We start from the raw sequence: 144,179 nt of genomic DNA, 5'->3' as shown, positions 1-144,179 counted from the left end.
CCAAAGAAATTTGTGATCTGCATGAAATTATTATACCAAATAAAGACAAGTGCAGACTTTATTAACTTCAACTTAAAGATGCCATTAAACAGCGGTGAGCATGCAACAATTTGGAGGAAACGCCAGAAAGCAGATCGGGAAAACATCAAAAGTATCTTAAAAGGAAAGAGAGCGTTTCAAAATGAGGAAATAGAAAGGCCAATTAAGTTCAATAAATAATATGACAAGAGAAAAACGAAAAACAAGACACAGTTGGTGGAAAACCAGAAGAATAAAAGAGCTCGAGATGAAATGATACTTAAACAATAAGTCCCCCTACGAGCCCAAGTTATGATCAAGAAAATGTACACGAAACTGCTATATATATATATATATATATATATATATATATATATATATATATATATATATATATATATATATATATATATATATATATATATATATATATATATATATATATATATATAAGAGACAGAGCTAAGTGTTAAAGAGAATTTTTTAAATTGAGAGTTGAACTGAATAATAGAAGAAGACTTAAAGAAAGATATCGTAAAACGAAGTATATATGTAAGAAGTCTAAAGTTCAGGGAGAGATTCAGCAGGAAGTTGAAGAGAAAATTAAAAACAAGGAACTTAGAAAGGCTCTAACATTAATGTTATCATGTTAAGATATTTTGATAAACAATATACAGAAACAAACTCACAAAGAGATAAAAGCAATATGAGCAACTAATATGGAAAAACTCAATCCTTAAGAAACATAGACGTGGTAAGCACGCTATGAAAGTCACGGGAATAACAACAAAGTCCCGTCATAAAGATCAACAAATTAAAGAACACCATTGATCAAATCAATTGTGGGAAATTTCTTTGAAAGGGATAATAATTCCAGAATGAAAGCTGGTAAACTGTCAACTATAACTAAATTTGGTATAAAATACGCCTTTTTAATAACACAATAAAGAATATAAATACTAGATTCCTGTCGGAAAATACAGCAAAGATATCATACAGTGTGTTCTGTAAGTTGAAACCATTTTGGGTTGTCAAACCAAATGAAAAAGACATACATAACATACATATGATTGCTATCTTTTGTTTTAGAGTTTGTCCGTCAATCTTTTATATTTTAAACATCAGTATATTAAACTAAGTGTTAACTTTATATGTATTGTCATTACCGTCAAATGACATGCCATTACCATATCTTCATGTCATTACCGTAATATAACAAAATCATTTACAGGAGATGAGGAAAAAATGTAACTTCAAAAGCTTAACTTGTAAATTATATCGATAAGAACACATTTTGTCCTAACAGAGAAAATTCTGTAAAAAAGCATCTCTATTGTCGTCAATCAAGTAAAGTAATAAACTTAGAATTTGTAACATTATGAAAAGCAAGTCATTTTCCCTTGTGCATTTTTGATTTTAGTTATTATATGCATAGGCATTTAAGCATTTATAATGATTTAAATGCTTTTGTCTCCACTCCATCAAGTTATAGATAAAAATAAGTGTCACAAGCTATTTTATTTCAAAAAATAAAAATTTGTTTCGGTAATGACAAAACAGAGAGCATTTGCTGTCAAAAATGGTTTTATAACTTATACAACGGATAATAAAGCACTGCTGCGTAGCAAATTGCTTAACTGAAGTTTCGTCGTTTTTATTGATCATATGGTAGAACGTCTAAATCTTATTCAAACCGAAAATGAATTACGCTTGCCTTGTGTGAGATACTAATTCAGCGCCTCTTGTTAAAAATCTGGTAGTTTTGAGTAAAATTCCAAAATTCTTTGCTAATACGCTCATATTGACCCGTCTATTGTGACCTTTATCCTTGCCATACTTAATTACCTAATTATAATGCAAATTTGCAAACATAAAGCCCCGGCTAACAAATTTTCGCCAGATTTTCCAAATGTCCTGGTGTTTTTGTGATAACTTTTGTTACTAACAGTGTGTTTTTGCGCTAAATCACGGCACGTTTTAGCGTTTTTTATTGTTCATGTACATATAGGAATACGGTAAAATCCCTCTGTTTCCCAATTATTAGTGTGCATTAAGCTCATTGTTTGAAGCGTAATTTAAGATGGAGATGATGAAACATGATGTTTCGTAAGCAATTCAAAACTATACAATAAGATTTAATTTATACCTTCGTTTTGGTTTGAGTTAAAATATTCCATTTAAAGAAAAAACATTGTTTACTTCTTATTCAAGAGAAGTAGTGCTACATGTATATTATTTGTGCATTCTCTTTTTCGCACATAAACAGAGGCACAAGAAGGTAATAAAGCCATTCGATAATTTCAAAGTAGACTTCCCATAATGGACACTATAAAAAACCGTAAAATTGACAACATAGGACAATTATATGCCTTTCGGGTCACTGTATGCAAAAATAATACAAAATTTATCGTGCAGTTTCTGACATTTTTCTGAACTTAAACTTCGCTAAGAAGGGCTCATTTTCAGAAATGAGGAAACTCTTAATTATCTTTATTATCATCATTATGAAAAATATTTTCCAATTGCCCATTGTTAAAATACATTAAAAGACATTCATCTAACAAATTACACTAGCAAAAAAGTTGTTTCTAAACAATATGAGTATAAATGTTACCCTAATTCTCCCACTGTGGGCAACTATTTGACCATTTCCCTATGCAAAAAGCCTCATTTAAAATATCCCTAGAATTTACTGCAACGAGGAGCTTTTTTCAAAATGTGTCTACTTTTTTAAGTATATTGGTTGATCTTGCAAAATATAAAATACTTTAACGTATTGAAAGTTTTTATTTTACTAAACATTGAACATATCATATTTGCTTTTTAATTTGGCATTATTCAGCAAATAAATGCTTAGAATAGTTATATGATTAAAATATAATACTTTTTTACTCTCAATAAAGGGATCTGATAGTGATTCTAGCCTATTTGACTACTCTTCAAAGTAGGGGTAATGCATTAGGGGTGGTCTACCTTAAACGATATTACAATGTTCGTTAGTGTAAAATCACTGACGTGACGACATTTGCGCTATATATAATCATAGCGTTAAAAAGTGCGCTGTAAGCTTTACAGAAGGGGCTCTACGATAATTTAACAGTTTGAAACCGTTATTAATTTATATTTGTGATAAATATAACATTATATTTCTGTAAAGTGAATACTAAATTCATTGAACTCGTTGTTGAATAAAACAATATTTTGCTCGTCAGAGGCGGCATAATATAATTTTATTCAACCCCTTCAGTAAATTTAGTATTAAAATCCTTATGTACTACCCCCACCACTGTTTTTTTTTTAAATGAATACCCATTTAGGCATTGACTAGTACCATGATCGTATTTCCTTTTTATAGATAAATACAGTATATGTATTCAACCATTACGCCATTGACATTCCAGTTTATGATTGAATAGGTTTAACCACTTAAATCAATTGAAAAACAGGAAACTTGTGTAAGTAATGTGCATTTTATTCTCGCACTTTCTGGAATTATAATAATGAAAAGATATAAGAAATACGTTTTTCTAAAAACGAGTTTTTATTTACATTCAATATTATTACAAAGCTGACAGCTACAGTTTGGCAATGTAACTTTAAGATAAGCAGAAAAAGAATTAAAACTTGTTTAACACTTTTTAATATTCTTTTTGTGTCATTTATGGCTCATTTTCTTTCAAAACCAGTATTTAAAATATCCATTCACAAAAATTAGTTACGGAAACTCACTGTAGAGACCCAACACATTTGTCGATTAAACACAACGGGGAAATGTAAACTGGATACGAAAGAACAAAGGTAAACTATTTTTATTAGAATTAATATCAAGACAAAAAAATCATATCAATTAAAAATAATTTTGCCCCTCCCCCCCCAAGTTTCTACTTTTGTTTCTATTTTAGTACCTTTATACCATGTGACAAAATAGTAGCCGAAACCACTAAGGCCCACGTTTTAGTTGTTTATATTTATATTCATGAGTATTGTAATTGAAAATTTAAAAATGCCTGCAACTGGTCTGCAATTATGTATAAATTATGTATAATGCCAAAATGCCATTATAATTCTATTAGAATGATATTTTATCTTAAATTGTTATGATTTGAGTTATATACCGTTTAATGACGTCCACTCTGATTTCACAACTAAAAGATAAAAATGCAATTAACAGTAGAAGTTGTTTTTCATAAATAAAACCATAGGTGTTCGGCGCGTTAATTGGTCACTACCCCCGGATCCCCTCACCCCCTCTACAACCCTCCTTACTCTCAAACAATATAAACTGCAGTACTTTTTATTTGAAAGATGTTCTAATATTTGGTTTATGCTTTTTATTCAATTACCTTCATTCCCACCCCCACCCCAAAAAAATTATAAAAAAAATATACATATATATTTAGTAAAGGTATGCAATCGCCGCTCATTTTCAGCACTCATCTTAATATGAACTCCATAACTCCAACTTTTTTCACCAATTTTCAATATTTTTCGCATTTTCACATTGTTGTCATCGCGTTATCGATGTGTGGTCATTCACTGTTGTATTGTCGCTGTCGCGTAATCGCCTTCCGATGCACATGCTCACATTTTTTTTGTGACTGATTGGACGGTTCTAAACTGCTGACGAATAAGATGACGGTATAGAATATGGAAAAATAATTTATCTTTTGTCAAAAGTTTGATGTTTTTTTGGGAGGTGGGGAGGAGATTCATTTTTTCTTTTTCTTTTATTTTATTTTCTTTCTGTATACGGAAAACGTCTTAATAATTTTTAAGATTAATAATAAGTAACGTTATATATCCAAAGATAGAAGAAATACTTAAAGAGTTATACATACACGGAAAATGTAAGTGTAACTGGTCAATGCTTTCTACTTTGTGTTTAACTGGTGATCACCTTCTACTATATATGTGTACGTATAACTGGTCAGTAGTCTCTCGCATTATCTCATTATGTTAAATCTGTTGGCCATTTAGTATAAGAAGAAAATATGACATAAACCACAAAACATTTTCACCTAATACATTAGCAGTTTCTCAGTGTTGAGCTCAAACCACTTTGGCTATATATAAAACAAGTGGACATGGAATCTAGTATATCTTAGCTGGCCAGCAATGTTTTTTTATCTAATCATATTTATTTACTATCTTAAGAAATATAAAAGTGCTAGGTTCACAAAACCCATCTTAGATATTAATAAGGACCTAAAGGTGTATAGCGAAAAGAGCGTCGATTTGGCAGGTAGTTGGTAGTTGGATATTCGAATAACTAACCACTTACCAGCTGGTAGTTGGTTATTCGTAATCCTCAATTACCTACCAGAATGCAGTTGGTGCTTCGAACTTTGAATGTTTTCCCCTAAACAAGAAACAGTAACTACTTTTCCGAAATAAATGTAACGGATATATAGCAAAATTGATGCGTTCTTTCACATCTCACTATGTCCAATAGCGAAATCAGTTGGCTATAGTAGAATATGCTGACAAGTTAAACTTATAGTAGAATCTGCTGTTAAGCTTAAGTTATAGTAACAATTGCTGATCCCTTATGCAAGATATAAAGGGAAACATATGTTTTGACATATATACTAAATTTCTTAATTTTTTATTATGTTAGTAATATAACACATTCAAGAAAACCACTGATGACCAATTCAATTTAATAGATATTACTTAAGTTATTATAGCAGTATTTTTATAGTGACCAATGGTGACCAGTCAGATACATTAATGAACTATCTTTGTATTTGTCGAGAAAACTTATGAACTACTGACCAATTACATATAAGGAACCTTTTCATTTTTTGTATTTTCTGATCGCAAGATCAGTAAATACATAGCTAACATCCACGGTCTAACACGAAATTTCCTAACAGACCTAACAACGCAAAGTAGTTCTCACTCAAAACTGCTTAAAACCCAGCAATTTAAAAGACAGAGTATTTTTTAATGTAGGCATTTAACGAATTACAGTGCATTGAAAGTTCAGATTAGTCAATAGAAATATGAGGTTACAATCACAAATTTCGCGGATGAATATCATTTTAATCAATGAAAATGCTATTTTTAGCTATGTCGATTACTGAATACTCGAGAGCGTAGTACACAAATAAATCTGACTGCCGAGAAGTGGAATATATACATGTTGATCGGACTGTTTTGGCGAGAAGATTTTCGCTAAATTATTTTTATCAGTGTTAAACAGGTTTATCGTGAACAGAATACCTCGAAATTGATAAGGATTACAATCACGAAATGGAAATTCTCAATTTAGAATTACAATGTATTTGTTTTTATTCAGGCTACATATTACGTATTACTTCACCGTGGTGCCGGGGTATCGCGCTCGTATCGCGCTCGTTTAGGGTGTGAGAGGCCTAAGGTTCAAATCCTAGTCCAGGCAACCTTTTTTTTGAAGTGTCTTTTTTAAGGAAGTAGCCACGATATGCAAGGATAAAGTGTGGCTGTCATAAAAAATGATTTTTGATGCAACTCTAGTCATGAAAATTTCCATATGTATCAATCTCAAACTGTTAAAGAAAAAAATCTGAACGCTGTCGCTGCGTAAGATGAATTATAGTATATAAAAATAAACCTTAATAGGAAAATACATACAGATAGTCAGTATGATTTAGATTGCAAAGATCAGAAAATACCACAGAGCTTGCAGCCCTTTGATTATTTTAACAGATTGTTCAAATCTACGTTATAACACTTTCTATTAAAATAAATTATTTTGGTTCATATTTTTATAATATGATCTATGAATATAATTTGTTTGTCTTTTTATATAAGTAAAACTATTTTTAACATATTTTTGCATCTTTTAAATGAAAACACCATTTTTCATCTGAAATCTTACTACTATATTAAAGTTTTACACAATTTATTTCATTTTCCGTTGATGAATAACTCTTTAAGTATTTTCAATTTCTTTGTAACTCATAATGAATTGAAGTGGTCAGTTTACAGAAAAGAAATAGGAAGAGACAAAAAGAAGAAGAAAAACCTTAAAAAGTATTGACAGAATTAAAGTTATATTCCATATTCTTTACCATCAGCTTTTTCGTCAGCAGTCTAGAACCACCAAAACACTTATAAAAATGATGTGAGCATGTGCACCGGAAGGCGATAGTCGACAATGCGATAACACGATGGCGAAAGTGCGATAACACGATACCGCGATAGTGACAACGCGATAGTTATATCGCACTATCGTGTGGTCACCATCGCAGTATCATACTTTTCGTCGTCTCGTTATCGCACTGTCGCCATCGCACTATCGTATTGTCGCATTATCGTTCTGTCGTCATCGCCTGATCGCATTGCACTGTCGTACTGTCGCCCTCTATATTAAAGTATAACCACGTTGGCCCTTAATGTATTCCGTAAATCATAGCTATGTTAAAAACAACAACAAAAATGATTATATAGCAACATACACATGTGTCAATTTGAAGAAGAAGTAATTAATTTTCCAAACAGATTTGGAACTGAAACGCACGTTATTTCCTTTTTAAAAATCTACGAATTTCAAATGCAAAATATGTTATAAATATTGTTTCGAACTTTTATTTACAATGACAGGTTTTCGTTTTATATATCCCGATATTTCATATGTCCAATTCAACCCTATAGTATGGTGGTCGGTTGCGCCCATTTCTAAAGCCGCTTGAAATCGTACCGTCAGTTTATAAAATGTCGCAAGCTACTTTTAAATCCGCAAAATTTTATGTCAAAATTGAATTGTATTAAATGATGCGGCTTATAAAAACTCTAGAGTTTTTCTGTCACACGACTGTCTTAAAAAGTCGAGTTTGACGAAGGAAACCAGTACATTTTCTGTTTACATAGTAGACTAAGCCACGCAAACATATGCTTATTTAGGGTAGCCATTATAACCATAACTATAATCTGTGATATTTTGTTTTGATGCATACCTTGTGAAAAAGTCTGAGTATTAGGCCTCTTTTTTCAACGATTACAAGTACGACATATTACAAAACAATCATATATTAAAAACTGTATACTGTAAACATTGTATTAACTTCTCTGTGTAAAAACAATATCGTAAGATCTTAGGGGAAAGTCATATTTCAATTGTCGATAAAGTAATATGACACTAATATAAGGCCTAAACAAAGGTGTTCACCAATCCGATTAAAATCACCTTTACGCTTTACGCGACATGTAAAAAAAAGTTTATTTTTACTTGGTTAGACAGAGGAATGTACCATTTTGCGAAATAGATTTTACATTAAATCTTATATTTTAATGTAAACCGTACTCCTACAATATTTTATCTCTTTATGAATAGGTTAGTGTTTATATGTATAATTCTAACACGGCCCGCATTTTTTCTAATGAACATAGAAGAACCAAACATTTGTGTTATAATGCAATCAAATCACTGTTGAAGTTCTATATTTAGACGAAATCATTATACATGTGACGTAAACACTAAAACTGCGACGCCATGAAAAACATGTACGGAAAAACATCAGGGGCAGCATTTATTTGTGAATTCAAATCGGTCACTTTATCGCTTGGTAAAATCACTGTTTATTGCTCTGATGTTCATCAATATATCACCCGAGCTACGTTCCCGAGACGTTATTACTCGCATGTCATTTCTTAAAGCATCGTTTATATAGGACCATGATAACTGCCAAAAATCTTTAATAATACAAATAAACGTCAAATCTATCCAATGTAAAACGACGTTACAAACGTGCAGTATTATAAAGTTTTATATACACGTAAGGTTATATTTATGCAAAACAGCCGTTTATATAGGGCCATGTTGCTTATCAGAAATCTGTATATGCCAGTAAGTAAGTAAGAATTGAAACAAGTTGATAAATAGGAGAGCGAATAGAAAAATACTTTGTCGACTTTGCTTATCGAACGTGATTCATGATAAAGACTCTTTGTGATTCAGTGGGATTATAATTATCAGATACTCATCAATATTCTAGGGGAAATAACTCTATAAAAGATAAATATATTTCTTTACCTACATCTGACAGATAACCATATCTCTTTGGGGTGCCGTGGCTGAGTGACAAAGTTCGTTGACTTCAAACCACTTACCCCATCACCGCTATGGGTTCGAATCCCGACAGGGACTTTGGATTCTTTCATGTGAGGAAGCTATCCGGCTGGCTTACGGAACGTTTGTGCCCGTTTGTACCTGGAATAATGCATGGAAGGGCACCTGGGGTCTTCCTCCACTAGTAAAGATGGAACGTCGCCATATGACCTATAATGTGTCGGTGTGAGGTAAACCCCTATTAAACAAACAAACAAACAAAAAATAGAGAAAAACAAAATCTCTAAAGAAAGCTCTACACGGCAAAATTGAAAATGTTGCAGGCTCGGTTTGATTGAAAAACTCGGTACTGGAAAGTGCATGTTAGGGTCCACCGGCTTAAGCGCAATTCAACATTTAACACGAAAATGGTGAAATTTTGAATTTATAAACATCCGCAGATGTGTTCATACGGCGGTAATCATGGAGCATTCAATGTGACACAGAACAATATCTCTTATTCAATCTTCCGCGAAAATCAACGAAATATATTGTTAATTCATATTTTCATATTATGACATATTGTATATGTCATATGTCACTATAATAAAATATTTACTAACTTACTTGCCTGCCTGCCTACCTGCCCATCCATCCACCTACCAACTTACCTGCTTACCTCATGTACTTACTGAATTACTTACTACTTAAGTATATAGAAACAAATATTTAGAAAAAGAACTCCTACTTAGGAAATAAAAATCTTTATTGTTGGACGCTACGCTTACCTCTTTTGATTACATCTGACGGGAAACTCTATGATAAACAGTTCTTAAAGCCCTTTGGGATTAAATTGTCTTAATGTACGCCTTTTGTCTTGCTTCATCGGGCCCTTGTAGGTGATTTTCTTGTTGCACTGCCTTCCTTTAAGGCATCGGGTACTTTGGTAATGGTCATAAGGCTGTACCTTTTTCTACATATTTACACAATTTTTTACGTGTTTTATTTATTTCGTCGAATGTAACCATGACCATTGTAAGAATTTCACTTGGCGGGGGGTAATTTTATATACATTTTCGTGTCATTCAGGAACATATTGTGGCTAAGAGTGAGGTTTGGCGCGCCTTAAACCGGTTTAAACTCCACAGCGGTTAAACTACCACAGACCGTTCCAAGTCGGTACCCCTCTGTGTTCATTCACGTGTTTTTCATGTCTGTATTGTTACTTGTTAATGATGTTTACATGTTTGTGATGTATGTCTTGTTGGATTGTCGTTGACGGTAGGTATTTTCTCAATCCCCCCCCCCTCTCCCATTTTTACCCCCCCCTCCCCTACCTTTTCACCCTTACAGCCCTTATCCCTTTTATTCCCTTATGGGCCCGTTTTAGTTTATATTTTTTCACATTACATGTCCCACTCCTTTCACCCTTATGTCCTCTACTGGTTTTTGTTTGGTGCCTTCTGGGTGCCCTACTTGAGTGTGCCGGAGGGCCGCGTCCTGTGAACGTTGCCTTTGCCTTGTTGCTCTTTATTCTTGTTTTGATACCTTCAACGTAGGAATTCATAACTGCAACGTACAAAAAAAACCTGATTAAGAGTTTACTAAAGTACTCCTACTTTGAACTGTAAAATACTGCAAGTTTGTAACGTCGCTTTTTATTTGATAATCATGACTAGATAATCCATATACACAGCTGCAGTCGAATTATAAATTAATTTCATTTGTTTCGCTAAGAAAGTATGTTTGCAGTATTATTAATTCTAGCGACTCGGGTTTTATTTCCAAACAACCGTTAATAAAAGGCCATATAACACGTCAAAAATATTTATAACTTAAATCATAACTCCCGAGTAGGACTTTATAAACCCTAACATTCGTTACAAATGTTATTAGTATCCAATGATACCTTTATTGAACATTTTTTTGCATTTTTTCGAATATGATTTGATATGATATGCGTTTTTCATACCACACATTTTTATACGCCCGTTTGAAAAACGTATTATGGGAACGCCCCCTGGCGGGCGGGCGGTCGGGCGGCGTTCAATTTTGTCCGGAGCATATCTCCTACATGTATGGAGGGATTTTAATGAAACTTCATAGAAATGTTCACCACTATGAGGAGCAGTGTCGCGCACATGAACCAGGTCTCTAGGTCAAAGGTCAAGGTCACACTTAGAGGTCATTGAAAAATGCTTGTCCGGAGCAAAACTTCCACATGTATAGAGGGATTTCAATATTACTTGGCACAAATGTTCACCATTTGTGAGGCGGAGTGTCGCGTGCAAGATTCAGGTCCTTGCGGCCAAAGTCAAGGTCACACATAGAGGTTAAAAATATGAAGATGTGTATATGGACCATTTAGTCATCATTTATTGAGGGATTGTAACACAAATGGTCATTATCAAGACTATGGCTGTGATACATATAATTTAGGTCAATATATACAAGGTCAAGGTCACTAAAGATGATGAAATATCCAGATTTTGTAAATAGAATTTAATCAAAGGGCAACAACAAAGTTATTACTTTGTTCATAAATGACTTACACAATTACTCCCCTTTTGATCTACTTTCACTTTCAATTCTAAAAATAGAATTTAATCAAAGGGCATAAAATAATCCTCTTTCTTGGACTTGAGTATGTTCTAAAGAATGTAACATTTATTTACACATGTTTCATTCATTGGTCAAGATTCTTATCTGTGATAACTATGGTGTTCTGTAGACTTGGTATTTGTTCATAAAGATCATACAGTAATCACCTTATCAAATGTAAATAATTTCTCATAGAAATTTAATTATATTTTAATTTTCAAGTAAATATCAGTTCAGCTCATTCAAAGATTAAGAATTGAAATGAAATGTATTTCCCTAGAATAAAATCTTAAATCAGAATTTTTTAGTTATTAAATTACAATTACATGTACTTTTTATATCCCTACTGATTTGTTTTAAGGTTCATTTAACAACACAGTGCGGCTGTGCCAAGGATAGAAACTTGCTTGCTAGATAACACTTATCCATAATGCCCCCATCTCCATCTAAAGCTTTCGTAAACGGGCGTATTTTGTGACTATGGCACCCTTGTTACCATATAAATATATGCATTTTAAATAAGAAATATCTCTATTTTTGAATGCATTTAAGCCATAGTTAAAGTGTTAATAGTGAAAGAAGAAGATAAATGAGTTTAAAACACTGAGGGCACGACCGATACTGCAATGCTACTACAGCCCGTTTGAACTAACTTAAGTTGAACAGAGTGATAATGTTTTTAGTATATTCCATAGAATAATGCTATGAAAGAAAGTGTACTTTTGGTAGCCGGAGGACACCTTTCGTTGGCGTAGGGATAAGGGGTGCATTTGTCTGATGAATCTATGTTGGACGGGAGATTAATAGCAAATAGATTGTGGTATATCTTATAAAATATTATAAGTCTGCTACAGTCCAATCTGCGATGTTCAAGGGATCGCCAACCAAGTTCTTCTTGCATGGTTGTGACACTAGAGAAAGGAGAGTTATCCTTTTTTTCCCATCGTATTTGACGTTTCTGGACTAGATCATCTCAACTTTGTCAATATTTGGTGATGCTTATTCAACCTGTGGCCGGACATGTATGCTATTCCTCTCACTTTCTCGTTTTCGTTAATTATATTCCTTTTGATAAAGCCAAGGGATCTCTTTGCATTGCAAAAAATTCGAGATAAAAATGTGTTGATTAAAGATCAGCAGACAGATCAAGTTCGAGATATTTAGCATCAGAGCTCGATTCTAGAACTTGGCCATGTAGCATATATTTGTGTTTAATTATGATTTTGTTTTTGTCGATAAGAATGATTTGGCACTTTGAAGTGTTTAAATCCATGTCCCACTGATTCTCCGACAGAACCACATTGTCTAGATCATGTTGGAGTGCTGGGGGTCTGAGGAGGAATTGTTAGTTACGTAGACAGCGGTGTCATCAGAAAATAATTTAACTTGAGATTTAGGGACAGAAAATTTAGCATTTTGATATATAGAATAAAACAAAGCTAAGACTGAACCTCGGGACACTTCAGAGGGAACTGGAATTTCAGATAAGTAGTATCTATCCACAACTACTGTCTGTCTACGGTCACTAAGGGAGAACTGTATCCATTTTAAAATTTAAGGACAAACACCGTGTTCTTGAAGGGTATTTAAGAGTTTAAAATGGTTTCCGTTATTGAAAGTTTTTGTGAAGTCAAGTAATATGAGATATGTTTGTTTGCCATTTAAAGGTTGTATATACGGTTATCAGTGAATTCAATGAGCTGGGTTTCAGATGATTTCCTTTCATCCAATCAATACTAAAGATCATACTGTAAGTTATAGGTGGTAAAGTGGTAGGATAATTGAGAAGCAATTATGTGTTCAAGTGTTTTACAAGGATGCAAGTAAGGGAAATTGGGCGATAGTTTGCTGGATAACATTTATCACATTTTTGTAAACTGGGCTTACACTTGCACTGGTTCAGTCATAGGGAATATTACCAGTGTACAGGAATTTTGGGAACAGAACTTAGATAATGTCAGCAATGTCCCATCTTAGCTATTTCAGGACATTTAATGTTATGTTGTCAGGGCCGGCAGCTTTGTTGGTATTTTGGTTGTCAAGTTTAAAAATCTGGAATTAAAGTGATCCCTCGGAAGCATTTATCACAACAAAATTACATAAGAATTGCAGTCTCGGTTTGATTGAGTCAGTACATGAGGGATAATGAATCAGTACAACATCTCTCACGCCCATTAGCACCGGCTTGAGCGGTACTCAATTCTCATCACTTAATAGTGCTGGCATCAATGATCCCGAAGGACCAGTAAAATATAAAAACACTGAAATGAAGTACGGGGTAACATTTTACAGCTGCCACACGGCACTTGACACCTGCTGCTGTGAAGTATAAAAATCTGGAAACAAAGTGATCCCTCGGAAGCATTAATCACAACAAAATTACATAAGAATTAAAGACTCGGTTTGATTGACACCTGCTGTTGTGAAGTATAGTTCACCTGCCTTACTGACGATGATGCCACTCAGTTGTGGAAACTGACAATCTTTTCTGGGGTCCAGGAGTCTCAGTTTTTGTATGCATGTCTCTTTAAATGAAAGTGGTATGATAAGTGAAAAACCGACTGAAATTGCTTGTAAAGAATGTTTGCTTTTTAAGTTTTATTACTTTTGAGACAAACTGAGTTCTGATAATTAAATGGAGACTAGATTTGTGAATCTTGTTCAGAACTGATAGTGTAGAATGTTTTGGTACAGACTTTACTTTATGATCATCTGTAAGATTCAGGATGTTTCTAAGAAAGAGACATGTGATTGTTTAATTCTATAATCTCTTTAAGCTATTGATCAAGATCAGATTCTTTTTTTTGTTTTTGGATTTTTAATATTTTTATAGAGCTGACTATGACAAATGGCCGATGAATTAGTTTTTGATACAATATGCAAGACGTAATTAAGGCAAGTTTAATCATTTAAGTTAAATTAAGAACCTAAACCTCACTTTTTAAAGTTAAAGATTACTATTTTCGACGAGTGTTTTTGAAGTATATACAAAGTTTTCCGACGAACTCCGTGACAGCAATCACAAAACTCCTGACAAGTTATAATAGAAATCCACCCCTCGTGTAACAGTTGCTTTCTTGTGAGATAGTGATTTAGCTTTTTGAAGTATTGTAACGTGTACCGAGGGAATGTATACCGTCTATCTAATAAATTTTTCTTTGAGCTACTTCACGTTTGAATAGATACAAATGATTATGAAATTATCATATAATTATCATACATAATCAGCTTGAATTAATACTCCGAATTACACTATTAAACTAAAATATATTGTCGCAGTATAAACAAATAATAGTTAAGTAGCACTAAAATTGTTTCAGTAAACGATAGTTTTAATTAAAAATCAGTATATTATGAAAATATATAAACGGTACATTATTTCGGATGTTGAGGTTTTAACTTGCCTCTTTTTATACAAAGTGTAAATGATAGGCTTTTGTTTGAGGAGGGCAGACCTAGAAGATAATTCTGTGGATATAATGTCATGATCTGAAATAAAAGTATGAGATTTATGTTGTTACCAAAAGTGTTGTTTGGCATGAGAAATTAATCAAGAATATTGTCGTTTCGCGTACTTTCATTGACCATTTATGCAAAGTTATGATAATTAATGATGCTTAGAAAGTTATCATTATGTACACAGGACATGTGTTTAAGGTATTAGGACCCTAATGGGCACTATCAGAAACTAAAAAATTGACATCATAGGTCAGATGTATACCTTAAAGTACACCTGTATGCAAAATTTAAACAAAGTTTACCGTACGGAAATCAAGTTATGGCCACTTTTCTGAACTCATGCTAGGATGTTATGAGGGCCCTTTTTTAGAAATGCGGAACCTTTAAATAATCTGCAATAACATTCTAATGAAAAATGTTTTCCCATTAATTTTTGGTAAGAAACAAATAGTACCATTCAGCTAACAATCCACATAAGCAAAATTATGGTTTCTACTTAAAATTTATGAAATCTGTATAAAAATGTTACCCTACCCCACCCATTTTTACCACATGTCTGACCATTTTTCTACTTAGGAAGCCTAATTTAAAAAAATCTTAAAATTTACCCAAATGAGTGCCTGTTTTCAAAGTTTCCCTAAATTTTTAAAAAGGTATATTGGTTGATCTTGTAAAATATGAAATACTTTTACCGTATAGTTTTGATTTTATTACACTTTGGAAATATCAGGTACATTATTTATTACTAGATTTAGCATAATGTAGCCAATAAATACCTATATAAATTAAAAAATCTAAATTAAACAATTTTTTCTTTCCAAATGGGACATGAGAGATACATAAAAAATGTTAAAAGAAAAAAAGAAAGAAAAAAAAAAGTTGACCTTTTGGGGATTGAACCCACGGCCCCTCATTTTCACTGTAGTTAACAGTAGTTCTAGCCTATTTGAATACTCTTCAAAGTGGAGGTAATGCATTAGGGTGCTAATACCTTAAGCCTACATTAAGATATGGTGCATGCTAAGAAGTATGTTTAGAGTCCGAAAAATCGCCAAAATTAACTATTAAGCATATTAAATAACGTGCAAGTTCAAGGGGTTTTTCAAATTCTTAAATATTATTCTTTATATTTAACATCTTCTCGACACTTTTCGACACCAGTATGAATATACAGAACGGATACTGTATTCTTGTCTATTCTTTAAATGATTCTTATCTTTGTCAAACATATATTTAGTCAAAATTATACCAAACATACTTTGTTTTGCGATGGATGTTTAAGACAGACTATACGCATCCATGAGTAAAATATTTTAATCACAGAAATTTATTGAAATATATAAAATTCTTACTAAATATGTCTTATTTGAATTAAAGAATGAATAAACTATATGCGGGAAGCGTCGTTTTACGAATTCTTCATTCTAATACATGTGCATTCCTCACAAATAAATCAGAATTGAAATTTTCACATACAAAAAGTATAAAAATATGTGTGAAAATCATGTTCGTACGAAAAATTTAATGTCTAACATTTCTTGCCACTCTTTACAAGGAAAGGGCGAATAGCATATTTTAAAAAATGACAGGACATAAAAAAGATTATCCGTGCTAAACGTTTAGTATTTTTACTAAATAATCTGGCACTGATATGCGCTTATTCCTTTTACATTAATGTTCCCATCTATTAAAAAGATACATTTTATATACAGCAATAAGATTGCAATTACTTAATAATGTTGAGAGCATTATCGTTCTGCATAATATTTTTAACAATAATATCTTTAAACAAAAAAGTGTCTTTGAAAAAGAAACTTGACCGAACTAGAACTTTTTTTCCATATCGTATCTTAGCAAATATTAAAATAGAATCATAATGATTATGATATTTAGCCTATTACTGAATTGTACCTTTAAATTTTGGCTCACACAAAATTTTTCAAGTAGAAACAAAATGTTAAGTCTGAAGTAAATTTTTTTACAAGTAAAGAAGAAGTTAATACGAACTACAAACAAAACAATTTGTTTCGTAATCATGTTGTTTATCTCAGTTGAATTTTATGTCATGTTATTCTTTTATTTCTATGACATTGTATAATTGTGAATGTCATTTTAGCTCAAAGAAAACCGCCTCTGTGGTCGAGAGGTTAGAATCGATGACTTTTAATCCATTTATCTCTCTGGCGTGGGTTCGAAGCTTAAGTAGTTTAGCACGGAGAAAGGTAATGTAGTACTTGTGGAACTCTCCAGGAAACTACCCGCCTATATGACTGATATACTGTTTGGAAAAGGCGTAAAATGAAACAAAAGGCTCAAAGAAAATTATTTAAAAAATAGAAGTTTATTCAACTCGAAATTTGAATAGAAAGTTTATGGCAACGTTTTCTTGATATGAAATACTCGACAGATTTGCAACACCTTCGGAAAAAACGAAATCAAAACCTAACATCCTATAAAAACCGAAAGAAAGCTTTCCATTCTAAAATACTTTGACAAACATTTATTATAAACAAACCATTCAGGCGTTAGCGGTTATACCGGCTCGACACGGCGAGCCGGTATTACGTTAGGATTTTATTGAGAAACAACCTAAAACTCCGAATCCATCCAAAAATTTAATCGAAGCTTGGCTTCCAGCTTTCAACAAAATTTATCTGTCAGAGCTGGAATCCAAAATTACTTAGGTAATCAAATTTAATCTCACATAGCGTCAAAAAAAACTTCAATTTTCACGCCATTTTTAAAAAGCAGCAAGTATTGCTTAAAGCGCAAAGATATAATGATGATTTAAATTTTTTTTATGAATTCTTTCCAATAAATCATATTACATTGACTTTTGATTTAGCGATTTCACCTGTTTGCTCTGTAGTAAGTCTTCGTTTGGTAAATTAACATAAGTGTACATTTGGTTCTGTGCATTTTTTCTTTTTTTCCGGTCATTTTAACCTTTCCGGTATTTAGGGTGGGGGAAAAATCCCGGGATCCGGGACGGCCGGGATCCGGGATAGTATTAGATATATAGGGAAGAGGAATAAACTATATTTGTGTTGATTATTTTCGTTGAATCTTTGTACAGGAGATGATCATTATACCAAGCCCTCTTACAATATAATTCCCTTTTATGCTCACTATGAACAAAGTTGTGCTCTGGTGAGCATAAACAGGAATTGGGATCCCTATTTATCTGTTGTTCCTATTGTGTAGTTTAGTTTCTCTATGAAACCAAAGACTGCACATGAACCACACTTCAGGAGTCCTCTTTCATAGTTGTTCATATTGTTATACACATAGGTCAAGGACACGTCTTATATAGAAACAAATACGCACACCTTTATACCTTATTAATGCCTAAACCTTAAATATTTGGCGTGTGGTATTGCCTTGTTGACCACTTTAAAATTGTGTTCATGTATCTACATCATATCCATTTTTATTCAAATGCTCAGGGAAAAAATGTTTAAGTCTTATTGATATAAACGTCAATGCCTCCAGCTTTAATATTGAATATGTACCAATGCCTTGACAACTTGTACAAATCAAATGTTAATCATGCCCCATGAATCTAAATTCGCACACACCCAAGAGAGTTCTTCAGTAAGATATTCCTGCATAGGGCGTGTGTCTGTCACTCATTCCTGTACTAAATAACATATTACAACTTAACTTCGTATAAAGAGACATCTTTATGAATTCTACCTATCTAACATTTTTTGGTCAAGATCAACAGGCCATATAGTAAATGTACATAGACATAGGGCCTACATTCTATCTTTTTACATGCATCTCCATATATACTCATATTCCTCTTTGTTAAACTGAGAGAACTGGCTTCCATAACTTTATATGTCACTTTTATTTTGATGTTCGCTGAACTGTCTTTTTTTTCATTTATAACACCCCTGGAAAAAAAATTACGAAGCGAGTCGCTACTAGCTTTTTTAAAAGCTAACCTTGTATAAATACTATTGTAGAGAGTTCGTTTTCGAGCTCCTTTAGATCAATAATAAATTAGACGCGCACATGTCAGAAAACTCCTTTACATTATTTTACTAAATTTACAATGGCAAATCAGATTCCGAGATTTCAGATTCTAATTTTAAATTGACCAATGAATCTTCTACATATATTCAGCTCTTCCCTGTAAATTTTACAGATGAGATTCCATATCATTTTGTAATTTAGACTGACCAATAGAAGCTCTCCTTATATTCAGTTCTGTTTATTTTACAGGGAATCATATGAATTTAGACAGACCTTCGACCGGAAATAAGCACAATTTTCGTTGATATATACAATACCTTACACAAAGAGAATATTGGTAGATACAAATAACACATATGAAATCTCGAATCTCATTGGCCATTTTATAATAAAATGTAAAGGATACTTCTTTTAAAATGACGTTTTAAGGATAAATCTAAACTGATTTTAAATGGCCTTCGGCTCTGTCTGAAACATGACGTCTGTTTGTTATTTCAATTTTGTAAAACGATATCTTTAACTAAATGCTTACCTAAATTAAAAACTACATTTTTGTCTTCAAATTTTAAAAATAAAACAAAAAAACTGCATCGTAAAACCCAAAATTGCTAAGAACCTTTCTAACAAAAGATCAACAATTTTTGTGATTTGGATTATTTTAGATTTATTCATATTTAGATTTACAATTTCTAATCAGAACTTACGTTATAATGTAATATTTTGAAAGGAAAACCTACCAAGTTAACCATAAGTAAAATCTTTCTGTGTAGTTTTTCTAAACCGATAAATTTGTGAAAATCTTCCGGTTAATTTTACAAGAACACGTTATTTGGAAAAGTGAAAAAGTTAGATAACCTGGATATAAAGAATGCATAAGTAAAGGGTGGTTGTTGATTCATGTTATACAGGGCAACATCTCTTTTCTGTAACGTTGTTGGAGTCAATGCTTGTCAAAAGTACTACATGTTATACACCTGCCTAATATAACTAGTATGTAATTTTTAAAAAATGTACTTTAAATCTTCAGGAGAAGATATTAAGCCAGAAGTTGTTGTAAAGCTTATTACGTGAAAGCGTTTAAAAGCAAAATACCTTAGCCATTTTCTAATTCTCTACTCGACCTCGTAGAATACGTCATAATTGAACAGATGTTGCTATAAATATGAAGGTAAACAAATATGAACAAGAAAGGTTGCCCTATCCCCACCGACCGTCAACACAAACCAACACAGCTTCACCGGCAAAACACACACAAATAATCGCAATTGAACTTAATTGATATGTGAAAACATCCAACCACAAATATAAGTTATAAGATGACAAACAAGATGCATATAACAGTATATCAAGGAAAGAATGGATAATAATATGCAGGAAATTTGCAGAATTGCTTAAGGTGTAGAAACTCATTTTGACAGTGAAAAGGCAAAAAATTGTTGACGCGGCATCTATGCCAGTAAGGATGTTGATTTCGGCGTTGCTTCAAAAGTGGAAAAAAATTGGCTGTATTTGCTGATAAATAAAAGTCACTAAGAAACAAATTAACAATAATTGAATATTTAAAGATTATGCTTATTTTGGTGATGGTAGTACATATTATTATGATAGTAAAATCGAAACTGCAATAAAGTGAGAAAATGATAGTATAATTACCAGAAGTTTCATCATGAAAATGTTCTACTAAATTGTACAATATAAATTCCTGCATATTTGTCACATATTTGTAAAGCGTATGTCCGAACCAATTTGCATTGAAGTATACGAAGGAAATTGTGATAAGAAATAGTACTTTTCAAACCTCAAATTAAAACTATGATTATCATAGCAAACGAATCTCAAATCATCAACAAATGAAGGTTATATCCGTCTGATAAAACTAAATGTCAATTGGAATGATTGACCAGGCATGTTAACATGAAAGTGCATTGTTCATTGATAGTGTGGTGGTGGTGGTGCTGTTAGTTTTCACTTCGGATAACGACAGTAAGTCACATTGAATTCACCAGAGAACAGTTCGATCACCACATCGTACCTAAGTAGGCTGTCAACCAATTTACCAGTACTAGTTGCTTTCACTTTTGCAAGGAACTGAACTTTCTTTGTATGCTAGAGCAGAGGTACAGTGCGAATGACCGTTGAAAGGATTTCATGATCAATCACAATGAAAGTGGCCTGCGCCGTCCGGGAATCGAACCCGGGTCGCCAATTCACAGTCCAACGCCCTACCTATTGAGCTAACCGGACGGCTCTCCCCGATAATGTTTAATTATATGGCTTGTTCTTTGCAAATGCAAACAGTGTTGTATATAGTTCGTTATAGAAATTATATGACAACCGTCTTGCTATTACATGTTGCAAATATTATATTTTACCAAAGTTTCATAGCATTGTGATTTTGCAGAAAGGTCTAGTGTTTGCACATCAATGGATGACAAACAATAGGTGGGAAATTAAATTTAGATATCACATTTAATACCTGATTTACAGATACTGCTCATTGTAAGCCAAATTGTTCCTTACTTATTTTTTATTCTTTTCAGAGTTAATACGGAGATATGGCTAAATAGCCGTACGAAAAAAAAAAGTTCTAAGCAGACCGATAACTAATTTGCCAACGGTAGCTAAACAAATAAACTTAGAGAATTAAGCAGCATTGATATATTTGTAGTGTAGGATTGTAATCTTGTAAGCTTGAATTATCCTTGTCATTATAAAATCTGCCACAATTCAACATATTAAAAGAACCTAAAAAAAATAATTGTCAGAAAAATTAAAGAAAGAGAAAACGCAATGATAAACATTTGCATTACACTATGTACAGGCATGTACTTATTCTTAATGGTTTAATAGAATTTAATGATTCCTCCATAGAAGTAAGGTGAAGATTGATTATTAAGCATAATCATTAAATTTCATCCAACACATAAACACTCTTAAAGGGTCCCATAAATTGTTCAGAGGGAATTCTGATAAATATTGTAAAAGAAAAAAACCAGAAAGCCAATAATGTAACTATGGCTTACTACATTTTATTGTTTACTAATCATGCAATGAGATATACATTTAAAGATAACTGGGCGATAACTATATTGAAGGTGTTAACATCATTATGCAAAACTATTTCCCGTACCTTATATTCCGGATAAACATGAATTGGATATATACATATTCATTCCAGCACAGAATTTTGAGTTTCAGTGTAAAAATCGGTCTTTGATAATATTTAGCAAATTTATTTGCTGTACCCCATTCCGCAGTTTAAATTATGTCAGATAAAGGGGTTCCTTTATAAAAAGCATTTGAAGTTGATGCTGATCTTGTACTATGAGGTTTGAATATGTCAACAGTGCCTGCTTCCATCATTGTTTATTTAATGCATCGTGCTTTTGTCTCTTTAGAAACCTGTTTTACTGTGGAAATAATAAGTGTCCCATCTATTTTGAAATGTTCACTTCTAGCGATATATTCATAAAAGTTATCATAATACATAAATTCTTTTTTAATTTATAGGGCCGTAAAATAACCGGTTCTAAACTGGAAACTGGTCTGGACTGTTTCAAAAGAGTTGATATTTGAATGGAAATGTTCTCATCCACTCTTGAAATGTAATTTTTAATTGTCGCTACTATAATCCCGAACCCTTTGGAATCTTTGAGTCGTAACAAGTAAAAACATCATGCACAATTTACATGATAATGACATAAAGAACGTAGTATCAATCTTTTTTAAGTAATTTAGAATTCTTATGTTTGTTTTTTTGTATCGTGGCTGTGGTGGTTTCTCATTCAAAATATATTTCCTAACACGTAATGTTATTTCGTTTTCAACGAGTAATTCTCACAAAATTACTCACACAGAAACGCGCTGTGTTTATTTCAGATTAACTCAGATTTTGCCTTGCTAGTGTCAATAAACAAAAAAATGATAATATCATTTCTATATATAGTATCAAAGGGCTTAGCTTCCCGTCAACAGAAACTTGACCTTATTTAACATGAGTTGCACTGTTTCTTGTGCTTTTTCTTCAGGACTGTATGATAATGTTATGAGCGTCTCTTGGCATACCTTGCATTCGCATTTGGGAGAATCAAACATGTACCTTTTATCAATCTCATGAAAATTTCCCACCACGTCTGGGTAGGCCAAATTGGTGCTATCAAAATTGCTTTTCCGTGGTCTCATACTATCTTTTGATGGATGCGTGCTATCAGGCTGAAAGGTGGAAATATGTGATAATGAATTATCACATATCTTAAATGTGAATGCATCTACAGCATTTAAAGATGGATCGGGATATCGAGATACTTACGTTTTAAGTTTTGCAATTAATCCTGATACAAATAAATCAAATGTTATGCTCTGGTTATATTTACGGATTTTATACAATAATCCTTATTCTAAAGACTACTTTGTATCATCATTTCATGTTCTTTTTGAAAGTTTGTCAGCGTGTTTGTTCGATACGCCGGCAATATATACTTCCGTTAACATAACATTTCTTTCAATGCACCAGAACCATATTCTTCGTTTAATATTGTCAACATGTTGTATTGTCCGTATAAAATTTGACATGAATATTTTCAAATGATTAACAAAAGTGCATAAGCCAATTTCACATGCTTTCATTTCTAAAATGTTTTTATGAATTTTCCATGTGACCAGAAACAGTTAGATTTTTAACCGTTTGTTTCTTTGAATGCCCCAATTATTATTTCAATGAAGCGTCCGTGTGTATGACAGTATTCGGATCTGGCGACAAAATATTTTTAAAACCGTTCTGTTTATTTTCTATTCAACAGAGTAAGGTTGTATGTATTGTCTGCGGTACACTTATGAAACTGGCGAAATTCCCCTTTTGAATTTTTAATTCATTCTTTTTAATTTTTTCAAGGGTTCGGATATATAGTGGTGCATGTTGAACTACCGGCTCAGCTTGCGTAAGTTTCACAATAAGTTAAGCAAAGACGCGAATAGTGGTTCGTTTGGAGTTTAGTAGTTTCGAACAAAGGGAGATTATATCTTCCACCTTTTCAAATGTAAACTTAACTTTCATGGATTCAGAACACAGTATGAAGCTTTGAACACGGTTCTAGCACCGACTTTTTCTGATTTACTGTTAATCCGAGTTTTCCGTTAACTGACCAGTTTCATTCGCATTACACATACATGACTGATAACAACCTCATTCTAGCCAAGACTCAGCTAACATGACCTAATGATAAGCTAACACAGGTTTCAGAATCTTTGTTGCAATTTCAATGACTGAATGAATACCCCATAACTTATGCTGTAAGTTGATATTTTATATAATTGAAGTAGAATCGGAAATAACGGCGGTCCTGTTCTTTCATTCTTATGGAGTAAAAGCATCTGACAGGTCAACAGAGGCCATAAAATAATCTTTTCTCATAGCGTTAATTGCAGATCTTAGAGATTCCATTTCAAAATGACGTTTTTCTATATATAACTCACTGAACTGTTTAAGGTCCAAAATCATTCTTGCACAATCATCATTTTTTTAGGTCTTATAAAATTGTATTGTATGGATTCATTATCTAAATCAATTCTCGCTTTCTCCATAACTCCAATTTAAAAAAAAAAACCTTATTAAGTTTCTTTTTCTCTCGGTAGTAGATCTACAGTTATTAGGTTTAGGAATAATTGTTTGTTTTGGAGTTTCATTAAGTTCAACTGAGACACCTCGGATGTTATTAAAAATTTTCTGTCGTGTTTTGGACACTGATAAATATTTGTGCTAATATTTATTTTTTCCACCCCATTTTCCACTTCTTTGATTTTGCTGGCGATGCTGTGTTGTATTCTAAGCTCAGCTAAGTTTCGTGCAGGGTATGCCGGAATTCTTTGGGATACTTTTGTGTTTTTTGAAGTTTTCAAATCCCCTCCGATTTTACGATTAACAGGTTGCCTTGTAGATGTGATGTTAGTATTTGTCTCCTTAAGATGTTGTATTTCTCCAAAAATGTTTGGTTGCTGATAAAGGTTGCCTACACGATGGTCTGTATGATGACAAAATATCCTTTTTTATTTTTTATTCAATTTGCACATCGTTCGATAGATTAATTCCGTACGCTAAAATCTAAACGCTTTATGATCTCGTGCCTCTGATGCAGGACCTTTCCCTTTAAGATTTCGCGTTAATTTTAGGGTGGAACAAATGTACATGTATAACTCACTTTGTTATCCGATGCATGAACAAAATGCATTAATGCCACTTGCCAATATTTATTTCAGAAGACAGATTGTTTTATATCGTGTTTTTTTTTGTTGTTTCTTTGAGAAATGATTTGTGCAAACAAAAGGCCAAAGGTTATCTTGTACATCATGATGTTAACATTAAATAGTAAGCACAAGTTAAAACGGTGACATTTTATATAAATGCCATTTGTATTGTTACTAATGTACTGATAAATCATACATTCGACAACAAATAGCTTCGAAATTTATTTCCTTTTGCAGAATTAAAGGGAAATTTGAAAGGAAGGACGCGCAAAGAAATGGCAGAAATGCTTGGATTGCCTCAATTTTACAGCAGTAAGAATTAAGAAGCATTCATGTGATATAGATAGTGTTGTAGGAGCGATTATGTTTACTAAGCATTTTAGTTTTAATCTCTATGACAGCTACAATCAACTAATGATAACCTTAAAACTTGATAATATCTATTTCCGAACTTTTTATTTATTTATTTTTAGAAAAATTACAAGGCAAAAGTGTATATTGCATTATTATCATAATGTGAACGTTAGATAGTAAAAACAATGCTAAACACTGATATTTGATATAGATGACATGAATGGTGCTACGTACTTATGTACTGTTAATTCCGGATTTGCTGATATTTTTACAGGATTTAAAGGATATATGGACAATAATGCCCACAAAGAATTGACAGAAACGTTTGAATCGCCCGAAGAAGACCGCGGTAAGACTTAAAAAAGCATTTCATTTCGTTTTAATATGGTGTTGTAGAAGCGATTACACCGCCTCCGTGGTCGAAGGGTTAGAGTCGATGATTTCTAATCCAGTTACCTCTCTGGCTTGGGTTCGATCCCCAGGAGATGCTTTGGTAGTTTAGCGCGGAGGAAGGTAGTCTTGTACTGGTGTTACTCTCCAGGAACGATGATAAGGAAACTTCCCGCCTATATGACTGAAATACTGTTTGGAAAAGGCGTAAAATGAAACAAACAAACAAAGTAGAAGCGATTACATAAGCTTTTTGGTTCTAATCTTTATGACAGCTGTATACTATCAATTAAAGTGAACCTTACAACATATCATTTAAAGAGATAGTAACTCTACTTGTATCTATTTATGTTATTTTGATTTAATAAATAGAAACGCATCTTATAATTTTTTGAGATACTAGTTATTGTATTAGGTAACGAGAATAAATCGAACCATATAGCATCTATGAAATTGTTATAATTTGCATTTAGAACGTGTCAGATTTAAATTCGTTTAAAAGTGTATTTAAGCTTAAGGAATAAAGCTTTATACTGAAGATAGATAAGTCCAAAATAACTTAAAATGAAAATTTTTTGACTAAGGTATATCAACAAATAATTGAAACATTAAAACACTATTCCCCTAGCGCAGTTACTCGAGATAAGTAAATCATTGTACGGTCAAGTATGAAAGAATATGTTAACTATACAGTTTTGACTGGTATTATTATCATCAATATGTTCTGTTCTATTTCGCTGACGTTAAACCATTATTAGTGTCCAACTTTATATGCCATCCAATGAAAACGCTGTATTTCTTAAAAATGCTGTGCGTTAATTGTAATAAAAGAACAAAAAAATCTGGAAACAAAGTGATCCCTCGGAAGCATTAATCACAACAAAATAACAAGGCAACTGCAGACTCGGTTTGATTGAGTCTGTACATGAGGGATAATGAATACCTGCAACATCTATCACGCCCCCTAGCACCGGCTTGAGCGGTACTCAATTCTCAACACTCAATAGTGCTGGCATCAATGATCCCGAAGGACCAGAAAAATATAACAACACTGAAGTGAAGTACGGGGCAACTTTTTACATCTGCCACACAGCACTTGACACCTGCTGTTGTGAAGTATAAAAATCTGGAAACAAAGTGATTCCTCGGAAGCATTAATCACAACAAAATAAAAAGAGAACTGCAGACTCGGTTTGATTCAGTCTGTTGATGAGGGATAATGAATACGTGCAACATCCCTCAAGCCCTCTAGCACCGGCTTGAGCTGTACTCAATTCTCATGCCTCAATAGTGCTGGCATCAATGATCCCGAAGGACTAGAAAAATATAACAACACTAAAGTGAAGTACGGGACAATTTTTTTAAGCTGCCACACAGCACTAGACACCTGCTGTTGTGAAGATACTATATCAAATACCGTTCATAGTCGACTTTTTTCATACTGGTTCATAGACCCGCGTTTGTAAAAATCGTCATTTGCATAAATTTGCACATATGCTTTTGTGGGCCGCTTTTGAATATTAATTAATAAAAAATGATGTCAAAAGGTCAACTTACATTAATTTTGCATTTAGTGATAAAGGATACACATGTTTAGATTTAAATCCACGTCTTGGCGATAAGATACTGCACGTGTAAAAGTAAAAACCAATACAAAAAGTAAATTCATATTTTTGTTCTGAATGTAGGAAGTGTTTAAATTAATTTGTAATTAAGAGGAAAGTCATTGTGTCTATTCACTTTTTTTTCGGTAGACAGAATGTGAAAGTACATACTGCCTTTGGAAAATACGTTTCGTGACCTCGTGTTAACACATGACATTAAGTGTATTCATGTATAAAAGATATTAGCTACTAAGTGTCATTTGTCTTCATCACACTGGCCATAGCTTTCGCAGAAGCGGTGGGTCTACCGGTGCGGCGATTGAGATTTCGTCGCAGAAGCGGTGGAAAAATATGGCTGTCGGATAGTTTTTTGTTGGTGTCGGTAAGTTTATGACTTATTTGTACGTTATGTTTTTATGTTCTACTGATAACACCTAGTGAGACTGGAGCCCACATATGTACTCTTCCAACTTATTACACGCATAGGGTGCAAATCATGACCAGTTATGCAAACACTTCTGTACAGTTTGACGAGGAGACGCCACTTTTGCCTAATTTTGTTTATAACACTTCATATGTACTCAAAACTACCCCTAGATACACTGGCATCGCATCGTATGTATGATAATTACACAAAACAACCATATTTTGGAACTTTTGGAAATTGATATTACTATTTTAATAAAAGAATTGACAAACATTGATTACAACGCAGACGGCGGTGGATTCGATTGCAACGCAGTGCGGTGGGCCCGATATCATTTATGTCTTTTTTTGAACGTTAAAGTCACCGACACTTAGGAGTTGAGCTCCAAACACCTAAAAATACAAATGAAATATATATTTGTTAATCCTAACACATATAGTTGTTATATATTTATATATATCAATGAAAGTAAATATACGCTTTTTTGCATCATGTACCTTATAAATATGTTTTTATAAAACAATCCCTGTTTTAGATACTAGTTTAACATATTGGGGTGTATGTTAACTATGAAGTGCTTAAATGGTAATTTTAACTTATAAATTGAATTAAAAAATACTTAAAGTTTGTATTTTCTTTACAAACTATGCATTCATTTAACTTATAAAATGTCTTGATAAATTAAATTCCAGTTTGGACACTAGTTCAACATATTGAAGTATATGTTAACTATATATAGCTTTAACTCGTATATTGAATTTAATCTTTCAATTTAACAAATCAAAATGTTTTTGTAGTTTAACACACAAGAGTCATCATTAACTATGTATTACTAACACATTGGTCATAAATATATTTTGAACTTTATTTTTACTTATGAACAGTTTGTGATAAAATTTTAATACATTGATAAGATGAGATGAGATGAGATCTGTTGATAGTGACACTAACTTAAGCTTTATTGCTTTATCTATTTTCTTATTTTATTTATTTCATTTTTTTAATATAACTTTACATGTTAACATTAAATTATATCAAATTTTTATTTAACGTGTACAAAGCTATAAATAGGCTGCATGTAATATAAAAAATTATAGAATGCATTTTGAAATAAAATATTACAATATACCTGACAAAAAAAGGTAGACGAAAATGTTGTTTATTGGCCTATGAGCGAATTGCACATGCACGCGTTCAAATTATCGTATATTTTTGTTTGTAAATTGTAATTGTAATCTTAAAGTCAGAATTTAAATTGTCGCTCTTTCGTTTTCGTTGCTTTTCACGGTCTGTCGTTCCTCCTTTGGTTGGACAGTTTGGTGGTTTTTTGCTGTCCAACTTTGTGTCATCTATTATTATAACGTTTGCTACAATTGTTTTCTATATGAAAGCGTATTTGAAGTTTCTGATTAATCTTTTGATTATATCATAATCTATTCTTAGACAATAAAGACGTCTGGCTCTGCCAGACATTATCAATCAAATTTCTATGTTTGTATTTTAACTCTACTGAGGATGACACAAATTAACAAGGAGGAACATGTACCGTGGTAAAAGTAAAACATAAATACATTTCCAAACTTTTCATGAAAATATACATGAATATTGAGGCCTTAAAACCTAATAATTGTATATTTATTAATTCCAGCCCATATTCTTATCATATATTTCAATAAAACTTACATTTATGCTGTTTTGAAGAAAAAGTAAATATTTATACGTCAAAAATATACACAAAATAAAAAAATGTGTTAGAAAAAAATCGCACATCCCTCAAATCACCTTCCAATTGATTCTATTTCCAATATTTTCGCATTATACTTTTGTCAACAGGTGACACGAGTCATCTATTAAACATATATAACTGGTACTTATTATAACTTTTCATCATATTTTTCTATTTCAGAAATATCAAACTTCATCTTCAATATACAAACACACTATGAGAAAAAATTTAAACTATCGCCGATTTATTTATTTACAAAATATTTCAACAAATTCAAGCGTGGCACTCAGCTCTATCGTATTTAAATGCGGTGCGCTATGAATGTGAGCCGAATGACTCCGATTATAGCAAGGTAGTTTAAAGCTCATTTATATACAGCATATCTGAGAGTCATTTTGTTTTCAAAAAAGCGTATATTTACTTTCATTGATATATATAACAACTATATGTGTTAGGATTAACAAATATATATTTCATTTGTATTTAAGGCGTTTGGAGCTCAACTCCTAAGTATCTGTGACTTTAACGTTAAAAAAAGACATAAATGATATCGGGCCCACCGCACTGCGTTGCAATCGAATCCACTGCCGTCTGCGTTGTAATCAATTTTTGTCAATTCTTTAATTTAAATGGTAATATCAATTTCCAAAAGTTCCAAAATATGTTTTTTTTTGTGTAATTATCATACATACGATGCGATGCCAGTGTATCTAGGGGTAGTTTTGAGTACATATGTAGTGTTATAAACAAAATTAGGCAAAAGTGGCGTCCCCTCGTCAAACTGTACAGAAGTGTTTGCATAACTGGTCATGATTTGCACCCCATACGTGTAATAAGTTGGAAGAGTACATATGTGGGCTCCAGTCTCACTAGGTGTTATCAGTAGAACATAAAAACATAACGTACAAATAAGTCATAAACTTACCGACACCAACAAAAAACTATCCGACAGCCATATTTTTCCACCGCTTCTGCGACGAAATCTCCATCGCCGCACCGGTAGACCCACCGCTTCTGCGAAAGCTATGGCCAGTGTTTACATGTAACTCATTAAAAATGTTTATTGAAAATAAATGTTTTCATATCCAGCAAATAAAAACTCAGCCATATTATGCCGTCTTCCATAATCATTATACCCAACTGAAATATATACATAGTTTGAGTGATACAGCTTTTCTAAAATATATGTTGGTATGTGTATTAGTTTGTTTGTTAGTAAATAAACATTGAATGTTATCTTTACGTTCTCTTTTTTAAGCACATAAATTACTTCGATTATCCTTATAATTACGTACAGATATTTATAAGTTTCACTGCAATGATGCTATTAAATAATATTGTATCATTATTTGGGGACCTTTTCTGCTGAAAATCTGTCAGAGTTAAATCGTATACATACATATACATGCACAGTGCTTAACCGGAGAGCGGGTATTACTTACCCGCATCCCCACATGCCCATTTTTTGGCTCATTATTGTCTGGGGTTTACATATTGTGTCGACAGAGAAAGCTACGCCCCTCGTACAAACTCGTGATTCGATGCTTTGTAACTTGATGACAAAGTGCTGAATAACATAACATAAATAATCATTTAATGATTCCGATTTAACCAGAAAGTCTGCAATCACCTAGATTTTATTTCATGCTTTCCAGTGTTTAATTGTAATATATCAGAATATTATATTCCGATAAACCACTAGTGAAATTTATAAAATATAATTTTCACTGTAGCCGAACTATATCTGAATGCGGATGAAAAAAAACAACATAACTAAATGGAATAACAGAAAGAAATAAATGCCGTCATACGTAAATTTTGTTTCTTTAGGAAAAGAAAGTCGATGTCATCATACATCATGTTAAAAAAACAGAACTATATTTCAAAATTGATGACGCGACGTCATGATGTGATGACGTCACAAAAGAGAATGCGTCACGTTACGCGGCAAAATCAGTAATAAGATACTTAAAATCACTTAAAAAGCATGAAATAAAAGAAAATTTATTTGTTTTACATATAAGATTGAAATATATTTCATTCGTGAACACCAGCTATTATATTTAATACGCCACTCGTGAAAATATTGCATCTGGTGTTCACTCAGTGAAATTATATTTCAATCTTACATGCAAAACAAACAAATATCCTCTATGTAATATTGCGCGTTGCATAACAAGTGAGCATTTAACATTGCACAAACTGAATAACAACATGATAAGGTTAAAGCAACAACAGCAACGTTAAATACTTATATGTCTTTTTAAGATCTTTTTCTGATGTTTTTATATTGTTCTAGATATTGTAATAGAAATGATTTTAAGGTAAAATGAACTGAATAATTCCCTCGAGTTGAAAACTTATAACACGATATATAACGACTATCTATTGAAACCAGTATTGCAAAAGCATGTAAACAATCATGTATCTTATCAATAATTTATCATTTGGAAGAGTACCTTGTAAACGCCCCCTAGCAACGTCTTGATCAGAATTCAACATCTAGCATGAAATTTAACATTTAAACATCCGCAAATGAATGTGTTATTACGACATTTATGAAATCTTCAATGTAATACACAATCGCCATTCTATGACACGGAGCTTTTGGTTCCCGAGTAATAAAAGTGTTTGCCCCAAAGAGAAAGCAATCGGTCAAACTACTTAAAATGGATTTTTATATAGCATTGGGATTATAAAGCATCAATTTAACAGATAAGCTGTCAAAAGACAAAATTTATAAAGCAGACAACATATTCTAACACTACTTCAGTCAATGCTTTTAAAGGTTTAGATTAAGCATTCTTAAAATGTAGACAATACTTTTAGAAATGAAATTTATGTACTTAAGATGTTTTTGAAATCTAAAGAAATTCTCATTTAAAACAGGCACAATAGCCTATTCTGATTGGCTGTGACTACAAAAAGGATTGGAGCACCACACTAAATACCGTATTCCGGTATATACCGGACAAGGCGCTTGAATGATAAAATGCTAAAATCTTGTCTTTTTACCCAACGGAATGAACTTTAACAGGTCTTAGTCATCTTTTCACACCGAATCAAGTACGATAATCAAGGAAAAATGTAAAATTCGGCGAAAAAAACGATATTTGTCTATTTTGTGATCATGATTTCTGCAAGCGTCTAGAGGTACTGCTCCAATCCTGTATTGAGCTAAATCCATTCTGATGTGTTTACTTTAGTATGTCTAACTCTTTTTCTACTTACAGTTGTAATGAACACCATTTCGAAGATTGTTGATTCTGAAACATTTTACTTTGACAGCGCCGTTTAAAGTCTTTAGCTTTCCGATATTGCAGAAATATTTATCCATATCGCCACATAATAACAAATATAAGTACCCGAGTTAATTTGATGACAAATGATTTAACATATTTATTTTCAAATATTGCAAAAATACTTGAAATCGTGTCAGGTACATGGATTTCAGGAAACAATAAGGCCTTGCTAACCTTGGTAATTGATTATCTGACCTTGAAAAAAAGTAAAATTGTCATTTTAAAGGAGAGGGCAGATAACTGTTAAACAAGACCGGCGATCTTTATTTATTTATTTGCTTAATTTTTTCTATCTTAAGTTTGTAATGCAAATTGTACATCAACTCTATTCAGTAGTTTTCACTCTTCTATCTATATGTAAACTTGGCAAACATTTTTAAGCACAAAATCTTGAAATTATGGATATATTTCTGCTTACTTACTTCGACTTAAAAGGTATTAACAGAGCAATGGATAATAGTTTCAACATTTAATCTTCATCTAAAAGTTCCGAACTATGTCTTTCGCACAACCGGTATCATGGCGGTTCAAGTGTCAAAGATGTTGTCATAAAACGTTTGAAAACGGTTTTCGCGTTACCGAAGTGGTTTGCATTTACCTGTAATTACCCATGCATTTTGATACCATTAAAATTCTATTAACTTTTAAACAATCAAGAAATGTTTTTTCACATTTTCTCTCATGAACTGACTCAATCAATTCAAATCTTTACACACTTATTGATTTCCTTGCTTCTTTTGGGATCCACACTTTTTTATATTCTTATACTTTAACATCTGGTGTATTGTGGCGCTTGACAGATGTAAATAGTTTCCCGCATTCATTTCAGTGTTATTATATTGATTCCAGCACATTTGGTGTTGGAAATTGAATACCGATTTAATTGGTGCTACAGATGATGCACATTAACATTATCTCTTATGAACAGACTCAATCGAACGAAGTCTCCAGTTCATTGCTTCCGAGGGATCTCCCTTTTTCAAGGTTTATCCTTTGAATTGTTGAATTACCAAATATGAAAAGTGTATGCATTACTTTTTTCCAAAGTGTTTTTCCCCCAGTCTTTAAACAAGTAAAGCAAAGAATTGTAAAGAACCAACACCATAAATTTTGCTGAATTGAATCAAACTATTATTACAATAGCTTTACAACACTCTGCAAGACGGACTTGAGATACCATTTTAGAACATAAGTATCTGATACATAACAAGGCTTAAAATTGCTTTACAGTAAAGAAAAAATGAAACCCCAATATGTTATCTAATCAAGTAACAAAATGCATTATTTCATACATAATTTTGTTCGTTCACGCATATATCTAAATTAGAATATCAATATTCACGAAAACGAAATAGTTAAATGTTGAATAAGAATAGTCATCATAATTTTTTACTAATCCACCGATATAATTTTAGCCAAAATAGCCGAATGTACTTTCTGACTACAAGTAAATACTTCTTGCAGATGATATAAAGTTGAATAAGCTCACAAAAATCAATTGAATACAAAATGAAAAGAAGTTTGTTATTTCCAAAAGATTCAACGGAAATAAATAATAGATATTGATATGTTTTTCAATATGATTGTAAAACACAAAAACAATATGGGTGTTGATTGAATTAGTGAATACGCAGCAATAGATTGACAACTGATTTATAGAATGTTAAGCAATACACTTTTATGCATTTGTGAGTTTGTTCTTAAACGCATTTTTTTGTTGGAATATCGTATCTTTACTTACAAAACAAAAAAATAGTTAAACATTTCACTGCTCTGATTATTCCCTGCGGTCTGGAGACCACAGGGTATTGGTACGCGTTTAACTTTTGAGGCATGGAGGAGCACGTGACCTGTTTTCGGTACATGGAGGAGCATGTGATCTGTAAACTGTACATGATTGGTTAATTGACCTTTTCGAAAACCTTGCTAAATACCGTTTGCCGATACGTTACGGATTTACCTTGAACTACACCTAATTAAGAACAAAAAACTATTACATGATATTTCTAATTTTCTATAAATATTTTACCGTTTAGGTTGCAAAAACTTGAATGATGTGTTTGAAAATTATCACTGTTTCTTTAAAATCTATCTCAAATTTTACAAATACTGAAAATCTACAAATTTTAAATTAAAATATTCGTAGTGGCATCTGCCATAATGAATAGAGATATTTTCTGCGGAAACTTGTGTGTTTACTTACTTTTTTTTGCTCGGAATTATTTATAAAATGGTAGGCCTATTTAATCATTTTCCTAAAAAGAAATAATTGTTTTATCTTCGGCCTTCTCCGGTCTTCAACGGTCACCACTTTTCAAAGACCTTCTTCTATATTGATCGATTATTGTTAACTATATTCCTGATACAAACGTTTATTAATAGTTAAATGAAATATCTTTATATCATTTAAAATGTTCCCCGCAGGAAACTATTTTACTTGTTATGGTATTGCAAAACTTTCATTTGCGGTTAACAGCAACTGTTCACTTAAATAATCCAGCTAAAATGATGGAATATCGGTATGCTTCATCCGTAATATAAAATCGATGTCAGTCACAAAATAACACTTGCTGTTAGAGTGATTAACATTTTCATGTTTTGTTTGTTTGTTGGTGTTTTTTGCGTTTTCTTCTTAAACGCATATTTTTTCAGAGGGAATATCGTATCATAACTAAAATATTAAAAAAATTACACTGCTTTCATTATTATGACTTTGCAAAACTTTCATTCGAGCTGAACGGTGGAGTGTTCGACGACATTATCTTAACTAAACATTTTGAAAAAAGATACAAGTTAAAAAATATTTCCATGAAGTTAATACTTTAAAAATAAGAAAGAACAATCATAAAACATTACAGTTACTGTATTTCAATTTCATGTTCATCTGCTCACAAATATATACAATTAATTTCATTTTAATTTATTTCAGAAATTGAGGAGCTCAAAAGAGGTAAGAAACAAACTTTATATTTGTAGTTGCATCAAGTTTCTTCTTAGTGATTTATAGATGTGGCCAGGTAGAACTTATGTTTAAGTATGAATTACTGCTTGAGAAAGGGAGTGTAAAGTTGAGGATAAAATCACAATAGCAAAATATTATTTTATCTTGTAATACAATTAAAAAACACTGCATAAACTACCATTGCAATAATGAGCTGAAAAAATTATTTTGTTTCATTTTACATAATTCACTGGCACATGTTATTAACATTTATATCTGATTCCATTTAAAAACTATACCTTCTTGATTCATTTAGCTATGTTTAAAATGTTGGCTAGAATAACTTTAAAGATTGAGCGTGAACTTCGTGCGATTTGTTTACAACTTGATCGTTTTATCACAGTACACAGTTACTACAGCCATTAATAGCTTCAAAATATGGCGACCCCAATATGCAATCAAGTATTTAGAACAAATATTTGATGATACCTGATTTTTTTTACGAACATATATTCTTCACCTTTTTAAATAAACATTATAATACTTGTTTGTTTCTCTGTGTAACTGTTCGTGTTTATATAGAAAAAAATCCATTTAAATAAAAAGTAAATGAAGCAACATTTATAAAACATTGCGTTGCTCCGGGTAGTACTTAGCGTCTTTGATATAGCCACATAACATCTGAAATTATAGTTTACGTATAATGCAAATGTGTTCATGATGCTAACTTGTTAAATACAGCCCGCATAGTTTGTTAGTCCTCTCACATCAAATACAGAAAAATACAGTTCCAGCGAAAACCTCCATATTTTCTGATCACCACTCAAACACATGCTTTCCAAAATCTAGGTAAATAATGTTTAAAATGTCAAATACGTATTTTATTGCGTCTGTAGATAAGATACAAAGCTGAAGATGCAGTCAATTAGTATTAATGCAGCTGACCTCCGGAATATAGCAGACTAACTGCCGTCTTGCTAATATTTCAAAATCCCCCACAAAATCATTATATATAGTTGAAAGAAATCGAAATGACACTTCAAAATGTTTAAATTTTAACATTATTGCTTTGAGAACAAACAGTTTGCTTTTCCAACAACGGGAAATACCTTCTTTTGTTATACCCCGGAATCCTGTCATCTGGTTTTTTTCTTGTATCACGTGATCGTCAAATCATTATCGAGACCTGTACTCCGGAACGCACGGAATCCGGGATTTTATCAAACATAAAGGATTACGAATAACTGCTTTTGTTTTTATATTTGTAGTAATTCATGGCACTAAAATTGTAATTGATAAATTATATCATATATATGACGACCAATTCATCGATTTAACATTTAGCTTGAATATGGTATGTGCCTACTCAATGACGAAAACTGATAAACGATCCCGGCCATGACCACTGTTGTGACACGTGACCGCGGTAAATGAATTATCTTCTCCTATTTATATTGCCTACTGCGTTCAACATTCTTTCTTGAATTAAGGTGACATAAATGATGGATTTATACAATAAACCTAACTAGATCAGTATTTACTGCTTACTGGAAATTTTTTAAATTTTGTTTTCATTTTATAACATGGAGGTCGGTGGCTTATAAATGCTTACTTTTAAATAATGATATCAGAATTAAGCATGAAAGTTTGTTTTATTAACTTGATGACGCTGTCGTTGTCTGTTGCATAAACTAATTTAATTCGGATCAATGGTAAAACGAGTCCGTTCGGCTTACTTTTGAAATATTTATTATATGGTTCCTTGCCTTGATTTATACACTGGTGTTAAATTAGGGAACATGGTTGTCTTCAAAGAAGAATAAAGTTATTTGCTTGTTTAGATTTACTTGATACAATTTCTTGTTTTGACGGTGTCTTGAATGGCAATTTTTTCATATCTATATAAAATCAACCCAAACAACAACAAAACGAAGATAATGGACAACACCTTAGAATTTGCATTGGTCACTAAGCAGCTGCTGTTCATCTGTGATAATAAAAAAAATCCTCTTAAAATTTTTGCACAGTTTTTTTTGCATCAAGTAATTTTTTTTTTATTACTAAGTGCAAACTTTCTGGACGTGTCCTTCAAACTGAGAATAAATGGAAATCAGCGATGTGTAACGGAAGGTTGCTTCACGGGCGTGACCACGCGATTATTTACAAACCTATTATATTTATTGAAATGCGTTTTAAATGCCTGAAATATTATCAAATATGACAATGCTCATACGCAAAAGTTTAGAAAAGGAAGCAGGATATATCGTTTTAATATAACCTATATCTTTTGATCAAGATAAGGATTTTTTGACTGCAGAAATAAGAAAGAAAATGATGTTCTAATGATTGAACTAAGGAAATTATTTTGCGAAAGGATCATAAAATATAAAGCACAAACACATTTTTAAACGAGTAATGCAGAATATTCCAAGGCTTTTTCATAAAACTGACTTATTCAGACAATAACAACACTTAACACAGTAAACCAACAGGCAAATACACGCATTTTATGCCGACGTTAACTTAACCGATCGCTAGCAAATTGTAATCTCTTTAACCCCAGTCACACTAGAGCTTACGATTACTTGCGACCACCGGCGACTTGTAAAACTGACGATCATCAGCGATTGTCTGCGACCGAAACCATTTTTTGCACACATAAATTTACTTTTGCGAGTATCGTAAGACAAGTCATCATTGACAATCGCACGACAGGTCATAAGTAAACGTACGATGGTCTCAAGATTGCCTGGGATTACTTACGACTACCCGTGACATAACATGCGATCGCCTACAACTTGTCGTACGACCATCACACGATTACTAAAGACTACTTAAGATTATCAATGACTAGTGGCAATTTGTAAAGACTGTCGTAAGATTGTCACACTTCCGATCGACCATCGTGCGACAGCCTTAAGACCTTATAAGATCACTAGCGACCTGTTTGATCGCAAGGAGGTTTTTGTGCAAGCTCAAAATCCTCTCTACGACTGAAATTGGTCGTGGGACCTAAATAAGATAACCTGCGACTGTCAAAGATCATCGATGACCGTCGTAAGACGTTTTAAAGATTGTCCGCGACCAGAGGTCACTGGTGATCGTGAACTGGTCTTCACTGGTCGTAAGCTCTAATGTGACTGGGGCTTTAAACCCCAGTCACACTAGAGCTTACGATTACTTGCGACCACCGGCGACTTGTAAAACTGACGATCATCAGCGATTGTCTGCGACCAAAACCATTTTTGCAAAGATAAATTTACTTTTGCGAGTATCGTAAGACAAGTCATCATTGACAATCGCACGACAGGCCATAACGTACCATGGTTTTTTTATGGGTTTTTCCCCATAATGACTAAGCCGATAAACTTTTATTCACACTGGCATCTGTATAAGTGAAAATATATTTAAAAGAAAGAATTGTTTTGAATTCATAAGTCCAAAATTTACATCAAAGAACAAAAGCTTTAAATGAATGTCAAATCTACATAAACAAAGAAATATTTTTTGCATATATATAGTTTGGAATGAATGCATGTAATGAACTTTGCATGAAGAAGTATACACTGAACAAAAGTTCTAACCGATCACCCTGAGTTTTCGCTTTTATATGAAAAAGAATAATACCAATAGATCCGACTTTTATTTTATTTCGAAGAGAATGAACATATTGAGAATAATAAAATTATAAAGTTTTCTATTTAAATAATACTTTATCGATATTTAAAAAAAATTATTTTTATGAACAGCCACTCACCTGTCTGATAGAGGCTCCAGCATTCAACATTCCAACTGCTACGGCAAGATCCTGCATCGACATTCGTGCCATATTTTATGTTTTTCACTTAAAAAGTTAACAAGGATTTATGCAATGTAAAATTTAATACTCACCACGCTCTGCACGAACATTTCGTGCCAAAATGTGTAAACCGCGCCCTGTCTCCCGCGTGAGTGCATTGAACCGTATTAAATAATTTTTCTTTTCACAAATCGGTAGAAAATGACACAAAAATCACATCTGCAAAATTTTATAAGGATCTATTGGCTCGTTATAAAATAATCCAAATTTAAAAAGTGATCGGTTAGAACTTTTGTTAAGTGTAGATTTTAGTTATGTGATTTTAGTTTATATGCCAAATCAAAATACTCATGACATGAAAAGATGTATTAATAGTTCCACGAATTTCATTTTTAAATGTGCAAATGATACTTTCACATGTTTATTTATGTAACTTTTTATAAGCAATAATTGGCATAAAGCACGAAAAGCGATAATGATATTTTCTTCTTGATTCATTTTGGATTTGGAAGTAAAGAAGACTGACTTTAATATATTAATCAAAATTTTATATTCAAGGGCATATATCTCAGAACATATGCCGGCGATCATTATATATATATATATATTTTTTTTTAATTGCTAAAAATTGTTTCTACTATTTTAATGCAAAGTTTACACGAATTTATTGTGTAGTTCTTCATTTTGCTATACAAAGCAATGTATAACAGTTTCAAATATGAGCTTCGGATCCATGTCTCATGCACAAACGGTAGAAACATTTATGTTCACAAAGATGTTCACATTAAACTTTCGGTCACATTAAACTTTCGGAAACTTTTTTCGTTGTCATGAAATCGACTACATTTACATTAAATTACATTGTATTGAGACACATTTGAAAAATTGAGAACATTGATTTTATAAGTTGTCATAATTAAATAAATTTAAGCAAGTAAGGTATGTTGCTTTTTTACATTTCTTCTCATAAACATTCTCAGTCATTTCGAGTCTGTATTAATTAACAATTTTTTGCTTTCATTCCAGTCTTTTCTGCTACTATATATTTATCAGAAACCGTTACGTGCTCGTATGAAATAGTGCGTATGTTATGAAAAAGCAAAATAACAACCTTAGATTTTAAATGTTAATCTGCTTTTTCATCTTAAGGTCTTATTATATATATCTTAAGCATTTGCCATGGAACGGAACTTCATTTATAACTGCCCTTATATATTAAGGACAGGCAAACTCTATAACAATGCGGCTGATAACCTGAAGATTATTGCCGCACTTCGAAGTCTCATACGTATCTATATAAAAATTAAGTTAAATTTCGTTACAAAATTACTCAAGGGGTTGGTGAAATAAAATCACGTGTACAAAAAAATATTGAGTCTGTGATCCCCTATTTTTTTAGCCTGAGTATACATTTTAAAGGGCAATCTTTTTATTTCAGGATTTTTTTTTAAATTCGTCGATTAAAAGCCGAAAAATGTGGCTAATCAGAACGCCCAATTTAAAACGGAATTGATAATTTTCTTTTCATTTTTCAAAATGTTTTCGGTGTAAAACGATAAATTTTATTTCAGCTTAAAACAAGATATAATTATCGTCGAAAGCTTTAGAATTTAAGATAATTTTGTCTGCATATGGCGTTGTTATACCCGTAACAGTTGCCAATGATACGCAACGACGTCATTATCAAAATCGGGCTTTGATGTTGAATCGATCGAGGAATGTCCCATTTGGTATATTTTACTGAAAACTATGGAAGAATATTAACGCCAAAATAACATCCTGCTTTCTTACGTTACCTTGTACATCTTGCATTCTGACTTGTACATCTTGCAATCTGACGTTTACATCATGCATTTTGACTTGTACATCTTGCATTCTGACTTTACATGTCGCTTTCTTACATGCACAGTATGCTTTCTGCTGTGTGCGTATTTCCTAATTGTATTTGATATCCTTTTTTAACGATCAATTATTATTCATTTGTTGATCTGGTGTATTAATTCAATAACTGAACTATTTGGGTCTACGAGCTTGAATGATGAATGTCATAAGATAGAATAACGCATAGCCGAAAGCCGAATGCAGCAAGCATAATACGATGCGACATCTGGTGTTATAATATGTGACACCAAAATTATGCTAACAGGTGGCACTACAGTTATATTCTCGGTCAAGTCCGTATTGCGGTTCGGATTCAGTTTACCAAATTACGTCCCTTTGTTTTAGAATTTCCATTTCAACTCTGGAGGAGATAAGGTAAACATATATACAAAACGATTTGACCAATTTTTGTATTTATTTCTGAAACTCTGTGGGTCTGCAATAACATTCTAATGAAAAATGTTTTCCCATTAATTTTTGGTAAGAAACAAATAGTACCATTCAGCTAACAATCCAAATAAGCAAAATTATGGTTTCTACTTAAAATTTATGAAATCTGTATAAAGATGTTACCCTACCCCACCCATTTTTACCACGTGTCTGACCATTTTTCTACTTAGGGAGCCTTATTTAAAAAATTCTTAAAATTTACCCAAATGAGTGCCTGTTTTCAAAGTTTACCTAAATTTTTAAAAAAGTATATTGGTTGATCTTGTCAAATATGAAATACTTTTACTGTCTAGTTTTGATTATATTACACTTTGAAAATATCAGGTACCATATTTATTACTAGATTTAGCAGAATTTAGCCAATAAATACCTATATAAATTAAAAAAATCAAAATTAAACACTTTTTTTCCAAATGGGACATGAGAGATACATAAATGATGTTAAAAGAAAAAAAGAAAGAAAAAAAAAGTTGACCCTTCTGGGGATTGAACCAATGGCCCACATTTCCAATATAGTTAACAGTAGTTCTAGCCAATTTGAATACTCTTCAAAGCGGAGGTAATGCATTAGGGTGCTAATACCTTAATCGTGTTATACAATTAAAAGAGCACTACATAAGCTACCATAGTAATACTGAACTAAAAAAATCTATTTTTATCAAATTTATTAGCGATTTTACATAATTCATCGGCACTTGTTATTTACATCTTTATTTGATTCCATTTCAAAACACTGAAAACACTAACTGATCTGTTTACTTAAATAAAAGTCATGAACGATTTCTAGTTCAATGTCAATTATTTTGACAATGCGCATGCTTGAACTTTATGGCATTCGATATTTAATGCAGATCCTCTTTTCTTCAATGAAGATACTTAGTTTATGTCGGTCGTGGGTTCATGCCCTATTGGGGCATGTTTTCCCTGTTTGTAGATTTTTCCTTTTTTGTTTTTTATGTTTTACATTCAGAAAATAGAATAGCTTTACAACTTAAAATATTTATATGACCAAATCGGGATGGAAGATGGTAGATTATTGTACTATAATTTTAAGTATTATGTAAAGATATTTGTTATATGAAAATATAACAATGACCCATTAAAAAATAAAAATATGACATATATTCTGAATCCACACGTTTTTCTGTTTTATCAATTTAGACAGATACCAGTTAAAATGATCGTACTTCTATTTTCAAATATGCTTTTCTATGGTTTTGTTACTTTTTAATTCAAAACTATGGTTGTTTTTGTCCTCTTCTAAAGCTAAACTAAGATGGGATTAGTAAAACTTATTTGTTATTGTTCGTTGGAACTGATGCAAACATTTTACTTTGATCATCTATTCATGTGTTTTTTTCAAACAAGACGGTAAACTTTGTTTATTGATTTTATGGGAATGGTAAGTAGAATCTCATTTTAGCCTTATGTAAGATGGACAAAAATATTTCTTGTTCAGTTAACCATTTTACACCATTACACAAACCTGTCAAAACAAGTCAGTTGTCAACATAGAAAATTAATATTAAATTAAACATATTTTTAATTAATTTCAGATGTAGTAAAAAAATATAAATAGGTAAAATTAATTGTGCTTTATACTAGGCAAAACTTCTTCCGCGCTTTTGTAAATATTTATTTATTTATAATCTGTAAACTACTTTATAAAAATGATTAACATGATACATTCATGTCTCTTAATTATTCTTTAATTAAGTTTTTACACTGAAATTGAAAAGCACATAAGTCATAAACGGTATTCACTTTATCTCAGTTACTTGGTATTTTTGCTGTTGCCTGTCATATAAAAATAAAATTTTGTATCAAGTCGTCGCCTTAATTGCAGAGTGTCGTAACTCCAATTTTGGAAAAAATGAGTGTTTGTTATCAAAATGTTCGTAAATTTTAGCTCTATCTAGTGGTAAGAACAACCTCACTCTTGATCTTGCCTGTAACGATATATTGATTGGGTCAGAATGCTATAAGTCCAAATATTGTGATAAAAATAACGTCCATAATATCGCAACTTCTGAACCAATAGTTTGTTAAGATTCTAGTCACGTGATCCTGTTTTGACAAAATGGCAGATTTTTCAAGGTATCAGGAATGACTTTTACGATTTATATTTTTTGATAACATGTAAGTGTTTTGCTTTATATGTTATCTAATTATTTACATGTTTATTTAATATTTTATTGAACTGTTTCCAACCTTTAAAAGAAAAAATAACTACTCTTAACCCTTAAGCTAAATTCAAAGCACCATGCTGTGTTATGAAATTTGGATAGCATGGAAATCGAATTAATTGATACAAACTTTTAATATATACAAGTATCAGCTTTTTATAACTTGATATGTGATTGATAATATGATTGATTGATCAATGTTACCTTGTACATATTCAGATTAAATACGTTCACTCAGGTTTTGCGTAAGATTGTGGAGATATTGTATTTACAAACAAAACTCATCAAATGGTAGACATACTACTGTCATTGTTGTATTTTGTACAATGTTTTTCTTTAACTATATCAGCCAAATTACTGGTGCTAAGTGATACGAATAAAATTTACACATAACTTTACAACTCAAAACTGATGTTAAATAAGGTGGTGTTTATTTCATGTTTATTTTATCATTCATAAATTCATAATTTTCATAATTTCAAAATTCTGCACTTTCATATACTAGTAACGATCACAAAAGTATCAAAAGTTTTGCTGTAGAATGCATTATGCAATCCAGAGAGGTTAACCATACCCACAGTCATATTGAAAAAAAAACACAAGAAAAACACTTTTAAAATAACAGACATGTTCAGTCCTATATCACTCGTTTGTGTTCTTAAAACAGTACGTCCAAACGTCAAAGACTATGGTTGGTAAAAGTTGACAATATCCCTATAACAAAAGTTTAAAAGCTGAGAGTTGTCTCAGATGCACTATTTAGCGTTGAATAACGCTATTAGCAAAACACAATTCTTATTATTAATAAACAGAATGCCACCCTGTTGACCTACACAGCTTTTTTGCCTTGATCAACAGGGTGTCAGTCTATACTTTTTTGTCAACATAATCATTTTCATTCTTATGCTAAAATGTATTATGTAATTTGAGCATGCAAAGCAAAATTAATCAGTTAAATTAAATTAGTTCCTTAATTAGAAAAAAATAATTCAAGTACATCTACTGCCAACTCGTAAGGTAATACTACCTTTAATTATCAAGTGATTTGAACCTTTTAACTAAAAATTATCCATTACCAAAACTATTTTTAAAGGGAAAGAAATATGCATGATTATAATTTTTCATTCGATTGAAACGTAGAAACAACGACTTTGTACATTGTAAAGAAATGTTACAAACTCTTAAGAAATCAGGATCAAAACAGTAAATCTAGAATCAAGGAATCTTTAAATTGTCATATTTGTTTCATCAAACGTTTGTTGAAGTAAAATAGAATTAATATTTGATGAAGTTCTTAGATATTGAGCATTGCTTTTATACGAATGAGTAATTAATGTAAACAGGTCAGTTAAAACATTAAAGGCAAACTTATACGTAATTGTTATTGTATGTTAGAAATTGTTTGAAAAAAGTTGTTTGCCACTTTATATATAAAAACATGTAGTAATTGAAGTACAGTTGTTCATTGAAACACCATATCCAGATCTGTAGCATCTTTGAAAATTTGTGAGCTTTGAGTGGCGTTTCATATATTTCATTTAAAAAAAACATAGGTAATGATGTTCTTAGAAAAGTAAAATAGATAATTGTTACAGAGAAAAGAACTCATTGTTGATGTTGTTTTTCAAAGTTTAAGCTGTTATGTCTTTCAAACACTTCTGTGTGTTTTGTCAAATTGTGTACAAAATGCTGTTTGTCTGCAAGCTACAGGAATTCAAAATTGAATTTGGAATACAAATAGAAACAAATACAAACGAAACAAATAGTAAATCTGCAAACATTTTTACAAAAATTCTTACGACAATTTTTTGTCGTAAGATAAATCTTACAATAAATCTCATTTTCACAAACAATCTTAAGAAAATCTTAAGTGCAAAATCTGTCGTAACTTTACGATAGGTCTTCCCTGTTCGTAAGTGTAATTTTTTCTCTCTTAAGGGTAAAATATCATGTATCTCTTACCTAAACTGAATAAAAACAAACAAAAAGTTGGAGGACAACTAAATATTAAGCAAACAGTATGATATAAATAACACAAATTGAGCTATAATTATTTTTCAACATATACATTTGTGACGTCAGGACTTGATGACGTCACGATGGAGAGGGGTTATGAATAGTTTGAAATAATGTGAACTATACTGTAGACTAGTTACAATTGGTGACTTCGATTTCATTGTCAGCATGTACTAGTGGTACCTTTTTATTTATTTATAACATAGTAGACCTTCTTTCTGAATCTTTTAGATATATATAATTATCTTCAATCAAGATATAAATTAGTTTGAATCATTTTTTTGTTCATATTGAAATTTGATAGTGTTCAATAGTTATTTCAAGCTCTTGATTACTTGATTTTAAAACCGGAATCAAATATAGAGCATGCACATCACTATCAAATGAACGTTGCTAGGGATGATTTTGTCATAAGATTTATCGTAAGTGAATTTTTTATCTTAAGATAAAATTTTAACTTACGAGTGGCTTTGTGAAAATGACTTAAGATTTAACTTACGATTATCGTAAGTGAAAAACTTAAGATAAATCGTAAGATTTTTTGTGAAAATGTCTGCTGTTTGTTAAACAACAAGAAACTAGGTAAAATGTTATCAAAAGTAGATCAGATTTAATCAAAACTTTATTTGATTATTTGACTTCAGAAATAGCACCCTTGGTCCAAATTCCATGTTTGTAAAAATGCAAGCTAGTAGGTCAACTGATATCAATAAAATCAAAAGGAGGTTTGGTGATATCAAAAATATATATGGCATTAGAAATTACACCCATGGTCAAAATTTCAAGTCTGTACATCTAAAAATTAAGAAAGTAGGTCAAGCGATATAAATATCAAAAGTAGGTCAGTTGATTACAAAATTCAATTATGCATCAGAAATTACACCCCTGATCCAAATTAAAAATATGATTGTAAAAAAACACACAAACAAAAAACAAACATAAAAACCAGGAAAATATGTCAAATGGTGTCATTAATATCAAAAGTGGGTAACCCGATATTAAAATTCAATTCAACCTAAAAATTGACAAACTTTACACCCCTTGTCCAAGTTTCAAGTATGTACATTAAAGACAAAAGAAGTAGATCAAGCAATATCAAAAATATCAAAAGTATGCCATTTCATATCAAAATTCAATTCAGGATCAGAAAGTTAACCCTTCTTGTCCTAATTTCAAGTAAGTACATCAAAAAATGAGAAATTAGGTCAAAAAATATCAATAAATAATATCAAAATTTGGAAACAAAGTGATCCCGCGGAAGCATCAATCACAACAAAATTACAAGAGAATTACAGAATCGGTTTGATTGAGTCTGTACATGAGGGATAATGAGTATGTGTAACGTCCCTAACGTCCCCTAGCACCGGCTTGAGCGGTACTCAATTCTCAACACTCAATAGTGCTGGCATCAATGATCCCGAAGGACCAGAAAAATATAACAACACTGAAGTGAAGTACGGGGCAACTTTTTACATCTGCCACACAGCACTTGACACCTGCTGTTGTGAAGTATAAAAATCTGGAAACAAATCAATTCTCAACACTTTATAGTCTTTTGACGTCTTGTCTGTGATATGCAGGCTTCATCACCTAAGATCCCCTTTCAAAATTCCATTTTATTCAGTTCCGCCCATTGTTTTCTCGTTTAGGGCACAAGCATTCTTTTATTTTGGGACCATACGCCGCTTTTCATTCTTTATCGTTGATTTTAGTTACTATAATACTGTTAATGATAGAAATGTTTAGATCTAAACTAGAACTGTTACTGTCATGGCGTGAATACCCCCACATACCACTTTGTCAGAATCAACATTGGTCATTTAGAGCTCAAGAACAATCTCCCTGCAAAATCTGAAGGCAACGTTCACAGGACGCGACAGTAAGCCAAAGCATTGTTAAATTATGTATTCTACATGTTTTTCCGGCAAAGATCAAAGGGACCTTACCTTTGACCTCAAACCTGGAAATGCCACTGCATGACTTGAATACCCCCATTTATGTAGCTTTGCCTTGGGTTTATTATTTCACATTACATGTCCCTCTCCTTTCACCCTTTTGTCCACTTCAGGTTTTTGTTTGGTGCCTTCTGGGTGTCCTACTTGGGTGTGTCGGGTGGCTGCGTTCTGTGAACGTTACCTTTGCTTTGTTGATCTTTATTCTTGTTTTTTTATGATGAATATATGAGAACATAATTATATGCTTCAAATGTGAAAATGTCAAAATCAATAACACTTAAGAGAGGCATTCTTAAGCATTTGAGCGGATGAACATATTGTAGTAAAAGCCCCTGGGATCTTGACCTTTAACACAGTCACATAAATCAATAGGGGTCATCTACTAGTCATAACACAAAAATACCAAATATGAAGACTGATGACCAAAGCATTCTTAAGCAATTGAGCGGACAAGCTTTTTGAACTAAAGACCCATGTGACCTAAACTTTTAACCCAGCAACCTCAAAACCAATAGGGGTCACCACATGATCATGATCAACCTTCATGCCAAATATACTGTGAAATGATTGTTAACATATTGGGCAGACAAACTTTTTTGTTTAAGGCCCCTGTGACCTTGACCTTTTACCCAGTGACCTCAAAGTCAATATGGGAATATAAAGACTGTCGGTCAAAGGATTCTTAAGTTATTGGGCGAACAAGCTTTTTATAGTCAAGGCCATTCTGTCATTGACCTTTGACCTAGTCACTTCAAAATCAATTAGGGTCATCTACTCAGCATGAGTAACTTCCATGCAATATATGAAGATTGGTGGTCAAAGGAATCTAAAGTTAATGTGCAGATAAGCTTTATATAGTCAAGGCCCCTGTGACCTTAACCTTGGACTCAGTAACCTCAAAATCAATAGGGGTCATCAAATTATCATGACTAACTACCATACCAAATGTGAAGATTGTGGGTCAAAGAATTCTTAAGTTATTTGACGTACAAGCTTTTCTTAGTTAAGGCCCCTTTGACATTGACCTTTGACCCAGTGTCCTCAAAATCTATAGGGTCATATACTAATAATGACTAACCGACATGAAAAATATGAAGACCGTGGGTCAAAGGAATCTAAAGTTATTGGGCGGACAAGCTTCTTCAGTCAAGACCGCTTGACCTTTGGCCCAGTGACTACACAATCGGTAGGGGTCATCTACTTATCATGACTAAACACCATGCCAAATATGAAGATTGTGGGTCAAAGGAATCTAAAATTATTGGGCGGACAAGCTTTTTCAGTCAAGACCCGTGACCTTGACCTTGAACTTAGTGACCTCAAAATCAATAGGGGTCATCTTCTAACAATGACTATCCTCCATGTCCAATATTAAGACTATGGGTCACATGAATCTTAAGTTATTGGGCGGACATGCTTTTTCAGTCAAGGTTCCTGTGACCTTGACCTTTGATCCAGTGACCTCAAAATCAATAAAGGTCATTAACTATCATGCCTAACCTCCATGCCAAACATGAAGACTGTCGGTCAAAGGAATCTTAAGTTATTGGGCGGACAAGCTTTTTCAGTCAAGGCTCTTGTGACCTTGATCTTTGACCCAGTGACTTTAAAATCGATAGGGGTCATCAACTCATCATGACTAACCTCGATGCCAAATATGAAGACTGTTGGTCAAAGGAATCTTAAGTTAATTGTCGGACAAGGAAAAACAGATGGACGGCCAGACGGCCAGACACCCGGACAACAAGACAGACAAGCTGATTCCAGTATCCCCCCCTTAAAATGTCGTTGTGCGGGGTATAAAAAGATGTAATAACGTCAGAGGAGTCAGTTTTATTCAATTTAAGTTCGCTGGGATATACTTTAGTAACCAATTTAATCGAATAAGTATTATTCATGTTAAGGATATCATCTAGGTAGCGGGAAGTGTTGTTAAATGCATGAATAATTTCATGATGTGAAGTAGGGGAAAGACTTAGCATAAAATCCTTCTCGTAGCAGTAAAGAAATAAATTAGCTATCAAGAGTGCACAATTAGTTCCCATTGGAATGAGTATTATCTGTTTGAGAACTGTATTAGAAATAGACATAGTGTTATGTAATAGAAACGAAAGTGCTCTACAAATTTCGGCACATGTCCACTTTGTATATTGTTTAATTATTCCAAGAATGCCTTCTTTGAATTGCAAGTAAGAAAAGTGATCTTTTCTCTTGAAAAATATTTTTGGAATTAAAGAAAATAATTTATCATTTATATAATAAATTATGTGGGAATATTGTATATATAGGTAGCGAAATCATAAGTACTTACAGATGAAGCTTGATAATTCTTAACTTTAAACTTATCTAAAATTTCAGTTGAATTTTTAACAGACCAAAAAAAAAAAAGATTTTTGCCCGTATTTTCATAAACTGTTCACGGTTTCTAATTACATGTGCCTTGATGGCACTAAGACAAGAAGTCAATAAAATAGAATGATTAATGTTGAATAAGAAATGAAGCGTGCTTTATATGGATGTTATGTAATTTTGGAATCCAGTACAAGATAGGTATTTAAAGCTCCATCTCATCTACACGTACTTGAGAGTTAAAAATACTAGAAATATGACTGTTCACATTATTTTGTTCAGAAAGAAAGGTTTAAGAATAAGCATTAGTGATGTTAAAGTCATTTAGTAAAACATTAATATAATGAATACTTTTCACGATAATAACGTTATTGGCAGCCTTGTCAGGCGGAACTAAAACAAATTTAGAGTGGAACGCTAATATATCCTTCCTTAGATGCCATAAAGTAAGTCTAGATTTAGATGGTAAAGTTGTTCATTACCACGATAAAATTCGATACGTAATTCAATAATATTTAATATATTATGTTTCCATGTATTAAGTGCATTACTATCAGCATTTTCGCAACGACATCAGTTTACTGAAAAGTCCTCGCTCGATTCAGCTATTTGACAAAAACAAAATATCGTGAGGAATTCAATACTTTGGTCCTTTAAGAAATCAATTACGGATTCTCTTGTCGTTAATTATATCAAATACAAGTAATTATATGGCCAAAATCCAAGTTACAGTATTTTGAACTTTTGCAGATAAATTAGTTGGTTATTAGACTCAACGTCTAGGTCGGAGACTTTTCTGTTATAATTGAATATGATATTTCTGACAGGATTTTATATTTATAGCAAATAATTGGAATCTCAGAATTTTTGAAATATTAAGGAATTGCGTTGGTAACGCGATTATCACGAAAAATACTAGGTTAATCGTTTAAATCAATACCTTTGTATAGAAAAGTAAATTTAAGATTTCAAAGTGTCAGTCATTTTCAGCGAGGTCTTAAATTATGATGTGTCAAACTTTGTATAAGGGAGGCTGAAGTATATAAAGGATCAGTTTGGATATCTATGTTATCAGCTTCTTCGTCTAAAGTTTTAAGAGACCGAAAAGAAAGACAGGTAAGACGAGATAACATAGCATGTCTACCCGAATTAGTCAAGATGTTATTTAAATCGGAAACAGACAAAATAATTTTTGATTCACGTTCGATGTAACCATTTTTACGTATTCAATTGGATCGAGATTTCCGCTCCCGTATGTTAAGAATAGAAAAAATGTCAATACAGGGACCTTAAGAAGTATTACCTTGTTGAAAGATATTGTCATTAAGGCCAAGCGGAAAATGAGTTTGTTAATTTTTAATCCATTTTAACTCAGCTTAGTGTCTAACTTTTACTTTAAAACTAGACGATGTATCAGAATCGTCAGTAATTTGTTCCACTGGTTTAATTGTTACCTGTTTAAAAGAATTGCCAACTTTTCTTAAGTGTTGATATAAAATAGAAGTAAACTTGCTACGATTTCGCATTTTATAGAAGTGTTCTCGGAATGTAATTTTAAGATTGCGTGGTGTATGCCCAACATACTGATTGCCGCAACCCGGAGCATTTCATGTTAACACATAAACAAAATGACTTGACTTTTAGTCTATATCAGAGTTAAAAATTGTATGACATGTATTCTCTTTCATTATGAAAGAAATACTACGAGGTATGGTAAAAAAGTTCTCGACCAAATATACGTTTAGCCACTACATTGACTTTTACACACAAAACGTCGATACCTATATCTTATTGAAGATTACTGACCGAGTTACACGCGGTTTTACTCAGATTAAAAAAACATAAATTAAACACACTTTGATCAGTAGAGGGATGTGCCATTTAGATCAAATGGAGAAAGTTGAAGTCAGAGCCGTCATTAAGTACCTCTATAAGAAAAGGATGTCTCTAAGGACATCCATGAAGACTTTATGGATACACTTTCGAAGTGGTCCTCTTCCTATAGCACTATGAAAAATGGGCTACTGAATTTAAGAGGGACAGGGAGAGCATTGGAGACGACGAGCGGCCTGGGCGGCTAAAAGAGGCCACCAACGATGAAACTGCCAAAGCTGTGCACAACCTGGTCATGAACAACAGAATGCGAGACCTGCGAAGCATTGCTAGGGAAGCTTTGGTTCAGTTCAGGCATTTTGATTGATGTCTATGGCATGTCAAAGGATCAAAGGTTTCCGCCAGATTGATCCCCAGACAGTTGACATATCTTTTGTCTCGCTACAAGGATGAACCTGATTTTATTTACAAAGATCGTAACATGAAACATGGGTCCATCACTTTGATCCAGAATCCAAATAACAGAGCATGCAGTGGAAGCACCTGGACTACCCCTTCCGGAGAAATTCAAGAGGGTTCCATCAGCAGGAATGATGATGGTTTCAATGTTTCGGAATAGTCAGGGGATAATCATGATTGAGTATCTTAAGCAATGTCGTATCATGAACGGTACGTACAATTCAGACGCCTGCATGAAGAAATCGCGCATATAAAAAGGGCAACCTAACTCAATGCGTTCTGCTCCTGCACGACAATGTGCAAGCTCACACATCCCAAGTTGTGATGGCTACTGCAATTGACTGCGGCTTTGAAATACTTCCCCATCCCCCATATTCTCCGAACTTTGTCCCCTCTGGCTTCTTCCTGTTTTTGAAACTGAAAACCAAGCTTCGTGGTAGGCTTTTTAGAAGCAATGAAGGTGACATGGAGGCCGTCAAATTCTTTTAGGACCATTTTAAAGAGTGCTATTTTGAAGGGTTAAACAAATTGGAGCACAGGTGGGCAAAGAGCATTCATGTTAAGGACGATAATATTTAAAAGTAAGGCCATAAGTTGGGTTATCTGACTATCGGAAGTACATCGGGCCGAGAACTTTTCGATCAATCTTCGTATGCTCATTCTTGAGTAAAATATTTTTATTATAGACATTTATTGACATCTATGAAATTCTTACTGAATATGTCAAAATTGGAAAAGAATGATTAAACTATGTATGGTAAGCTGCATTCCCTATTGTATGTCAAGTGAAATAGGTCTTTTCTATAAAAAACAACCAGTTTTTAATGACACTATTTAGGTCTTTTCTTACTGTGACCACTTATAGTATGAAACGTTTAAAACATAACATATCACTTTGTGGAGTCAAAACACGTTTATTTTATATTTATAAAGAAATTGTGTATCCATTGTCAATATTTTATAATATATCTTTTGAGCATAGAACATCTTTAAACTATAATTTGAAGAAATGCCATGACCTGGGGCATTTAAGCTTATGCGGTCCCTAAAAGGGCCAATCAAATCAATATGAGCAAACTTGATAAAGACTACCTAAGATTGCTACAGACAATGTTTGGTGATCACCCATCAATTATTTCAATAGGAGATGATGTTCAAAGTTTTTTTTATTTTTTGGCTTTGGCGGCCCCTACACGGGGCCCAATCACATTAATAGGAGCCAACGTGAGAAAAAAACTACCTAAGAATGCAACAGACAAAATTAGGTGATCATCCATCAATTAGTTTTGTAGAAGGGTGCGTATTAAGGTGTTTCTTTGTTTAGCTTTAGCGGCCCCTAAAAGGGACCAATCAAATAATTATCATTTTGTATGAAACCGATGACATTGTATATACATGTAGTTAAACAAATATTACAAATTTGTAATTTAACCTTCCCATTTTAAAATTTGTTTATGAAATAAGTGCTAAGTCAGGTGATGTTTATATTGAAAAGAAAGTACGTGATCGTTAAGATGAACAGTATACTTGTATATTATATTCACACATCTTTATATTAACGATTTAATAATGAACAAACTTGATAAAATTCTACCTAAAAATAATACATACACAATTTGGTGATCATCTATCAACTAGTTCTGTAGAAGGAAATGTTTCAAGGTATTTCTTTTTTTAGCTTTAGAGACCCCTGAAAGGGGCCAATCAAATTAATATGAACTTACTTGATAAACGACTACCTAAGAATGCTACAGAAAATGCTTGGTGATCATCCATCAATTAATTTATTAGAGGGAGACGTTTAAAGGTAATTCTATATTCTATTTTTAGCTTTAGCGGCCCCTAAGCGAGTTCATCTTAGCAAAATTGATGAAAGACTACCCAAGACGACTGACAAACCCCCTTTGATACTAATAGCTCACCCTGAAACTTTAGTTTTGGTGAGCTACAGAAAACAGTGACATATGAATTATTTCCGGTATGCTTACATAATAATATGATATATATAAACATTATAAACTGCAATAATTTGGGAAACAGTTCTCAGGAGGTAATGTGAGGTATAGGTGCCAGATGTGACATCATATTGCGTGTAAACTTTCCTTTTCATACTGTATAGGCACTCAGTTGCTCAATGTATTTATAAGAAAAGCAATGTTGACGAGTAATAAACTCTTACACTTATTTTATATTATATAAAACAACTGGAAAAATTATTGGAAAGTAGCTTCATATAACCGTGTCGACCTATGACTCTCAGAAATAGAAAATCTCAACTTATAATCTGCTTGCCTCCAAAATGCTCCAAACGAACTTTACCTATAAGATTTGGCGACTTATGATAAAACGAAGAAAGATATGTGATTACAACCATTGCAACTATTTCTTGTTTAATGCATGGATTTAAATCAAGTTACTTTTCAGATAGGAAACATGAATTATGTTTTACTCAGTGCAATAACTTTATACAACAATGTTAAAATATTTATGCATAGAAATAAGGAAACAATTCGTTATATACATGAACACAAAATTCAGTATTCACATTCACTACGATATAGACTAAAATAAAGGACCAACAAGGGTTTTAAAAACATAAAAAGTCTGTTATATAATTAGTATGAGTGCATGTTTTGTAAACAAAAACATACCATATCATATACCCGTGCCCCTTTTGCGGCTCCGTAAAAATAATATTGCACGGCCTTGTATATATTTTGATGTCAAGTTATTTGCGATTTACAGACGAAATGTAGAGACGCGCCAAACGTTAACGCGTCAATGAAAATGAGTCTTTTTACTTTACACGATCTTAATTTTGGTACTTGAAAAAAAAAGAATACTAAATTCGTTTAAGTTCATTACTTAATTTATTTTACTCGTTGACTAAAGTAATATCATGCTCGCCAGATACTTGGATATTATAATTTTATTTAACTCTTTCAATAAATTCAGTATTAAACTAACACTCATTCAATATCCTCTATGTATTTTATAGTTGGTTATAGCAATAAACATGTTTCTATTTGACAAATCATTTAAAAATATAGCATAGCATTATCTCTAATCGAGTGATATTTCCATAATAAATCAAACAGTTTCTTCCATTTCTCACAGGTGCAATTGATCACGAGGTACCGTCTGTAATTACCGCTGTCAAATTTCAATAGAAACGGAATGCGTGTTATGTATATTCGTAATATATAGACATTTTAACTTACAAGTTATTCCTTTTTATTGTCCGGAATTCGGAATACCGAATTTCCTGGTTGGTGAGGATTTTTACACGATGGAAATAGAATGAAAATAATCGGGACCCTCAGAAATGTCCGGTTTACTGAGCGTTCCGTCTTAATGCAGATCCGTTTTTCGGGTTTCTACTGCACATATATAAATTCTATTATCGTTAAACGGACTCGGCCATGCACTTTTATGAAAAAGTCATTTTCTATCTAAGCGTAACATTAACCTGACTAACATATCTGCATGGATTCTTGAAAACAATTCTTTGTATCAAACTGTTCGCTATGAATCATAAGAAAGTTGACATATCTTCATAGAATGTAGATCAAATTTTTTTATTGACATGTGATCTTGGATTTTTTTTCTTAAGACTGTTCAAAATAGTTTCAAATGGAAACAAAGAATTTACGACAATATTAAGTATTTAATAAGTTTACAAAAGCAGATAATTTAAAAGATGATTTCTCGGTTGTTAAATGCTTGAGCATACAAGATTGCATCCAACTGTTGATTAGAGCAGATGTGTACATCATATATAAAACATCTTTTTCTTAGCAGGCGTGCATCAGAAATTTCTTGCTGAGTTTAACCTTTTTGTAAAGGCATATTGCTCAATTACTATCTTAGCAGCATTTTCATGTAATTTAAATGTATTAAGATACAGTTAAAATTTTATTAACTTTAAAACAGTCATAATATTAATAATACATACTAGATTTTAACTTGTAAGAAATGTGCCCTTTTCACATTTGCTCTCATAAACAGACTGAATCAATTCGAGTCTTTACAAGTTTGTTGTTTTCCTTGCTTCTTAGGGATCCACCATTTTCTGTATTTTTAAGCTTCAACAGCAGGTGTCCTGTGTAGTTTGACAGCTGTAAAAAGTTTCGCGTATTCTTTTCAGTGTTGTTTAATTGATTCCAGCACAGTTAGTGTTGGAAATGAAATTGAATACCGATTTAATTGGTGCTAGGGGTCATAAGGGATGTTTCACATTAACATTATCTCTTATCAATATACTCCAACGAAGACTGCAGTTTTCATATTATGAGTAAGCGTTTCTTTTCCCAATGTTTTTTCCTCTCCACTTTTTTAAGTAAATTAAGCACATAATTGTAAAGAACCAGCACCATATTCTAAATTTGTTGCATTTAATAAAAGTATTATTACAATAACTTCATATCACTCAACAAGATCGACTTGAGTTACCATTTTAGAACATAAGTATCAGATACATAACAAGGTTTAAAGTTGCTTTACAGCTATGAAGAAATTAAGAAATATTATCCATTTAAGCAACAGAAGATTGCATTGTTATATCCATGATTTTGTTCCTATACACATAGATCTTATTTATATTAAAATGAAAATATCGTTACTTACGAAAACAAAATTGTTAAATGTTGAACATTTATGACATTCTCATGTCGATGTAATATAGGCTAAAATAGCCGAATATACTTCCTGACTTGATGTGAATACTACTGCATTGGATATAAAGATAAATAGGCTCACAAAAATATATTGAATGCCAAAAGAAAGGAAGCTTGCTATTTCCAAACTATTCAGCAGAAGTAGATAATAAATATTGATATTCAAAATGGTAATAAAATACAAAAGTAATATGGATATGCATTTAATTAGTGAATGCGTTAGTGAATAAGCAGCAATAGATTGACAACTGATTCATATAATGATAAACAAGAGTTTGTTCGCTAAAATGTGTCAGCTGAAATAACCAAAAATCGGTATGCTTTAAGCGTAATATCAAATCCACATCAGTCACAATATAACACTTGCTTTTAGAGTGATAAACATTTTTCTATTTTTGTTTGTTTGCGCTTTCTTCTTTAACGCATATTTTGAAAATAAGAAAGATCAAACATGATACATTACAGATACTGTATTTAAATTTCATGTTCATCTGCTTACAAATATATATTACTTATTTCATTTAATTTATTTCAGAAGTGGAGAAGCTCAAAAGAGGTAAGAAATAAACTATACTTTTGTTGTAGCTTCATGTTTCTTCTTAGTGTTCTGATAAGTGTGGCCAGGTAGACATATGCTTAAGAATGAATGACTGCTATCAAGTTTTGAGAAAGGAAGTATAAAGTTGATGATGAAATCACAATAGCAAATTACACAGGAGCAAATGCAATGCAATGTTTATTAAAGACAAATTTCACTTTTTAGGCTTGAAACAACTTGACTGTATATTATTTATTATTTCATGTAACAATACAGCGTGTCAAAAGAAATTTAAATATAAACATATAAACAACAAATTGTTAAAAAAAATTAAACCGAAACTGTTTAACTTAATCAATTATTTTTGACCATTGGCTTCGTAAAATGTACATTACTTACTCTTGTAATACAATAAAAAACACTACATAAGCTACCATAGCAAAAATAAACCGAAAAAAATCTTTTACATAAGATGTCTTGGCCATTTTACATAATTTACCGGCACATGTTATTAACATCTTTATCTGATTCCATTTTAAACCTGCAAAACCTTGAAAAGCCTTACTTAAATTTAAGTCATGAACGATTTCTTGTTCAATTCTAATAATATAATTAGACAATGCGCATGCTTTTACTTTAAGATATTTTATACTTAATGCAGAACCTCTTTACTGAAGAGTATTATATTTAATTGAAGATACTAAGTTTATGTCGGTCGTGGGTTCAAGCGACTTGGGCATGTTTTCCTTTTTGTAAATATTTACTCTTTTCGTTTTGTTAGAGTAATGTTTACATTCAGAAAATAATTTGAGTAAAGAAGGAAATACAAATTTATGCTTTGTAAATGTTAAATGGGTGACAATAGTGTAGTTTTACAACTTGAAATATTTATATTTCTAAATCAGGACGGTAACCCTCCCTCAGTTTAAGCACTATAATTTTAAGTATTGTGTCTAGATAATATTTATATGAAGATGTAACGATGGCCCATTGAATGATAAAGAATATTAAAAATATTCTGAACCCACACTTTTTCTGTTTTATCAATTCAGATACCGGTAGATACCAGTTTAAGATAACTTAATTCAATGTTGAAATATGATTTTCTTTGGTTTTGTTTCTTTTTGTTTCAAAACTATGGCTTTTTCTGTCCTCTTCTTAAGCTCAATTAAGATGAAATAAGAAAAACTTATTTGTTATTGTTCTTTGGAACTAATGCAAATATTTTACTTAAGTCATTTATTCGCTTTTTTCAAACAACAGGTAAGCTTTTATTATTTTTGATTTTATGTTAAGATATGATAAAGTTTAATAATGTAAAATTTTAGATTTCTACAATTGTGAAACACCTTAATGATAATGGTAACTTGAATTTCATTTTAGCCTATAAAGTAAATGGAGGAATATATTCCTTGTTTATTAACCATTTTGCACCCTTATAAAAACCTGACAAAAGGTAGTCAGTTGTCAATATTGACAGTTTATATTAAATTAAATATATTATTTTATTAATTTCAGGTGTAGTGAAAAATCTAATAAAAGGTAATATGAATTGTGCTTTATACTAGACAAAACTTCTTCTGCGCTTTTGTAAATATTTATTTATTTATTTATAATCTGTAAACTACTTTATAAAAATGATTAACATAATACATTCATGCCTCTTAATTATTCTTTAATTAAGTTTTTACACTGAAATTGAAAAGCACATAAGTTATAAACGGTATTCACTTTATCTCAGTTACTTGGTATTTTTGCTGTTGCCTGTCATATAAAAATAAAAATTTTGTATTCCTCGTGTATATCAGCTTCTACATGAATGAAATTCATTTGATTTTGATTAATTTCAGATGATGAAGACATTTCTAAAGGTAAGAATAAATATATAAATTAGAATGCAGGAAACATATATCAGTTTTGAGTTCGACACAGCTTTTTAGAAATAATGCACAGTCGAGAACAAATGTACACTACTATAACCTCACAGGTCCGTAGTTACAAAATATTTAAACAATCAAACATGATCTTTGTAAAAATGAAAAGAAGTGACACATTAATTATTTCCAATGTTCAAACATAAATTATATCATTATTAACATAACAAACTGCATAAATCGGGAAAACAGTTTTCAGGAAGTAATTTGTGGTATAGGTGCCTGATGTGGCGTCATATGGCGTGTAAACCTTCTTTTTCATATTATGTGCATGTATCGTGATATTAAAGACTATTTCGGTTTTGACCTATGACTCTCAGAAGTACAAAATCTCAACTTAAAGTCTGTTTGCTACCAAAATGCACCAAACGAAGTGACGGTCACCTTAAAGATTTGGCGAAGCAATATTTAAAGAATAGAGATATGTGATAACAACCATTGCAAATTTTTCTAGGAAAAAAATGGATTTCAGTCAAGTTATTTTTCGGAAAATCATGTACACTCCTTCTTTTATTCTAGTTTATAATGTATGTTACGATTTTATGTTGTATTAAACAATTGATATTTTACACATATGTTTAGATACACTAAAAATTATCGGTTTGATATTAAAAGAACGGAATTTATACACACTAATGTATCTGATCTTTTGAAAAATAAGTACTATACAATAAATATGGAAATGATGAATATAATTTCAAAGTACTAAATAATGTTAAGATATATTCTGATGCCACGCTTCATAAATCAAACTTTCCAGATAATAAATTGTTCAATTCTAAGTTTGAAAAACGAGGTTTACATATTGCACTCCTCAACGTGAATCACTTAATGCCTAAAATAAACGAAATAAAATACAATTTTTTAAACAAATCGAATTCGAAATACGGTTGCATAAAAGTGACATTTGCAAATTTATTTTTTGTTTAGTTTTTGATACTTTTTTTTTATTTTTATTTTTTTGTTTTTCGTACATATTTCTTTTTTTTAGTTCTGCATACATGTTTTATTTTAGTTTTGATTGCATATTTTTTTTTAGTTTTGTATAATATTTCATTTTAGTTTTGATAACATATATTTTTTGTTTTGCATACATATGTTTTTACTTTTGCATTCATACTTCATTCATGTTTTTCGTTCATATTTATTTTTGTTTTTTCGTACATATTTTTAGCCAATCAAACAGCCTTCACATCTCATAAGAATAAAACACGGTTACAATAGAAGCACAGTGCTTTGGTAACATTTCGGCCCATTTTTGGAATCGGCCTAGTCGTTTTCGGCCGGGCAAGTCTGGTTTCGGCCGAAAGGCCGACCCTTTTCGGCCCACTTTTTAAATTATAATAATGTATTTTACATAATTATTCTTTTTTATTATATACAATTATATAAGTGTCTATTTGGAAAGGCCTGTTGATTGGTGATCAGTAATTATTCCATGAATATGCACCACTCAACCCCACACCCTGAGAAAAGCGGGGGGGGGAATGGGGCATCGACTTTAAAATAAGCCGATCACTGCTACAATATTCGCCCTGCAGGGCATACCCAGATAATAACATTCCTGCCTTATTCCGCCCCGGAACAGCGCAAACGGCAAAACATGATTCTTTTTTTAACCCGCACTCCCCCAGGGCGAGGGAGGTGGTTAAAAATGACTGGTGTATTACAATAATGCACAATAAAAGATCTAAATAGGTCCTTATAATCCAACTTGGTTAGAAAAAATGCTTAAAGCTTTGAAGGTTTTTTATGAATCAATTGTTTAGCACTTCCAGATAATGTGCAGAACTTATATGCCTGGTGTGTCGGCTCAAGGTCGGGGTCACACATACAGGTCAAAGAATTGTGACTTGGGTTTCATGCCCGCTCCTCATCTCCTAAACCCTATGAAGGATTTTCATGCACATTGAGCACGTTAACCACATCGAGAACATATGCAGAACCTTTCTTTGCGTCACCGCAAATTTATGTATATATATACTAAAAACTGTTGTTTTTTTTTGATGCCTCCAAAAATGAAAATTTTGGTATTTGCAAATGGAGTAACTATCCACACCTCTACTTTGCAAATGACGTCATGTATAACTATGTACAAAAAAAATAAAAAGGGGAGGAAAACTAAAATAAAATATGTTTGCAAAACTTAAATAAAATATGTATGCAAAACAAAAACAAAAAATATGTACGAAAAACTAAAAGAAAAAATATATATGGCGTCATGTAAAAATATGTACAAAAAACAAAAATAAAATATGTACGAAAAACTAGAAATAAAATATATATGTAAAACTAAAAAAAAATATGTATGCAAAACTAAAAACAAACAAGAAAATGTACGAAGAAATAAGTATCAAAAACCAAATCAAAATATGTATGCAAAAAAAAAAAAAATAAAAACTAAAAGAAAAAATATATATGGCGTCATGTAAAAATATGTACAAAAAACAAAAATAAAATATGTACGAAAAACTGAAATAAAATATATATGTAAAACTAAAAAAAATATGTATGCAAAACTAAAAACAAACAAGAAAATGTACGAAGAAATAAGTATCAAAAACCAAAAAAAAAAATGTAAATGTCACTTCTATGCCACCGCACGTAATATGGTAAAGCAATTTAATTGTAATAGGGTTTATTCCGTGCGTATGTGAACACTCTTTCTAGTATGTTCTTAGGAAGTGTCTCTCTTACACCATGTATCTAGTAAATTAGCTATACATGTATGTCTAAGATGACTTATGCTTTTTTTAATATAGTGGTGATGCATAATTGCTAGAAAGAAACAGCTGACTTTGAACAAGTTCGTTTATCGTGTGGTTTAAGTTTCATAACGTTTACTACTTCAGGTCTAATCTAAACAGGTGGATTGTAAACTTCTAATAGTCAAATAATTAACTTTAACACTTCTTACAAAGTATGTGTAAACAAATTTATGTCCGTACTTTATATACAAATTATTTTCCGTATATGAATACAAATAAAGACAGATAGCTTTTTATGTATGATTCATCAAAAAATAGATATACAAAAAAGTTTCTTGTGCAAACTACAAGATTTTCTATCTTAATGAAAAGTGTAAGAAAAAAAATAATAAAATTAATTGAAAATGAGAATCAGAAAGAATGTGAATAAGGCAGCAGAAGACCACATTAAAAATGTGATGGTTGAGAGTTAAGAAATATCTATTCTTTTCCTGACTTATTAACATTTAGTCATGTTCTGTATATAGTTATGATAAAGTGAATAGAAATTACATACTAACTTTTTAAGTATAGTATATGGATATAACTTTCTCTATTAAGATTCAACTGGAAGAACCAGGCTTTTAAATTTTTACAATGACTTTCAAAAATTTTATGCTATAAATAGCTATTATTTGAGGCTGAAAAATTTCTAGTCAATGCCTTATTTTTTTATTTTACTATAATATAAAATACCCCGGCCATAGTATTATTGTGAAATGATGTGCTTTAAGAAATATTATCCATTTAAGCAACAGAAGAATGCATTGTTATATACATAATTTTGTTCCTATACACATAGATCTTATTTATATTAAAATGAAAATATCGTTACTTATGAAAACAAAATTGTTAAATGTTGAATATCTATGACAATCTCATGTCTATATAATATAAGCTAAAATAGCCGAATATACTTCCTGACTTGATGTGAATACTTTTGCAGTGGATATAAAGATAAATAGGCTCACAAAAATATATTGAATGCCAAAAGAAAGGAAGCTTGCTATTTCCAAACTATTCAGCAGAAATAGATAAAAAATATTGAAAATATATTCAAAATGGTAATGAAATACAAAAGTAATATGGATATGCATTTAATTAGTGAATGCGTTAGTGAATACGCAGCAATAGATTGACAACTGATTGATATAATGTTAAACAACTGATTCATATAATGTTAAACAAGGTCTCATCGCTAAAATGTTTCAGCTGAAATAACCAAAAATCGGTATGCTTTAACCGTAATATCAAATTCATATCAGTCACAATATAACACTTGCTTTTAGAGTGATAAACATTTTCCTATTTTTGTTTGTTTGCGCTTTCTTCTTCAACGCATATTTTAAAGATAAGAAAGAACAAACATGATACATTACAGATACTGTATTTAAATTTCATGTTCATCTACTTACAAATATATATTACTTATTTCATTTAATTTATTTCAGAAGTGGAGAAGCTCAAAAGAGGTAAGAAATAAACTATACTAATGTAGTAGCTTCATGTTTCTCCTTAGTGTTCTGATAAGTATGGCCAGGTAGACATATGCTTAAGTATGAATGACTGCTATCAAGTATTGAGAAAGGAAGTATAAAGTTGATGATGAAATCACAATAGCAAAATACGCAGAAGCAAATGCAATGCAATGTTTATTAAAGCCAAATTTCACTGGCTATTTCGTTTAGGCTTGAAACAACTTGACTGTATATTATTTATTATTTCATGTAACAATACAGCGTGTCAAAAGATATTAAATATATACAACAAATTGTTAAAAAAGATAAACCCAAACTGTTTAACTTAATCAATTATTTTTGACCATTGGCTTCGTAAAATGTACATACTTACTCTTGTAATACAATAAAAAAACACTACATAAGCTACCATAGCAAAAATAAACCGAAAAAAATCTTTTACATAAGATGTCTTGGCCATTTTACATAATTTACCGGCACATGTTATTAACATCTTTATCTGATTCCATTTTAAACCTGCAAAACCTTGAAAAGCCTTACTTAAATTTAAGTCATGAACGATTTCTTATTCGATTCTTATAATATAATTAGACAATACGCATGCTTTTACTTTATGATATTTTATACTTAATGCAGAACCTCTTTACTGAAGAGTATTAAATTTAATTGAAGATACTTAGTTTATGTCGGTCGTGGGTTCAAGCGACTTGGGCATGTTTTCCTTTTTGTAAATATTTACTCTTTTCGTTTTGTTAGAGTAATGTTTACATTCAGAAAATAATTTGAATAAAGAAGGAAATACAAATTTATGCTTTGTAAATGTTAAATGGGTGACAATAGTGTAGTTTTACAACTTGAAATATTTATATTTCTAAATCAGGACGGTAACCTTCCCTCAGTTTAAGCACTATAATTTTAAGTTTTGTGTCTAGATAATATTTATATGAAGATGTAACGATGGCCCATAGAATGATAAAGAATATTAAATATATTCTGAACCCACACTTTTCTGTTTTATCAATTCAGATACCGGTAGATACCAGTTTAAGATAACTTAATTCAATTTTAAAATATGATTTTCTTTGGTTTTGTTTCTTTTTGTTTCAAAACTATGGCTTTTTCTGTCCTCTTCTTAAGCTCAATTAAGATGAAATAAGAAAAACTTATTTGTTATTGTTCTTTGGAACTAACGCAAATATTTTACTTAAGTCATTTATTCGCTTTTTTCAAACAACAGGTAAACTTTTATTATTTTTGATTTTATGTTAAGATATGATACATTTTAATAATGTAAAATTTTAGATTTCTACAATTTTGAAACACTTTTATGATAATGGTAACTTGAATTTCATTTTAGCCAATTAAAGTAAATGGAGGAATATATTCCTTGTTTAATTAACCATTTTGCATCCATCCTTATAAAAACCTGACAAAAAGTAGTCAGTTGTCAATATTGAAAATTTATATTAAATTAAATATATTATTTTATTAATTTCAGGTGTAGTGAAAAATCTAAAAATAGGTAATATGAATTGTGCTTTATACTAGGCAAAACTTCTTCTGCACTTTTGTAAATATGTATTTATTTATAATCTTTAAACTACTTTATAAAAATGAATAACATGATACATTCATATCCTTTAATTATTCTTTAATTAAGTTTTTACACTGAAATTGAAAAGCACATAAGTCATAAACGGTATTCACTTTATCTCAGTTACTTGGTATTTTTGCCTTTGCCTGTCATATAAAAATAAAATTTTGTATTCCTCGTGTAAATCAGCTTCTATATGAATGAAATTCATTTGATTCATTTCAGATGATGAAGAAATTTTTAAAGGTAAGAATAAATATATAAATTAGAATGCAGGAAACATTTATCAGTTTTTAGTTCGACACAGCTTTTTAGAAATAATGCACAGCCGAGAACAAATGTACACTTATATAACCTCACAGGTCCGTAGTTACAAAATATTTAAACAATCAAACATGATCTTTGTAAAATGAAAAGAAGTGACACATTAATTCTTTCCAATGTTCAAACATAACAAACTGCATAAATCGGGAAAACAGTTTTCAGGAAGTAATTTGTGGTATAGGTGTCTGATGTGACATCATATGGCGTGTAAACCTTCTTTTTCATATTATGTGCATGTATCGTGATATTAAAGACTATTTCGGTTTGGCATATGACTCTCAGAAGTACAAAATCTCAACTTAAAGTCTGTTTGCTACCAAAATGCACCAAACGAAGTGACGGTCACCTTAAAGATTTGGCGAAGCATTATTTAAAGAATAGAGATATGTGATAACAACCATTGCAAATATTTCTAGGAAAAATGGATTTCAGTCAAGTTACTTTTCGGAAAATCATGTACATTCCTTCTTTTATTCTAGTTTATAATGTATGTTACGATTTTATGTTGTATTAAACAATTGATATTTTACATATATGTTTAAATACACGAAAAATTATCGGTTTGATAGTAAAAGAACGGGATTTATACACACTAATGTATCTGATAATCAAATTATTTCTTTTGAAAAATTAGTACTATAATACAATAAATATGGAAATGATGAATATAGTTTCAAAGTACTAAATGATTTTAAGATATATTCTGATGCCACGCTTCATAAATCAAACTTTCCAGATAATAAATTGTTCAATTCTAAGTTTGAAAAACGAGGTTTACATATTGCACTCCTCAACGTGAATCACTTAATACCTAAAATAAACGAAATAAAATACAATATTTTAAACAAATCGAATTCGAAATACGGTGGCATAAATGTGACATTTGCAAATTTACTTTTTGTTTAGTTTTTGATACTTATTTTTTATTTATTGTTTTTCGTACATATTTCCTTTTTTAGTTATGCATACATGTTTTATTTTAGTTTTGATTGCATATTTTTTTTTAGTTTTGTATAATATTTCATTTTAGTTTTGATAACATTTTTTTAGTTTTGCATACATATGTTTTTTAGTTTTGCATACATACTTCATTCATGTTTTTCGTACATATTTACTTTTGTTTTTCGTACATATTTTAAGCCAATCAAACAGCCTTCACATCTCATAACAGCCAAAAGTTGAGAATAAAACACGATTACAATTATAGAAGCACAGTGCTTTGGTCACATTTCGGCCCATTTTTGGAATCGGACTAGACGTTTTCGGCCGGGCAAGTCTGGTTTCAGCCGAAAGGCCGACCCTTTTCGGCCCACTTTTTAAATTATAATTATGTATTTTACATAATTATTCTTTTTTATTATATACAATTATATAAGTGTCTATTTCGAAAGGCCTGTCGATTGGTGATCAGTAATTATTCCATGAATATGCACCACTCAACCCCACACCCTGAGAATAGCTGGGGGGAATGGGGCATCGACTTTAAAATAAGCCGATCACTGGTACAATATTCGCCCTGCAGGGGATACCCAGATAATAACATTCCTGCCTTATTCCGCCCCGAAACAGCGCAAACGTCAAAACACGATTTTTTTTAACCCGCACTCCCCCAGGGCGAGGGAGGTGGTTAAAAATGACTGGTGTATTACAATAATGCACAATAAAAGATCTAAATAGGTCCTTATAATCCAACTTGGTTAGAAAAAATGCTTAAAGCTTTGAGGTTTTTTATGAATCAATTGTTTAGCACTTCCAGATGATGTGCAGAACTTATATGCCAGGTGTGCCGGCTCAAGGTCGGGGTCACACATACAGGTCAAAGAATTGTGACTTGGGTTTCATGCCCGCTCCTCATCTCCTAAACCCAATGAAGGATTTTCATGCACCTTGAGTCAAACGTTAACCACATCGAGACCATATGCAGAACCTTTCTTTGCGTCACCGCAAATTTATGTATATACAGTGAACTTCACATATAGCGAACACGGTTATAGCGAACTTCCGGTTATAAGGAACACAATTCTTTGGCCCGAATTTTACCCTTCTTTATTTAATGTAAAAAATTACGGTTACAGCGAACACGTTTATAAGGAATTATCGCCTATAAGGAACTCATTGTTTAGTCCCAATGCCATTAAAAGTACAGAAAATTACACTTTTATAACGAACTCCAAAATATCGGCTATCCGAAAACAGATCATGCATTTTCTACTTTCGTTTTCATCGCCACAGATTAAAACTTGGCCGAATGTAGCGGATATATTAGGAAAAAATAATGACGATGACAGTCAATCATCCGAAGACAAGATCAATTTAGATGATCTGCCGGTTGTGTCAAAAATGAAGCTATTGATTGTTTGCACAAGATTAGGTCATACTTAGAGTCTAATGCACATGTTAAAGAAACAGTTTTTAAAAGTTTATTGGATCTGCAGAGTTGTAAACATTCCCAAACTAAAAGTAGCAACTTCTTCAAAGCAAAGTGATTATTTTTATGCATGATACTGTATTGTTAATAAATAACAATATTGCATTTATGGTACATATCATATAATTATCTTATATATATGTTTATACATAAAAAATTATATTAAAAAGAAACTTCATTGCAATTATTCCTTTTTTTTTCTTTATTGAATCAATATAACAATGACGAACTAAAAAGTTATTTCTCTTAATCAAATGTTCTTCAAAATGGAGGGCGATGGTAAACAATTAGTTCGTTATATGTAAAACTGTTCGCTATAAAAACTTCTGATACAAGGAACTAATTCGCTATATGCTTACAAGGAACTCCGGATATAAGGAACAGATTTTGAATGTCCCAATGAGTTCGTTATAAGCGGAGTTTACTGTATATACTAAAAACTGTTGTTGTTTTTTTTTATGCCTCCAAAAATGAAAATTTTGGTATTTGCAAATGGAGTTACTAAAACTAAAAGTTTGAAAAACTCAAATAAATTATGTATGCAAAACAAAAACCAAAAATATGTACGAAAAACTAAAAGAAAAAATATATATGGCGTCATGTAAAAATATGTACAAAAAAACAAAAATAAAATATGTACGAAAAACTAAAATAAAATATATATGCAAAATTAAAAAAAATATGTATGCATAACTAAAAACAAACAAGAAAATGTACGAAACAAAGAAGTATCCAAAGCCAAAAAAAAGAAAAAATTACAAATGGTAATATGGTAAAGCAATTTAGTTATATTAGGGTTTATTCCGTGCGTATGTGAACACTCTTTCTAGTATGTTCTTAGGAAGTGTCTCTCTTACACCATGCATCTAGTAAATTAGCTATACATGTATGTCTAAGATGACTTATGCTTTTTTTAATATAGTGGTGATGCATAATTGCTAGAAAGAAACAGCTGACTTTGAACAAGTTCGTTTATCGTGTGGTTTAAGTTTCATAACGTTTACTACTTCAGGTCTAATCTAAACAGGTGGATTGTAAACTTCTAATAGTCAAATACTTAACTTTTAACACTTCTTACAAAGTATGTGTAAACAAATTTATGTCCGTACTTTATATACAAATTATTTTCCGTATATGAATACAAATAAAGACAGATAACTTTTTATGTATGATTCATCAAAAAATAGATATACAAAAAAGTTTCTTGTGCAAACTACAAGATTTTCTATCTTAATGAAAAGTGTAAGAAAAAAATTAATAAAAACAATTGAAAATTCAACTGGAAGAACCAGGCTTTTAAATTTTTACAATGACTTTCAAAAATTAATGCTTGACAGTTTGCCTTGCGACACACTTTTCAGCGCTATAAATGGCTATTATTTGAGGCTGAAAAGTTTCTAGTCAATGCCTTATTATTTTTATTTTACTATCAAATATAAAATACCCCGGCCATAGTATAATTGTGAAATGTTGTGCATTGCTCAAGAACCATCCTTCTATTTGGACTAATAACATAGTTATTGCCCTTCGTTACTTTTTATCCAGTGCATTTCTTCAAAACTAATGGTTGGAATTCAATACAACTTCATACAATGGTCAAGTGCAGTGAGATGCAGTACAATGCACAAGAAAAACATAAATATATTTGGACTAATTTCATAGTTATTTTCCTTTGTGACTTTTTCTTGTCCAGTGCATAACTTGAAAACTAGTAGTTGGAATTCAGTTCAACTTCATACAATGGTCTAGCGTAATAGGAGGAAGTGTAGTGTTTAAAAAACGTAACTCCATCTTCAGTATTTGTAGAGTTATAGAAATTTGTTCCAGTTCCTTTTCTGGTGCATAACTTAAAAAGAGGGCCATGATGGCCCTGGATCGCTCACCTGACACAACCGCATCCAAGCAATGTCTTAAACAAGCATCATGACCAAGTTTGATGCGACTGAGTCAAACATGTGACCTCCAGTGTGTTATAAAGATTTTTCCATATTTAGGCAATGTGACCTAATTTTTGACTGGACACGACCCATATTCAAACTTGACCTAGAAATCATCAAAACAACCTTCCTGACCAATTTCCAGGAAATTTGGATAAAAACTGCAGCCACTAGAGTGTTAAAAAGATTTTTCTATTTTAAGCTCCTGTGACCTAGTTTTTGACCGGACATGACCAATCTTAGCACTTGACCCAGAAAACATCAAAACAACATTCTTGACAAATTTCCAGAATATTTGAATAAAAACTGCAGCCACTAGAGTGTAAACAAGCTTTTTCTATTTTTAACTCCTGTGACCTAGTTTTTGACCTGAGATGACCCATCTTTGAACTTGACCTAGAATCATCAAAACAACCTTCCTGACAAATTTCCAGAATATTTGAATCAATACTGCAGCCACTAGAGTGTTAACAAGCTTTTTCTATGTTTAGCTCCTGTGACCTAGTTTTTGACCGGAGATAACCCATCTTCCAACTTGACCCAGACATCATCAAAACAACCTTCCTGACAAATTTCAAGAATATTTGGATGAAAACTGCAGCCCCTAATGTGTTAACAAGCTTTTCTATTTTTAGCTCCTGTGACCTAGTTTTTGACCTGAGATGACCCATCTTCCAACTTGACTTAGATATCATCAAAACAACCTTCTTGACAAATTTCCAGAATATTTAGATGAAAACTGCAGCCACTAGAGTGTTAACAAGTTTTTTCTATTTTTAGCTCCTGTGACCTAGTTTTTGACCTGAGATGACCCATCTTCGAACTTGACCTAGAAATCATCAAAACAACCTTTCTGACAAATTTCCAGAATGTTTAGATGAAAACTGCAACCATTAGAGTGTTAACAAGCTTTTTCTATTTTTAGCTCCTGTGACCTAGTTTTAGACCAGACATGACCCATCTTCGAACTTGACCTAGAAATCATTAAAACAACCTTCCTGACAAATTTCCTGAATATTTTAATCAAAACTGCAGCCACTAGAGTGTTAACAAGCTATTTCTATTTTTAGCTCCTGTGACCTAGTTTTTGACCGGTGATAACCCATCTTCGAACTTGACCTGAAAATCATCAAAACAACCTTCCTGACAAATTTCCAAAATATTTGGATGAAAACTGCAGCCACTAGAGTGTTAACAAGCTTTTTCTATTTTTAGAACCTGTGACCTAGTTTTTGACCGGACATGACCCATCTTCCATCTTGACCTAGATATCATCAAAACAACCTTCCTGACAAATTTCCAGAATATTTGGATGAAAACTGCAGCCACTAGAGTGTTAACAAGCTTTTTCTATTTTTAGCTCCTGTGACCTAGTTTTTGACTGGAGATGACCCATCTTCGAACTTGACCTAGATATTATCAAAGCAACCTTCCTGACAAATTTCCAGAATATTTGGATGAAAACTGCAGCCACTAGAGTGTTAACAAGCTTTTTTCTATTTTTAGCTCCTGTGACCTAGTTTTTGACCAGACATGATTCATCTTCGAACTTGACCTAGATATCATCTAAACAACCTTTCTGACAAACTTCCAGAATATTTGGATGAAAACTGCAGCCTATAGAGTGTTAACGAGCTTTTTCTATTTTAAGCTCCTGTGACCTAGTTTTTGACCGGAGATGACCCATCTTTGAACTTGACCTAGAAACCATCAAAACAACTTTCCTGACAAATTTCCAGAATATGTGGATGAAAACTGCGGCCACTAGAGTGTTAACAAGCTTTTTCTATTTTTAGCTCCTGTGACCTTGTTTTTGACCGGAGATGACCAATCTTCGAACTTGACCTAGATATCATCAAAACAACCTTCCTGACCAATTTCCAAAATATTTGGATGAAAACTGCAGCCACTAGAGTGTTAACAAGCTTTTTCTATTTTTAGCTCCTGTGACCTAGTTTTGGACCGGAGATAACCCATCTTCAAACTTGACCTTGATATCATTAAAACAACCTTCCTGACAAATTTCCAGAATATTTGGATGAAAACTGCAGCCTCTAGAGTGTTAACAAGCTTTTTCTATTTTTAGCTCCTGTGACCTAGTTTTTGACCGGAGATAACCCATCTTCGAACTCGATCTGTATTTCATTGAGACAAACATACTGACAAAGTTTGATGATGATCCAATCAAAACTGTGACTGCTAGACTGTTAACAACCCAATTATTAGAGTGTTAACAAGCTTTTTCTATTTTTAGCTCGTGACCTAGTTTTTGACCAGAGATGACCCATCTTCGAACTTGTCCTAGATATCATCAAAACAACCTTCCTAACAAATTTCCAGAATATTTGGATGAAAACTGCAGCCTCTAGAGTGTTAACAAGCTTTTTCTATTTTTAGCTCCTGTGACCTAGTTTTTGACCCTAGATAACCCATCTTCGAACTCGATCTGTATTTCATCGAGACAAACATTCTGACAAAGTTTGATGATGATCCAATCAAAACTGTGACTGCTAGACTGTTAACAACCCAATTGTTAGAGTGGTAACAAGCTTTTTCTATTTTTAGCTCCTGTGACCTAGTTTTTGACCTGAGATGACCCATCTTTGAACTTGACCTAGATATCATCAAAACAACCTTCCTGACAAATTTCAATCCAATCAAAACTGTGACTGCTAGACTGTTAACAACCCAATTGTTGACGACGAACGACGCACAACGCTCGACGCACGACGACGGACGCCGGACATAGCCCCATCACTATACCTCACCATGACCACTTCGTGGTCAGGTGAGCTAAAAACTAATGTTCGGACTTCAATGCAGCATCAAACAATGAATGGTTAAGGGCATTAAGAGAAAGTGCAGTGCTCAAGAACCGTAACTCTTTATGAACTTACATTTTATGACAGAGTAATTCAATAAAACTTCATCAAAAGTCAACCACAGTTACAAGACATGCAACTTACAAGAACCACAAGTATCTTTTATTGCTCACAACCTTAACTCTATTTTAATTCTTTTACAAGGTATTCTGTTAATAGTAACCTTCCTCATTTCCGAAGCAGTCTTGCCATGTATTAATCACATTAAGTGATATCTCTAGATATATTTTTGTTCATAAATAAGATTATGAAAAGTTAGCACTTGCGAGTTTAATAAAAGCATAGAGGCCCTGAGGAGTGAATATTGATAGAATTTCTTGACAAGATTCAGAAACCTTAGACTGGGTTTTTTTTTCTAGTTTGTTCAGACAGTACATTCCTACACGTATTCTGCTACAGGAATATTCTAATTACTATGTGGAACTAATTATTATTTTCTGTTTGTTTGTATTTAAATTGTAAATAAAATAACCTGTGGTAAAAATGAAAGGTAGTAAATTAAAGGTATTCATGTACGTGCTCGTTTCCATGTTATATTGAAACAGAGAAATAGTTTCATCCTTGAGTTATCAATCTTAAACATTTGATGTATATGCAGTTATGATACAATTTAATGGATGGGTTGAGAGGAAGACACTATGTGTTACCGTAATGGATATGCATTTAATGCTTAGACACAACTGAATCTTTATTATATGGTACAGTCAATTTGTGATGCGTTTTACTTTTACACTGTACATTATAGTTTCCTTTCTACGAGATTTGAATTCCATCTATGAAGTACCAGCGTTTATAGGATTTTATATTTATAAAATAGATACTGGCAATTATTATTGTTATGTACGCATACATGTATATCTTAGCATATGGATATGATGAGACTGAAAAATATTTCTGTATTTCAAGAATTATGTATTCTGCTAAATATATTTTTCAAAATATTTTATTTTCTGAACATGTGAGAGTTGGTATGTATTATCTATTTAAAATTGAGGTTAAATTAGAGTTCATTACCAGTGATGACAGGGTCCATGTTGGAATTCAACCGGACGGTTGGTGGCATTATAGATATATATTCCATACACTCTCAGTACTGGTTTTTAAGTGATGAAAGGGGTTTAAATTTGGATTAAGCAATATATTTTATAAAGTCTTAAAAATATTATATTCTGAATTGTGGCACAGCCAATAATTCTCTAAGCCCTTCTTGGTAAAAATAACTATAAGATATATAAACTATGAGTATGTCAGTTTTTCTTCTTCATATTTGTATTACTAATATAATTATGAATTGATCTGTAAATTAAAATATCTAAAAGTATCTCTCACGGTTTAGAACTGATAACAATTTAGGAGAAAAAACGTGTAAAAGGCCAGATAGAAATCGCTACAGCCGCAGTACATTATTCATAATTTTGTGGGTCACAGGTTCGAATTCTGGTCAAGTTGCAGGTTTTTCTCATCCTGTTAATGCATATAACCAAGAGTTCAATTTACTTTGCTCTGTAAACATCTATAATTCGAGAACAAATATCAATATGTTTGGGGAATTATGTTATGGTTTAGAACTGTTCATTGTTTAAAAGATATTGGTTGGCCAGTCGAATTACTCAGTTGGTAGAGCTGCGGTAGGTCTTCTGAAGGTCAAGGATTCGTTAAATAGTCAGGCAGTTTCAGTCAGAGATTAAATCATTTTTTTAAACTGACACATGTTTGATTGGTTTAACAGATTGTATTAAATTTAAAATGGACAAAGGCAGTATAGTTGGCATGATACTAAAATATTTACAAAAGGCATTTGATACAGTTGATCACACCATACTACACATGCAGTTTCAAGCATCTACCATAGGTAATGACATTTTTACATGCTTCAAGTCTTATCTCTGATAGACTGCTCGAATACATATGGTGTTCTTTTTTTCTAATATTTGTCAACGACATGTCTGCAATATTAAAATATAAACATTTGTTACATGCTGATGACTCAAGAATCCTTGTATTTGGTAAAAAAGGTCTGAAGAAATCTCCCTGAAGGCATGAGTCTTATAAGTGATTGGTTAATTGAATAAAAATCGTCTATAAATCTTGGCAAGACAGTGTCTCATTTTTTGGGTCCATTTTAAACTAAAACGGGTTCTCAAAAGGGTTTTCAACCTCCACGTCACATGTAATGGTACTGCTATATGTCCACATCTTCTGTTAAGTAATTAGGCACAAGTCTTGATCGAACATATTTTGGGTCGCCTTCAGTACTTTTCTTGTATTTTATTGGTACTGTAATAAGAAATGCATGGCATTTCTTTTAAGCTATGTCAACGTTTTAAGATAACAACTTCCCAGCGTCGGATTTCAAATAACTACCTACCTTGTCCGTTTCCAAAATTTGGCATAAAACGGTAAAAACATTTAAAACATGAGAGCTATGATGCCCTGTATCTTTTTCCAGATTTTTTCTTGTTCTTTAGGGCCTGACGAATCAAATTACTTGGTCAACTTTGAATCATTTCTATTTCATTCAATATCAAAAATTAACGAAAAGATTAGAAATAAACGAAAAGATTAAAAATAAGTCAGAATGATTTTCTATATACATATACAAAGATAGGATTCAGTCAGGTGTATATTTTATTAATTACAATAATTATCTGTCATAGAAGATCGTCATTTAAGGAACAAACATTTATTTTAAATTAATATATACAATAAACGTCTTTTAGTTTTGGTAGAGTATCTCTCAACAATCATTTCTATTTGACCAACAGTTTTTTTATATAAAGAAATTCAATGAGTTAGAGAATTGAGAAAAATCTTGAGACAAGTTTGACAGTTTGAGGTATTGTCGCATAAATTTTGAAATTATACATATAATGCAATAATTTTCAGGATGCTAACTTGATTAAATTATAAATACAATCTGCTTAAAATATAGGCAACCAGAATCCGTAAAGAAAACCAAACGCGGCAAAATTTCCAGAGAATTGATAGTTCTCATTCGACAAATACAGAAATTACAGTTCCAGCAAAATTCTTTATATTTTCCAATCACCCCTCAGACAAATGTTTTCTAGATTCAAGTCAAATAATTCTTAACCCATTCAGACAAAACAGTTATCTATATGCATAAATTGACAAGACAATTCTTTACAGACATTTTTGACATTTTACAACATTTTTAATATGTATTTTAGAGATTTTTGTAAAGTTTTTATTAGAAATACCAAAATTGAGTATAAATATTTTATTAATTTGCTGACACTGTCGTTGTTTGTTACGTAAACAAATTCAATCTGGATCGATAGCAAAACGAGATTTTCGAATTTCTTTGTTTTTTTGGTTTCATTCCTGGATCATTTATACTGGTGCTATTGCCCTTGACTCATTTAAGCCATTCCTTAAGGTTGTATTAAAATGTGTACATTGAGTGCTTGAGTTAAAATTAACCAAATTAACAGGAATGATGATCAACATCACTGTGAAGCTGATTACCTAGGGTTTTGCAAGTGGATTTTTTTTCTTTCTTTTTTTCTTTTTTTTAGAGAGAGATATTGCCCTAGATTAAGTATATCTTGTACACTTGTTCATGCATAGCTCAAAAAGAATTGACCTGTAGTCCTGAAAATAATACAAGAATGTTGGTCAGCATTTGTAATTACGCACCTTGAGGTTTGCTTGTTGATTTACAAGCTTACCTGAGCTTAAGTTGAGCTTTTAGGATCGTTGAATGTCCGTCGTCTGTCGTTTGTCGTCCGTCCACAATTGTTCGTTAACACTCTAATTTTGTCAGGATGCTTATCTAGATAATAGATCGGATGAGTTCGAACATGGGTCATCGGATGAACAACTAGGTCACATGAGCTTAAAATGGAAAAACCTTGTTAACACTCTAGTGGTCACATTTTTGACTCAATCATCATTAAACTTGGTCATAATGCTTGTCTAGGTAATTGCTCGGATGCGTTTGAACATGGGTCATCTCGGATGAAAAACTAGGCCACAGTAGCTAAATATAGAACAACCTTGCTAACACTTTAACGGTCACATTTTTGACTCAATTATCAATAAATTTGGTTAGGATGCTTGTCTAAGTAATTGCTCGGATCAGTTAAAAATAGAATAATCTTGTTAACACTCTAGTGGCTACTGTTTTAATCCAAATATTCTGGAAATTGGTTTGAAAGTTTGTTTTGATGATTTTAGGTCAAGTTTAAATATGGGTTGCCTGGAGTCAAAAACTAGGTCACACCGCCCAAATCTGGAAAAGCCTTGTTAACACTCTAGTTGGCATATGTTTGACTCAATTATCATTAAACTTAGTCAAGATGCTTGTCTAGGTAATTGCTCGGATGAGTTCGAACATGGGTCATCATCTCGAATGAAAAACTAGGCCACATGAGCTTAAAATAGAAAAATCTTGTTAACACTCTAGTGGCCACTGTTTGATCCAAATATCTGGAAATGTGTCCGAAAGTTTGTTTAAATGATTTCTAGGTCAAATTCGAATGTGGGTCACCAGGTGTCAAAAACTAGGTCACACTGCCTAAATATGGATAATCCTTGTTAACACTCTGTGGTCACATTTTGACTCACCTGTTATGAAACTTGGTCAGAATGCTTGTCGAGGTAAATGTTCGGATGAGTTCGATGGGTTAGGTGAGCGATCTAGGGCGATCTTCTCCCTCTTGTTCAGTATTTGTAGAGATTTTGTCATTGACTTAGTAAAAGTATTCAGCTTTCAACTTATGTCACATGTAGCCCAAAACATTTCAGTAGATTGACAAAGCAGTGGAATGTGGGGGTGTTGCTTTTCAAAACCGACAACAAAGATTTACAGTTTCCCTATCAAAAACAAAATGTCGAATTGACGTAAACAAAGAAATATATGTTGCATATCTATATTTATCAATGAATGTTTGTACTGAACATTACTTAAAGTTGTATAGATTTTAGTCATAAACGGAACACTGGCTATTTGTATTCCAATGTCCTCCCTTGAAAACAAAAAAAAGAATGTTAAGATATTTCAATAGTTCCATAGATTTCTTTTGTGAATGTGCAAATGAATGTGTCACGGGGATATTGCAGTTTTTAATTCTCCCTCGTGTACAAATCTATCAAACCGAGTCGGTAATTTTGATGCAATTTGATGTGGTTCTTGCTTCTGAGGTATCACTCTTTCGTCTGATAACAGACACAATGCATGAAAAACTAAAATTACAAAATTCCGGTTGGGGGTTGGTACATCATGGGAGGGATGTTACAGGAAGGATTAAGTTCGTATGATTACTTGTCAGGAGTTCTTCTAATTACTGTCACGGAGTTCCTGTAAAGATGTAAATATTCATTTTTGATGAGTGTTTCTTCGGTATATACAAAAGTTTTCCGACAAAATCCGAAACGTTTTGCAGGAACGGTTTTCAGAAAAACTCCTGACAAGTTATCATAAGTACTACATCCTTCAGTTCCTCTCCCGTGGTACACCACGTATTATAAATGGTATAATATCTTCATATTATTATTATATTCTAACAGGATCCACAATATTCATTTTTAACATAAACATATTAACAAGAAACTTTTTATCTATTTAACTACCATTTTGCTGTGGAAGGGATAAACCTTACAGTACATAAGTTGTAAATTTAATTAATCAATGTTCATTCCTTACATCAATATAAAACTTCAAATTATGCACGCATTATACTTTTCATCACAATATTTTTCGTCAACTTTCTAGGTGAAGACGATGTAGTATTAGATCCCTTTCTCTGTTCAAAGAGTCTAAAAGGCATTACAGAATTAATTGAATCGGGGAAGCTGCCAAGCCAAGAAATACTTAATGAGATGTGTCAGATTTTTGAGAAGAAATCCCAAGAAATAATTATCACATGCGAGGCAATTTGTAAACATATAAAATCGAAACATGCCGCTATTGCAAATGTATGGGCTGCTTATACAATTCAAAACCCGCATCAAATAATTTTTGTAGTAATAGTTGAACACAAATCAGAAGGTGACAGTAGTACAGAGCCTCTAAGTTTAGATAAATTGATTACATATTCATTCGTCAGCCAACAAGTTGGTGAATTCAACTCAGAAGGCCCTGAAGTACTTAGGCAAGAGACTTCAGCTTCTAAAGGATTAGATGAAGAGTCCTATCAAAAACTTCAGAGCTGCATTTCAAAACACTCTGAAGATTTGATGAAAAGACACAAGTATCTTTCAATTATATCTGCATGCCCAAATAGATCAAGAGGATTTGGCGTTTCCTGGAATTTACTACCTGAAAAGTGTATTGTCCTTTACGTCCAGAAAAAGAAATACATTCCAATTGATGAAGAACCATTTAAAACAAATTATGACGGCATTCCAGTTGATGTTAGAGAAGGTGCCTTTATTCCATTCGGACGTACTGCCAAAGACCTGCTTGATCCTGTTAAAATGGGAAGCCAAATAGGTGGAGATATTTATAAAGGAACTCTTGGGTTTTTCATAGATCATCCTCAATTTGGAATATGTGGACTTACATGTGCTCATGTTCTTTTAACACGATGGGAGATGATTGAACTGAAAACAAATCATAGCGGTACGTTGAAATGGCCATTACATAGAATGTGCAAAAATGTTTATCAGCCTGCTGACAAACAGTCTGTATTAGGACACACAGTTCAAGTAATTTACAAAGAAGGTTCAGACGAAAATTGTGGAATGGAATTAGCTTTGTTCAGAATCACGGACAGACATCCCAAATCTCCAAGTTTCCCCGATGTGACAGGTAAAATCAGTTGTCCATGTACGTTCTTGACTGTAATTATTGTTTCTTAAACTAATTTGCATAGTTTTGTTTATCAATATTTATATTTCTATACTAATAATTTGTTGAATGTGGCGGATGAATAAATGCCTTCATATAGCAGTTTCGTCTTTATGTTTTGGATTGAAATCACTTTCCAGTTTTGGCGTTGGCGGTAACACCGTCAATGAACAAGCTGAATTGAGCCTACAACATTTTCAATTTTGTCGGGTTTTTTTTGCCTTCTTTATATGATTCCGTTATTCTCTATTGTAAGAAAATAAACCATCTAATTTTACTACTTTTCTACGTTTGCATGATTGAAATTGACTGAAATTTAATAATGGAATGTTAGAAGCAAATTATTTGTATAATACGTAAAATATGCGTGAATTATGATTTTATAAAATATATGACCTCAAATTTTAATTCAAAGTCGTATCAGTTCTACTTATTATTCACTGTAAACTTATGAACACATTTTTAATAACTATCAAATTGTTGTTGGCTTCTTTTCGCAGGATCAAATGCTGCTACAAGTATTATATACGACAGTTGGCGAATGTGTAGCACCGACAGACTGAATAAGAAGGAGGATGCTCACGTCATAAAATTTGGATCAAAAACCGAATTAAGTCATGGGATAATAAAATTTGATACTACCTCAGTTAAATCATTAGATGCATATCCACTTTTTCATGAATATGCACCGATTAAACTTTTTAAGCAAATTGAAGTTAAAGCTCTTTCAAATGGCATTCCTTTTGCTGAAGAGGGCGATTCAGGTGCGCCTGTGTTCGTTGTCGAGAAAAATTCACAAAATAAATGTATAGGTATTATAGAGGGAGGAACAACATACGGGACAGTAGTCGTCACACCTATCGTTCCTATTTTAGCAGAACTAGATGTACCTTGCTTAAAAAGTTTTGACACTGAAAAAGAATTGTCAAATATTCAAAATAAAATAGATAATTTAGAAACACAGATGAAAAAAATTGGTAGTGACATACAGACGATAAAACAAATTCTGTTGAAACCGCCTCAAAATTTTGATTCATCAATGCCTAACTCACCAAATGATCAACAAGGTCATGCTTGAATTAAAAGGATAATAAAAATTAGGTTAGTTACAATGAACATCAATAAGGAAATCGAAAAATGTGTAGTTTTAAATCTGTATAAGAAATCGTTTTTGTCAAAGAAAAATTTGAAAAATGCCTAATAGGGTCATAGATGGCTGAAAAATCGCAGTCACTTTGACTCCGCTTCTCGTATTTTGCAGGAGCTTTATTTTGAGACATTTTAAATGTGATTGGCCATTTGAAACATTTGTTTTTTTCCTTAAGATGATATAACATTTAATTATGGTCTCAGTAATATCAAGCTATTAATATTCTCTGATACTTATAATTTGCATTTGCAAAAAAAGCTATAGCAAAGTTTGTGCCTGTTTCGTATTTTTTACAATTTTCAAATAATTTCATTTATTTAATTTCAGTTATAGAAAGCATCTTACCTTAAATCCATGATTCTTGTTTCACTTTTAGCTCCCTGGGCTTAAGCTCACCAGTTCAAATCAAACAAAACATTGTTAACATTCTAGAGTCACATTTTATTTCAACAAACTTTGTCAGAATGAATGATGATCTTATTGATATCTTTTGAAGATGTGTTATCTCGGGTCAAAAACTAAGGGATCAGTTTAAATAATGAACAAAATTTTAATATGTGTTATTTTGGCTTTCGAGTGATACATGTGGATATTATAGCTGACAAGATTTTATATCTGCCGAGCCGATACATATATAATTATTTTGTAAGAATGAATTAGTTAATATAAAGTTAACTTAAGCAATTTTATTCAGATGGGCATATAAGGGACATTATGGTAGTCTTGTATCTATTATTTTTTATCGTTTATATGTTAATGTTGTATATTTAAACATCGTTTGATCATTACGATTGTATATTCTGTGTATATTTTGAGTTAAATATAAAACATGTGACCGTAGAACGGGTATTTTCGTCACATTCAGCTTTATGAATTTATTTTTATATTTTGTAATTTGATAAATTTATTCGTACTTATTTCTCTACTCAGAACTATTAAAAAGCTCGCCTAGCTCATGCACAATTCGAGTCTTTTTCAATTCTAAAATAATGTTTCGTAGAAAAACTAAATTTTATAAATTTAGAAAAGAAAAATGGAGTAAAAATAAATAATATGCTTAAAGGGACTCCACTGAGGTTTAAAAGCCTAAAAACATAACATTTTAATTTATTACATAAATGAGCAGGGGCACTTTAAACAGAAATGTATGCAAAGATAGTTAAGAAATATACTTTGAAATAAATTGAAAATCGTGTTGTTATGCTTTTCTTAGTTCGATTTGAGTGAAAAGCGTTTAAACGCTTTTCATTTTGGGTCATTTTTTTACAATTTGAATAGTCATTCTGGAAAAACGAAATGCCCGAATGATCTGAAATTTTGCTTAAAGATTAGTGGTCTTGACCTACATCAAATGGTACATTTATCTGTACAAATATTATCAGTCCCATCATGTCAAAAAACCTCAGTGGAGTCCCTTTAAGCCAGTTTTCCTGTGTTACATTGTTCAACTTTTGAATAGCCCATGTTTTATGAGATGAGAATGTGACATTCTTTTACGAATAAGTAGTGACGTACTTTGTTTACATTATGCTGTCACAGCTGCACACTTGTATTTTACTGTTATAATTGTTAATATAAGTGTCCATTGTATGTAAGAACATTTATTGTATATAGAATGTGTAATCAAATTTTGATAAAACATGTGTTTTTATGTAATGTAATCATGTCATTGTGTATGTATTGTCATATTTCTAAAAGTTGTAATCATTAATTACTATATTTGTTATATAAATATAAGATATATGTGAGAAACGTTGACTTAACTAATTTCTATTAGACAATTATTGCTTAATACTCAGAAATGTAATAGTTTGTTTACTTAGCGAATTTAATATGCACTTCTAAAAGACGTATGCAACAGTGACGTACAGACATATGGCAGATGATATCTAATATTCTAACACAACCTTCAATATTCCCCTATTGAACATAGGACCGAAAGTGTCTGTAAATACTGTTCACGATATGATATATTTTTTGCCAGTAAAAGTGCGACACGCTAAAAATATTAACGAAAACAAATCAGACACCATATAGCTTGCTATTAGGTACGACAACATTTACTTGTTGTGTCGAGTTAGAATCGAAATAATATACCCAAGTAGTGAATTTATCGCTTAGCAAAAATCACTCTTGTCTTTCGGATGAGCAGAATTTTTCAGTAGGGTTACGCGCTCTTGAGTTATTCTCTCGCATGCGAATTCCAAACAGTTAATATATGATCAAAGCACTGTTGGTGATATTTTATTTCTGAAATATAATAAATATCTTGAAATGGGGACACCGGCCTTGTTTTCCAGTAACCCTCTCCTCATTTCTTTTTTTCTATTTTGAATTTTTATTTTTTATTTTACATTTTTGATTTTCTGATTTAACTTAAAGACAAATTACTAATACATATATCTGTTACACCTTATTATGTTTTCAATTTTTATCCTCGATTATTAAAAAAACATGGATTTTAATTCAGCAATTGTGTTTAATTAATTCATTATAGATATGGATATTGAACATTCTTTGAAAAAAAAGACATTTTTATGAAAATGTACATACGTTTAAGTAAAGTTGACAAAAATAAACTACGTTTGAATAATTCTTGTAATTATACACACTCATTCAAAATGACTTTAGCTATGTTATAAGCAGAAAATGTATGGTCATCTTAAACGAGGTTGTGAAATTGTCTGCCCTTGAACAATTTTAAATTAACTCAAAAATATGGTCGGTGTTTCCAAGTGCATTACGCTTAAAATATGAAGAATTTGAATTATATTATAAAGTTTTTATAATCGACAATATGTCGCTTTCAAACTTTTTTAACATGTGTATCAATTGAAAACAGAGTGTGACAATTTGATATATATTAGATGTGTGATGTTCTTATTTGTTTATTATCATAAACAACTATTTAACATAATAAACAATCAGGATTTCGAAAGAATCATTCATGCAATACGGCCCTTATTCGTTTGATAGACTTTTGTTGATAGTGGCAAATATATAGGTTCAGTATTTTTAGACCTGCAAAAGGCGTTTGATTTGGTTGACCATAAAAAACTTTTAACTTTATCACTTCTCTGTCACATCATTAAATCTGTTTCATTCGTAACTGTCTAATCGTATGCAAATAATTCAAATAAGAGACTTAAAATCTGACGTACAATATGTTACCTCTGGCGTTCCACAAGGCTCAATATTAGGTCCTTTACTGGTTCTTCTTTATATAAATGATCTCCCAAATATTTGCGAGGATGTTAACATAGATTTATATGCTGATGATTCCACGTTGCATAAATCTGGAGATGACATATCAGTTATAGAGAGAAAAAATATTAAAATATAGCCTTAATATGATTATTAAGTGGTGTAAAATAAATGATATGTTTTACACCCTAAAACATCTAAAAGTATGCTAGTAGGTAGTAGACAAAAGCTAAAGATTGCAAAAGCATTAAATTTGAAAATTAACGACTCAACTCTTGACAATGTAGAATCACAAAAACTGCTTGGTATTTATGTTGAAAATACACTCAATTGGCACTGTCAGGTAAATGATGTGTAAAAAATTGTACTCTAAAGTTAATGTATTGTTTGTACTTTTTAAATAAGGAATCTTGCATGCTTTTTATAATGCATACCTTCTTCCTATTTTTGATTATTGTTGTAATATATGGGGGAAAGGAAACAAAAATATATATGCCAAATATATAAAATACAAACCCGAATTTGCAAAATTATTCTAGACCTTCCTATTAGAAAACGATCAAAACATTTTTACAAAAGATTAAAAATATTGCCTTCAAAGAAAAGATGTATTTTTACACCGGTGTCCTAGTATATAAAGCACTGAATAATATGCCCCCTCAATATATCCGAGACTTACTTACCATATCAAATAATCAAAAGTATAATCTAACATCGATATCTCACCGAAATTTAATTTCGTCTTACAAACCACGTACTAATTATTTTAATGATACATTCCAATTTAATGCCATGGTTATTTGGAATTCCATACCGCTTACTATAAGAAGAAAAACACAATTGTCAATATTTAAGAATAGTTTCAAGAAATACTTATTTAATCAACTTAAGCACGGTCCGTGTGTATTATATATACAAGATAAATAAGCTCATTAAATTCATACATGTGTTTTTTATTATTATGTTTTTTAATAATGGGTGTCAGTCTTAGTTTTTAGTTTTAAGTTTTTGATTCTTAAGTGTTAATTCTGTAAGTTATTTTTACATTTTGAACTGCAGATTAAAATGAACACTGAGGATTGTAATATGTTTAATAATAAATAAAATTATTATTATATTATATGAATGTTAAGTATATGTGTTAAGATATATGTTAAAATTGTGATAACCATTTAATCATTTCTTTTTCATGTAATATTTTCTTTGATTGATATGTGTTCTTTAGTGTGTGTGTTTTTATTTATTTATTTTTATTTTAGAAGGCCGCATTGTAAATAAGATGTTGCAATCTATATATGTCTTAATGTGTTACCTTTGGTAAATAAAGTAATTATCATTATTATTATTATTAGTAGTAGTAGTAGTAGTATTATAGAATATATGAAAGGAAGTAATTTTTGACTGACATTAAAATTCCAGTTATTATATAAGGATTGTCACATATTAAATGTCACATGATCGCGCATTTTGATTAAATTTCAATACACATTATTTTTTCTACAACCTTGTCCGCCATGCTGCTTTGAAAAGAATTGGAAATTTTTTATTGACTAATTCAATGCTCGTGACGTATTGGTGACAGTAAGAACAAGGAGTTTAAGTTGCATAATTCAGAGACATAAATTGTCAACAAATAGCATATTCAGTTAGAATACATTGGTTTAGCCTGCTTGGAATACTTTCTTACGAATGGCAAATAGCTAAATACATGTTTACTCGTGATGGATTTTGGAAATTTCGTTGGCACAAAACATGTTGACCTCGCAATTTTTAGGAAAATTTTCACGTTTGAAAATTCATTTATCGTAAATAAGGATCATCATAGATGACTCAATATTTTAATAGTTACTGAAAGATATATCTACTGCGCTATGTATGCAGGTTTAAGTATAATAATATGTCTTATTTCTTTTAAAAATAAATGCGAGAGCAAAATGTTGACCGTGTCAGGGCAATACGCTACGGCGAGTTATTTGTATATATTTTATATAGTAAACGTGTGGTAGAAATTAATGTTGTTATAATTGATCAAACAATAGGAATGCCACACATAATATATTTATTAACAAAATTATACATGTGAATGTTAGTGGTTAAATCTATTGTTATTTACAAAAAGGTCAGAGCAGAGAGATCTTTCACAGTAGCATATGTTAGTTGCTTGTTTGGCTTTTTGACTTCCATATATGATATGTCCTAAAGCAGAGTTGAATAATTTAAATTGTTTTATGTTTTCAACAAGTACAGTTTATTTTGCTCATTTTGAGTAGCATTTTGTCATTTACATTGACAATCCAAATACGGTCATCATTTGCACGTGCGCGTTTGTGGAATTGTTCATCGTCTTTATGCATATCTGTTCCTATCAAAAACACTATGTCAAATAGTTTTTTCTATACAGAAAATGGCGTTATGCCGAATCAATAAAAAATAAATTGAAAAATAATTGAATAATAATTCAGTAGATCAACAAGATAAGCGGACAAAAACAGACATTGTGCAAATGTTTTCTTAAAAAGGATAATTCCTTTCATTGTATCTTTACATCGATATTAACATTTAGTGATGTCATTTATTTTTGTATTCATATCAAAATAAAGGAGTGAATGTTATCATATTTTAGTGATTGTGTTATTATTTAATGATTAATAGAAGTTTTGTATTGTATCATATGACTTGGTTTTCATGTGTATATATGTATGTTTAGTTATTTTTATAGCCATAATCATAGAATGTGTGAGAGAGTGTGATTTTTACTGACATTACAATGTATGGATATAATAGGTAGATCCCTAAGTGTGTCTAACATATCTTAATCAAATCAGATTATTGAATATCAATAAGAATATCACAACAATCTATTTGTTAACAAAAGGGCACATGTCAATGTTATATTAGTACAATCTATTTATATTCAAATGAAATGTTAGAGATTTATCAAGTTAGCATGTGTTAGTTGCTTTTGACTGCCTGAATAAAAGTTTAATCATTTTTGGTAGTGCGTTTTCCTTGTACCAAGTACAGTATATTGTGCACTGTTTCAACAGTATCTTGTCTAATTCAAGTTATTTGAAGCCCAAATGGGTCATCACTTAAAAGTGTGCACAGCAATGCGACGTTTGTGGTAATTCTTTCTATGTGCATAACTGACAGCCCTATTACAGAACTGTTCCTCTTCGATAACACTATACCAAATGATATTTTCTATATAATTGACTAATTCATAGAACAATCAATAAAAATATTTCAGAAGTTCTACAGGCTCTTTATTAGCCGACAAAGAAAGATGCATGCCCTACAAAGTGTCACAAATATATCATCTTGTAAATGAAATTCATTTTTAATCTCGGTATTTCAAAGTTTAAAAAGTGTGCCACAGTCGGTTTCTGTTTAACTAAATAGCAGACTTCTACTACATGTATCTGGATAAAGTCAACTAAATGAGATTGTAAATGAAATCCAAGCAATGCAATAAAAAGTTTTGTCAAGTGAATAAATCACCATCGATGTTCCCAAATGTTTATACGCATGAACAAATACATGTATGCCAAGCCATATGCAGTTATGTACGGAATAACCTATAAAAGTTACTTGTATCTTAAACTTTGTCATCGGAGTGAAATAAGCCAGTGTTGACTTCTCCTATACAGTTTTCTATACACGCTCTGGTCTGGTGCCGGCTTGCCGTGGCGTATTTCGTTAGAATTTTACTGAAGCAATAGAAAGCAACCTAAAACTCAAAATCTATCCGAATTTTGACCGAGGCTCGGGTCGCCCTTATTACAAGATTAACCTGTCTAAGCTGGACTCAACATTTTTATTGGGCCAATCAACAGAGACTAAAATCCTTTAATTTTGACGCAATTTAAAAGCAGCAAGAATTGCCTTAAGCGCAATGTATGATCATGCAAAAATATAAAGATGTTAGTTTTCATGCTTCCTTTTAATCAATTATATTTACGCTGACGTTTAATTCACCTGTCTACTCTAAAGTAAATTTTCGTTTGGTCATTTAACATATTAAATATTCATCTGATTGTTCGTATTTTTTATATAAGATTTCGGGTCATTTTATCCTTTCTGGTATTGAGTGAATCACTCTCCGATGTGGACGTTCCCGCGGGGTTTTTTTTTCGCGAATAAGGTCAGACTCTCATATTAGACTTACATCATGAGAAATGGTCCATAATTCTACCTTAAAATTGAGCTATTATGCTTAAGAGGTGACACATATAAATGATCTTGTTATAATGAGGTAGCCTACAAATTTTCTTTGCAAAATGACTTCAAAGAGAATATAAATGTATTCTTGTGGGGCGTTTGTGCCCGAGTGGATAAGGTCATTGACTTCAAATCACTTACCCGTTATCACTGTAGGTTCGAATCCCGAAGGGGACTTTGAATTCTACATGTGAGGAAGCTATCTAGCTAGCTTGCGGATGTCGGTGGTTATACTCAAGTTCTGAAATAATGTACGGAAAGGCATCTGAGATCTTCCTCTACTAGTAAAGCTGGGACGTCGCCATATGACCTATACTGTGTTGGTGTGATGTGAAACACAATCAAACAAACAAACATGTTTATTTTGAAGTGTCAAATCTTTTGTAACACCGAATATTTAGGTTGACATATAAAACCTAGCATAGGGACACTACATGTTATATCTCCATTTATTAAATTCCAATTATCAATAGACATAGTGGAAAATGAGTTTTGTCGTATTGACTTGTTGATTCTTCAGGTTTCTGTATCTTGCAGATGTGTTCCCAGGTCACATTATCTTTAAAAATGAAAACTTGTCTGGCTCAATGCCATTAATACTGTTCTATAAGTTTTTATAAGGTCATATTTGTCACTTTCATACTGTGGTGTTGATAGGTTTTAGTACCATGAGACGGTCTTCATAACTAAAACCATTCAATTCTTGTGACATCCTTGTCGCCTTTCGTTTTATTTTTGAGTACGTTGCATTGACTGTTTTTTATGTAGCTGAGATGTGATTTATACAGACACAATAAAGAGTTAACAGATGATTTATTAACAAGTTATTTTTTCAAAATATTTTCAAAAAAGTACACTTAAATTTTTTTTCTAAGGTTGCTGTGGATTGGGCAGGGTTTAGGTAATATTATGGTTATCGGTCATGATATAAATAGGTTGCTAATCTAAATATATTTTGAACTATTTAACATTTAGGAGTATAAACTTTTATAAGTCAGACGTAACTCCCGACACCAAATGTATTTGAAACTTCTTGAAAGTATCCTGGTCTGTAAGAAACTTTATTTCACGACAAGTCGTACAATCATTAGCAAATATTCCATAAACGATTGTAATTTGTCTGGTATATTATTTATATGATAAAACATATGATGAAGAGGACAAACTACAATATTGAGCCCTGAGGGACTCTTCCTGTGTTTACACATAAAACACTATACACTGTTCACATCCACTTAAAATGTTTTCTATCCAGGAGAGAACAGTTCTTGTATACCGCAGAATTTTAGTTTTAATAATATATATTTTTTTTTGCATTGACGTGTAAGCAAAACAAACTTGCAAAATGTTTGTCTGAAAAAAACAACAACAACATTGTTTAAAGTTCAAATATTTGGCATGTCGCATTGTCTACCAAACTTCTACACAAGGTACACAATTACACAACGGTAAGAAACGGCATCGGGATAACGTTCGTGTCATTGACTTGAATTGAAAACATATTTTAAACATTCTATCCACAAACATTTTAATATTTATAGCTTACATATTAGGTACGTAGCTGAACGAACCTTGTTCTACGAATGTTAAATACATCATTCGCCGATGTTGAATTTAGCCGAGCACATTATGTCTTTTTTTCAGATGATCTTTTATAAGAAAAGATATTTCTCAAGAAACCTTTATTTCAGCTTCATGGTATATATGAATTATGTCGCACGTCTCATTGTCTACTAAAACTTAGCACAAGGTAAATAAAACTCGCCTCTGGGTAAAAAAAAATGGCATCGCATTGGTGTCACGTTTAATACAGCGAAATACAACACATTCAAAGTTTAAAAGAATCGTTAAAAATTGAAAACTCCTTCGTAGGAGAAAGAAAGAATCTTTAAAGCCAGGATTTTTGTATCTAATCTTGTTATTTTACAAATGCTATGCCCTTGATGTTTTGCCCATTTTTGCGTCGACTTAAATTTGAAAAACTCTTTTGAACTACATGGCATAGAAATAGCTGTACCTCATAGACAGCTTATCAAATGGCGTGTAGCAACTGTGAATATCTTAAACAAAAATCATAACCCAGGCCATGGCCATGGATAATTAACCTTCTCCAGATGTAACTTCTGTAACTATTTAACATACACTGAACAAAAGTTCTAACCGATCACCCTGAGTGTTCGCTTATGTATGAAAAAGAATAATACCAATAGATCCGACTTTTATTTTATTTCGAAGAGAATGAACACAGTAAGAATAATAAATTTATAACATTTTCTATTTCAAATACTTTATCGATATTTAAAAAAAAATAAATGTTTATAAACAGCCACTCACCTGTCTTATAGAGGCTCCAGCATTCAACATTCAAACTGCTTTGGCACAATCCTGCATCGACATCCGTGCCATATTTTATGTTTTTTCACTTATAAAGTTAACAAGGATTTATGCAATGTAAAATTTAATACTCACCACGCTCTGCACGAACATTTCGTGCCAAAATGTGTAAACCGCGCCCTGTCTCGCGCGTGAGTGCATGGAACCGTATTAAATTATCTTTCATTCCACAAATCGGTAGAAAATGACACAAAAATCACCTCTGCAAAATTTTATAAGGATCCATTGACCCGTTATAAAATAATCAAAATTTAAAAAGTGATCGGTTAGAACTTTTGTTAAGTGTAGACCTTTGCACAGGAAAATTTCTTTGTAAAATCTTCTCTTCACTTAAGACAAGGCTTATAACCTAGATATTTAGCATAAAGCATTGCTAGGCAAACGCTCAAATATAATAATGTCATTAACTTATTCAATGTTAGTCTTGTCATATATGTAAAAGTGTGTTCTCTTTTGGCGTCATTTAAAAAAGGTCAAAGGTCAATTATTTGATATGTAAGTTTTGATCATATGCAAAAATACAAGGGATAAAACACTGTAAGAGAAGTCCCTTCTTGCTGAGGGGTTACCTTAAGTAGGCGAGTCATAAGAATTGTAGCCACCGTTTTTCCCTGTGTGAGCCTTTGAGGCAACTATATGGGTTCGAATTATTTGAGTATATACATCTAATAGCTCTTGCAGGTGAGGTTGGCCTGGCCCCTGGTGTTGCTTTGAAGATTGTAACAACAAAGGTTAGCCAAAATCATCTTTGCTGATTCTGTGTCATATGACCTATACTGTATTGTTGCGCCGTAAAACCAGGCAAAGAAAAAAAAAACTACATGTATACATCAAGTTTAATAGCAGTAACAACCCTGTATCTAGGAAAAGCCTAAACAATCAAAATGTGAGTCAGTATTTGCTGTGGAAGGTTATAAAAGTAAAGGTTATTCCGAACACTTATACATACATGCACGTACGTTAAGTGGGAAGGTTATAATAAAACATAGTAGGGTTATTCCGAACATCTATACATACGCACGTACCTTTGACTGTATTTAGAATTTGAAGAACAAGTCTATGTATAATACATGTACTTTATTAAATAATTATCTCCGATTAAGTATCATTAAGAGAAAACAAAACAAAAACAAAATAACAAAATATTATATCATGATAATGACACAAAAGTTGGCATGACTTTAACAAGTAGAAAAATATATTAAATATGCATATTATATAGAAACCGTAATGAGAACCAGTACAATGAATATCACTTTATGACAAATGGTAACTTTTTTCGTCCGGGTTATAACTTATTACATTACAGTTTATGTCGCTGTAACTAGAAACCAAACTTAAACCATACTTCAATGAAGATTACAATTGAAGATCTTCTACAGAATGTAAACTAAGGAAGGATATGATGTTTTGAGAACATACACAAGATGAATGTATTTAAATGAAATGTTGAATCTACATTTTGAGAAAATGTTTGCTGAAAGACGGATAGGTGGGTCAGAAAGAAAGGCTTTAACATGAAAGATTGCACTGATGTATTATGATTATGTAAAGATAGATTTATAACGTTAGAAGGTAAAGAAATAAGGAAATTGTCAAAAATAAAGAAAAAAAGAAAAAACATACAAGACATGAATAATGATTTGAGACGCTGTTTGATACAGACAAAAATACGAGTATATAAAAGGACTGAGTCGGGAACTTTAAAAAGTGTAATCACTGTCTTGTGTTATAAGTCCACTTCAGTTACAGTGTAGGAAATGTTCATTTTAGGCACTGCCGTATCAAAAAACAAGCAGCAACAATAGCAACATAATAAACCCAGAAAAAAGCATTAAGTATTTGTGCAAAAACAATATTCTTTTCATTCCACCAAAGTTTCTCTCTTAGCCGTTTCGAAATAATATGTATTTTAAAATGTTTTAAATTTCTTATACTCATTATTTCCTCCCATATAAACCCTACTTGTACATAATGATACACACAACGTTGTAACTGATTATACAAATTGTCCTTCCATAAACAGTTTTGTATAGGTTGTATCCTCCTGCCTCGTTTTCAGATCTTTCCTCTTCCCGGAGTTTCTGTCTTCTACCATTAGCTTCAACATCTTGTCAAGTTTTTCGTTCATCTCCACTTGTAACTTCCCCATGTTCCAGCTTGATGCTTCCAAACTGTGATCGGTTGATCCGGGAAGTTTTTGACTCCTTACACTGCGCATCCACAAGAATTGATTGAGCTTCCGGCCCGGGAAGTTTTCTTGAGTATTGCCATGGAAAGACCGTTTGAATTTTTGTTCAAACAAATGTTGAGGAAAGTGGCTGGCCGACTGTTTTCTTTTGAAACGTTTCAGTCATTTCTGAAAATAAAGATATCACTCATTTCTGTATCAATATGTTTCAGGTTTTCTATTCCGTTGATATTATTTTTCAAAATCCATAGCTTTTTTAATTACTGTAAATACAACCTCTGAAAACTTCGTCTGGGAATTTACTATGTGGCGTATTGATCAAACCAATTTTTTATTAAAAAAATCAACGACTGATAAAAAACTAGAAATGTGTCATCATGCCACGGATGCCCCCGCATGCAGCCAAAATTTCAGATGGTGCATTAATTATTTTTTTCATTTTAAGTTCAAAGCCCTTAAAACTTTTCAATGTTAACACAAACCATTTTCATACAATGTTCAAGGCACTGAACCTTTTAAAAATAGCATATTGCATATTTGTAGCCAAAATAATGGCTAAAAGTATGAGTGCTGAAACTGAAAGTCCAAAATTTTTCCAACATTCAGGAAAGATAAGTTTGTCTAAAATCATTGAATCACGACCAAATTCAAACTTAAACTGCTTATTCCTAAGATGTATCTATATTATTTTTAAAGTGAAAGGGACATAATTCTGCCAAAAAATCATCAAACCATGACCAAATTCCAACTTGACCTGCCCATTCCTTTGACATATACATATGTCAAATTTAAGTTGAATATGTAACACTGTTGGGTAGATAATGAACAGAAACTGTAAATTTCATATTATTTTCAAAGTGAAAGGGGCATTACTCTGCCAAAAAATCATTGAACCATGACCAAATTCGAACTTGGCCTGGGCATTCCAAAAACATATCCATATGTCAAATTTGAGTTGAATGTGATGTTTAATTGGGTAGATAATGAACAGAAACTGTAAATTTCATATAGTTTTTCAAAGTGAAAGGGGCATAACTCTGCCAAAAGTCATTGAACCATAACCAAATTTGAACTTGACCTGCGCATTCCTTTGACGCATCCATATGCCAAGTTTGAGTTGAATGTGTTGTACCGTTGGGGAGATAATGACCGGAAACTGAAAATTTCATATTATTTTCAAAATAAAAGGGGCATAACTCTGCCAAAAATCATCGAACCATGACCAAATTTAAACTTGACCTGTATTTTCTCATGACGTATCCATATTTTAAGTTTGAGTTGAATGTGTTGTACTGTTGGGGAGATAATGAACAGAAACTGAAAATTTCATATTATTTTCAAAGTAAAAGGGGCACAACTCTGCCAAAAATCATCGTACCATGACCAAATTCGAACTTGACCTGTATTTTCTCGTGACATATCCATATGTCAAATTTGAGTTGAATGTGTGCAACTGTTCTTAAGATAATTGAAAACGGAAACTGGATGATGACGGAATTTGACAGAAGGACGGAAGGATGGAAGGACGGAAGGACATAATGACGGAACAGGGGTAACACTATATGCCCCGGCCATTACCATGGCGGGGGCAAAAAAAATTTACGACTTTTTTTAATCAAATTTAATGTTGGAATGTTGGCAAGGTCATTCGAAAAATGACCCAGGGGGTCGATTTTTAGCATGGTCCAAAATCTAATTTTACAAACCGGCATCCCAGTATTATATTCGTCTTATCTATTTGATTGGTAACTTTTGATTTAAAGAAAAAATACAAATATTAGACTATCAATGTAAAACATAGACTATAAAGCTAATATTAACTGAAAAGAAGGCGGGGACCTATTTGTAATTCCCACATTTGAGGGTGTTCAGAAATTAAATACTTATGTGTCACATTAAGAATATTCTATTATATCGTTGATCGTTCTGAAGCGAGCAACTTAATAATAATCTTGCATTATGCGATCCAATACATATAAGATTGGATTGTTTTCACAATAAACATGTCATATAATGAAAGTATAAAATGTTACTGTTCATGATGATCATTTGCTAAGTTGTTTTATTACCTTTCGATGTTTGAGCATCAAATTCTTGTATAATGTTCATCAATTTGTCAGCATCGTTTTCCTCCGACTGTGTTATCCACTGAGCAAGAATTTTGGCGCACATATCGTTGTCAAGGATATCCGAATGCTCAATGTCGTCTGCATCTTTTTTCCTGCCGCCACGGGACTGTATTGTAGATTCGTTAACCCCGACAACCTCGGCAAATTCTTGCCAAGTAAGATGATCTATATAACAACGAAATGTTTTGTAATTAAAATCTCATACTGAACAATTATTATAAATATGACAATCCCAAAATTTTCTCAAAATATTTCCATTTGATTTTGCATTCCTAGAAATTTTCGAATATGTTACTTGTAAAGTATGGAAAGGTTTGATTTTTTTTAAATTAAAACTATAAATGGTATTCCAAGGTTTTGCCGGCCCGCGTAAGGCCTATTCGCAGTGAATAATTGCTAAATATTTTACGAAATCAAATGATCAAAAAAAAGGCAAACGGAAATTGATTGCTAAAATAGAACAGAACGCTTACCGAATTTATTCACCAGTCTATAAATAGCGACACGTATAGCCCATGGTAGTTCGTCTGCAACTCGCACAATTCTCTTCCGGTCTATGACATGCTGGCGCATGCGTTCAATACCTTCTCTAATCACACGGTCGTCCGTACGGTCTGAGGTCAACGATTCGAGCATCTGTTTAACGTGACCTAGTTTGTTGGACGTGCTTTTGTCGAGCTTATCAAGCATTTTTGGTACACATGTTGAGAGATTCCCTCATCTCCTTCAGCAAAATCTAAAATTACACAGAAACGCTTGCTTTTTGTTATTAAAGCGATGCAAGAACGCTGTTTTTGTTATGTAAGTGATGCATGAACGCTGCTTTTGTTATTAAAATGATGCGAAAACGCGCCTTTTTTGTTATTAAAGTGATAGAAGACCGGTGATTTTTGTTATAAAAGTGAGGCAAGACCGCGGCTTTTTGTTATCAAAGTGATGCAAAAACGCTGCGTTTTGTAATCAGTTATGCAAAAACGATGCTTTTTGTAATTAGTGATGAAAGAACGCTGCTTTTTGTAATGAGTGATGCAAGAACGCCGAAAAGAGCATACATCTAATGTCACTTATATAGTCCTTATGGGTTAATTAAATAATAAATTTTGGGCAGCGAGAAAATAAGATAATAATGAATGATATTTCAGCATGAACATTTTGTAGATATAAATTATATTTGATTGCTTTACATAAAAAACCCTCAATTGGATAAAACCAATAACATGCATTCACCACTCGTTGCCATATCAGTGAAAAGGAACAAATATGTACACATAGACCTTATCCAAATTAACAACTCTTTATAAATGGTTGACATCTGCAACAAAGTTAAGGCTACCATGACGGTAGACCATATTCAGCATAATATTTACAGGATGTAGGATCCCGCAACCATGTACTCCTAAAATGCCGACTGTAATGCAGAGTCCTTTACCTCTTGCATCCAAGTGATACTGGCTTCATAAATAACATCATAAAAAACCTTCAAGTGCACAAGTGATGCTACATGTAAATCTTGTAAGATACATGTATAATCAGTAAGTATAACGGTTTAATAAGGAGTCAGACTGCTTGATTTTGATGTTGGACATATCAAAGATCCATTATGCCTCAGAAATTCTACCGATTTTATTTCTTAATAACTTTTTACTTTTCGTATCTTCTTACAATTTTCCCAAAGTAATATTTATTTGTCATAAACATTGACTATCTTTTCAAATTAGCTCTGTTTAAAATAGGTTTTAATAATAGGGGATAAATATTTTTAAAATGGAAGTCAAAATAATATTTTTGTACTTTGTTTTAAAATTTTTCTCTCTTTAATTACACGTCAAAACCCTTTAAACCTACTTCCGTCAAATTTTAAACCCTCTAACAAAGCTCAAAAACCCTATTCAAAAAACTTTTAAAAAAACCCTCAAAAATTTCTAAAAAAAATTTTTTTAAAAACTTTTTGAGGCATATGTGCCCCTTTTAAAAGAAAAAGTTGACCCCTTGAAACGTGGTTTGGGAAACCCCTTTTATTAAAAAAAACTGTATCCATTGAACCCCCTTTAAAAATGAAAATAAAGTTTACAAATTACTGCGGCATACCTTACGTTGGTTTTTTCAAAAATTTAATCTCAGCGTTTTTTCTTGTCTCTCGTTGTTTTCCTGCACAGCCGCTGTTAAGTTTTCCTGTCAGTTTCTTCAAGATCTCCTATTTACATCATCAGTACCAGAGTTTTGGACCAGAGTGGTTGAATTCCCCGAACATGGACGTTCCGGCATGCCCCACTGATGTAAATATTGAACGGGTTACATTTCAGGATGTTTTGAAAGTCGAAAGGTGGCATTTCATTATTTTCCTGTAAAAGAAGATCGGAAAAAATAGGGATAGATTTGATTTTAAAGATGCTTGTAAAAAATGGTGCAAACTGGTAGTCATTTCTGTTATGCTTTTCCCGCCCCCCCCCAAAAAAAACATCGGCCAATAATCGAGGAAATGCGGTTATCTTCCCGGAAAAGTTATTTTTCGAGATCTGTCCCGGGTATTGTCATTATTGATGTAGGTCTGGACTAAAAATGTCTTTAAAATTTTTCAAATCTTTTTCTCATTTCGTTTTCCTCTTATTACAAAATGACTTTAAAAAGAACAGTGTTACAATACTTGTCAATCGAATCGAGCCCGCACCATAAAAAAGATCGATATTTAAATTGTTTCACTTGATCTATGTAAACATTTCAAACTTTAAAGTTTTTAAGGTTTTTTTCCCAAGCCCAAATTTTGTAAGTGGATCTGCAAATTAAAAATACAAAAAACCAACTTTTAATTGCAATTTTAAGGACGGTGCCTTTAATCCCGAATCATCAAGTAAAAATTTTGAGTGAGGGACCCTTTCGTTTAATTGTCAAAATTGATAATATAAATCATGAAACTTGGGGGAAAGTTTTTTAAATTTTAAATACATATAAACTTGCCCTTTTATGATTTATCATCATCAAAACATGGGTTAACCAAACAAAACAAACACTTAAAATTTTTAATAACAAACCACGTTTATTTGAAAATTATGATAATTTTTAAACATCATTATTATCATCACCATTACAAAGAACAACAATATTTGAAGTAATAATAACAACAACATACATATATATGTTTGAGCAAATTCTGAGACAGGGCAATTTTGGCTATTAGTAAACCAAGCCCCTTAAATCATATGATCAGTTGATCAGCATCCGAATTACCATCATCACCATCATCATCACCATCATCATTATTAACAACAAAGACACATAAAGTAATAATAACAACACCATCATTTATCTAATCATTATGATCATTTGATCATCATCGTCATCGTCGTCGCCATCATCATCATCATCATCACTACCAACACCACCACCATCATAATTATCATCACCATCATCATCACCATCATCAACAACAATAACAACATCATTTTGATTAACAACAGAAATATCAACACTATAAGTTATTATAATTCACCATAATTAAGTTAATCATTATGTTTATTTGAGCATTCCTTAACATCATTTACTGGGACTTTTTTTGGGGTTTTTCAAACCCTAAAAAAAAAATGCGTTCATGTGCATGGGTTTTTTAAAAATTTTTGAAAACTTGAAATTTCAAAATATAATTCAGGGGTCTGCAAAAAGCTTCCTTTTTTTTTGCCCTAAATATAAATTGGTTTTTAAAAATGCAGTGTCCTCTTTAAAATGGGGGAATAGGGATTTTAACTTAAAATTTAAAAAAGGCCTTGGGGAAAGAACCGTTAAGGCATTTTTTAAATTACAACAAATGTGACCCTCGGGGTTTTTTTATATTTAGCCATTACCTATACCAAAAAAAATTGGGGACTTAAGAAAAAAATGACTAAATTAAAAGGGAATGGTTTTTATTACCGGGGAAATAAGGAGACAGAAAACGAAATTTTTTATAAAAAAAAAATCTAACATTTTCATTAAAATCAAACTATTGGGGGTCTTTTTTATCGAGTCACAAATGCAAGGTTAACTACAGCCGGGTTTATAAAATTGTGAAAATTTCAAAATTTTTTTGTACTTGATGACTTTAAATGGATCATTGTTAAAATTGGGTCACAGGGCATTTAATAATTTATATAATATAAATTTCCCGATATTGTTACTTACACGTTTTTTAAAGACCCCTTTTAAAAACTAGGATTTTAAGGGGTGTAATTTTAATACTTTAATTAAATTCAATTTTAAATTTAAGAAGTTGAATAAAAATCATTTGGGGCAAAATTAAATTTTTTTTTCAATTTAATTAAATTTAAAATTTAGTAATGAACCTAACGAATATAAATTTTTATTTTTCCAAAACCCAAAATAAAGAAAAGTTTAAAAAGCAAAAAAATGGGTTTTTATTGGGCGCACATAAAGTGGAAGGCTTTAAAATTTGTTTTAACTTTGTCCCAAAATTTGGCACGTTTTCAGCTTAAATGACTCACTTTAAAAAATATGCACGGCCTGCAATCAATTTTTTCGGATCGCCCAAAATCAGCACGGGGATGTGAGGGATATTTTATGCAAAAGAAGATGTTGAAAAATAAATGAGGAAAAAAACTAAATGTACCCTTTTTCGTACTTGCAAATCTTTTTTTATCCGAGTATAATCTTCCCTTTAAAAATTTCCGTAACTACGTTTAGACCCCTTTACTTTCTGGCTTGAAAAAATAAAATTCCCCAAACGTGGGAAATTGCCAAAACGAATGCCAGGCGAAAAGTTGGTGACGTTCCCGAAAAGCCCCCGGGGTAATGGTTTACGTTGGGGAAATATCAAAGACGTCATCTTCATCAAAGGTCGTTTGCACGCCAATTTCACGAAATTTATCCATAATCTTGTCTCATTGTTCATACCTTTAGTTACAACAGAACAAAAAATCTAAATTGTTTTTGTTTATAAGCAACGAAAAGCATACAATGAATGTTGAAATAATGAAAAAAGTCGTATACTTTACTTCAAGAATAGCATTGATGCATTTTATGTGCATTTATACCTGCAGAAGATCTCGGACCTGTAACCCCCACCCCCCCACCTCTTACCCGTGCGGGCTCAGGCTATAAATGATTCCTTTTACTTCTGCATTGTTTCAATGAAACGAAGAAGAAGTGCATGAACTTTATTTGCGGCAGTCAATAAAATTATTGTTTAACCCGGGTTAAACTATTTTCAGATTGATAATTATCATTAATAATACAAAACTAGTAGTCATAATGAAAAAATCATTTCCCACATACAAGGGGGGTTTTTTCATTTTCGTAAAGTCAGACAAAGCCTTTTTAGGGTTTTACTTTTAATTTGATTTTTACAAAACCTAAAAAGGGGTCTTTTTCAAATTGGGCATTTTAACCCGGAAAAACCTTTCTTAAAAGGGAATTTCCCCTTTATTTCAATCTCAAAAATTTTGGAACTTTTTTTAAAAAAATTTTTCCCTTCAAATTTTGTTTTGGGAATTTTTAACAACGACCAAAGATCAGTGAAAGTTTTTGGAGCTATTGGTTTGCGCAAAAAATCCACCCTTTGGGGTTGATCGGTTGCAGTTTTTTAAATTTGGAAAAAAATAAATTGATTTCTTTGTAGTAAACCCCAAATTTGGGGGCATATTTGGATTGATTTTTGCCAATTTAAACATTGAAAACATGCATTTCAACAAAATACATTTTGTTAAAAACGACAAAAACATTAACTGATAGTAGCAATACCAAGTGTTCGAATACTCAAAACAGAAGTTACATTCTTAGCTTTACATTGTCGAACCATCATGATTCAGATCAGCATAATCCAGCTTTACACGTTTTTTTCAATAGAGATAAAATAAGCTCCGCCCATTTTCCCGCCCACTAAATCATCGTAAATAAACGTATTTTCCTCTCATTTTCGGTATTTACCGTCGGCGACAAGAAGCGGCGTATTTTCCGTTTACCATACCTTTTAGGTTTTTAACATAATTCACTTGCACGATTGCCTACAACCAACATCAGCGACTTTAATGGAATATAGGCTTATATATAAGTTTTAAAACGCTGTAGACACCACATTTCCTGGAAAAAGACACTTAAAAAAAAACAACAAAAAACACCAAAGGTTACATACTGTCTGAGTGTTAAATATTTTTTCAAGGAAGTGAAAACTATTGAAAAGACTATATTCAATGACAAATAAATTTTACTGATGGTATTCCAATTTGCATAGGAATGAGTAACATTTACAGTTAAGCTGCTACCTTACACTTTCAAATTTTCAAGTCAAACATCTGATAAAGATTTTGATACGAGTAATTACTAATACAGACCAAATTCTGGCTGTTGTCTTTCCTAGTAGTACTATTATATTATAACCTTAATTCTAGCGTATGACTTGACAAGAATAAAAAACCTTTAACAATAGTAAAATTATAACCAAAGTGTGCATGTACCCTTTCGTATATAACTTTTTATTTTTTACCATATAGTTTCCCATTTTTCCCATTTTGTTTTTTTCAATAAGTAAAAATTTAAAAAGATTTCCCAAAGTAAAGTGTGGTTTATTATCAATTTAATTTACCTTTTTTTAAATTTTTTCTCTTAGAAACCGTCACTTCAAAATAAATAAAATATTCCCGTGTAGTATTTCCTGTCCATAAAAGAAGGGTTTTCTGCTTTTGATTTTATAGACAGAAAAACTAGACAGGGGAAATCTAGTAACAGCTAAGACAGCATGTAAACACATATTTTTGAGCTGTCATTGAAATTTACACAAGCATAAAAAAAAACCCTTTAACCCCAAAGCCCGCTTACATATGTTTAACAATTTAAAAAGGGTAAATCACAACCTATGACTCAAAAAAATCCCAATGGAGGTAAACAAGGTTTCCAAGGGTACACTGAAAAATTTTTTTCAACTTTAAAAAGGGGCAAATTCACAAATTTTGGGTTTTACAACGGAATTATCGATAGTAAACTTTTGCATTGTTTCGTGGTTATTTCCACTTTGGTCAAAAATATGAGTTTTTTTCTATAACCCAACATAGTCCTTTTAAGAAAGAAGGCACAGGCTTAATTGTTTCAGTTCTGCTTTATTCGTGTTGCCAAAAGTGCCTTCCATGTATCGCATTCTAGTACTATTTGCTGAATATAAAAAAAAGATATGTTTTAGAGGATTGCCGTGGCTCACAAAACCCTATCAAATGATATCAAATGAATAGTGGTGTGTGTCATTATAATAAGGGAAAATTTTCCTTATAGTATTTCACCAACTTTAGTTTTTGCATACTATTATGCTCATTATCAGTATATACGTTTGTTACATTTTTACATTATATCTTAACCCAATTTTGCATTACTTGAATATCCCTGTACTAGAATACGTTTTAACAAAATCAGAGGATGTTCAAAGTCAAGAAATTGATGTAAAGTTTTTATTAATTTTTTAAAAATTTTTTTTACCAAGGCAAGAGTTTTCCTCTCTTTATATTCTTTCTTTCGTGAAATTTGGCTCCCTTTTTAATTTTGTCTATTTCCGTATAATTCCCTATATGAAGTTGCAAAATCGGGTTTTCAAATTAAACGCGTTTGAATCATGTAAAAAGGGAATGTGGTTGGGTTTTTTTCCCGAGTGGGGTCAAGTTGGATAGTTAATTTAACGTCTGATGCACAGCATTAAAAAGTTTGTGTACGGTTTTTTAAATTCGTTTTCATTTCTACATGTCGCAAATTTGGGAAATTTTTACATTTATAAATAAGGGTTTGGGAAGTTGCATGTTAACAGCTTTTTTTTAAACAATCGAGATAATAAAAAAAAGGGGTAACAAAAAGTGCAGTATGTAAACTTTTCGGGTCGACAATTAGATTTTTACTAATCTGTTTAGTAGAACCGAAGTATGCATTGTCAAGTTTCAAAGGCTGGATTTTTGGCAACAAATAGCCTCTTAAGTGCAGACGATTATTTGACGTCACGAATGTCATGATCACATGGTCACCAGTAGACGATAAAATAATGGGAAACCATCGTTGACTTTTCGACCTTCTTTAATATTCAACAAAGACTGTCCAACAAAGTGCTTGACTTAAATCGGTCAATCATTCTTAAGTGTTTTAAATCTATATATCAGTCATTTATTGAATGTATCACGTTAGCTAAGCCAGACTTTATAAAACAATAACTAAAATAAAAATTCGATTTTCTTAATATGGCCGATTTACACGTCATATAAATGTTTAAGCAATTTAAAGAAATATAAGCATACTCATGAAAGCATGATAGCATATATAGAATTTATATTCATTAACTCGAATATGGAAATTAAGAGTAGAATATTATTTTACATTGAAAAGTTACTTTATTTTATTTTTTCTGTACAAAATTTACTTAAAGAAGCTTTAACAAGAATTTAATAATTATTTTATTTTTACATTAGAACATTTGTCAGAAATAAACTTAAGTCAATATTCTATGCTGGAAAAGTTTTGCAATAGCAATTTGCGTATATTTTCCTAGGTGAATTAGTATCTATATTAAAAGAGAGTTAAATTAATTCTATTTTGTTTATTAACATTTTCCATTTTAAAGTTTAAGTATTAATATCTCTACTGTATAACTGTTTATTTATTGTTTATAACACAAGCGCCAGCCCCGATCTGAATCATATCTTACTGTTGATTTTGTAGGCACGATCGTATATTGAAATTCGAGATATTTCATATTAAAATTGTTGTCGGATTTTACAAATGCGCAAGGTTGATTGTTAAGGTTTTACATAAATAAATTTAAATAGTTAAAGTTGAACATTCTTACGTTATTTGTTTATTTTACTTATAATTCCATGAAGTTATCTAATTTACTGCGGAGTCCAAAATGTGTCGTCTGATGTCCGTCAGTCCGTTTTTCTGAGTCGCATAAAAGCTGAAAGTTGCTTAATTGGTACCAGTAAATGAGTCTTGCATGGGCTTATTTATTTTAAGTGCTTTAATAATAAGCATTTGTTTGCGATCGCATCCTGTCTATTAATGTCTGATTATCAAGCATTATTCAAAGTAGGCATATTTAAATAATGCATATATGATACAGCATATGTCTATGTCTGTGGTGTGAATTATTATAATTGCATAAGCAAAATAACACAAGGCTGTTATAAAGCTGACTTATTATACAAAAGTACATGAACAGATTGCATAGAGAAGCGGCCTTAAGTAATAAAACATATAACAGTTTACAGCAGTTATTAAAGAGTCATCCGCACGGAACGCAACAATATACGTTAAACTTTACATTTTCAAAAATAGTTTTTAAAAGGAACACTTTACATGTCTGGAAATTTGGCAACGAATGCCCTCTATACTATTGTAGCTATTATTTTGACCATTCCATTGACTATATAAACGTTCAATATCAGAAGTCGGCTTTAAAAGTTAAATCCTGTTTTAAATTAACTCGGTATAAGGGGGCATGAACGGTAAAAACAGACGGTACTAACCGCTACCGTTCATGAACAGGCATAATCAAAACGTGCCTGCAACATTTTCATATTTGCCGTTTTATCGATTTTTAAAGAATATATTCTATGGTCACATCAATATTGTTTGTGCTGTATGGCAGCCGTTAAATTTGTCCTGGGCATACACTCATACTCATGCATAAACTTTGTTTTGTTTTGATCTTTGAAGATCATTTAGCACGACATTATTGATGGGATTGTGGTATTTTAGTTCATTCCTATTTACCTTTTTCTTGTTTTTCTTTTACTTTCAGTGTTCTCACTTAAATACTGTTTAATGATCTTTGGATATATATTGTCTGTTGGTTTAATTTATTTGTTTACAGCTTATCTGTGATATGCAGGTGTTATATATGGTGGCTGATTTGTGCCATTCGTGTTTTCGCCCCGCGCCCCCGCCATTTTAATTTGTTAATTCTCGACTTTTCGCTTGGCGGGGTCGCGGGACGAAAACACGCTAATTAGCGGGGGCGCGGGGCGAAGTTTTATTTCATTAAACTTCGCCCCGCGCCCCCGCCGTTTTATTTCTTAATTCTCGCTCCGCGCCCTCGCGGGGCGAAGTTTTATTTGTTAAACTTCGCCGCGCGCCCCCGCTAATTAGCGTGTTTTCGCTCCGCGACCCCGCCATTTAAACTTGTTAATTCTCGACTTTTCGCTTGGCGGGGTCGCGGGACGAAAACACGCTAATTAGCGGGGGCGCGGGGCGAAGTTTTATTTCATTAAACTTCGCCCCGCGCCCCCGCCGTTTTATTTCTTAATCTTCGCTCCGCGCCCTCGCGGGGCGAAGTTTTTATTTCTTAAACTTCGCCGCGCGCCCCCGCTAATTAGCGTGTTTTCGCTCCGCGACCCAGCCATTTTAACTTGTTAATTCTCGACTTTTCGCTTGGCGGGGTCGCGGGACGAAAACACAAATGGCACAAATCAGCCACCATAGTTATATCCTCTTTCAATGTTCAATTTTATTCCGGTCCGTCCATTTGTTGTCTTGTTAAGGATATATAAAGCCCGATTCTTGAAAAATCTGCTTTTCATTGAAGAAATAAAAAGTACGGACACATTTAACGTTCAATGAAAACATTCGTTACGGTAGATGTTTATCAATTAAAATTTTAAAACTTTCATGTTTTCCTTTTGAACTTGATTTTACTCGGTTTTGTGCTGCAGTCTGTAAAAAAGTCTTTTAAATCGAGCCTAAATAACTATTGTTTCAATTTAAACGACTTTCAATGGTTTCCTTTTTTAACTTAAACTTCATTTAATCTAAATAATGTTTGCTGACATGAAGGTTCTTTTTTAACAATTAATCTATTCAAAACATGTTATTTAATCTGATCTACCAGGTCATCTATAACATAATGTCATATAGCTTGAAAGGAGCACGTCTTTTCATTTCAATACATGACCATTGAGTGTATTGTTTATGTTTAGTTGGTTGAGCTCTTAAGACAAACGTGTTTTATTATTCAAAAGAATACTTAACCATATCTATATATTAAGCGATATTCTTAAAAATAATATCGTCGGACCTGGCAATGGATTTGCGGATAATATATAATGAATATGTAGTATAGTGTTATCATTAAAATATTGAGATATAATTATTTTATTTCTACAAATATTCAGGTATTTATCTATTAAAAAAGCAAGGATTCTAAAAATCTGAAAAAATATTTAAATCAGATACTGAAGTTCCGAGATATCGCAAACTTGATGAAGAGAAAACAAAACATTAACACGAATTTCTGTCAATTTAAAAGAGAAGCGGACCATTACGAGAAGAAGAAGAAGAAAAATGTCGGAAGTTGAAAACATTCATTTGGACTCTGATAAGCATCGCGTTGAAAAAGAGATGGAAGACAAAGAAGATGATTTAGAATTTATAAGAATTAAAAACTCTGAACTATCTGACGATTTGAAAGTGCTGCAAGAAGAATATTCCAAATTGAAATCGAGCATAGATATTGAACGAATATCACTCTGGGACGTTATAAGGAGAGGTATAGCAGAAAGTGACGCATTGAAATCAGGTTTTGAAAAAGAAAGAAAAGAATTAGAGGAAATGTTGAAAACGAGTAAGTTAGAAAACGACTGGTTAAAATCAGAACTCGGCAACGAAAGACAGAGGCTGTCCGAACAAGCGAAAGATTTTGCCGAGGAAAAAGAAAAGATAAAAAGAGAGACATGTCAAGTGACTAAAGAGTTGTTAAAAGAACGACAGGTAAATATGTACACTGAACAAAAGTTCCAACCGATCACCCTGAGTTTTCGCTTATATATTAAACAGAATAATACCAATATATCCGATTTTTATTTTATTTCGAAGAGAATGAACACATTGACCATAATAAATTATAACATTTTTCTATTTAAATAATACTTTATCGATATTTTCAAAAAAATATTTTTATGAACAGCCACTCACCTGTATGATAGAGGCTCCAGCATTCAACATTCCAACTGCTACGGCACGATCCTGCATCGACATTCGTGCCATGTTTTATGTTTTTTCACTTATAAAGTTAACAAGGATTTATGCAATGTAAAATTTAATACCCACCACGCTCTGCACGAACATTTCGTGCCAAAATGTGTAAACCGCGCCCTGTCTCCCGCGTGAGTGCATTGAACCGTATTAAATTATTTTTCATTCCACAAATCGGTAGAAAATGACACAGAAGTCACCTCTGCAAAATGTTATAAGGATCTATTGACCCGTTATAAATTTATAAAAAATTAAAAAGTGATCGGTTAGAACTTTTGTTAAGTGTATTTGTTGACCAATTTAAGAATGAGTATAGGCTTTTAACTATTTTATTTTCTGTCATTATGCTTGTAAGTTAAAACGTAATTTAAGAAACGATGCAAAATTGAGAATATCTTTAGACTGGCGTTTCCGTTAGATATACCCATGCTGGAAATTACTAATGGCACAAGGGTGCTCTATTAGTCGCGTGCTATACAATAACATGCTGATGACGTAATTTTATGAAAGTTGTAATTTCTTACGCTGATGCAAGAAAATAGTTAAGGGTGTAATGAGATAATGAGACCCGTCCATTCGGCGGTAACGAGGCTTGCCGATGACAGATATTATTTTGAACATTCAACGCAAAACACATGTATATGATTCATGTTCTATTTCAGCAATATTGGAGAACTCTCCAAAATATTACAAGCATAATACATAAACAGGGAGGTAATACGATACGTACAAGTTCTACAAATGTCCAAATAGGCAACTTAAATACCATCGAAGATGAATTGGTGTCTCAGTTGCAAGAGCTTATAGATAAATTATCATTAGCCTTAGTCAAACAAGTTGCAAAAAGACAAGAGTTGGAAAAGATGCTAAGTAAAAATAAGGTAAGGCATTTGTGTGTATCTTTACCGAATTAACAACTCTATTTTTTGATTTTTTTGATACATTGTTTTATCATAAACGAGTACCTTTAGTCTTTTTTTATATGAAAATCAATTAATTAATGTTTGCTTTAAAAATAGTACACAATTCTTTATATTGGTCAAAGCCCTGTTTCTAACGGTATAATCTCAGGTAATGGGTATCTAGTTTGTACTAGTACCTGTCAAATGTCGATGGAGAAACCAAGTTAATCTATTTCAAAATCTATCATTGCTAAAACAATATCAAAGCATAACGACGAAGAAAAGAAATGTAAACAAACATAAAAATGCATAAAATTTCACTAAACGTTATTTCCATTACTTTAGTGTAGTCTGAATCATTGTCTTTCAGTATATCCACTTCATTAGAATTATGTAAGGGCATCTGCTTGACTACAGGATACAAATGCAAGTTGGTTTTTTTTATAGTTTATTTGCCGACACATCGTTGTGTATTTTTACACTTATTTAACCTAGTTTAAGATGTTGTTTTTTAATTTTAATGAAATATATGCTTTGAAGGTGATGCTGAAAGAGATGCAAGATTCAATAAATAAGATTGCCGATAATCTGAAAAAGAGCAGGTCAAAACTGTCTAAAGAAGATAGAGAGCTATTGGTCTTTTTGACTGCGGATAGATCAGACGAACATGTAATTACAGAAGGAATAAAGCAATTCAGTCAAGTCCGAAAGGACAAGAAAAATCTCCCCCTCGCTGTTGATGCTATGATTGAAAGATTGCTGAATAAACTTGGTAATAATTGACATATTCCGTTATAGTTTAACAATGTCATACGTACTAAAATAATTTGTGTTAATATGTCTCCGTTTAGAATGATGTGTCATGCACTTCTGTAGCGAAGAAATCAGGAAGTAAATAACTTTGATTTCCACGAAAAGAATGGCATTAACCCTTTAAAAATATGGTAGAATATACCAGAAAAGTAATATCAAGCTTCGTTACCTCCAAATGGGCGGATACCCTCGTTATAACATATTCAGATCCAAACTGCAACACATGGCACATAATCATTCTTGCATATATGACAGGTGTATCCGTTAGTTTTACGAATGTAAGAGATTTTGTCTGTCATTAGGTGACCGCTACGGTATGACGTCATTTTAACGCATTTCAGAATAAAACTGCGTTCATGATACGACGTCATTTCGCTGAAAGAAGTTCTAAATTCATACGCTACTGTAGATGAAATGATATAAATTCCTTTGAAGTACATGTAAACCATTTGAGATGACGGTAGGGTATGGTAGAAAATGCATGAAAACGTATCTAATATGTATATGGGGTTCAAATAGGAATATCCCTCTCGGAGTTACCCGCCTATTGCACAGATATATACACAGGTACAAGACGTCAATTTAAAACATTTACTCTATGCAATTAAAAGTATTTGCAAACAACTTTGTAACTTGACAATAATGATTATAACATTTCTTTCTGCCCATATGTCATTAACACTGGAGTTAGCAGCTAAATGGTGTTTAGATTTCAGGAAATAAAACCCGTCAAATTTCTATTTCAGGCAGCATCACATGCGGTAAATTTGTCCAAATTCTTGAAGGAAGAAAGCACACACTATACATGGAAATGGAACCAGATGATACCGACCAAACTGAAGATAAGCACCTTTCTATAAAGTCGGAGCCTGAGAATCCTTTGCAACAGTTTGATAACGATATCCCTCTCGACAAATGCCTCTGTGTAGAAATTCTTTCAAATTGGCTACTTATTTCGGATGAAAACGACCATTTAAACTTACTTGGAAAAATAAAAGCTTACGAATCCAAGCTTTCAGCAGGCAAGTGTCCTATAACTATTTACAGAAAAACATTTGTCAGTTTAATCAGTATATCAATGAATGATTGCTATTTGAAAAAAAATAACAACAACAAAAAACATAATCTATAGGCATATCTTCTTAATAAGATATAAAGTTAAAGAACGGTATTTGCTCAAGGCTTCCTTTATAATTTAAGAAATGGACATGTCTTAGTATAAAAGCTCCTCATTTCATTCCAGATTTAATTATAAAATACGAAAACGAATTAAGAAGTATAAATGTTTCAAGTGACATGAAAGGAATAAAATAACAACAACAAAAAAAAACATTATATATAGACATATCTTCTAAATAAGATATAAAGTTAAAGAGCGGTATTTGCTCAAGGCTTCCTTTATAATCTAAGAAATGGACATGTCTTAATAAAAGAATCACACTTTATTCCAGATTTAATTATAAAATACGAAAACGAATTAAGAAGCATATATGTTTCAAGTGGGATGACAGGAATACAATCGCCGGCAGAAAATAAAAGCCAACATAAAGGATTTGACAGACCACCACCAGATCTGCCTGATGCCCTTTCACAGTTTATGCATCAACTAGAGGGTCTAAAAATAATAATGGATGTTGATAGAAAAGTGGACGCAATTTTGAAAAAAATACAAGAAAATAATAGCTGATTGATCGCACCCATCTCAAAGTTTGCTCACATTTTTCATTCCGACGTTTGAAAATGCTACGTAGAATATGTCATTTGGTATTAAGCATTTGGAAAGAGAACTCAATAGCATGAATGCAGGCATAGGATAAGAGAACGGTTACTTTTTTAAAAAATAACATCTTTAGTTTGTATCAAGTGTGCATTACTTTGTTTGTCAATGAATAAAAGGCTATAGTTACGTTGTAAATAACAATAAAAAGCAATGCACTAAGTAAATATATAAACAAGATTGTATTGGCTATTTCTGCAGAAAATGTGTTATATTATATTTACTCGTATGAGAATGGCCATAGCGAGCAATATGAAAATGATACACAACGAGCAGTCAAACGAAATAGTTAAACGGTTATTGGGTAATACCCCCACAACTACTTATCAATACAATTCTGAATTTTCTCTTTTCAAAAAAAAATATTTAATAATCTGTACAAAATAGATATTTGACAACAAAAAGTATTGTTATTATCGAATGGACATATGTATATATATATTTATATTTGTCCCGTTTTTAGCGCATTTGCTGCATTATTAAGTAAAAAGTTAAAATTTAAAGCAATTTTGTTTCCCATTTTCTGATGGAATTAAGTATATCTGTTATAGCTATCTATTTGCTTGCATTGATTTAAGTATTACCGTAATAATACAAAAGTCTTTTGACTTTCCTTTTTCATGCAATTGCGGGATTTAGCATATCTCATGTATTTTATGTATCTTTTGTTCTTTCTGATAGAATTTACAAATTTTAGTTTGCTACCATTGTTAGTTTGATATAAAACTTGTAACAGTGTTTCTGCATTAATGTAACTAAAGGTTTATAATTACCTGATTATGTTGTATATCTCCTTGTCCCATGTTATCACACTTATTTATCATACCAATACTAAAACACTTTAAGATCTTAAACAAAAGTAATTCTCCAAAATTGTTAAAATATCTGAAGTACATCCTCAGAAATTTGCACTCTTTTTGCTGACCCAGATATCTTAGAACTGTATAACTGCATGGAAAGGTCAATCAGTATGTAAAACAGGGTAAATTTACTCATCATCTTAACATTCAATGTAAAAAAAAATTCAAGTAACAAATAGATATATATATAAACAATGAAATGATGCATTCTTAGCCAAATAGATAATACGGTTATATATAAAATATAACTGTATATAAATAGATCATTTATCTACATGCCAACATTAAAATGTGAGATTGAAATTCAATATTACGACAGAAAGTTATCAAAATGATTTAGTAAGAATGTACATGTAGCAAAACTGAATAAAAAAGTATATTAAGCATTTAAGATTCATAACATAGTAAGAAAATTTGAATATTAAATATTATGTGGAATAATTAACATCAAAAACATCAGCATTCTCTATATACTCCTGGTAGTAGACCCTATCATCTATGCCTATTGGATTTATATAAATAACTTCAATATGTTTTGAACTGATTCAGAGGAAAATTCATTCAATATCTTTTCCTTACTTTTTCTTACTTATAGGGAAAATGCGTTGGTACATTTTGTACAGGTTCTTTGAAATATAATTACATGGCACACTGTTCCCAAATAGGACCTTCACGTGATGTTGAAAAATATATGGACACTTTTTTTCTAATAATAATAATAATAATAATAATAATAATAATAATAATAATAATAATAATCATCATAAAAATAATAATAATAATAATAACTATAATATTAATAATAAAGATGATGATGATGGTGGTGATGATGATGATGATGATGATGATAAAATAATATCATCGTCTTCCAAACAAGTCATCTTGTGATCAGTAATGCAAACAATAAATCAACAACTGTATAGGGACCTGCCAAGCAACAGAACGACTTGTATTATTTTTAGATTATGTAAACATTCGTTCAGTACAATTTCAGTGTCAGTATTTTCATAAAGAAGGAGTTCTCTCCAAATATTACCTCATTTTCTGTTACCTAGATAGATAATCTTTTAAGAGTCAAGAGGGTTTGTACAATTTTTTTTATCTTAACTGAACTCTTTACCCATATTTAAGCCTATATCCGCATTTTGTCGTGTATAACTCGCTCGCAAGCGGGAGTTATAGCGGACACTGAAGTGTACGCTGGGGTAGGGTATGGTAGTAATGCATGCAGAAAATCTGATAAGTGTTTTGGGTTCAAATAGGAATATACGTCTTGGAGTTATCCTCTTATTGCACAGATATATACTCAGGTACAAGACATCAATTTTGAAATATTAAATTTGCTCTATGAAATAAAAAAATTTGAATAAAACTTTGTAACATGGCAATATTGATAATAGGCAGCATCACATGCGGATAGGCAGCATAACATGCGGTAAATTTGTCCAAATTCTTGAAGGAAGAAAACACACACTATACATGGAAATGGAACCAGATGATACTGACCAAACTGAAGATAAGCACCTTTCTATAAAGTCGGAGCCTAAGAATCCTTTGCAACAGTTTTATAGCGATATCCCTCTCGACAAATGCCTCTGTGTAGAAATTCTTTCAAATTGGCTACTTATTTCGGACGAAAACGACCATTTATACCTACTTGGGAAAATAAAAGCTTTCGAATATAAGCTTTCAGCTTGGAAATACTCCATTTAAAAACAATCTGCTCTTTCCTATATGTCAAATTCTCAATCCAAAATGAAAGTAAAATGGCGCAGCAGATTGTTTTTAAATGAAGTTCTTTTATTGGTCACATGAAAACCTCGGACCAATGAAAATACTCCATGGGAAATAAATCTGCTGTGCCATTTTACTTTCATTTTGGATTGAGAATTTGATATATAGGAAAAAGGTGCATTATAGTTTCATATGAATCTTTGATTGAACAATTATCACAGATATTAATTTAATTGTATCATATTTAAATACGCAATACAAAGAAATATTCATTCACTGTGAATTTAGTGTGTTTGACTCGTGAGAGTTATTCCACAACAGTGCAAACAGATCTCTTCCGAGTTTCATTTGTTGACAGTTTGGGCTTGAATATTACTTGCTACGTATAATCAGCAAAGGTGCCAGTGTTGTTTTCTTAAAGAGTTTTTATTTATCTAAGATTTGACACCAAGATTGTCAAATTGGTGAAAATTTGATGAATATATGCGCTGAAAATCGAGATGCTAGTGATTTTTCTATACAAAATGAAAGCAGGGTTAAATACCTTTTAATATTTTAGTCATACACATGTATTTTTTTTTTCATAAAATTTATTTTGTCAATAATTATGATGTTTGGATGATGTTGAAAGGGTTATGGGTTGTAGAGTTGGAACAGGGGTATAGCGTAAGTCATGGCCACGCAACTTTCACCTGTGATTCAAAACGTATTATTTGGATATCCAAGATATTCATATAAACATTTTGCTTGGAAAGAAATTATTGATAAGTTTAAAGTGGTTTATTAAGGAAATTATTAAAATGAATAATAATATTTTGAACTAAAACACTATTATCTGATATATAAACACAATTATGCCGTATCGGATCATGTATCTCACACTAATCAACAACATCCATATACGATATCGTATAATAATGGATTCGCTTTGTCGCTTCGGTCGGTCCGTCCGTCCGTATCAATTATCGTGTCCGCTCTATTATTCATATACCAATTGAAGGATTTTCTTCATCTTGGCGCAATTGTTCACCTCAACAAGGGGATGTGCAGAACCCATGTTGCCCATGTGTCAGCTCAAGGTCAAATCATAATTGAAGGTCAAATATCAAACAATCAAATATTAGACAGTATGCCGTGTCCGCTCTGTAAGTCCTACACTAATTGAAAGATTTTCTTCTATCTTGGCTCAAATGTTCACCTCAACAAGGTTATGTGCAGAAATCATGGTACCTTTTTGCCGGCTTACGGTCAAGGTCACACTTGAAGGTCAAATATTGACTTAGAAAATATTCTTTAATTTAAACATGTACAGTGTATTTGAAAATTTCTGAAACTATAATAGGTATTTGTTTGAAACTTCAAATATATTTGAAGCGTAACAATAAGGATATGCAGGTGAAGTTTCATAACTTGAATTTTGACAAAGTTATGCCCCTTTTTAAAACTTTAAATGTACATACAATCAATACTAGACAACATGTCGTTTCCGCTCTTTAAATTCTATACTGATGGAAGGATTTTCTTCAATCTTGACTCAAACGTTTACCCAAGCTGGGGGAAATGTGCAGAATCGATCTTACCCTTGTGTCAGCTTAAGGTCAAGGCCATACTTGATGGTCAAAAATTGACTTAGAAAATGTTCTGAAATTTTAATATGTATTTGAATATTTTCAAAACTAGAACAGATAATCATTTAAACTTCAAACATATACGAAGTGTTGCAAGTTAGATATGCAGGTCAAGTTTCATAACTAAAAAGTGTGTGTGTGAGGGGGTACTTATGACATAAGTTATGCCCCTTTTAGTAATTATTGATATATAAAGATGTATCGGTGTTATTAGTCATCCGAATGATCCGATATGCACAGGGGTGGAACCCCATATGAATCTCAAAAATGAGCATCGGTAAAAATGATATGTGAATTTCCGCTGCACCAGATGTGAAGCATAACACCAGATGTGACTGGAAAATAAGCCGATCGCAGGGTCAGTTTTCATTTTTTTGGCTGCAATCCATCTGTTTTGGAAAAGTTGTTCCGTTTAGGTGGTTTCCTGCTTACATTTGTTATTGCGTGATTGAACGGGAAACCAGCTGCAATCGTGCCAATCGCAACTTTTTGGCCCTGTCCGTCACTCTTCGGAATAATGGCAATAGCCGATGTAGTTCAAGTTGCAATCGTGACAATTCGGGCGATTCCGATATACTGCGGAATCAGACGAAGTAATATTACGGAAATCTAAGCTATTTTAGTTACTTCGGTAATCCCAGTTTGTTTATATAAATAGGATTTCTATTACTACTTGATTTATCGGGTTAAACCAAACGACATTGTTCCGTTTCAATTCTTGTTCAAGACGCAAAAGTTAGTTTCTTTTATAATTGTTTTTTGTCTGTATTAGTTTTATACAATAGAGAATGGTTACTGTAGTAGTATTCCGTTTCCGAAGGGTGGTACTGCTTACCAAATCACACAGAATATTAGTGCATGATCGAGTTATATTAAGATCTACTGAACGCAATTCAACGTCTTGGTGAGGTAATCTAAAAATAACCCATGCATATCATTAACCTTACGACGTGCTGCTCTACTGCAGATAGCGCATCGTATCTGTGGTCGATAGGTACCACGTTACGAAGTATTTTGTTGCATTTACTTGTCTATAAAGCTGCTATATAAATGAAATTAGCAACCGCCCCCCCCCCCCCCAAAAAAAAAAAAAAAAAAAAAAAAAATGTGCACATTTCTCTGCGAAAAAAGTGGAAATGAAATGTGCACACTTTTTTCCCTTCAGTATGATAGAAAGATCTCCACGTTAGTATTTTTACGATTGATTATTTTCTTTAATAGTTTTATACAATAGAGAATAGATTTAAAAAAACCTTTTGGACAAAAAATATTCGTTTCTACAAAAACACTAAATAAACTCTTTATGATATACAAATACCGTAATTCAAAAAAATTGTGATAATAAAAAAAAAACAATTTTAAAGGGTTGGGATGAAGGCACAACTGAGCAAGCCTTTCCTTTTAAAAGGAAACTTTATTAAACATTTATATAAAATTCTATTCCTTTTTTTAAGAAAATGGAAATGTGATTCTACCCTCCTGACTCCACTCCTCTATATTTCCCATTGTTGTTTTGGATTTCTATGCAGTCTTCATCGAGATATTCTTTCCGTCGTGGGTTCTGGTGTGTCCAAAACATGCAATGTGAATGAAGAAAATGTCACTAAACGGTCTCAAAAACAGAGATTTAGGAAATCTCACTACAGGTCGATGCTAAACATTCAAACAAATCCTGGTTTATACATTTATTGAGATTTGGCTACATACAAGGGAATCGCTGCTCAAAATTACATTTGAGCACCAAATGTGCTGAAGAGATTCAAAAGTGATGTAGAAAACCATCTACAAAACAACGGACCACTTCCATATAATCATTGAATAGCCAATGTATAGAAACAATATAGGTTTTGCAGCTTCTGAAAGTTCAATTGTAACATTAGTGTGTTTGATTACCTACTAGCTTATGCTAGCATTAGAAATACTAAAAGTACATGAAAATGTTGACGCAGAGCGGATAGTACTCTTATGATAAACAATTCACTAATAAATGATATGTAACTTGGACAAACCAAACTGAAAGTATTGAACTTTGTAAAGCTATTGTGTCATATAATATGTTTCTATAATAATGTTTACATTCATAAACATATCTATCACTTTAATATTCCACAAGTTATAGTTAAAGCGACAGACTGTTACGTGTAAATATCATGTAAATTATGCCGTCCCTGTTATTTTCGGCGTATTTGCCATATGGACGGCTTTTGTCGTTGCTATAATAATCATAATAATAATGGGACTTAATAGTTGTGAATTGAATATTAAGCGTTTTTTCTTTGAATTGGAAAAAGTAATACGTGCACTTTCTGGTGAATTCTTGGACTCTGAAGTCTGCGATACGCGGAATCTTTTGACACATGGGGACAATTTAAAAGGCGAAAAAAGAGATGTAAGCGCTGATGACTTCCTCTTTTCACGATACACGTGACGTTTTATTCCTGAGAGATTTAAACTTTTCCTTTTTGTGCCTAGAAAACGACCCATTTTCCTGAAAAATAACGACAGAAAAGAAACAAATTACGAAAGTGTTTATAATTTACAGTTCCCACCGAAATAATAGTTATAAAGCGGAGAATAAGTTTAGTGATCTTTTTGCGTAAATGAACATTTTCAGGAAACAATCTATGTGCATTATGAGCTACGCATGTCCGGTCAATACGGTTAAGATATATTGATATATTAAAGTTTCTTTAAAACCATTCAAAAAATTGCAGGGCAGGGATAAAATTCAGATAGGCATTGACCCGTAATTGCGAATGTGGGCATGAAGTGAACCATGTAAATATTCTGCAGGGACGTTTCTTGATGTGGAAAAAAAATACACAGTATATTTGTAAAATGGGAAGAATTTAAAAAACTTGTATTTCTGGGGAAATACTGCATGATTTTAAAGAAAATTTTTGGGGGGAAGCAGCCCTATAACAGCCCCTGTTATAGAAGGTAAAAAGGCCCTGGCAACGATAGTTGGGGAAACACACTCCTCCTTGTTGAACTCTAGAAGAAATTTCAGTATTTTTACTATGATGGATCAAATATGGCAAATAAACATATCTTACTGATTTTGGGTGAAGAAATGTCTTTTTCCTGTAATACCTTTTCTTATCTTGAGTGATTTTAATCTATTCTCCTGTCTATTTTGCAAAATAAAATACATTTTTCAAAAGTGTATTTTAAAGTTTTCAAATATCTAGTAGAATTAGATAGGGCCTACTTACATGTATTATAAAGGGAATTCCATGAGTCATTACTTTTATGATAATATACATGTACATACACAATACACAATATAAGTATAGTAAGTTTAAATTAGTAACTAATGCAGTATTGAGTAAAAGGGTAAAGGATGTGTTGTTTTTTCCAATCATTCTGTGTTGCCTTTTATTTACAAAATCATGAAAATGCAGAAAGTATGTCAACACATTAATATCCATCCTATAAATAAAACAAGAACCGGTTGAACCGGGTGATGCTCCCCGAGAAGGTTCTGAACACAGGAAAGTATAAAAAAATGAACAAAGGGCAATAACTCCAAAATTAAACCAGGCTTTGTTTAGGTTCTTTAAGCATTGCAGTTCTATCCAATTATATCTAGCTACCTACAAAGTTTCATGTTGATATCTCTAATAGTTTTAAAGTAATGTCCAGGACAAAAGTCAAAAAGTAAAAATAAACAAAGGGCAATTACCTCAAAATAAGGCAAGGCAGAGTAATGATTCTTAAGCACTGCACTTCCACCCAATGAGACTTATCTATCTACAAAGTTTCATGTTGATATCTCTTATAATTTTAGAGTAATGTCCAAGATAAAGTTCAAAGTGTCAAAATGAACAAAGGGCAATAACTCCAAAAGTGGGCAAGACAGTGTTACAGTTCTTGTGCACTGCAAACTAACTCAATGATATCTATCTACCTACAAAGTTTCATGTTGATATCTCTTATACATTAAGAGTTATGTCCCGGACAAAGTTCAAGGTGTAAAAATAAACAAAGGGGGATAATTAAAAAATTAGGCAAGGCAGAGTTAAGGTTCTTGTTCACTGCACACCTACTCAATGAGATCTATCTACCTACAAAATTTCATGTTGATACCTCTTATACTTTTAGAGATATGTCCCGGACAAAGTTCAAAGTGTAAAATAAACAAAGGGGGATAATTCAAAAATTAGACAAGGCAGAGTTACGGTTCTTGTGCACTGCACACCTACTCAATGAGATCTATCTACCTACCAAGTTTCATGTTGATACCTTTTATACTTTTAGAGTTATGTCCCGGACAAAGTTCAAAGTGTAAAAATAAACAAAGGGGGATAATTCAAAAATTAGGCAAGGCAGAGTTACGGTTCTTGTGCACTGCACACCTACTCGATAAGATCTATCTAACTACAAAGTTTCATGTTGATACCTCTTATACTTTTAGAGTTATGTCCAAGACAAATTTCAAAGTGTAAAATAAACAAAGGGGGATAATTCAAAAATTCGGCAAGGCAGAGTTACGGTTCTTGTGCACTGCACACCTACTTATTGAGATCTATCTACCTACAAAGTTTCATGTTGATTCCTTTTATACTTTTAGAGTTATGTCCCGGACAAAGTTCAAAGTGTAAAATAAACAAAGGGGAATAATTCAAAAATTTGGCAAGGCAGAGTTACGGTTCTTGTGCACTGCACTTCTACTCAATGAGATCTATCTACCTACAAAGTTTCATGTTGATACCTCTTATACTTTTAGAGTTATGTCCCAGACAAATTTCAAAGTGTAAAATAAACAAAGGGAGGTAATTCAAAAATTAGGCAAGGCAGAGTTACGGTTCTTGTGCACTGCAGACCTACTCAATGAGGTCTATCTACCTACAAAGTTTCATGTTGATACCTCTAATACTTTTAGAGTTATGTCCCGGACAAAGTTCAAAGTGTAAAAATAAACAGAGGGGAATAATTCAAAGGGTTACGGTTCTTGTGCATCTGCACACCTAATCAAACCTAATTTTCCATCTGTTGACACTTCTAATACTTTTAGGCACAAAGCAGAGTTACGGTTCTTGTGTTCTAATGTGCACTACACACCGACTCAATGAGTTCTTCGGGGAAGCCATCAAAAACCAATATAGAATCATAGCTGCTGCTCATGACCTTACCTATATTACCACTAAGTGAATTTAACAAATGGATCACACTTAGGAGAGTTTACGCATACGTAACATACCACGGCGATGATAACAAGATGTATAGATGTGGCTTCTATCTCGGTCAAATGAACAACACTGTCGTGCAATCACTCTAGCTGATATATTGACAGTGACAAGTGCGAGCCTCAGAAATGTTAAATGCTCTCACTAACTCGAGACATCATAGTCTACATCTTCAGCTTTCCTATCTCAGTCGTAGTCTCCACTGTTATGTATGCGAGACATCCAGACCTAACTCTCAATTTACTCATTTCGTCCATGGACAAAGTGTAATGTGCTGTTCTAGTAATTGTGTTCTATGGCAGGCGAAAGTTGAAACGATGGAGTCCTAATGTGCGTGACTCTGTGGAACACAAGTAGTTGTCTAGCGTTCTGGAAAAAATCACACTTACACAAAAGGATACACTACCAAAAACATATTATTAATACAATCTACATACGAAAATGCATAGATGCAATAGTTATGCTACGATGAGAATAGAGGGATGTATATACAATATTACTTTTAACAATGTGAATTATTTTTAATGGGTTCTATTTCTGATCTAGAGCTGGTCTATGCAAGAGCTGTGGAGTATCTCACCTGAAACGCCCTCTCCAAAGAGGTGATAAGATCGTTCAGACTTTGGACTAGTCCGGAGTAAATAATATGAAACACTAGCGTAAATGTTGCGCAAATGACGTGATATAGCTATCTAATATAAAGACCCTTACTCGAATAGTCTAACTATTCTAAAGCGATGGTGCCATCAATATAACCTGGCTGATCAGAGTGTCCTGTCACACTCACGTGTCGGAAGTGTATCACTAGAGGAACTCTCGAGATCCTATCACTCTCAGTGCACATATCATAGCATCCTATCAATAATTCTCGTGAGCAAGAGTTATTCTGCTGAGCCAAGCACGGTAGAGTGCTCATCTAGTCGCCAGAGGCAACTCATTCGGGAGAACTTGTGTGATAAGCACAACATGTGACCGATAGAGTATTTTTGCCCAATGCCAGGCCGTATAATAGTGGTTCACGAATATCACCTCGGGAAAGATACAGCTCTCTGTAATAACTGATGAGCATAGAATAACAAAAACTAATAAAAAAAACGAACTTTCACAGCAATACGGAGTGATTAAGTCACAATACCATATTCATAAAAATCAATAGCCAGGATTGCCCCGATCAACGAAGGAATAATATTGATAGCCTCTCAGGAACATTACACATACCATGTGCCGTATAACTTAGCTGAGGACAATCTCCAGATAATCTAATACATACTAATCATAATTATGAGAGTATGTATTAATAGCTCTCAGCTCGACCAATTTACGTGAGCCTGTTTACAGGCATTCTCAACTGGGTGGTATCCCAGTTAGTGCGGAATACTCCGCAATTCGTGCATATTATCTATCCTATAGGACCGAGCACAGAAACCATGTCTAGAGGTATAAATATGTCGCGTGTTAATGCTTCAAATGTGAGTGTTTACTTAGCCTGAGGTGTCGAGTCTAATTCGATAGTCATTAAAATGTTTAATCTGAGTAATGTCTCATACTAACGATAATGTTAAGACAGGAAATGATTTTAAACACTAGCTATTTAATTGCCATACTATATTAACATTTGACGAGTTAAACGATTGGTATTATTGCCGAAGATGAGCTGTCAGAAGACGTCAAGAGGAAATACATTCTAAACAACTTATGTACCTATTCTGATACAAAAATACATTATATACCCTACTGTTAATACAGACGTACTGTGATATCCATATTATATTGTGAACGACTACCTCATCATCTACCTATTTCAATTGATAAATATTTATTTTCTTAAGAGTAACAAGGTCCAACTGGTGAACTGTCGCATAACCCATCGCTAATAAACACAAACAATGATCATGGTGAAAGAAGGTGGAGTAATACACTAACTAATGAAAGGATAAAATCGAATATAGAAACTAACCGAATATAGACTCAGAATACGAAGAATTCGCACAAATATATAACCAAACACGGAACTCAACCGCACTGCAGTAACACTGAATAGTAAATATTAACAAGATTAATATATCTGGCGGGAATCACTAGAACTTTGCCGTTGCACACTCAGTAAATTTCTAGAACGGTGTAACCCGCTGACATAATTATTCTTCAAAAAAATCCACGGAATCAAGGGTTCAACTCCACAGCTTAATCTCAGTTCCTGTCGTCAAAGCTCCTACCAAGCAATACTTTACGCTCTAGTAGCTTAAAGCATCTTCTGCACCCTGCTCATTGTTTATCCAGTCTGTCTAAGCATATTGCAAATTGCTAGAGCTAGGAAAGTTTTGAGCTATTGCTGACACTCATAATATCACAGTATATCATAGACGAGATATAGTTTTTGGTAGACTTTAGCTATGGCCTAAGATTAAAATATTAACATTCGGACACAGTACTACTATCAGAACTTTAGCTAGAGTTCTGAGGTTCACCAAATGCTTATGAATTAATTTAATTAATAAGACACTATTAAAAAAGTTTTGGGGAGAGGCTCTCTGGGTTATGTTCAATATTGTAAGTTTCACCTGAATTTATGAATATTATAAGTATGTATATAAGAATATTATATATAAGATTATTCAACAGTTAATAATTAGACGGGTAATAACCATATTAAGATAAATATAATGAGCAAAATAACAATAAACATGTTACGTATCACAATCGTTTGCGATTAGTCTCATATCCACAGTAAGATCAATTCTTACAATCGCTAATATATATTTGCTTCCAATAAATACTGATGCAGAAAGGCACCGAATTGATGATATACGGTGTTTCCATGGATAAATCACACTCGAGTCTCTCTATATTATGAATGTGAAAATGAAACAGAATGCTTAAGAGACCGATATGATAATATGATACACAGTGATAATATCTAAAGCAATGGTAAAACAAGATCTATTTGAAGTCAACAATTCTTTTTGTACTTAGTATTAACTAACCAAGAAATTAAAAACTTATATACTCAATGTGGTGTAATATTATGAAATGCTTATTTTCTTTACACAATATAACATGAATGTCGTCTTTAATGACTATACAGTGTAGATACTTATGAATTAGAATTAATAAATATATCATAGCAATAACTGATAGAGCTTCTCAACTCTTCAGATGTCAGCAAAATATGACTGACTCGAAATAACGTCCGTAATAGTCGAGGAGTGCAGAAACGAATTAAAAAATGTAGTGTGTAATGCCTAGCATTACATCTGCTCGAGCTAGAGGCTTTCTAAATACTATGTCATAGAAGCATCAATAGTTCACTCATATGATTTTGTGAAATGTGGTGCGACTCACATGATTAACATATTGCTGTGTATGTGGTGAGATAACTCATCTATATACTTGTGCCTCACAGTATCGAGCTGAGTGATGTTCAGGCTCAACAACTCACCATACTGTAGTAATTAGTGTGCAAAAGTAGCAAGGTAAGCTTTAATATGTAATATCAAAAAAACAATTGAGTTCCTACTTAAAAAAAAAAATAATTAAAAGGTCGATCAAAATACATAGCAATTTCTAACTCACCCTATAAATACCACTCATTCACCTACGAAAGGTTTCTCTTTCTCGGGTTTACATCAATCATTTCTTGCACAAAATTTAACGCTAGAGTTCAAACAATACATAAATACGATTCATCATAAGTAGCGCACCTTGTGTCCTACGAAGGACTGTGTTGGCTTTTAGTAGTCAACTGTCTACACACACGGATCAATTCCAAGATTTCGGAATATTTGATGGTATTACAAGAGGCCGTATCGCACAAGATCAACAGTAGACCACGGTCGCAAATACCAAGTAATATTAAATGTTGGAAAGGAGTGTTAACTATATTTTTCAAAGAAAGTTATCTTTGCAGAAAGCATGTCCAATAAAACATGCAGCGGAGATTTTTAGTATGATATGAAAACATAAAATACGATACAAGCTTATAAAAGGGAGATGAGATTCAAGGATTATCATAGGAAAGAAAGATAAATGCAAGTTCGTAATCATAACACAATAACGATAAACAACAGATTCTTTTGCATGGCCAAATGTCATTATTTAGGGATTACTACTCATTACTAAACTTGTTATATACTCCACAGAACTTATAGTAATTAAAAAATTTTCTTGATGCTACTGTATACAGTCGAATCCGATTGACTGATGTGTGTCTTGTCTGAATTCCTTTAGACATCCGAGGTTGTAACAAAAGATGCTAGCATTGCCTCTTATACAAGCTTCTAGAGTGAGAGCCAGCAAAAAGAGATAAAAGCATAAGCCAACACTTAAAGATGAATAGTACTACAGTTACAATAATGTTTAAGATAAAACTCTGAATGGAGCCCCAAATGATAGGTTGCGTGCTGAGTACGGCCCCTGATTTAAACATTGCGGGTATACTTATGAGTTTTATCAATTTTCACTAAGACATCAGGAGATCAAATTCTCACAATGTCTCTAACCGCTCTCACTCAGAGTCCTCTATTGTAGCTCGAAATACTATAAGCTTTAGAATATGCCCATAACCTTAAGTTCATTAGTCATTTACACAAATATTGAGAGTGGTGAACACCTTAACCAAATTCAGTGATGTCAACATCTAACTTAAATAGTTCTATGTGAACTTACTCATCATAGCTCATAAATTCATAACAAGAGACTGGTAATTACATTGTTAATAATATAAAGACCTTGTATATAATATTCAAATAATCTCCTTAGTTTTAAGATTGAATACACTTAAAGATAGACAGTAATGAACCGTAATAATAATTCTTTCTAATGAAATACTTTTGCATCACAAATTGATTCAAACCTTAATATATTTGCATGTCTAAATTCAAAAATATTAAACCTTAAATTTGAAAATTCATCTAAGAGTTTACATTAATTATAAATACAAGTTTTACAAATTAATTTCTGTTGTTCTTTTTCTTGTTGACTACCGACTTCAGAGTGGGAGAGTTCTCTTTGTCCTCTGTGCGGGTCCTCTTCTCCAATCTTGTTGTACTCTGATCACTTCTATACCTTTGGTGTCTCACGTAAGTCGTTCACATAAGACCTGTCGAAATTGCCAGTTCTAAAGGATCAGATTCGATGGGATTCTTAGGGTCTGCCCTAAGTGTGCGAAGGTGTGCTTCTGGTGTATGAATCCATGTGAAATGTAACGCTTTTTCAAAGCGGGATTACTTGGATTGGTATTTCTGCCACGCGCATGAGCGGCGAATAGTAGATTTAGGGGCTTGGTACGCTCTGGGCCCGTTCTTCCTGTAGTGGTTTCGTGCGTGTGTCGCCTGCTTCCCGGGTGGTACGTATCATCGGGGTTCGTCTTCCTCCTGTGACTAGATGCTGCTCGCGCTACAGGAGAAGAAGCGGTCATGGGAGTCTGGCTAACCTTAGTATTTGATCAAGACGTTGTCCTTCCTGTTGGGCCTGTGTTGTTGCACCTGTGTGTAAAGGTCAATCCTTCGTCATTACGCAGCAGTGGGTGTCGTGAAGTAGGTTCTGCTTGCTAGCAGAAAGTAGTTAGTTCTGCGGATGGAACATACGCACTACTGGATAACTGGGAGTGAGACTGTCGAGATGTTGGCATGCTGAGAAGATCGCTCAGGTTGTCAAAATCGTGGAACCCAGGCCTAAAAGGATCATACCTGGGGAGCTCTGACGTGGACGCTGGCAGTCCTACCTTAGTGACAGTGGATGGAGCCGTAGGCGTCATGGAAGTCAGTATGGCCAGGACGTCTGGTGTCACCCTAACTGTAATCAGATCCTGGGATTTGGGCACACTGAGCGACTGGGTTGGGCTCTCCTCAAATGGGTCAACGTGTTTAAACTGCTGACCCACTTGATCTTCTAGGTTAGCCAGTCTGTAATCAACGCCCTCTGTAATCTTACGGGGACTTGGATTTGCCACCAAGTATCTTCTTTGGTCACCGATGCCAGGTGTGTTGGCCATCATCACATGGCGCTTGTAGCCTGTCAGATGTTTCTCTAATTGGTCTCTGGTGAGGCATCTGAACATGCAGAGGTTACAATAAAAGGCCGCCTGGTCTAATGCAAGGTGATGCTTCTGGATATGATCCATCACACGGTACCTCTCTGCCACATACGTAACCTTATTGCCAATACAATGCAAACAGGAGTCCAATCGACCTCTCTTCTGTTGAGCCTCCATCATCTGAAAATATACAGAAGGGGAACCCTTTTTTACTTTACAGGTAGACTTGTATCATATAGTTCACTTGGTATCTCGCCAGTGCAGAACTCCGATGTTCTTGCACAAAACGTTCGACCACTGTTACTGCGTTTCTTCGGTTTCTTTGTGTTCGAAAACGTTCCGCCAATGAAGGAGAAAAGCAAATAAAACTGAGTAAAGTTTTAATAATAAAAATAGACATCAGATACAAAAAATATGCGATCAATACACATAATGCTATTGAGATGCTTGTAATAACAGATTAATTATTGCCGGATTTAGCATCTTTCAGCAACAACATTTGAGCTCTTTTTTTACCAGTCTGGTATTTCCCAACCCAGATATTTTTTCAATTTGTCATGATGAGCAACTCTCTTGGTTCCTTGTCAATCAAGCTGCAATACATAGGTAACTGGCGACATGACATCTTCTTCTGAATCATAAATGGTCCATCAAATTTATGTTCCAGCTTCGATGTAACGCCAACTTTTCTGCTTTCATGCAAAGCCCATACTACATCACCTACATTATACGCTGAAAATTCTAGGTTTGAATCATATCGCTCGTTACTTCTTTTTGCGGAATTTTTAAGATAGCGTTGAGCAAAATCATGCGCACTCATCATCCTTTGTCTTATGACTTCTACATGTTCTGAAGGAGAGACAACTTGCTCTTCATGAACATAGCCGAATACTAGATCTACTGGCATTCGAATCTCTTTACCGAGGCACATCATATTTGGCGTAGAGCTTCGCGCTTCATGGGCCGAGAGAAGACGATACGGCAGCCACTACAGACCTGAAATGGAAGTGGCCCGTCATCCTTCGTCGGACAATGTATATGGCCGGTTGATCATACTCAAACAAGGTTCTGAATTATATCGCTAGTCTGTCCGTTACCCTTCAGGTTCTTTGGGCTTGCACGTGTCTTCCTAACTTCAAAAAATATTGCAGAGCTCTTTAAAGAGCTTGCTTTCAAAATCAGCTCCTTGGTCGCTGTGTATTGAAAGAGGTGCGCCCCACCGACATATAAAGTTATTTGCAATATGTGAAGCGCACTTTTCTGCTAACTGACTTTTAACAGGTATTACCTCAACATATTTAGTAAAGTGGTCAGTGAGAACTAGAATGTGTTTATTACCATTTCCGGTTTTAGGAAGCGGACCTAGATAGTCGATAGCAAGAGTGTCCCATGGCGCACCACTTGCAAGGTGACCTAGGGGTGCTTTAGGTGTTTTCTTGGGTATCCTGTCTGCGGCACAGGTATGACATGACTGTACATACAGACGGACACTGTCTTTTAATTCAAACCAGTAATAATGCTGTAACACCTTCTTTATAGTCTTCTTGGTACCTAAATGTCCTGACAATCGAACATTATGTGACTGATAAAGTATATCATTTTTTAAACATTCAGGAACAATCATTTGAAGCCTAGCATCTGATTCATCTAACCCTATAAATTTCCTATAAAGTAAGCCATTATGTATTTCTAGGGTGTCGAACAATAACCAGTAATGTCTCGATATTCGACTTTCTCTTTGTATTTCATTACTTGCTGGCTTCCTGTTAAGCTCTTTAGCCTTTATAATAGGCCCAATGTGAGCATCAGCTCTTTGCTTTTTGGCAATTTCTTCTGGGAGAATGCCACTTAACCAACCAGGGGATTGAACATGGTTTTGCAAACCTGAAGTGCTTGGAACTTTATCGTCAACTGTGGTAGTTGCAGCTATAACATAGTATACCTCTGATGTTGCGTCAATGTTAGCATCAACGTCACCTGTTTGAGTTGATTATGGCATAACAAGTTGCATGTGTTCCACTCGTCGCCGACACTTATTGCAAGGACCACATTTTAACGGCTCTGACATATCGACTTCTTGACAACGACAATCTCTCGGCTGTGGACATCTAGAAAGAGCGTCACAATGTGGCTGCTTCTTTCCAGGCCGATACTCAATGGAGAAGTCATAGTCAGCCAGGATCCGCGCGATTTTACCGTTTGGCTCTTTAAGCGAAAACAACCACACAAGCGCTGGATGGTCAGTTCGCGCCAGAAACTTGCGACCAAGCAGATATTGACGAAAAAACTGTATAAAGTATACAACGGCTAATAATTCTTGTTCAGTAATGCAATAATTTTTCTCTGCTTTATTTAAGCCTCTGCTTGCATACGCTATTACCCTTTAACGTGAATTTTGAACTTGTGCTAGTATTCCGCCGATTCCGAGACCCGAAGCATCGACACCTAGAACAAAGTTATCGCCTTCATTCAAAGGAAAAGCCATAATATTAGGGCTAGTAAGTGCGACTTTACTTAATTTAAAGGCGGTTTCGCAACCTTTGTCCCAACAGAACTCGACCCCTTTCTTTATAGATTTGTTAAAGGACATGCCATCTGAGCATAGTTTTTCACGAATCTGCGATAAAACGACCCTGTAGCAACAAATTGCTTGACCTGTTTAGAATTCTTGGGTTCTGGCCAGTTCACTATTTTTGATATATTGTTAGGATCTGGGCGTACACCATCTTTCGATACAATATGACCGAGAAATGTAACCTCAGTCTGGAACAAATGACATTTATCAGGGCGTAACTTAAGACCTGCTTGTTTTATTCTATCAAGGACAGTATCAACTCTTTCGATGTGTTGCTCGAAAGTAGAACCAAACACAATGATATCGTCTATATACACCAGACATGTCTCCCATTGAAGGCCTTGTAATGCTAGTTCCATAGTACGCTGGAATGTGCTACTCTTGTTGTTTAGTCCGAAAAGCATTCTGGTCATTTCAAATTGGCCAAATTTGCATGCAAATTGCGCTTTTTGGTATGCCCTCTTTTTTCAAGGGTATCTGGAAATAACCGCTTGTTAAATCAAAGCTACTGAAGAGACTCGCGCCAGCTTACTGCGTTCTAAACAGTCCTGGATACGAGGGCAGAGGGAAACCATCGTGGTTTGACTAACGCAGGTTTATATTTGTACGCGTAGTCAATACGACGGATCTGAAAATGGCGCCTGACTTGTTTGCTTAACAAGTACTATCGGGCTTGGCCAGTTATGTGCTGGCTTTTCTATGAAACCCCCTAGTTCTTCAGTGTCGGTCAATCAGGGCTCCCGTTTCCTGCTGCCAGCATAGGCTAGAGGTACTCTATACTGGTGTGTTCTGCTTCGATAGGCTCTGGTTTCATTCACCCTGTCTAAATCTCATGCTCGAGTCAGTAATTTGTTACGCCCAAGGTCCTCCACTTCATCATTCGAAAATGTTAACACGAATACTTACGAGTAACCCCGCTATTATTTCAGACTTTGCCCTTGACCTTTCACATGTAGACCGCTTAAATAATTCTCTTAAATGCTCTGGAACCTGATCTTCTTTCGATGGTTCAATAATTTTCTTCGTTTCATTTCCCTGTGCAGCAATGTCTACCCTTCAAACATTATTCATATTTTCTAATTCTTGCTCACGTTCCATGTTAGTTATGACACTTACAATCTTTTCAATTTTTTCTGCTTTTCCAATCTCTGCATCTTGCCAAAGCTTGATTTCTGTAGAGAATGGATTCAGAACCCTGACCTTGGAACTTGCTGCTCTATTAATATCGACTAATGTGGACACCATTACCAATTGATATCTCTCTTTGAAACCTTCAGACGGCTCTACAATACAATCCGCCTGATTATCAAAGTCATCTTCTTCGACTCACTCAATGAACACATCTACTAAGGTTTCAGATTGCCCTGGTATCGATATGTTATCTGCTACAGTTACCTTTCTTGTTCTCAGTCGCTTACTATTTTGCGACAGCGGGTGATTTCCTACTACCCCTAAAGGACAAATAGCATTTCTCGACTTAAAAGTAAATCTGCGGCATTCCCGTCGTTCAACCAGACATATCTCAAGCCAAGAAGCAGGGCGTCATCTCTCATCTACTCTCGCGACGACTCCATCACTCTGCTATGTAACTATACTCTCCAATCTCTCGAGGCTGAACTTAAAGGCGCTTTACCTCTCTCCGCTATAGGAGAGCGCCCCGCCGCCTATTAGCAAGTTTACTCCCTTCCAAATGCGGGACTGTCGGTGCATGATTAACTTAATCTCGATCGTACAGCCCATGACGAGCGAGATAGTCTTGAGCGCGCGCGCTGTTGTCCGCACGTAAACACCTAAGGGTTCTAGAACAACGTAGGCCATTTATATACACCTCCTTCCTAGTGTTTGTGTGTTGCCATGCAGTTGATTCTCTGCCATCTACAGGTCCGTTATCCAGGTCCGAATCTTTGTAAAAAATTAGTTTTAGGTTGAGTAGTGGTATTGTGATTTGGACCATCACTGTAAGATGTAGGGGTGTGTTTGATTGAGACCTGTTTAAGTTCTTTTAATTCTTTCATGACATCTTTCAAAATGACTGCTATACCTGTCATCATTTGTGTCATCTGGTCACACGAATTGTCATTAGTGTTCTGCTGAGAGAACGGAGTATCATTGTTCGAGCTGGCACTCATAACCGAACAATTATCAGAGATATCATCATCAGCCAATGTGCTGGACAATGGATTTACATGTACTTGCACCTCTACTGGAATACTCGAGAATGTTATCACCCCTTCACTGTCTACGGCTGCCGGATCATTCATCTTTAGCACGGGTTACAGTAAATCATTCTTACAATCGCTATTATTTCTCTAAAAATGCACGAGATGATACGGTATCCAGAAAATACACGAGTCTTTAATTTAAGAATGACAGATTCGCCGAATTGAGATACCAGTTGAACTAAGCATAAAAAGATCTATTTCAGGTACTAATTCTTTGTTATATAATAACAAAGAATAAAAACTCTATATAATGTGTTAATTTAACTTTTCTAAACAATTCAGAATGACTGTTGTAAAGTTATTACTTATGAAAAAATATTTATCTTCAAAAATCTATAGCGCACCTTAAGTTTAAAATACTGACGAAAACGTCCGTAAGTTCGGAGCAAGAAAAAATGTGTGAAGCCAAGATTACTTGTGAGCAGGGTTTAAATACTAGCAGAGCTCACAGCTCACAATGTGTGATGTGGGGCTCATAGTTCACATGTCTGTGATGTAATACTCACTGCCCACCAGTGTGAGATGTGCGGTCCACCACTCACAACTCTGTATTGTGTGCAAAGTGCAAGGTGCTCTTAATAATAAAAAAACATCGATATCTTACTTAGAAATACAAATGTATAAGGAAAAATACATAATTCATATATAAATCACTCATTTACCTCAAAGGTTCTCTTTCTCGGATTAATCATCATTCTTTGCAAAAATACGATAGTTCAAACAATAATAAATACGATTTCAAATAGCCCGCCTCAGACTGTTGCTAGTAGCAACTGCTCACAGTCAATTCCAAGATGGCGTATCTGCACAATACAGAACGAGGTCAAATATAAAATATTAAAATGTGAAGGATTTAACAATTTTCAAGAAAAGTTATCTTGCAGAAACATTCATAAACATGGATTAGTTTGATATGAAACATAAATAGTGGGACAAAGTAGAGGGATTATTCAAATTACATGGAAAGATAAACGAGTCGTGAAAACACATATCACAAGATATTCACATATCACAAGATATTCTTGCATGGAAAACAGGAAATATAGAAAAAAGGGATTTACGCTTAACTCATAGACTAGAATAAAATCTGGCATGATACGTGACATTGATTTGATGTCTTGTGAAAATTTACTAAGACACCAGTCAACTAAAGTGCTATTGCCAGTAAAAGCTTAAAACGAAAGTAGGATCAATGAATGACAGAAAGTAAAAATGAACAAATGAAGTAAACAGGTAAACTTTTCTAGATCATTACAATACGTCTAATAATTCTTATACGAAACTGGAAAAAGAAAACACATTTTGTTGAGAACATATATGACATAACATTGCAAATTTACAAAGAAATCATCCAATTTGCAATAGGCAGGCAGTCAAAGAAGTTTGAATTTCGTTGAAACCCACAACCTACAGTGGCCCTAGGCCCAAAACAACACATTTCGAAACTCTGGCAAAATGTACCTGCAAATATACAGGCTAAAGGAACACCGTCTCTGCTTAGCAACTCCATATAAATGCAAAATATTACAAAGAAACTGGTGCCTAACCTTGTAGATTTTTTGTTACTGCTAAAAGTTTGTACCCCCCCCCCCCTGTAAAATCTTTTTTACCGTGCATGCTCTTTAAAAACAATGTTCACAAAAAAAATGGCAGCCTTGACATCTATAATCAACAGCATGTGATTTCTGGCCATGTTTCCTCAAACAGTGAAAAAATACCCTATTTAGACCCCAAACAATGTTTTTCATTTGAGAACAGTTGTTTATAAAGTGACAACTTTAGGCTCGGCTCCCATCAAAATATTACATTAGGGGGTTGCTAAAAGGGGGATGTGCCCCCCTGCTTCTTTTTTTTTGGGGGGGGGGTCGAAGCCAAGACATGTGACAGTCTAAAAATGGCCTCAGGTTGATCTCAGGGTACTAGTAAACGACGCTGAAAAGCCTGTTCATTGAGAAGTTGGTTTAAACATGTTTTTATTCGATAAATTTTCATTATGATGAACAATATTTACACAATACATTCGGGATTGGACAGAAAGCTATGAAAGCTTATGAGTGTCCTGTCCCAGTTGCAGCACTTTGAAATCAGTTTTGATGTTAAAAACAATGCAGAATAGTGATTTTTCGCAATTTTGAGGCGTCCCCTGTTGTCATGTAACAGAAAATTAACGATTGAGCCTGCTGTTACAGAGGCTATGGTCCAGTCAACATTTATGCCAAATTTCATTAGTATTGAAGCATTTTTTTTATAGTTTTATAGCAGTGTGAACTTGTTACAGGTTTTTCAATGAAAACGACCATTTTTCGCAATATGATCATGGCATAAAAGGTTAAATCCAGAATATTCACTTTATCAAACAAATCCTAGCCATTCGAAGCTGACGCTTACATTACTGTGGTGTGCTACCATTAAATCGCCGCGTAACTTTGTATGCTCACGGAAAATACCGAAGCAATGAGTTATCTCCCGTCACTAAGTTTTTGCGCTAGATTTTTAAGTCTGGTAACCAGCTAGGTCACAAAAAGCAAATACTAATCACGTGGTTTCTAGTTTTTATTTAAACGAGTCAGTTTTATTTCACCTAAGGTTGTTTAATGTTAATAATTTCATAAAGTTAGAATATGGATAAATCTCTATATCATCAATTCTTATAGCCTCTACATACAAATTTATTTTCAGTGAGAATTGAATGGGAATAAGAGTTGCACAAAAACACACTTTCTTTTAAATAAGTAGAAATACCTCTTGTTTAAAACTTGTGGTTTGCACAAGTCATCACGATACTTTTGACAAGTAAGCATGTTGTCTGCACATGCCATCATAATAATTTGACAATTTAACATGCTGTTTGTACAAGTCAGCATGTTCCTTTGACAATACATGATGTAAATTGCACATGTTAACACGCTCAAACGACAAAATAATATCATCGTTTCACAAGATAACAAAAACATTGATTACATATTAAAGATCCTGTAACACATTTTTTTCATGGTTTTATTTCATAAATATGACGCTCAAATTAAGATTTGTCAATCTTGTAAGTTCAAATAAGCATTATCTATAAAGATATTACCCAATTTAACATTTTGCGTAAATAAAGGGAGGTAATTAGAAATTTATTTTCTATAAATTCCAAGTCAAATTTTCCAATAAGAAATGAATGCATGTAACTTATTGATTAAATATAATGTGCACAAATATTTGCAGTACACATTTTACATATTCTTGGATGTTTGAAAATTGTTTTATTTGCTTAATTCTATACATACGATATAATATTTTGCAAGTGTGTGAGTGTGATACACTTCTCACTTCCCCTCGGAGCGTGCACGTCGCTGAGAAGGCACAGGGCATCGGCAGAAGATTTACAACTTTGCTGGTAGACAACTTAAATTTTGCCTTCAACAGTGGGCGGTAACTACGGAACTCCTACTTTGTCACTTCTGCGGACCAGCTGCCGATGTCCTGACTAATGCCGAAGGGAGTGGCCCTACAAAGTAGGCTGAGACGACGAGGATGGTGTACTAGGGTGCGTGAGCCCCTAGTACAGATAGACGACTTGTAAGGCAGGCCTATAGCTGGCACCAACAGCCCTTTTCAGGGATAAACACCTTTCCTATTGTCACAGGTTACTGTACATTTAGGTTCTCATTGACCGCCGTACAGTGACCTAGTTTTCGGCTCAAAATTCATATCTTTGGCTAATACTCCGTGGAAATTGCATGGAGGTAAATTATCACCATTTTGTGCTTCAAAATAAACTCTTTAAGGACATGACTGATGACATGTCCGGGGTCGGTACTCGACAGAGCAAGCTGCATTTTGTGCCCGAAAGGGCGGATGGACCCTCATTAAGCATAGATTAGAAGAAAAGGAGTGTGATACACACAGTAACAATATCAATCACAAAACATACAGGATCTTTAAGACAGTCACGGTGTTCCATACTTTATCAAGTGAGGGAGAAAGAGATTCACTTTCGCAGGGACCCGGATAAACATTCTCCTATCCCGACATCAACCATGTGTTTGATTTATCCTGCTTCTGATCATATTTAAGATTGTTTAAATAGTTTCATACATACTTTTCCCTGATAAAACATCGTCTATATGTAGTTTTGTTTTGCTGGTAACCATGTGCCGTCATCATGTGACGTAATGACTCGAGACTGATAAGTTTATCCGGCAAGGCTTTATCCAGTTGGTAATATAGACAGTAGCAGGGTAAAATTAGTTCATGCTTTCTAATGTTTTACTGTAATATATAAGATGATTAATATATCAGATGATTATATTCCAATAAACCAATAGTGAAATTTATAAAATATAATTTTCACTTTAGTTCGCCTTTATCTGAATGCGACTGAAAGGAATATCATTACTAAATGGAATAACAGGCAAAAATGAATGCTGTCATACGTAAATATATTAATTTTGCTTCTTTAGGAAAAGAAAGTCGATGTCATCACACATCATGTTATAAATAAACAAAATTAAAGAAATTAATCAGAACTATATTTCAAAATTGATGATGTGCAGATGTCGTAAAGTGTTGACGTTAAAAGGAGAATGTGCGACGTTCCGGGGTAAAATCAGTAAAAATAGTTAAAATCACTTAAAAAAGCATGAAATAATAAGAACATTTATTTGTTTGACATATAAATTGGAAATATATTTTATTTGTGAACACCAGCTATTCTATTTTCACTCGTTGCTACGCCACTCATGAACATATTGCATTTGGTGTTTACTCAGTTAAATATATTTCAATCTTACATGCAAAAGAAAGAAATATCCTCTATTTGTATCATGAGGACATAGCCATCAAAATAAATGTAAAGGTATCAGATGTCAAGTTAAATGGTATCCTTATTTTTCCGGTACTTATTTTCCGTGTGTCACATATAGTTCTAAAGGTAATGTCACATGTCTAAATATAAAATATTTACATTGATTTTGACAAAATGACTTACTGTCTTCTCCTTTGATGTACAGTCATGATATTTAAGCCATGTGAAATATGACATTTACCACCAAATTCACAAGACTCAACTGCATTATGGTAAATTTCAAGTGTATAGAATAAAAAATACCTTCTCACCCTACACTACTACTTAGTGTTGCATTAATGCATTGCTTTTTTCCTCACAAATGTATTCTTGTAATTTATTTTTATATATATTGATTAGTGCTGTAAATATTGAATACATTTCAGCTATGTTCTTAAAATATTTGACTTTACAGCATCATGCTGTATAGCAACCGTTACTGATGTTAGCACTTCACAAAAGACAAGTAATTGTAAGTTTGTTTTTATTTTATGTTTTCAAATCATTTTTTGATAATTTTGAAAATAAATTGTATCAATAGAAAGATAAAGGTAAATTTATTAAATAATTTTATTGATACAGATGTTTTTGGAATAATTCTGGATGTAAGTTAGTTACAATTTTACAAAAATGATATTCTTAGAAAAACATGTTTTGAAGGTTCGGTTGACCATATAATTTTTGCCATTTGGTAGTAGCTAATGATTTTTTAAAATCATTTTCTTAAGTGATACAACTTACATTCACTTTAACCCCTGATGTTTTCAGTTTACATTTATTGTAGCAACACTGACAGAACCGACACAGCCAAATAAAAGAAAGAAAACGATCAAAGAACAAATAGATGAGGAAACCCTGAAAAATTTAAAACTTGATAACCTAAGAAAATCAAATTAAAAAGGATGAACAGGATTTAATCAGAATACAGAATGAAAATCAATTGTACAAAAAGCCAACTTCTATTTCATTAATCGTTAAAACTTCAACAGGAATTCAATTTTATAATACAGCCAGACGAATAGATTTTTACTAAATGTAGCCAATTATTCGGACACTATAAAGGGTGCCAACATGAAACATTAGATACGTACTTATCATACCCATGTTCGACTTACAAATTTGTTTACAATGTCCCCTCTCATAATGCCAAAATTATGAAGCACAACACTTGCAACTGTGTTTATAATAGTTACTGTTTGTTTTGGCTGTACATCCATTTCATAATGTTGAATCTAGTAAAAGAACATTTGCCTTAATAATGTAATAAAAGTAAAATTATTATAAATTGTACTTAGAAGAATAGTGTGATATTTTGTCCTGTTGTGCTTTGGACACTTAATGTATTGTATGTGCCTTTTTTGATAAATTTCATTAATACTGAATCATATCTCTTTGTAAAAATTACAAAGTTCATTATAAAATTATTGTGTATATCATTAAAAATTTGTGTTTAACAATTTTTGAGGGAATAATTATAAAACAGTTGTTTGAAAAACAAATATGCTAATGGCGCTTGTAAAACATCATAATTACACTTGAAAATAGTAGCATAGTATTTTGATCAATATTCATGTGTGTTAAATACACTGTAGAATAATTTTATATATCTAATCTTTTGAAAGTCCACTAAAAGAATATGGAAACAATATCATTTTTCCATTTTTAAATTGTGTAATTGTTAAATTATTTCCTAGCTTTCTTCTCTTTAAAGGTAATTGTTATGATCTGAAATTCTGTCATATATTTTCCTTAGGTCATTATTCACTTGTGAAACATAATGCACCTGCTTGATTTGTAAATCTAACAATAAGTGTTATTCATATCTAAAGGTGCAAATGTATTCCAATAATGCTAGTATTACAACAGTAACACTACTTAAGATCATCACGGCATTAAGGTAAGATTGCTCCAGTTTTGTTGGTCGTCTTTATATAATGTCTTAACTATATTTTCTGCTTGAAAGTCTATTATTATTTAAATATTTACCTGAAATGTTCGCTTCAATATGCCAAAGGTTTGTTCAATTAACACTCTGGTTCGGCAGCGGGACTTATTATAGTTTACCTGCATATGGCATCGCCTTGTGGATTCAGAAAGGGTGTCATCAGAAAGCTATGTTACGCAATAATTTTATTGCAAAACCTGTTTCGTTGACATAATTTTATTGCAATTTTATCACAATCGATTTTGCAATAAAAAACGAGTTTTGCAATAAATATTCTTATATCGGATTTTATTGAGAATATACCGTAGACATTGTAAAATTTATCTTTCTATAAAAGGATTGACATGCAGGTATGATATTCGGAAATGACTAAACATGTGTATGTTTCAACAAAAAATTACATCCTAAAAGTCATTTATTGTTTCTCTTTTATGCTTGTCATAAGGTCGAAACTTACCAGTACTTTAAAGAAAGAATTAATAATTTTATTGCAAAACTCGTTGCGATGACATAATTTTGTTGCAATTTTTTCACAACCATTTTAGGCAAGAAAAACGAATTTTGCAATAAAATATTACAATATCATAGTCAATCATTATCGGTCGCATTGACTTCAAACTTGGTATGCATGCTTCTTATAATGACCTGAAGTGCAGTGCACAAGAACTAGTGCTCTGCACTTCTTATTTTTTGAGCTATTGCCCTTTGTTAATTTTTATACTTTATTTTTGTCCGAACCATTTCTGCTAATGTATAAAAGCTATGGACTTCAAACGTCATAGGATGATAGATCTCTTAAAGAAGAAGTGCAGTGCACAAGAACTGGTACTCTGCACTTCTTATTTTTTGAGTTATTGCCTTTTTTAAATTTTCATACTTAATTTTTGTCCGGGCCATTTCTCCTGAAGTAAGAAAGCTGTGGACATGAAACTTCATTGGACGATAGGTATTATTAAGAAAATGTGCAGTGTACAAGAACTGGTACTCTGCATTTCTTATTTTTGAGTAATTACCCTTTTTAATTTTCATACTTTATTTTTGTCCAGGCCATTTCCCATAAATTATAAAAGGTATTGAATGATAATTCTTATTGATAAGAAGTGCAGTGCACAGATACTGCTGCTCTGCACTTATTATTTTTTTGAGTTATTGCCCTTTGTTAGATGTCTTATTTCATTTTTGTCCTGGCCAATTTTCTAAACTATATTGTTCACAAGGTGACACATCCGACTCGCGGAGTTCTAGTTCTGGGGACAGTCTCTACGGAAATGAACTCTTTTTTCCACATTGGTAACCTGCGTAACCTCTATCATATGGTCTTTTTTATTCATTTGGTGATGTAGTATCATTTTCTATTTAAGCTAATCGATTCCCTTTATTACAAATATCTAATTCTTGAAAGGATTGCTGCTAGTCTATAACACCTCGACTAAAAATTGTCTGTCTTTTTCTCTCCTGAAGGAATAGCTGACTTTCTCAAGTTACGGTTATTGCTATATTTATGTTTTCTGGGCGTTAATTCTGAACATAGAATTTAAGTTCACTATCATCTAAGGTCTGTATAAAATGAACAATGAACTCTTGTTTAACGGTTGCTGATGTACTTCCAGGAAAAGCTTTTCTTATATAAGACACATTAAAATCTGCAGCAAGCTCCTCTATGGTCTCGTTTCTCTTCTGTTTCCAGTCCCGTAACTTGGCTTTATATAAATTTGTCCGATAACTGAGCTCGAATGTTTCTTTGAGACTTCAACTATACGTTAAGAATTCATCTGATCTTTTTCATCTATTTCATTGATTACATTTTGAGTTCTACCCTTTAGTTTATCACAAGATTCATGGCCTTGTCAATATCTGATCAACCATTCATTTTGACCACAAGGTTATATTGAGGTAAGTAAACATCAAGAGATGACGTTTCATCAAATGTCGCTGGTTTCAAATTTCCTTTCTGGAACAAATTGCTACTTTCCTCATAGTAAGATAAAAATATTACATATATAGGTTATTTGTTCTGGGGTGCACTCTATTGTCATTTACTTGTGCGTTAATTTGGACATACTCTCTTAGGGGTAGTTCTTTAGTATGATAAAAGCTAGGATGGTTTGCTACATGATTGTGTGATTGTTCATCCATACAGCCGTAATAATCACCCACTCGTTCCACAAAGAACCTGCTCGCCGATTAAACCATCTGGACGAGACCTTTCAAAATACAAAGGACTTTCAGGGTGAGGTCTTCCAGGAACCTGGGTCATCAAACTAACACTTGGTTGCCTACTATTCTGGGTCCCAATGCTGTTTCCATTAACTACATTGATGACCACTCCATGCCAAGTCACGGTCTCCATACCCCTTATGTACTTGCCTTGTAGATGGTACCTGCTAGCCGTGCAATGATCTTGACCATCAAACATCTTGGAACTAGATGTTTGCTCCGTGGTCATATAAAACGGGTTCAATTGTATCTGTCTCGGAACTTTGAATGTTACTTCTCCACTTGGGGTTGCTAAAATCTCCCCATATTGGCCTGTCTAAGGAGTGAGTGGCGATCTAGGCTTCTGGACTACCGGGTTACTCCCTTGGTCATGACTTGCTTGGTCACCATTGGCGGTGCTGCTCCTTTCTAGGTTAACGTCAAAGCAAGTAATCTGGTCTTGGTTTATACTCAATGTGTGTATTATCCAAGTAAACTGGTCACAAAGTATTCGAACAATTGATCCGCTATAACCATAAATTTCTATTTCTGTTCAAAAAGACAACAACATAAATTTTCATTAAGGCTGGGTTTCCATGTATGTTAAAAAAAGGCTACACTGAGAAACAAAAATATGCAATAAGTAATGTCATTTAATGGTTTATTATTAACAAATTCAATAATCAAACACTAGTATTGACAGCTTGTTTAAACAATATATTTTGAATGTTTTTTAATTACGTCTTTTATATATACAGACAGCAATATAGAACTTCCAAGTTTTAGTTCCAACAATTTTATTTAAATTCAAAATCTTTTGACAGATCAAATCAGCAATATATAATTATACAGATTCTCTGGAAATGAAGAACTTGTTTCTCCGGTGATGAGAAAAAAAACAGGTTTCACTCTTTTTATAAGAACAAAATCACAACAGGCAAAGTAAAAAAAATAAAAAAAATTCACTGTTCAAAGAAAATCACGGGAGGCAACTCATGCGCTCCTTTACAACAAAAAATACCGATATTTCTCTCCCTTGGCAGGTAAGTAAGCAAACGTGACCTTAGCAGTATCGATAATCAAAGCACTGAAAGTACTGAAGTATACATTGCTTGATAATATAATCCATTTTTGTCATCAAAGCCATTTTGATTTTAACCTACTGACCTCGAAAACAATAGGGGTCATCTTCTGACCAAGATCAACATGATTCACATGCACCAAGGCTTTTTTCTTCAAAAGTTATTTATGAGTCAAGGAAGATGTAATGTTCCATCTGTGTATTGCTAGGGCAAGCTGATAGATGAGCAATAAAGAAATCATTTTTTGAAACACGCGTTAAATGGACTGCAGTATAGAATATTGAAACAGTCTTATTGAGTTTCCAGTGATGCTATCTGATAAAATACATGATCTGGCTTGAACTCTATACAAAGTCAATTAATTGAATCATCCTACAAGACTTAATTACCAAATTATAGTACATCTATGTACTGTACTTTGATGCATTAATAAATATATTCCGGTGTGTTGTATTAATCTCTACACATTAATTTTCAAATGCATTACTTTATCGTTAATTAATAAAAATGAAATCTATAATCACAACAATTCAAATGTACTGTAATATTTTCATTATTCAATAATTGTTACATATAGTCTTCATGAACAACCTTTCCAAGAAATCCATTTATATTGGACAGCAAGTTAACAAGGTTTTTTTCCATAATCAGGTTGTGTTACCAACTTCTTAACTTTAGATGAACCATTGAGCTGAAACATTTTTTTCTATTTTTTTGGCTACTGTGACATACTTCTGATTTTCAACCAAGGTGATCCATGTTCAAACTCGAGCAAAACCTGTCACACATATTCTTACGATGTTGTGTGACAATTGGGACAAAAGGGTGACCAGTAGAATGTTAACAAACTAAATGACCAGCAGATTGTTAACAACTGTAATGTCATCGTCGGATACACATGGTTGATACCTAACTGATAAATGTAAATGGTTCGGCCGTGGGTATCCGACGATGCTAAATGTGGACAGACCAGAGTTGACATAAGATGGATGGCCAACATTCAACAATCTAAAACCTCACCTAGCCTGGGATTCAGGCGTTGATAGCTTTTGCTTATTCATAACATTTTTTTGTTCATAACATTTGCGCTTAATATTCCGTATTCGTTTGTCGTTTTGATAGTGTCGATTTTGCCAAACAGAAACATAACAAACAAGCAATTATCATAGTATTGCAAGCAATCCATAAGTCCCCTACCGGTAAGAGCCCAAGCAACATTCTGAAGGCCCATTGGCCATTCACTTATGTTTCTATTTTAAGTGATCACAGTGAACAGTTTTTATGTACAGACAGACTGAAGGACACTCTAAAGATATTTTTTAAACATCCCTGTTATCAAAATATAACATTTTTAAAGCAAAATTTAAAAAAAGGAGATAACAATGCCATACATGATGTGAGTGTAACAAAGAACAATTAGTAATGAAGGTATGAATATCGAATGTTTATTTTGAATTTGAAGTAAATGAAAGTTAAAAGAACGAATAGGAAAAATAAAAAGTTTAAGGAGGAGATAATTCTGGAAATATGGATGCTAGATTTATAAACCTTGTCATATTATTGTCATATTATTATGATGTGGGAGTTAGAAGAAAATCCTATCATAATTGAAGAAAACTAGAGGATGCTTTTGTAAAAAAGCGCATGTCTCCCCCACTGCTGAGAATAACTGTGAATGGAAACAGGAATGGAAATGGAGATAAGATAATGTAAATACCCGGTAGTCACTTCAATGAAGGCTGTCTATGGAGAAAATGACCAATGGTCACTGTGACCTTAACCTTTGACCTACTGACCCCATAAACAAGAGGGATCATCTGCTCAATAAGACCAATCATCCTATGAAGTTTGAGGGTTGTAGGTCTAAAGGAACTCTAGTTATCATCCGGAAAGGAGAAATTAACCAACGGTCGCTGTGACCTTGACCTTTGACCTACTGACCATTAAAACAATAGGGATCATTTGATTAATAAGACCAATCATCCTATGAAGTTTGAGGGTTGTAGGTCAAAAGGAACTCTAGTTATCATCCGGAAATGAGAAATTGACCAACAGTCACTGTGACCTTGACCTTTGACCTACAGACCCCAAAAACAATAGGGATCATCTGCTCTATAAGACCAATCATCCTATGAAGTTTGAGGGCTGTAGGTCAAAAGGAACTCTAGTTATCATCCGGAAACGAGAAATTGACCAACGGTCACTGTGACCTTGACCTTTGAACTACTGACCCCAAAAACAATAGGGATCATCTGCTCAAATAAGACCAATCATCTTATGAAGTTTGAGGTCTGTAGGTCTAAAGGAACTCTAGTTATCATCCGGAAACGAGAAATTGACCAACGGTCAGTGTGACCTTGACCTTTGACCTACTGACCCCAAAAACAATAGGGATCATCAGCTCTATTAGACCAATCATCCTATGAAGTTTGAGGGCTGTAGGTCAAAAGGAACTCTAGTTATCATCCGGAAACAAGAAATTGACCAACGGTCACTGTGACCTTGACCTTTGAACTACTGACCCCAAAAACAATAGGGATCATCTGCTCAATAAGACCAATCATCCTATGAAGTTTGAGAGCTGTAGGTCAAAAGGAACTCTAGTTATCGTCCGGAAACGAAGAATGGACGGACGGACGGACTGACGGACGGACGGACTGACGGACGGACGGACGGACTGACGGACAGGGCAAAAACAATATGTCTCCCCCCGAGGTGGGGGAGACATAATTACCAATTTCTCAAAAAAAAAGTAAAGTTCAAAAGGGG

At 32.8% G+C, this 144,179-nt stretch overlaps 2 protein-coding genes across 2 annotated transcripts; one reads left to right on the top strand and one right to left on the bottom strand.

Annotated features, from left to right (window-relative positions):
- The first annotated feature begins 25,605 nt into the window (after positions 1-25,605).
- LOC132739040 (uncharacterized) lies at positions 25,606-83,774 on the top strand. The gene is made up of 10 exons (XM_060726688.1): positions 25,606-25,642; positions 25,959-26,033; positions 58,214-58,234; positions 59,735-59,758; positions 60,067-60,087; positions 64,349-64,369; positions 65,874-65,897; positions 66,195-66,215; positions 79,278-80,315; positions 80,855-83,774. Exons 1-10 carry the CDS (start codon positions 25,606-25,608, stop codon positions 81,430-81,432), a joined length of 1,860 nt encoding a protein of 619 aa, XP_060582671.1. The 3' UTR covers positions 81,433-83,774.
- Positions 83,775-93,620: 9,846 nt separating this feature from the next.
- LOC132739039 (uncharacterized) lies at positions 93,621-96,375 on the bottom strand. Its single transcript, XM_060726687.1, has 3 exons — positions 96,117-96,375; positions 95,584-95,808; positions 93,621-93,682 (listed from the first exon to the last, which is right to left on the bottom strand). Exons 1-3 carry the CDS (start codon positions 96,331-96,333, stop codon positions 93,621-93,623), a joined length of 504 nt encoding a protein of 167 aa, XP_060582670.1. The 5' UTR covers positions 96,334-96,375.
- Positions 96,376-144,179: the final 47,804 nt, after the last annotated feature.

This window comes from Ruditapes philippinarum, unplaced genomic scaffold (assembly GCF_026571515.1).
Source record: "Ruditapes philippinarum isolate M1 unplaced genomic scaffold, ASM2657151v2 ctg3125_1_1_1_1, whole genome shotgun sequence".
NCBI lineage: Eukaryota > Metazoa > Mollusca > Bivalvia > Venerida > Veneridae > Ruditapes > Ruditapes philippinarum.
The sequence above is the reverse complement of the archived record's forward strand: the minus strand, read 5'-3'. Positions and strand labels throughout refer to the sequence as shown.

What these genes read in the sequence shown, in the direction of transcription:
- LOC132739040 (XM_060726688.1), top strand. Translation starts at nt 25,606, where the DNA reads ATGGCAGAAATGCTTGGATTGCCTCAATTTTACAGCA. An exon ending in AGTGGAGAAGCTCAAAAGAG is followed by an intron (nt 58,235 to 59,734) that starts GTAAGAAATAAA and finishes TATTAATTTCAG; the next exon opens with GTGTAGTGAAAAATCTAATA. An exon ending in AGTGGAGAAGCTCAAAAGAG is followed by an intron (nt 64,370 to 65,873) that starts GTAAGAAATAAA and finishes TATTAATTTCAG; the next exon opens with GTGTAGTGAAAAATCTAAAA.
- LOC132739039 (XM_060726687.1), bottom strand. Translation starts at nt 96,333, where the DNA reads ATGCTTGATAAGCTCGACAAAAGCACGTCCAACAAACTAGGTCACGTT. An exon ending in TAGACTGGTGAATAAATTCG is followed by an intron (nt 95,809 to 96,116) that starts GTAAGCGTTCTG and finishes GTTGTTATATAG; the next exon opens with ATCATCTTACTTGGCAAGAA. An exon ending in TGATGCTCAAACATCGAAAG is followed by an intron (nt 93,683 to 95,583) that starts GTAATAAAACAA and finishes CTTTATTTTCAG; the next exon opens with AAATGACTGAAACGTTTCAA.